General features: G+C 37.6%; 1 protein-coding gene across 2 annotated transcripts; it reads right to left on the bottom strand.

The window, feature by feature from the left end:
- Positions 1-1825: 1825 nt before the first annotated feature.
- CLPS3 (CLP-similar protein 3) lies at positions 1826-119358 on the bottom strand. Of its 2 annotated transcripts, none has more exons than XM_089411457.1 (11): positions 119114-119358; positions 118786-118990; positions 113160-113228; positions 112894-112998; positions 111916-112157; positions 111606-111744; positions 111400-111456; positions 60176-60310; positions 2837-3069; positions 2658-2702; positions 1826-2479 (listed from the first exon to the last, which is right to left on the bottom strand). In XM_089411457.1, exons 2-11 carry the CDS (start codon positions 118951-118953, stop codon positions 2395-2397), a joined length of 1278 nt encoding a protein of 425 aa, XP_089267583.1. In that variant the 5' UTR covers positions 118954-118990; positions 119114-119358; the 3' UTR covers positions 1826-2394. The 2 variants fall into 2 exon arrangements, with proteins under 2 accessions (XP_089267583.1, XP_089267582.1); XM_089411456.1 differs by having other exon boundaries at positions 118786-119012.
- Between the last annotated feature and the right edge of the window lie 24821 nt (positions 119359-144179).

Genomic DNA, 144179 nt, shown 5'->3' on the forward strand with positions numbered 1-144179 from the left:
GATGGGTTCGTGAAGCTACATTATGTTCTCACTGATGAATAGGTAGTTCATGTGTTTAGAAATTCACTTCCTTATAAGAAGTTTGAGTATTTGAGAAGCATGCTTGGTTTGGTTGATATTATAATTTGATTTCGTTAACGAAATATGTGTGGAAGAGACTTGATGAGGCATTTTGTGTGTGATACAAAGCGTCTGGGAGGACATATGGCTGGCATATGTATTGATGTCTAGATCCCGAAGTGGGAGGGTGGCATTGGTGATGCAGCTCTAAACTTGGATATGCACCTAGATCCCTGGGTTGATGGTTAGCAAGTATGCCTGATGGTACCTAAACTTGCTGAAAGCTTTAATCCATCTTAGTCCCACACCGGATAGATTGCCCTGGTCAAGAATCTAGTTTGTGGCACCTTGTGTGCCGAAGTTCTTCGTAGTTCTTGTGTTTTGAGATTTTGCTTGAACTTGTATATACATGTGTAATTTATGAATACCTCCCTAGTTAAGAGGGAGTGTTGAAGAATGTAACTAGGTTCAATCTTCATATTCATATTTTTATTATTATTATTATGACTTATTAAAGCATGGGTTTCATGCTTCAGCGATCATGTTTTAGGTCAAAGTCCCCATTGAGGACATCTAGGCTTTATTTTGAGTCATTAGATTCATTTTCCATTTAAAGAGACCCTTCTTGGTCTTTTGAATCATGTAAAAAGGTTTATTGATTGATTCAAATAAGGTATTTGCCTCCTCCACACCAAGTCAGCCTCAAGAAGATCAAGTCAGCCTCAATCTGGGCAATTCAACCTCACCTAAAGCCTATATTTACAAGCCATTTGATTTCATTTGGAGACATCAACTCAACTACTTTGATCTACCTCAAGGAAGTGCATAAAAGTATGAAGTTCAAGGTGAAGAAGGATGAAATATAAGTCTAAAGTCTTGGGATATCTCTTTCTGTCTCTTATGTGAAGTCATTGGGCCAGTTGTTGGATTGAGTTCTTATAGCCGGAAGGGTCAAAGTTCTGAAAGTGTTGGGTCGAAGTTTCTGCTACTGGAAGGTCGAAATTCTGGATTTGTTGGGTCGAAGTGTGCTACTGCAAGGCCGAAAATCTAGGTCGAAGTCGCTGGAAGGAGAGGCTGAGTTGGTGGTTAGAGGAGAGGTCTGTGTCTAGGTCGAAGAGTCTTGGATTATCTCATCTTAACCACTAAAGGAAGAAGTTTGACTGGATTTTTCCCTCGATAGGGGTTTTTCCCTGGCAGAGTGCCTACATCTTGTGTCTCTTGTTCCTGTGATCTTCATACACATATAATTTGGTAATTTCTTAATAAAAGATGATATAACAAAGATATAAAAGAAGCCAATATAATTGACGAGTAATTATCAAGAAAGAGAAATCTAAGATTCACACTTTACCATATCGTGACTTGACAACAACCATGGATTCGGAGAACCGCGTCAATTCAAGATCCAAAGTGGTGCAACGTGGTTACTTTTCACAATCTCTTCGACTCCACATTTTTCAGCTTCATAACTTCAAAGTTCACACTGCCCATTAACACAATAGCCCCTGAGTCCTTCCCCGTGTCTATCATCACCAATGACGGATGGGGAGATCCATACTAGTTCCAGATCAGCAAAGGTGCTACACGTTTAGTTTTCACAATTTCTTCAACATCCCACTTTGCAGCTTCACAACTCCACACCATTCACAACTTCATAACCCCCCATGTTATTAATCCAAGACAAATATAGTACAAGCAGCAGTGCTTGCACAACACTGCATCAATGTCAGTCTGCAACAATCAGAGAAAACAAAAATGCACGGGATACAGATACAGAACAGAATATATTCTTGATGCACCAAATTCCAATATGTACAAAGGGTCAAATCACTACCTCAATCAAATCAAGTAATGATAAGGACAACAATTAAGGTGAGTCCGTATTAATATATACGCAACAGACTAGCAGAAACCACCCGTTGGGGAACCACGTATATCTGACTCCCCAGCCATCAGCCACTTCACCCATCAAACCACACATTTTCTAATTCCCAATTACAAATATTGTTCCATCGGCCCTTTTTCAAAATGGGTTAACATTTTAGATTTTTAAATGCTTAAGAATCCTCATACATAATCAGTGAATGAATGATGGAGAAAATAGTGAAATCAACAAAGAAGAGGAAAAGACCAAATGATCTGCCAGATAGCAAGGCATTATTTTTACCCCTGCTGTGCAATTTTGCAAATGAGACGATCATTAAAATATATGAATCAACATGCAACCAAAAGTTGGTCCCATGAAAAGAAATGCAATTGATTTTGGCTTGCACTTAGCAGTTCACTACTTTCTCCATCTTGAAACAACCTAGGATCCAAAAGATTAGTAACCTACTAGTCCACCCATGTTAACGACCCTGCCAAAAGTAATCTACTAGGAAGCTCCCCTGGGCATGGAGCTATATATGAAATCTTCTTCCTGCAACAGCATAAATCATTTTGAATTTACTGATCAGTATTAGATTATGGCGCTAATAGAAGGGATGGAATGAAATATGTAACTAGAGACATTTAAGTCTGAGCAGAGAATTGAATATCCTCAAATATAATCCTTTCAGTCAACACTGATTGGTAATCAATATATGTTCTTAGCTCACCTTTCCATGTCAATATCGGTGATATAGATAAATCCAGCTACATTACTGCATATTCATTGCAACAAGGATATGCTTATTAGCTACAGCTGCACGAACCAGGAAAGGCCTATATAGTAAACTAAGCCATCCTAGAAGCAATGCGATCAAGGGAAACAAAAATAATATGATACAGCTCATACCTGGAGAGTAGCAGATCAGGCTCCTTGGCATAAGAAACAGCAAGAACAGCATGCACTAGATCACTAGTAACTGCAACAAGAGCTACACGGGTGGGATCTGCTGAAGGCTCTGCACCTATCGGCAGAGCGGAACGAGGTGCTTGAGGGCCACCAAATCTATATATAAGGAGATCACTGAAATTTACAACATTGGCTTGAGGTGACAGTTCACTGGTAAGACCATAGAAGTATTCCTGCAACACAAAGGCAACAATATTTCAATATTAAGTCGACAAGTATAGAATTCAAGCATACCTTCCAGACATCACCCATGCCTTGTATTCTATATCAAGTAATGCAACTGGAAAATATAAAAGCTTGCAACATTTCATATATGACCTCCAGATAGATGCTAGTCAGATAAAAGTCAACTTTCACTTCAAAACTAGTCTCTTGGAAAGCATTGCTATCAAAAATATTGGTCCAATAAGCCCTAGAGGCAGAACTTGTTCTTTTGAATTTTCAATAATACTTCCCTTGGGATAGCACTGAGAAACAAGCAATCACGTAAAAAAAGTATATTGAAAGACAATGGAAGTGACCATGAAATGTTGCATGTCTTGCTTTCTATCTATTTGATTCAAATTTGACATGAACTCACTTCCTTAAACAGGGAGTTTTTTAAACACCACTTGAACATACCAAAGATAGAAAATTCAACCCATTTTCTCAATTTTTTCATTTGGCAGTCTATTGTTGGTATTCTTCGCTGAAACAAAATAGAGTTGAACTTTTATTGTCCAAACCATGTACACTGTACAGTAGTGTTTTTTCCAACAACTGAACTAAGTGTCCTGACTTTGGTAGCTTTAAACTAGTGTATATTTTTCCGAAACGTTGCAACGTAAGAGGTCACCATGATTCTCTGTAACATTATTTAATTCAACTGCTAGCCTGAAATAATACCACATGTTGAAAGTCCAGTAACAGCTCTAAACTCATTTTGTGCATTCCCACAGACTGAGTTGGCCCTCACTAATTCCATCTCCCTCTGCATTTTTATAGCTATATTTTCATTCGTCACTACTTTTGTGTTTCAATAATCCTACAGGCCTCACGCATATATTATGTTTCTTTTTGGCTCCCTAGCAGGACCAAATTCAAATGACCGGAACAGGTTCTTCGTTCTTTCTTGTGGTCTAAATCAGTGTTGAAAATATCGGTATCGGCAAAATATCGGCGAGGGTCCAGAAAATATCTTATCGGCAATATCGGCGAAAATATCGGCAAAATATCGGCAAGAGCCGATATTTTGCCGATATTTTCAAAATATCGCGATAGATATTTTCCGATATTTGCCGATATTTTGAAAATATCGCGTCTCGGCGATATATCGTTTTGCCGAAAATATCGCGATATTTCCGAATATCGCCGATATTATCAACAGTGGTCTAAATAAGGTGGAGAGTGAGCTTGGTCGATGATTCCCTGGGATGTAGGTGCTGCACTGAATTAAACGTGTGTTGTACTATGCCAAAGAAGGAAGCAGGTCTGGAGTGACCTTATTTATGGTGCTTCCAGGGGAAGCATTCCTGCTGCCAAGTGGGTTGTGTGATGCCTTAGGCTTCTTCCCCTTCGGTAGTGTTTCCTACAACAAGTATAATTCAGTGCAGCACATGCTCAAGATCCATGGCACTTTTGGATTATGTGACATTATCTATTCCCCTAACCTGTTCCGTATTTCTGGGTCCACCATCTACAAAAGTATTTTTCAGAGGCCTGGAAAATTGTTGCAAATCAGGATGGGATTTGGCTTAGCACCTAATTTGGAGCTGGAAGCTTCAGAGTCAGTGTATTGCTGAACTTCCACAATTCAAAGCTCGCAGATTGAGTAGGTTGGAGGGATCTTTGGAAATTCAAGCCCAGATCCTGATGGACACGAGTGTTAGCGACTCCAAAGGCTCCTCTTCTGACAAGCTCATTACCAAAGAAATTGTTGGGCTGACTTCTCCCGAGGACTCTTGTCCAAATTGAACATGGAGGTGTAGGGCTGGCAGTGGAGGATTGAAGGTGGGTGTTTGCTTAGCAGCTCCAGCAGTATGATTCCAAGAAACTCAACTCCCTATTACACCAGAAGCTTGCCTCGTCTCCGGCAGTGTTCATAGTATTGGTATTGACAAAATATCGGCAAGGGTCCTGAAAACATCTTTTTGACAATATTGGTGAAAATATTGGCAAAATATCAGAAAATATCGGCAAACATATCAAATGCATAATATACTCATTTTTTCAGATTTTTAAACATATAAAGCAATAACAACATGAAACAAACACATTGGTAGATAAATATGAAGAAAGCACTAATATATATATAGTGGATGTAAAATAAAAATGATACATCAAAGGCAATACCAAATCCTATTGATCCCTGATAACTGTCCAATCAAGGACTCAAATGTGGATAACCAATACAAAATGACATCACATATATAAAAGTATCTCATCATCACGAGTTATATGTAGCAAAACAAATAAAACTAGCAGCTAGCTATCTGAGATCAATGACCTTTCCCACTTTTACGGGAAAACAAGATGGGTTGTTTGCTAGGCCTGCCCCTAGCAGTGGAAGGCCCTGACCCTGCACCTAATGTCAAATAATGATTGCTTGATATGGAGTTGTGCTCTCCTATATCTGTAGCAGATGGTGTTGGCATTGATGCTCCCACAGTCTCCTCCTCCTCCTGGTCCTCCCCCGAGTCCTCTTTGTTGCCCCTGTACTAATGGTTCCTCCTCTAACCATGTAGGTGACTCTTCCATGATGGGTACCTCAGACTCCACCCTCCACTTAGACAATACATCAATAATGTCCAAGGAAATGGCATCTAGATCCATTAATTTCTCTATTTGTTTCACTCGAAGTCGGAGATTGTAATGCACGTACACTAAATCATTGAGGCGTCAGAACTCCAACCTGTAAGAGTCAAAAAAACTGAGTCTTGACACGTGACGGTCAAAAATTAAAATTACAATAAATGTAATTGCTCAGTTGAAGGTTGAAGCTCAAAGTTATACATGTTGCACTTCTTTGAGTGCATTTTCTCAAATACACTCCAATTGCACTCACACCTTGAAGAGCCACAAGTTTGACTCAAGAGTCTTATGGCCAATTTCTGCAAATTTGCTACCTTTGCCACCAAATATCTACAACAAAATAAAAATAAAAAAAACTTAAAACATAAAACATAATTAAACTTTCAAATAAAACATAATTGAATTTTAAAAAATCTAGAATTATAAATTAGTAAATTGAAAATTCGGATGAGTCATGACTTGTCACTTATGTGGAATGAAGAGGGTCCTTTACCGAATAGCATCACCGAAGCCAAATAGGCCAACACAATTGTTAAAATTGTCAACTAGGGCCAAACTCCATGTGGGTCATCTTATTTATGGCAGCGGATATTTTTCTTGGACCCCTCTCATCAAGAGGTATAGGATTGATCTAAAGATCAATTGATTCCGATAAGTATTTATGAAGACATGAATTTATTTTGATTATGGAAAAATTGTCAAGTCGGCCAGCAACTTATGTAGGATCAGAAGCCCAACAGTCATGTCTATTCAACCTCTACGTTTTAGTATAAATAGAAGAGGACTTGAAGTCATTTGTCACACACACACACTCACTCTTGTGATCTCACTTCTTCCTGTTTTGAGTTTGATGAAGAAGAGAGCTAGAGGGAGGGCCCTAGGGTATACGTTGCCCTAGATAACATGCCCTAGATCTAAATGCAGTCATGGGAGAATAAGCTCTACGTTGCTCAAAAAAGTCGGAAAATTCGGAACTCCCGGAAAAGCCGGAACTGCCAGAAAAGTCGGAACTGCCGAAAACGCCAGAAAAGCCGGAACTGTTAGAAAAGCCGAAACTACCAGAAAAGTCGGAACTGCTAGAAAAGCCGGAACTGCCAAAAAGCTGGAACTGCCAGAAAAGCCGGAACTGCCAGAAAAGTCAAAACTGCAAGAAAAGCCGGAACTGCCAGAAAAGTCAAAACTGCAAGAAAAGCCGGAACTACCAGAAAAACCAAAACTACTGGAAGTCGGAACTGCCGGAAAAGCCAGAACTGTCGGAAAAGTCGGAACTGCCGGAAAAGCCGGAACTGCCGAAAAAGTTGGAACTACCTAAAAAGTCGGAACTGCCAGAAAAGCCAAAACTGTTGGAACTATCGGGAACTGCCAGAACAGTTGGAGCATCTATCTCCAAAGGAGAGCAGCATGCAAGGGATAGCTAACTAACCTTGGGACAGTTGTATGGTACTTAGCAGCAAATACACCAAGCATGCAATGTTACAGCTAGCATGCAAGGGACAGCTAGCTAAGGACAACAAGCAAGCAATGTGCAGCCAACACATAGGTCAAGATGGCAACATGGTGCAGCAATGGCACATAATGCAGTACAGTGATGGGTACAGTCATGATTAATGAAGCGTGATGAGATGCAGCATAATGATGACGGGTGCAGCATGGTGTAGCGCGGTGAGGTGCAGCATGATGACAAAATGCAACACAACGATAGGTGAAGGAGTCACCTTGGAGAATCAGTTGAAGCAGCATGTCTTCAACTGATCTCATGTATCATCTTCTTAGAGATGATCTATGTTCTTATCTAGGTAAGTCAAAGTGTTGACTTCTATTGTAAACGTACTATCTCTCTCTCTGTGTTGAACTATTGAAGAACATATAAGAAGAATTGATTAAGGGTTTCTCCACATTGGGGTTTGTCCCTAGCTAGCACCACATCTTCTGTCCTCTTGTCTTGGCTTGTCTTCTGCAATTTATATTTATGTTCTATCTGTAGTTTACTTTAATGCTGATGTAATTGCTAAACTATAAAAGATATTGATCTAACTGTGAAAATTGAAATAAATTGCTCTAGCATAAAAGATACCTAAAATTAACATGGTATCAGAGCTGAGGTGAAGACAATGCCCAAGCAAGAGTGAAAGAGCAATCACCAAAGACAGTTGGGAAAGGACAAAAGGATCAGTGGATTCCTCATCCCTCTTCAAATTCACCAAAGGTGAAGCCGAAGTAGAGAATATTATCAGAATGGCACAGCGGAATATGGCCTACCTAAAGATCACATCATTGAAAGACCGAATCTCAGGGTGGAAGGAAAGGCAGATAACTAGTTCGGCCATTATGCGAAGGAGTGTCCGAATGGCAAGGACACATCACTTTATGATGATAACAATCATTCCAAGGACATCTTCAATGATCAAAGGAATGAAAGGTAATGCAAGTCATCAAGGAAATGGCCGACTCTTCATAGAAAGCAAGGAACCCTAGGTATGAAGAATCAAATGTTGTTTCTGATAAGATAAAGAAGCGTTATCTTGTATTGGCCCTCTCCTTCAGATTCTTTGGGAATCTGGCTTATAGATTGTAGTGCTTCAAGGCACTTCATTGGATAGATGGGTGCACTCTCTAATTTGGTAGAGATGGAAACAATCATGGGATTATACTTGGAGCCGATGCTACCTATCCCGAAAGGGGTGTAGGGAATGTTAACTCTCAGCTGAATAAGGGTAACTCGATTCATTTATAGAATCTCTTTTATGTACCTGATCGCAAGAAGAACTTGGTGTCCATCTCGGAAATGGAAGTCAAAGGTTTCAGGGTGGCATTCATTGATGGAAAGGTACGTGTTAAAAAATATAAATTTCAAAGATGTTTTTTCTCATGGGTTCAGGATTGGCAATTTGTATCAAGTTGCAGGATGGTCCATTGGGGATCATGTCAATTGACATATCACATCTATAACACCAGAGGTCTACCTATGGGGCCTTACCTAATGTGAGTCAAATGGTGATAGGGATGTTTGAATTCAAGTAGAGCATGAAAGTACATGTCTAAGATGTACCAAAGGAAAATCTTACAAGGGGACCATTCGCCTCATGTCACAGGTCCACAGGTTTGGAACAACTCGAGGAGTTTGAGATTCATGATCAAGAATCTCATGTATACAGGTGGAAGAAAGCCCTCTATGGCTTGAAGAAAAACTCCCCAGGCATAGTATGAGAGGATTGATCGCTGTCAGATGAAGCTGAGATTCACTAGGAGTGAAACCGATCGAAACCATTACCCAAAGATTGTGGATGATAGACCTCTCATACCAGCACCTTATGATGACGACCTATTTCTGACAGGTGCAGACCCTCTCATTTGCAGAAGTAAGAGGGAGTTGGATTTCGAATGTGGAATGATAAACTGCAAGCCTGTGACTACCTCGAGGATATTAACTTTCAGAAGTTAGATGGTAGTGATGTCGAACCAAATTTGGGAAATGCCTCTAAGTTTCATAAACTCATTCGCATTGATGTTCTTGGTGAACTTCCGTCCGGACATATGTTTTGCAGTTAGCATGGTGAGCTCATATTTGGTTGAGCCTCACTGGATCGGTGCCAAGAATCTTCTGAGATATCTTCGGGGCACAATCTCCCATGGATTGAGATACGTTGCCAGAAATATGAAACTGCATGATTATTCAAATGCTGAGTGGGCATGCAGTGTGGAGGATCACTAGAGCACTTCTTAGTGTTGGTTCTCTTTGGATTCTGCTTCGATATCATGGATGAGCAGAAAGCAGAAATCAGTTGCTATAACCACCGCCGAGACCGAATACACAGCTACGAGTATGATCTCGTGTGAAGCTGCATGGTTGCAGAAGCTCTTAAGTGAGTTGTTTGTACACATGATGAATACCATTGATTCTCTGTGACAACCACAGGTGGGATTCGATTATTGAGGAATCCCGTCTCGATGATTGCTCCAGTAGATAGACATCAGATACTGCCTTATCTGGGATATGGTAAGTCGATGAGCGAAGAGGCTCCATCACATTGAGACTGATGTACAGGTTGCAGACATTTTTTGTCAAAGCCCCAGGGGAAAGGTCAAATCTGTAACTTTCCCGAACGACTTGGAGTCATTGAGAAACCTTCTTAAAAGGGTCCTGCATGTTGCATGCATTGAGCTCTGGGAGCTCTGGGGGGCTTGGGGTACTTACTGGAGCAACATACGACCACAGGGCAACTCACCCTCCCCTGGTGGTGCGTTGTGGAATAGGATGATTCGTTCTCCTGTGGGCTAGGATGATTCGTTCTCTGTGGCGACTGTGGAACAGGATGATTCGTTCTCCTGTGGGCCAGGATGATTCGTTCTCCATGGCGACTGTGGAACAGGATGATTCGTTCTCCTGTGGGCCAAGATGATTCGTTCTCCATGGCATCCACTGACAGGATGATTCATTCTCCTGTGGACAGGATGATTCATCCTCCTGTCGAGGCATCCTACCCATGTAGTCTGGGACTCATGGGAAGTACCTCTCATTTGATCAATGAGCAGGGAAATGAGGATAGGGACCATAGTAGTTCTATCGATGGACGCATCGTTGTATCTACCGTACTCCCTATGCTAGGATGACATCTATTGATCTGGGATCAGTATGAGTGGTTTGAGACACTCTCTTATGATATTGATCTGGGATCAATAGAACTGACTTCAGGTCAGTAGAGAACGGTATGAGACATTCTCGATCAATTATTCTTCTTCATGGTTCAGCAGAGCAGAGTAGAGCAGTGCAAGGCACTGATGGCAGAGATAGTACAGTCGGACACATGGATCAGCATATGGAGTTCTCCCTAGTTGAGAGGGAGTGTTAAAATTGGCAACTAGGGCCAAACTCCATGTGGGTCATCTTATTTATGGCAGCTGATATTTTTCTTGGATCCCTCTCATCGAGAGGTGTAGGATTGATCTAAAGATCATCCGATTCCGATAAGTATTTATGAAGATATGAATTTATTTTGATTATGGACAAATTGTCAAGTCAGCCAGCAACTTATGTAGGCTCAGAAGCCCAACAGTCATGTCTATTCAACCTCTACGTTTTAGTATAAATAGAAGAGGACTTGAAGTCATTTGTCACACATACACTCACTCTTGTGATCTCACTTCATCCTGTTTTGGGTTTGATGAAGATGAGAGCTAGAGGGAGTGCCCTAGGGTATACGTTGCCCTAGATCTAAATGCAGTCATGGGAGAATAAGCTCTACGTTGCTCAAAAAAGCCGGAAAATCCGGAACTGCCGAAAAAGCTAGAACTGCCGAAAAAGTTGAAACTGCTGGAAAAGACGGAACTGTCGAAACTGCCGAAAAAGCTGGAAAAGCCGGAACTGCCAAAAACGCCGGAACTGCCGAAAACGCCGAAACTGCTGGAAAAGCCGGAACTACCGGAAAGCCGGAATTACCGTAAAAGCCGGAATTTAAAAAAATCTAGAATAATTAGTAAATTGAATATTCGGATGAGTCATGACTTGTCACTTACTTGGCATGAAGAGGGTCCTTACCGAATAGCATCACCGAAGCCAAATAGGCCAGCACAATCCCGATAAAACTGCATCTCGTGATTGATTTTCCTATGAAGCTCAGGATCAAGCACTATCCTATGAATATAGAAATGGAGCCTTTCCATCACCTCGTTATCAAAATCAAAGCTGCATTTGTAAGAAAATGCAGGTTTGAGGAAGAGTGCTACTACATGAATGGGTCGATGAAACATCCCTGTCCACCAACTATCAATCACATCTCATAACATCATCTGTCTATTAAGCCCAACAAAACCCTTATATGCATAATAAGCACGAATGGTCTCCTTGGCCCTATCCATTGCCTAAAAGCCCTATCCATGGCCTAATACAAATAAGCCATTGCAGGCTTCTCCCCATCTACCAATCTCAAAACATTTACTATAGGTTCACTAACTGAGCACACTCCTTCTACTCCTTGCCAAAATGTGTAAGTGTACACCATTTCTGCAATGGCTCTCCCATCCTGTCTCTTGATGTATCTACAAATATGCCACTCATCAGAAACAAACATTTGTTTCAACTCAAATTGGCATCAAAGCAAAGATTGAAGAGTACTAAAGTTGGTGGCAGAACATGTGATTGCAGGATGCCACAACTCCTTGTTTCTAGTGTATCTCCTCATGAGGCTAAAGAAAAAAAGCATGGTTATATATAAACTTGGGATGCGCTTAGCCATATCAATCACCTCCTTGATGAAAGAGAGTTTTCCCATATCCTCAAGCAATAAACTGATACATTGTGTTGCACATGGAGTACAGAACAATGTGCGGTGCCTCTCCATAAGCATCCTGTCGGCAGCCACATAATTATTTGCATTATCTGTTATGACTTACACCATATTCTGGACACCAATCTCCCAAACGAACCCATCTAATAATAACTCACATATCAATGTTGCATCTTTTATATGAGTTGATGCATCCATTGATTTAATAAACATGGTACCTTTAGGACAATGTACCAAGAAATTTACAAGGGTCCTACTTTTCCTATATGTCCAACAACCATACATCACTGTGCACACCATTTCTGCAGTGGCTCTCCCATCCTATCTCCTGTTGTATCTACAAATATGCCACTCATCAGAAACAAAAATTTTCTTCAACTCAAACTGGCATCAAAGCAAAGACTAAAGAGTACTAAAGTTGGTAGCAAAACATGTGATTGTAAGATGCCACAACTCCCTGTTTCTAGTGTATTTCCTCATGAGGCTAAGAACAAAAGCATGGTTATATATAAACTTGGGGATGCTCTTAGCTATATCAATCACTTCCTTGATGAAGGAGAGTTGTCCCATATCCTTAAGCAATAAACCGATACAATGTGTTGCACATGGAGTCTAGCACATGGAGTCCAGAACAATGTGCGGTGCCTCTCCATAAGCATCTTGTAGGCAGCCACATAATTATTTGCATTATTTGTTATGACTTGCACCACATTCTACACACCAATCTCCCGGACGAACGCATCTAATAACTCACATATCAATGTTGCATCTTTTATATGTGGTGATGCATCCACTGATTTAATAAACATGGTACCTTTAGTACAATGTACCAAGAAAATTACAAGGGCCTTACCCTTCCTATCTGTCCAACAATCACACATCACTGTGCACACCATTTCTACAATGGCTCTCCCATCCTGTCTCCTGTTGTATCTACAAATATGCCACTCATCAGAAACAAACATTTGTGTCAACTCAAACTGGCATCGAAGCAAACACTGAAGAGTACTAAAGTTGGTGGAAAAACATGTAATTGCAAGATGCCACAACTCCCTGTTTCTAGTGTATCTCCTCATGAGGCTAAAAACAAAAGCATGGTTATATATAAACTTGGGGATGCTCTTAGCCATATCAATCACCTCCTTTATGAAGGAGAGTTTTCCCATATCCTCAAGCAATAAACCGATACAATGTGTTGCACATGGAGTCCAGAACAATGTGCGGTGCGTCTCCATAAGCATCCTGTCGGCAGCCACATAATTATTTGCATTATCTATTATGACTTGCACCACAGTATGCACACCAATCTCCTGGACAAACCCATCTAATAACTCACATATCAATGTTGCATCTTTTATATGTGTTGATGCATCCACTGATTTAATAAACATGGTACCATTAGAAAAATGTACCAAGAAATTTACAAGGGTCCTACCCTTCCTATCTGTCCAACAATCACACATCATTGTGCATCCAGACACCTCCCATGTCTGCTTCAACTCCGCCAATCTAGAGTTGATGTCTTGCTTTTCAGCTTGAAGGAATGGCCCCCACAACTCCTCATATGTAGCACTTTTGTACCTTGGGCCCACAATAACAATAGCATTGCACAATGGTTGCCAAAATGGATTGTTTTTGGTGATGCTGAGAGGTAAGTCACTCCAAAAAGGACACCCCCCCATAACACTCTGCTTTTTGCTTCTTCTTTTTTAACAACTGATTTTACGGAAGGTTGTGCTCCATGTCCAGTTCGTGGAACAAAAAAGGATGAACTCCCACTCCTAGTAACTTCAACAGGTGATGCTATGGAGCCCCTCCCACTACCCTCAGCCTCAAACAAGGAAACAAATATCCTGAAAGATTTGCTTGCATGTTCAGCCTTGTTTCTTTCTGCCTTTTCATTCTTTGTGTCTTTTTCATCAATTGCTTCAAGAGCTTTTTGTATAAGCACCATACTAAAAATAGTACAAAGCCCAACATCATGTCCAGGGAGTCTAGCTAGATGGTATTTCAATAGCATAACCCCTCCTATCATCTTGGTCCCACACAATTTGCATGACAAATATGCCTAGTTTGTCCCACCGTCAAGTTCCCCACACTCCCAAAATGGGTCCAAGGGCTTTGGCATATTTGTAGTCAATTAATGGACAGTGTCAAAATTCAAACCTAGGGCACCAAAAGAAAAAATTGACATTAAACCCCCATACACAAAAAAATAACAGCCACCTAGTTTGAAAAAATATTTTTTACTACATTATTAGCAATGAAAAAGGGTAATAAGAGGGTGCATAAGAAAGTTGTAAAAAAATGAAGCTTTCTATCCAAATATGGATAAAACCCTTGCATTGCTTCATGAGTATGAAAATCATAGCAAATGACAAAAAACCAAAGAAGAAAAATGTTGATAGGCAAAGAGGCAAACAAGCATAACCCTAAATCTATGAAAAAAACCATTAACATAGGGGTTTTTAAGAACATACTTGTTGATGGAAGAAATGAAGTTTGTCTCACTGGTCTTGAATCTTTGATCCATAAAAAAAAATTGATTGGTGATGATAATAGCTGTTTGATCCTCAATCCCTCTTTGAAAACCACCACAAAGCTCTTCCCCTTCCTTAGCCAAAGCCAACAAAGCAAAATGAGCAATTAAAAGGCCAAAAAGTCGTTTTGTAGCCGCGACCCCGCTTGCCCAATGAAAAATTGGGTCGTCGCGTGATATTTTGGCGAAATATCATCAATATTTCATAAATATCACAACATTTCCAAATCAAAAAATATTGTGCAATTAGTCGGTGATATGTCGTTTTGCCGAAAATATTGTAATATTTACAATATATCGCGACATTTCAGCGATACTATCAACACTAGTCTCTTGTTCTCAATGCTTGTTGGACTTTTTCCGGCCCGGTGGGCAGGAGGATTCACAGATTGTGGTGTTTGGTCCATTCGTCTCCCTTTCAACTCTCTTTGCTTGATTGGCAATTAACAGGTTTTTCCCACCAAAGCCCTCTTGGTAAAAAGAAAGCTTATGGATGGGTTTTGTTTAGTTTGTCCCAATTCAAAGATGGTGAAACGTATGTTTTAGGATTGTAGCTTTGCAAGGACTTAGTTGGAAACATGTTCAAGATTGTTCAAGATCACTACTCAGTTATTTCACAAGAAAGTGCAATGGAAGTTTGTACTTTTTGGAGATTCCAGATACCTCCTGCTTTCATCTTTCTTGGGAATTTGGCACTGCCTCAAAGTCACTATTTTATTCACTATCTGGCAAATACGCTGCAAGTATTTTTTGCAAATGTGGTCAGTTCATTACAGTGCTTTTGTTGTAACTGTTGGATGAGGTATGTATGCCAACGTTAGATAGAGGTTTCCTGCTGATGAAGGATGCTAAAAAACTAGATGCGACAACATACTCTGATTTTATTCAGTAAGAGGTCATGGTTCAGCGTTGTACGTACCCTTCTGCTTTTGATTTCTCCTTTTAGTAAATATATCTATGTTAATATAAAACATATTTTTCCAGAAAAACAAACCAAATAGTTAGATCTTTCTCTGCTTTTAGTAGACTAATGATAGGACTTGCTTTCAATTGACCAACTTTGTGGTCACTTGTTGGCCATTAATTGAAAAAACTTACCTTAGTGGGAAAAGCTTTGGGCCACCATATCTACTCTTCTATGAATTGAAACCCTGGCTATTTATATTGACATGTTCCTTAGATGTCTTCATAACGCTCTTTTGTTAGGAATAAAGTATCACCTTAGACCACATCTCAAGCACAATTCTGAGCCCCACTTTTGAAAGGATGCCCTCCTCAACTCCACCACCTACTGTGCTATGGATTAAAAGTTAAAACCCTGGCTGTTTTTATTGAACTACTGCTTTAGATGTCTTGATAATGTTTTTTTGTCAAGAATAAGGTATCACCTTAGACCATGCCTCAAGCAGAATTCTGAACACTCCACGGGAAAGGGAACACTTGTCAATTCTTGATCTAACAAACAGGCTTATACCAGAAATATTTCTTCAAAGATGATTTCTTCGATTAAGTTATATAAAATGGGCATATGACACCAACCTGTGTCATTTAAATTGAAGAAATCTTTATTTCCACCAGCCCCTCTATCAGAATATATTAACTCAGAAAATAAAATGCAGCGGAAATAAAACAGGAATATCAATCACACTATGACAGCAAATTTGTACCCAACACAATCTTCTTTCATTTTAAATTTTTTAGGAAAATGACAGCAAATTTGTACCCAACACAAACTTCTTTCATCTTAAATTTTTTAGGAAAATTTGGGCCTAGACCCACAAAGAATACACAAAAAATACAATTGTTGGGAACCTAAAACTCGGCCGCATTGAGAAAAATCAGCCTCAAGGAAATCAGCACTACTGAAGAAACTCATCCTCTAGAAAATTTCGCGTCCCTCACCAGCAATTTGGCCCCTCTTTTCCCTTGTATGGTCCTTTCTGAATACAATTCTGAACACTCCTTGGGAAAGGGAGCCCTTTGTCAGTTCTTGCTCTAACAAACGGGATTATACCAGAAATATTTCTTCAAAGATGATTTATTCGAATAAGTTATATAAAAAGGGCATATAACACCAACTTCTGTCATTTAAATTGAACCTTTATTTTCACCAGCCCCTCCTCTATTAGTGTACCCTTAAGTGTACCCTTAATGTGATAGATTCTCTCTACCTTATCTACCATAGGAAGGTTGAGTGTTAATTTTTTTATACCAGATCTGACTTACTTCAACAATTTATTAAAACCCAGAAACTATTTATCCCAAATTATAAATACTTTTGAAATTGTTGATAAAATAAACACACTGGTTTATTAACTCAGAAAATAAAATGCAGCGGAAATAAAACAGGAACATCAATCACACTACAACAGCAAATTTGTGCCCAACCCAATCTTCCTTCGTATTAAATTTCTTTAGGAAAATTTGGGCCTAGACCCACAGAGGATACACAAAAAAATACAATTGTTGGGAACATAGAACTCAACCCCATTGGGAAAAATTGGCCTCAGGGAAATCGGCACTAGTGAAGAAACTAGACCTCTAGAAATTTTAGCATCCCTCACCAGCAATTCAGCCCTTCTCTTTTCCCTTGTACGGCCCTTGTGCACTTGAGAAATTTGGCGTCTAGATGTTTTGGCCCTCTTCCAATAATTAATCCCGCCATCCTTGTAACACGCCCCCTACTATCCCTAGCCCCTACTAAAGGGTACAAGGAGGCAATTACTCTAATGACCCAACCTCCAAGGTCCAACTATGGAAATGGAGTCTAAATTTTTCGACTTTCTCAACTTCCTCAAAACATAAAATGGATGACATCATTGCGTTTGTCTCGTCGAGACCTTTCCAACGATATAAAATTTGCCTCAATCCAACTCTCAAATCAAAAGATGCGGCCAATCAATGTCTAGTCTATCAGGTCTCGCCATGCCACGTGGCTACCCTAGTCCTAGCCACATGGCAGCACTACCCCAACTGTCGACCCATTCATGTCTAGTGTCACATTATATCTTGTTCATGGTTCACGAAACCTGAACAAATATACATGTAATGTATATGAGGTACGCGGGCTCCTCCATGACCACATCACCCAAGGAATAAAATCCCCGCTGTTTTCCATCGCACATAACAAGATATCATCGGGGACAAGGCATCTGGGTGACGTCAACGGCGCTTTCCATCAGGTTGACGTCACCCTTACACATGGCTTCACCCTTACACGTGGCTCCACTCTTGGTGTACCATGTGTCACATGTTTACGGGCCACATGGCCCCACAAGAACCCCAACTCTGACTGACACGTGTCATGCTCCCAAGTTTCCACGTCGCACTGCAACGATGTCACCTGCCACATTGGTCATGCGTCCCACCATTCCTTTGCTGCAATGGTAAAATTCTTTTTCACGTTATAATTTAACTCAAGTCCTCAGCCTAAATTACCAACCACCAGCCCCACTATGCCATGTCGTCCTGGAAATAAATGGTTACAAGGCCAGCACACCCAGGTTATTATGACTTGAGGGACCCGCATCCATGTACCTCACGTATGTCATAAGTTCATTCATTTGGAAGGGTCCTGTGAACCATGGCAATGTGTAACATGACACCAGACATGAACATGTTGGTTGCTACAGTAGTATTGCCATGTGACAATGAGGTGGATGACTAGGGTAGCCATGCGAGTGCCACGTGGCAAGTCAGATGACGTGGTGACACCTAATACGCCAAAATTTGATTAGCCATATATTTTGATTCGAGAGTCAGATTGACGAAAATTTTATATTATTGGAAAGGTCTCGACGAGATGAACATAATGATGCTATACAGTTTAGGTTTTGAGAAAGTTGAAGAAAATCAAAAAATTTAGACCCCATTTCCATAACTCGACTTTGGAGGTCAGGTCATCAGAGTAAATTCCTTCTTCTACCCTTAGTAGGGACTAGGTATGTTGGTGGGGTGTTACACTCCCCTTCAGCTGACTCAACCTCTCTCTTTCCTAATTTTGACTTCTTGAAGTTTCTCTTGAAATTCCCTATTGCATTTATTCTAACTTCTTTACAATCTAATCAAGCTTCTCTCTCTTGAGAAAAGTACTTCCTCAACAATTGTGTGCCTTCACCTCTCCCTTAGGCTTATTCTATAATTTCGTTAAGCCAAAATCCCTAATCCTAATCTTTTAAGTGATCAATGGCTAATATTAAATAATAAGACTCACTTGATATCAACAGTTGAGATTATATCTAGGTCTTAAATAATTTTACTTTTTATCCTTGGAAATTTGGCCTAATAATCAACAATAATCAATTTAACCCTGATCTCCTATGTGATCAATGGCTAGGATTAAATCCTAAGCCTCACTTGAGATCAATGGTTGAGATTATATCTAAATCACTTAAATAATTTTATTATTTATCCATGGAACTTTTGCCTAATAGTCCACAATAATTAATTAAATTAATTATTGTACTTTTCCTAAGTTAATCTTAGCAAAGAAATCATAGAATCACTTACTACACCAAGCACGCACCTAAAGAGGCAATCAAATATCTTCTACATGCTAAGACACCAAGCCAATGTAGAAGACTTTCCAAGGCAACAAAGTCAATACTCCCTCCTATCGCAAGGACGTGATTCTCCACCACCCCCAACTTGTCTTTGTAAAACACAAAACTTTCCCTTCACTAAAGGCTTGGTGAGAATATCTGCTACCTGTTCCACTATGGAGATGTACCTCTCTGGACGTTGTGTCTAACGAAGTGGTATTCAATCTCCATATGTTTGGACCCATCATTAAACATTATATTATCAGAGATTTTAATGCAACTCTAATTGTCACAGTGAATCGCAGAGGGCCTCATCTCAAGACCAAATAATCATGTGAGCATTTTGTGAAGCCAGATGGCCTCACAACTCGCTAGACTTGTTGCCATGTACTCAATCTCTATTGAGCTAAGTGCCACTGAGTGTTGCTTCATGTTATACCACGAGATCATATATAATCTTAAGTTGAAACAACAACCTAAAGTACTCTTCCTATCTATTACACTCCTTGTGTAGTCTAAATTTTTGTAGCCCTGCAACTCCACTCCAACAACTCTGACATAACTCAATCCATACAAGATTTGTTCCTCAAAGATACCTAAGCACATGCTTTTCTGCAACCCAATTAACACTCTGTATCTCCACCAAGAATTGGTTGTGTGTATTCATGACAAAACAAAATATTTGCATAGTGCTCACAAAATACATCAAGGACCCGATCAACTGTCTGTGCAAGATGGAATCACTCACCCTAAAAAGCACTCAACTTCCTCAAGTTGGTGATCATAGGTGTAGACATCGACCTACAATCCTCCATCCTAAATCTCCTCAGAATCTCAACTACATACTTGACATACCCAAGAAGATCTCTCCTAGCTATTGCCTCACCTCTACTCCCAAGAAAGATCGGTCCAATGTCCATCTCAAACTCTGAAGCAAGGTTCTCCTTGCACATCCCTATGAGCTTCTTCCATCAAGGCTCGCTATTATCTCAAAATCAAACCCTGGAAGGCTGCTGACCAGGAAGACCTTAAGTAACTATTTCAAACCTACTTTAGGCTGAGGCTTAGCCTCCCCAACCTGAGAAGGCTCTCTCAAAGGATTAATGATTTTTTATTATGATTAAGATGGCTAACTCTTATGAAACAAAGATAAAATTGTAAGTGGTGGAAACACAATTAAAAAGTATCCATTGGGCTTATGGAGTCAAAATCGTTTCAGTATAACAATGATATCAACCTTACATAGAAGTCAGGACATTTAGATTTCAACCATTCAGAACACACCAGAAACATATAGGACAACACAGTTTATAAATATGTGAAGGAAATTAGAGCACAATCAGTGATTTCTAAGTAATCACATATCTATACCACTGCAAATACTAAGGAGAGGATAATACACAACATTATGAACTTAAAACTTTTTGATTATACAAATGATCACCTCTAGTATTGTAAATGACTTTTAAATCAGCTTTAAAGAAGTTTTGTCATCACACATGCATATGGGAAAGGCTTACAGCACATGAAGAACGTGGCACTCCAATAGATTGTTGGCTAATTAAAGAAGATCAACATGATTAATTGTTTCCGAATATCTTTGAGGAAACCAAAAGCATAAAAACAGGGGCAGTTTCCTACTTCTCAGCAGCCGTAAAGGGATAAGACATTAAGGACCAGTAAGGAGCTTTGAACATCCACCACAGCTAAATTGAAGGAGACCACTTGTCAGAGAACGAGATTTGTTTGTAATTAATGCTATTACCAGCATGATGTCGAGTTAAACTCCTAATTGTCTTAGGTTTCTAAAATATCTAGTTAGCAATTTGTTGCATTTAATAAGTAGTTAAAATTAGAATAGGTGTCATAGCAAGCAGAATTCGAGTTCCCCTCATGCTGGAGGAGGAATCTCAGCCTTGTAAAGAATTCTATATATAGGAGAGAGGGCAATGTACCAGGGGTTGGAAAATTTCAGAGAAATTGGAACTATTGTGCTATGTATATGATTCAGTTTTAGTAATACAATACTTGGCATAACTTCTCAGGAATCAGAAGGAGTTTACTGTTCAGAATGTTGTGTATTATCCTCTCCTCAGTATTTGCAGTGGTATAGATATGTGATTACTTAGAAATCACTGATTGTGCTCTAATTTCCTTCACATATTTATAAATTATGTTGTTCTATATGTTTCTAGTGTGTTCTAAATGGTTGAAATCTAAATGTCCTGACTTCTATGTAAGGTTGATATCATTGTTATACTGAAACGATTTTGACTCCATAAGCCCAATGGATACTTTTTAATTGTGTTTCCACCACTTACATTTTTATCTTTGTTTCATAAGAGTTAGCCATCTTAATCATAATCAAAAATCATTAATCCTTTGAGAGAGCCCTCTCAGGTTGGGGAGGCTAAGCCTCAGCCTAAAGTAGGTTTGAAATAGTTACTTAAGGTCTTCCTGGTCAACAGCCTTCCAGGGTCTGATTTTGAGATAACATTCGCCATCAACAAATACATAGTACAAGTTAGAATCTACCTAACTTTTAGTGAGGTCCAATCCAAGTAGGTACCCATCAATCTTGGAGTACAATGCATGAGGTGCCTACTTAAGTCCATATAAGGCCTTCTTCAATCTACATACACATCCTTATGAGCTTCTTTGATCTTGTCAGAAAGAGATCGTCAACATATATTACCAAGATAAGAGGCTCGCCATCAACAAATACATAGGACAAGTTGGAATCTACCTCACTTTTAGTGAGGCCCAATCCAAGTAGGTACCCATCAATCTTGGAGTACACTGCATGAGGTGCCTACTTAAGTCCATATAAGGTCTTCTTCAATCTAAATACATGGGACTCCCTCCCTGGACCTCAAAGCCCTGAGGCCACTCAATATACACCTTTTCCTCAATCACCCCACTGAGGAAGGTAATCTTCCCATCCATGTAATGTATCCTCCACTCCATCTCTGAAGGAATATAAATGATCACCTTAATAAATGTGTATCTAGCAACAGGAGGAAATGTCTCCTCATAGTCTACTCCCTCCTTCTAGGAGAACCTTCTCACCATGACCTCACTTTGTACTTCTCGACAATGCCATCAGTTGCATGCTTGATCTTGAAGATCCACCAAGAAGTGACCATTGACTTATCCTCAAGCCTCAATACTATCTCCCACACATCGTTCCTCATGATGCAGCCCTTCCAAACCTACTGATTTGTTGCCCACACAAAGGTAGAAGGCTCAAACTCACTGATGTTGCTCGTTAAAGCCAAATAACTAGAAAATATGGTAGGTGATCTACTCTCCCTGAAAGTGTTTCTAGGAGCCTCCACATGCTCCTCAACTTGTTCCAATGTCTTCTTAGCCCAACTTAGAATCCTCCTAAGAATGCTCGAAGGAACATCTCGCTCCTCCTCCTGATCAGAAAGTTGTGATCCTATTGCTAGTCTATGCTCAACATTTAGAGCCTCTCACTCCCAATCCTCTGCCATTGTTGGATTTGTCTCATGCAAAATCTCCAAAAGGCCCTACCCTCCTCAAATTTGACATCCCTCCTTACCACTATCTTCCTCTATCCTTAAATGTAGACCCTGTATGCCTTTGAAGTCTCACTATATCCCACAAAAATGCCCCTCTCTGGACCTTGTGTCTGATGAAGTGGTATTCAATCTCTATATGTTTGGACCTATTATTAAACATTATATTCTCGAAGAGTTTAATGCAACTCTAATTGTCACAGTGAATTGCAGTGGACCCCATCTCAAGTCCAAATGATCTTGTGAGCATCTTATGAAGCCATATGGCATCACAACTCGCTTGACTTGTTGCCATGTACTCGACCTCTATTGAGTTAAGTGCCATTGAGTGTTGCTTCATGTTATACCACGAGATCATATCCAATCCTAAGTTGAAACAACAACCTAAAGTACTCTTTCTATCTATTGCACTCCCTGTGCAGTCTAAACCTGTGTAGCCCTGCAACTCCACTCCAACAACTCTGACATACCTCAATCCATACACCATTGTTCCACAAAGATACCTAAGCACATGCTTTGCTACAACCTAATTAACAGTCCTTATCTCCACCATGAATTGGTTGTGTGTATTCACAACAAAACAAAATATCCACATAGTGTTGACCAAATACATCAAGGACCCGATCAATTGTCTATATAAGGTGGAATCACTAACTCACCCTCAAAAGCACTCAACTTCCTCAAGTTGGTGATCATAGATGTAGACATCGACCTACAATCCTCCATCCTAAATCTCCTCAGAATCTCAACTACATACTTGCCCTACCCAAAAAAGATCTCTCCTGCCTATTGCCACACCTCTACTCCCAAGAAGGATCAGTCGAATGTCCATCTCAAACTCCGAAGCAAGGTTCTCCTTGCACATCCCTATGAGCTTCTTCGATAAGAGGCTCACAATCAACAAGTACATAGTACAAGTTGGAATCTACCTCATTCTTAGTGAAGCCCAATCTTGAAGATCCTCCAAGGAGTGACCACTGACTTCTCCTCAGGCCTCAATACTATCTCCCACATATCATTCCTCATGATGCAATTATACCCTTCCAAACCTACTAGTTTGTTGCCCACATGAAGGTAGAAGGCTCAGACTCACTGATGTTGCTCGTTAAAGCCAAATAACTTGATAATGTGGTAGGTGGTCTACTCTCCCTGAAAGTGTTGCTAGGAACCTCCACATGCTCCTTAACATGTTCCAATGTCTGCTTAACCCAACTTAGCCTCCTCCTAAGAATGCTCGAAGGAACATCTCGCTCCTCCTCCTGATCAGAAGGTTGTGATCCTATTGCTAGTCCCTGCTCAACCTTTAAAGCCTCTCACTCCCAATCCTCTGCCACTGTTGGATTTGTCTCATGCAAAATCTCGAAAAGGCCCAATTTGACATCCCTCTATCCTGGAATATAGACCCTCTGCACCTTTGAAGTCTCACTATATCCAACAAAAATGCCCCTCTCAAATGAGCACTCCAGTTGGTTCCTCACGTCTAAAGGAATGTGAACATACACTGGGCTATTGAAGATGTGAAGATGGCTCACCTCTAGTCTCACTCTTGTAAATGCCTCCTCAAGGGTCATGTCATCTACTGCCTTGCGAGAACTCTTGTTCTACAAGTATAAAGTCGTATTACACGCCTCCACCAACAAGAACATAGGCAAATCTTGGTCATAGATCATGGCCTTTGTTGCTCCAACTATACTCATCTTCTTCCTCTCTACCACTCCATTTTGTTGCGGATTATAGGGCATTGTCTGCACTTTCTTGATCTTGCTTCCATGCAAAAAACCCTTAAACTTGTTGGAGGTATACTCTCCCCCATTGTTTGATCTTAGGACCTTGATCTTGTTCTCAGTTTGGTTCTCCACAATAGCTTTTAACTCTTGAAATTGGCTGAAGACCTCATCCTTGACTTTCAGGAAGTAAATCCATGTCCTCCTAGAATAGTCATCTATGAATGTCACAAAATAATTGTATCTCAAGATAGACCCCATTGACATAGGACCACAGATGTCAGAATGCACCAAACCCAACACACCCATGGACCTAGTCTGTAACAACATAAATTTATATGAAAATAAACACAAATAAAGTAAAAGACAACAAATAAGATTAATGATTAATTATAGCAATTAATTAAAAGATATGTCCTGTTGTAGCGGCTACAACCACCCTCCAAAATTTTGCCTTAGCCTCGTTTTGGAGCCTCCCTTCCAACCTTCACAGCAGCTTGCCTTGCTTCGTGAAGTTCACAAGCTTCAGTGTCTTTCTTGCTCAAAGGCAGCCTGTCAGTCACAGCTTGATCCATTCCCCTCACAAGTTGTTCACCCGAACTTGATCCAGTTGCACGCTTAACAACTTCCCCTTGAAAATTGCGCATTGTTGGAGGGCAACCAGCCTTGCCTCAAGAAATTGCGCAATCCTCTCTAACAGCCTATTGGGCTCCAGGATTTCGCAATCCTGCCAGCCAACCCTCCCAGCAGGATTTGCACAACTTTTCCCAACAACAGCCTGTTCAGCCAGAATTTGCGCAAATCTAGGTAACAATCAGCTGCTCTGCCCAGAAATTGCGCAAATCTCCTAGGCAGCCAGCCTAGCTCCCAGCCAGAAATGTGCATGTTTCTCCAGCAGTCGAGGAGTCTCTTGCATGTGCAGTTGAGTTCACTAGTTCCCTCTGAGACTGAGCAAAACAGACTTGTACGCATGGGCTACTTCTCCCAAGGCAGCATCCAAAGGCATCCCTTGTTTCAAGGATCTAAGTTCAGCAGTAGGAGGTTACATGCAAGGAGCAATTCCGAAACCTCCCACCAAGTGTCGCTTCCCCCAGATTCGTGTCATGCACGTTACGACCTCGATGTTATCAAAACTCATCAATCAGACACTGCAGAGCTCATTCCTTACATCAGCCTTGCAGCTCTGACATCCCACATCACATCTAGGAGCAGTCGCCACATTTGGCTCAAATGTTTTGGGTAAGCCCGCTTCCCATGCCTTGTGCTACATTTCTGTCGTTTTTTGTGTTTTCGCTTGTGGGAGTATTGTTCGCTTGATTTCTATGAACGCTTGTTGTCGTTTACATATATACTAGCTTTTTCTAGCTCTGTTTTTGTTTTAGTTGCTATCTCACTGTTGCCGCATGCATGAAACCGTTTTGCATGGACGTTCCCCCAACCGACAAACTGCCTCACCCACATGCATGTTGATCTCTCTATTGAATCTTTCATTCATGTTTTGCTTGCATTGTCAATCACTTCTACTATCTCTTAGTGTCGCCATGCATTCATTGTCTCGGTTGCTTTCAGTTGCCCATCAGCGAGTCAGGCCAACCTTGGCTCGGACTTTGCCTTCATCAAGGATGCATTATGCAATCTAGGGAGGGAAGGCTCACCTTCCTCTCTAGATTTGTGCATTCCTGCCCAGCACTGGCCTCCAGGACTGTTTTGCGCATTTCTGGAGGACAGTGGCTGCTTGGCCCAAGAAATTGCGCAAATATGTCCCTGGACCAGCAGTCCTTCCCAGTTTGAATTGCACATTGCACAATCCCAACAGTAAGCAGCCAGACTAGACTATGCATTAAGCAGTTCCAGCAGTCCGTCAGTCTCCCAGCAGCGCAGACTATGCCTTGTGCAGTCTTGGCAGTCGGTCTCCCGACCTCCCGGTCGAAATTGCGCAACCTTCATGGTCATTCACCCAGGTATATTGCAAGTTAGTTCTCATGTTCATTTTGGTTTTCGACTGACATATTGCTTGCCATGAGTGTTTCCATGTCTCCAGGTATCACAGGTGTTCATCTGCCTCTCAACAGTACAGGTACAATGGTTTTCAGGAGAGCAGAAACAAAGACACCGTTCAGAGCACACTTGGGGATGCAGTCGATCAAGTCTCTATGGAATGTCTACACACGAAGACATCAAGTTGTTCGTAGACAAGGACATCAAGATATGACAGCAGCAACATCACAACGAGCAGCATCATGAACAACAACTGTAAACAGCATACCAAATGCAACGAATGCAAGAGGGTTGTTGACAACACGGAGGCGGAACAAGGTTGCAAGCTCACGCAGGTCCATTGATGATGAAAGCAACTTTGGAGACTCCGGCTATGAAGTGACAGTGACATGAAGATCGCGCGAAGGGAGAAGATGGAACAAAGAAGAAGTTGCATGTACTAAAGTAGCAACTCAGGAAGAACATGAAGCTGCACAGACAGATGAATGAGTTGCAACAGGGATAGGAACGGCAGTGGGCGCAACATGCTCTCACGGATGAAACTGCACCCGTACAAGTTAAGGATCCATCCCAACAGCTGACACAAAGCAGACATGGTGAGCATTGTCGTTGATCGCATGCAGGGGATTCAGCAACATGCATGTCGTTGAGTCCACGCATGCAATCCAACCCATTCAACACACTCACCAGGGCGAACACAAGAAGCAAGTCCAACTGGGGCTGAACATGTACTTTGGCGAGTGATGCGCATGACCACCAGCACACACTTGAAGATCAGCACGAACACTATGCATCAGTGTGTTGCCGGTTCAACCGTACCCAAGAAGACCATGCGCATGATAGCAGATGAGTTGGATGAAGGGGCTGAACCAATGCACCGGCTGTAATGGAGGCAAGAGTTCGCTTCAGCAAGATGTCACCATGAGGTGCATGAACACCATCACGGACGACCAAGTTTGGCATCAGCTCACCACCTTCACCATCACAAGCATGTTAAAGAATTGGTCTCATCACAGCAGACTGAATGTCAATGATGTCTTGCAAGGCTTGCTCAAACCATGTTGTCTCACATGACTACATGTGCATTGTAATGTTGAGTCATGTCAAGTGTAAGTCAAGTGTCAATATTTGGATGTAATAGTCATAGAGTAGGTGAAGGGTCATGAGGGTAGTTGAATTGTCACAAAGGGTAATGTCAACGGTCAACCCCACCCTTTGTTATAAATAATCCCTCATAACTCATTGTATATGCTTTTAGTCAGCCAAGCTTCTACTAAGACTATTTTGAAGAAGGCTTGGACAATATTGTAACGCGCCTTGGCTTCTCCACTGCACAGAGCTAGTACATCTCTTTGGAGGAGCAGGTGGATGTGGCTATAACGTTCCACTGTTGGGGCTAGCAGGTTTACATGGATGTATTGTATGATTGTGACTTACACTTCTTTATATAATAAGAGCCAGCACATTTTCATGCATATGTTGTTATTGTAGTTGCACTGCTCCGGTGGCTTTAATGATATGTGTTGTTTAACTTACGTACTTGTGTATGAACTGATTCACATGCAATTATATGAATCTTGTTGTTAATGTGTTGCATACAGTGTTGATAATATCGGTATCAGCAAAATATCAGCAAGGGTCGAGAAAACATCTTATCGACAATATCGACGAAAATATCGGTAAATATCGGTAAGATTAAAAAATGAATAATATATTCATTTTTTTCAAGTTTTTAAACATATAAAGCAATAACAACGTGAACTAAACACATTGGCACATAAATATGAAGAAAGCACTGATATATATGATGTCAAATAGAAATGCTACATCAAACTTCAAAGGCGATACATCCTCCACGCTAACTCCCACCATCATCCAGCCCAGAAACTTGGTGTTCTAAACACTCTTGCTATCAGGGCCCTTCGAATTTCTGACGCTGATCATTTGGATGAAGAAAAGAAACATTTAGTCTCAACCTTTAAAGGTTTAGGCTACAAAGAAAATGAGATTAAGAGAGCAATTCAGAAAGCTGAGAAGAGGATGTTATCCCATGAACCTAAAACCCGAGATCAACCTGAAGGTGGTAGGGTTTTTCTTCCTTACATTCATGGAGTTACAGATAAGATTGAGAGAGTCCTAAGAAAGAAGAACATAAGCACGCAATTCTCAGCCCCTGGAACAATTAGGCAAAGTATCAGATCGGTTAAGGATAATATTGATAAACAGCAGCTTAAAGGGGTCTATAAAATCGATTGCTCATGTGGGAAAAGCTACATTGGTGAAACGGGTCGCTCCCTGCAGACGAGACTTAAGGAACATGGAGCTGATATTAAAAATGAAAGGTCTCGTTCTTCCGCCCTTGCAGAACACTCATCAAAAACTAAGCACCATGTCTTCTTGGAAAACGCCTCCATTATCACTAAAGAAGAGCATCACCATAAACGAAAGATCAGAGAAGCTCTTGAAATCATCAAGCACCCGCATAATCTAAACAGAGACAGTGGTATGGAGATCAGTGGAAGCTGGTTTCCCCTGATTAAAGAAAAATTAACCCAATATCAATATAATAATAATAATAATAATAATTAATAATAATCCCTTATAAAATTCATATTATAAAAATATCTATTTAATATAATAATAAAAATCATTAAATATTTTGTCTTTCTAATAATTATAAAAGTTATTAATTTGTCAATAATAATCATTATAATTAATTATTATATTAATTATTACATTAATATAATTAATTATTATATTAATAATCATTAATAATAATTAATCATATTAATTAATAATAATTAATATAATAATTATTTACATTATAGTTATAATCATATTAATTAATATAACATTAAATTATATTAATATAAGAATTAATTATATTAATTAATATTAATTAATGATATCAAGTAATAATAATCAATTAAATTAACTAATAATAATTAACAAAATTAATAAGTAATAAATAATCAATATAATTAATTACTATATTTATTAATTATTACATTAATAAAAATTAATATAATTAATTATTATTTTAAATAAATAATAAATTAAAATAAACAATTATAATCATATTAATTAATATCATAATAAATTATATTAATTTAGTAATTAATTATATTAATTAATAATAATTAATTATATTAAGTAATGATAATCAATCATATTAACTAATAATAGCTAATAATAATTAATATAATTAATAATAATAAACAATTAATTTAATTAATCACTATATTAATAAAAACTTTATATTAATCATTATACTATTAATTATTTATTATATTAATAAAAATTAATATTATTAATTATTATATTAATTAAAAAAAAAAAAAATAATAATAAATAAATAAATTGGAAAACTATATACATTATTTGATATTACAATAATAATGGTTGAAGTATTAATAATTTATTTCTATATTAATAAGAATAAATAAAAATAATTATAATCAATTTAATTAATTTCAATAATATATAATTAATAGTTCTTATTAATAATTGTTATTTAGATAATATCCTAAGTTAAAAAAAAAAAAAAAAAAAATTAAATAATTAAATAAATAAATATAATAAAAATTAATTAATTATGGAGGAGCCGACATCTAAAAAAAAAAAAAAAAAAATTGACAGCCGACCTCCCCTTCTTTTCCCTCCTCATATCTATTTAAGCCCTAACAGTCTGCTCTTCTTCTATCAAAGCATTCATGTTGTCCTGATGATGGATCCCGGTTGGGATTCGAAACGTTGGCAGAAAATCGTTCTTACTGTGGATTCTCCGATGAATAATGAAACATCACATATCCTGATGATCCCCGATAATTGTCCAATCAAGGGCTCAAACAAAATAACATCACATATATAAAAGTATTTCATCTTATAAACTTATATGTAGAAAAACAAATAAAACTAGCAACTATCTATCTGACACCAATGGCCTCTCCCTAGCAGCTATCTTTCTGTCTTGTTCAGCGATTGCTTCAAGAGCTTTGTGTATAACCTTCGCACTAGAAACCATACAAGGCATTACATCTGCATCATGTGCAGGGAGTCTAGCCAAATGGTATTTCAATCACGTAACTCCTCCTGACATCTTGGTCCCACACAATTTGCATGATATATATGCCCGATTTGCCCCACCAATAGGCTTCCCATACTCCCAAAATGGGTCCAAGGCTTTTGGCATATTTGACATTTGTAGTGAACTAATTCAAACCTAGGGCACAAAAAAAAAAAAAAATTGGCATTAAACCCCCCAACAAAAAAAATAATAAGTAATAGCCACCTCATCTAAAAAAAAAATACTACATTATTTGCATTTTGCAATGTGAATGAAAAATGGCAATAAGAGGGTGCATAAGAAAGTTGAAAAAAAAAATGAAGCTTGTTGTCCAAATATGGAGAAAACCCTTGCATTGGCTCATGGGCATGATGAAAATCATAGAAAATGGGAAAAAACGAAAAAAACAAAAAAAAAACAAAGAAACAAAATGTTGGTAGGCAAAGAGGCAAGCAAGCATAACCCTAAATCTATGAAAAAATCATTAACATAGTGGTTTTTAAGAACATACCTGTTAATGGAAGAAATGAAGTTTGTCTCACTGTTCTTCAATCTTTGATCCACAAGAAAATCTTAGTTGGGGGTGATAATCGTTGTTTGATCCTCAATCCCTCCTTGACAACCACCACAAAACTCTTCCCCTTCCCTCTCAAACACTCAGAAAAAAAAAATGAAGAAAAAAAGACGAATTTCCCTATATCTAGCCGCAGCATAGCTTGCTCGACGATATTTTCTATTGTCTCGCGATATTTTACCGAGATATCGGAGATATCTCGGGAATATCGCGATATTTTCTCGACGATATTTCAACTCGCCGAAAATATCGCGATATTTTCGATTAATGGTGATATCTCGTCGATATTATCATCACTAGTTGCATATGTTGTTAATGTTGTCACCGTCCGTGTCGACTACAATTTCATTACTACAACTTGGATGAATGAATATCAAGAGGAAAAAGACAAGGCATTCAAAGATATAAACATTCCATTTGCAACTGAAATATTTCGGTATAGCTAGACAACAACATGTGAAATGAATTCAAGCATAGTTGTTCCATACACCTTTAAAGCAGATTAAGAAGATAACATAAAGAAGATTACACATAAACCAAAGAACAACAATTTTGAAACATTCATACCACAAATATCTCTGCAATATAACTGGAACCTCTTCAGCATCAAAGCATACTCATTAATACAGATCACAGCATAAGACTACAATAGCTCCCAACAATCTTGAAACCAACAACACCTTGTTCCATATGTATTAACCAGCTTAAACAAACCATAAACAAAATATGATAAGTGTCTAGATTCGCTGCATCACCGATCCCATCCACAAAGGTGGTCTAATTGCTTGGCGCATCTTTTTAGATGCCACTTTTACTAGCTCTAAATCGTTCACAGCTTCTCCCGCAGCCAAAAGCTCATTACAAGCTTGTTGGATCCTTGAGAGGTAAGATGTTACAATCTTTGATTTGTTCATCCTTATGTTCTTTAATTTTTCCCATAGCACCATTTCCCAGTTTTTATTTGTGCTTTGATAAAGATCAGTTAGGGCTACCCACATTTGTCCTGTTGTATCCTTACCTGTTATGTGAGGAATTATATGATCCCTCACACCATCCAAAATTATACCCATTGCTTTCACATCCTTTTGATTGTGCTCAACTGCTTGGTTTGGATCTGAAGGGACCTGAATCTCTATGCTCACAAAATTCCATAAGCCATTCATTTTTAGAACCATGGTGATCCAATCATACCAAGAACTGAAGTTAGCGAGCTACCCACATTTGTCGTGTTGTATCCTTCCACGTTATGTGAGGAATTATATGATCCCTCACAACATCCAAAATTATACCCATTGTTTTCACATTCTTTTGATTGTGCTCAACTGCTTGGTTTGGATCTGAAGGAACCTGAATCTCTATGCTCGCAAAATTCCATAAGCCATTCATTTTTAGAACCATGGTGATCCAATCACACCAGGAACTGAAGTTAGCAGGCTACCCACATTTGTCGTGTTGTATCCTTCTCTGTTATGTGAGGAATTATATGATCCCTCGCACCATCCAAAATTATACCCATTGCTTTCACATCCTTTTGATTGTGCTCAACTGCTTGGTTTGGATCTGAAGGAACCTAAATCTCTATATGCTCACAAAATTCCATAAGCCATTCATTTTTAGAACCATGGTGATCCAATCATTCCGGGAACTAAAGTTACTTTACTTTTCCCAAGTTTCTTTTAGCTCAACAACCCAACATATTAATGTGTTTTTTCCTAAACTTAGGCTAATTTACATCAGCAATTTGCTCACACTAGAGCAAGTGTTCTAAGGAGAATGTGGGTGACTTCTGCACACCTAGACATAAGGCCTGTGCAAAAGTATCTACCCAAGCTAGAAAAATAAACACTCCCTCTTAATGAGGGAGGTACTTCTTCACCCTAAAATTGTCTTTGATCCTGGACCTATATCCATTGCCTTGGTTTCTCCCTTTGAACTAGAAGTCTTCTCTGACACCTGGTCTTGAAACATCCTCGAGATCCAATTCCCCTTGGCATTGTTCCTAGAATTTCTTGCTCCTGAACAACCTTCGGGACAAACTTGGACGAATATACCAATTGTTCCTCCCTACCTGAAACTAAAGGTTGACTCCCTCTAAGTTGCTACACCTTCAAAGCCTCTCGCTCCGTGTTCTCTATCGATGCAATGCTTCCTGCCATTGCTCCTGTGCTAAGTCCTTCTAGCATGGTTGTGGGTCTGTCTCGGTCCTTTGAGACACGCACGAACTCTGCTGGCAATCCCCCAACTGGTACAATCTCTCTATCTCTCCCTTTGGGGGCCAACCTCCGCAAGTCCTGTTGGCTATTGGTATTGTCTTCCGTATCATGCTCTGTCGGTTGAACCCTACTGACACTTACAGCCTGTCACAACAGATCCCCTGCCCAGCGACTCCTTGTTGTCCATTGTGGCTCGTCGCCACCTAATCATGCCTAGAACAGCACACTGCCTATGGCAAGATCCTTTGTAGCTTGGAAACTACACCCACAAACTTGGGTTGTTGTCTGAGCTCCTTTGCGGCTCTACTAGTGGAAACTTCCTATCGGCTAAGCCCTGACAATGTTTTACAAACTGCTTACAACAGTTCACATGTCGGCTTTGCCAGCCTATTCAACAACCTTCGGCCCACATAGTACTCACCACCATTGCCAGATCTAAGCACCTTGATCGTTATCCCTGTCTAGTTCTCCACAAGAGCTCTAAACTCTTGGAAATGAATGAAGACCTCGTCCTTGGTCTTCATAAAATAGATCCAGGTTTCCTGGAATGGTCATCTTTGAAGGTCATGTAGTAGTTGAACCCTCTAATAGACACGACTAACATGGACCCACATACATCTAAATGGATTAAGTCCAATATCCCCTTGGTCCTAATGTCGCTTTTGGAAAACACAGTCTTGGTGTACTTGTCCATGGCACACCCCTTACACACGTCACAATGATCTGTTGTGAAATAAGGGAGCCCAATCACAGTCTCCCTGAGCACTTTGAGTGCTCCATGGTACAAGTGTGCCATTATCCTATGCCACGACTCCCCCAAGTCACAGTTGTTGTTATTGTTACTCACCAACACTTTGGTTGGCTCAAACTAAAGTCTGTATAGCTTGCTCCTTCTCACTTAAAGCACCTTTGTGTGCTAAAGCTAGAACCCCTAGGGCAAGTATACACCTTTCCATCTCAGAAAATCACGACATAACCCTTCTCCTCCAAGGCTGAAACAGAAATCAAATTCTTCGTCAAACCCGAAACTTACAACACATACTTCACTAGTAGAGGCTTCCCAGACTCCCTCTAAAACTTAACAATTCCACTGCCTATTAGTCTGTAATTGGCATTGTCACCAAGCTCAATGTGGAAGTCTAAATTGTGCTGCTTTAGACTAGTAAAGTAGTCTCGCACTTCAGTCATGTGACATAAAGCACCACTTTCAATGTACCACGTGCTAGTGGCCATTGAACTAGAGAGACACGCAATGAATGAGAACTCATCCTAAAATCTGGCTACAAACTTGTCCATCTCAATTGTATCAATGACCTACTTCTTTTGTTTTCCCTTCTTCTTGTTCGGCACTAGCTAGCAAAATGCCCTACTTGGTGGCAAGCAAAGCATTTTACTTTGCTAGTAGTAAATTTCTTTTTAGTGCCCTTTGAAGTAGCTCCTTCAGTAGAGCCTTTCTTGGCCTTTCCCTTGTGCTTAGAGGTAAAGGCCATGTTCTCTTCCTCCTCACCCTTCTTCTTTTGGTCTCCACATTGAGACCTATTGAGAAATTGTAGCTTAGGAGGTCTTCTTCCATGTTTTGATGTCCATCATGGGGGTGACATTAAAGTTCTCTCTAGGAAGTGAATTTTTTAATATAAAGTGATTTTATATTATATAAGTGAGTTTTTGTACTTTGTAGTATAAAAAGTGACTTTTTGCAATTAATGACTTGAAAGTGCATTGAAAGAGAATATTAAATAAAGTGTATTTAATGTGAGATTAAATGTTTTCCCTAGATCTAATCTAATGTGAGCCATTGAAAAAAGTGGTTAGAGATGTTAGGGTTAGGTCATTGTGAGAAAAAGTATAAAAAAGATTTTTTGAAGAGAAAGACACCAATGTGAGAGATTCACATGAGGGGAGAGAAAGCATCCATGAATTCATTGAATGAAGAGAGGAGCTAAGAAGAAGAGAAGGTTTGCAAAGAATGGCCCAAACTTCAAGGAGGGAAGCATGCATCCCAAAGTAGAACCATACATACAACAACATTCGAGCATGCTTTCCAAGGAAAAATTGTTGTACAACAATAATTGTTACTGTACTTTTTAGGCACAAAAATCGAAGATTTCAAGCACAGAAAAGGAGAGGGTTGTACAGCATTAATTGTTGTAGAAGAATGTGATTTTCTGAGTTGAAATCTAAAGCCGGCACTAAAAACAAGGAGTCTAGCAGGCACAAATTTCAAGGAAAAATTACTTGGATAATGAGATAAGTTTGATTGTATTTTTATACTATTGTAATTTCCTATATGCTCAAGCAAAAATAAACATCTCTCTTTGGGTTTTCCTCAATGGGGCTTTGCACTAAATTTTGTGTCTACTTTGTGAAGCTATATTTATGATTTCCAATTTAGAATTAGTAAGAGATTCATTGTGTTTATTGTTCTAAGTTCATTTAATGAGCAGAAAGAATCATTAAATTGTGTATAACTTAGTGAAACAGTAACTCAACTTTGGGTCTGTTGACCACTCCATGTCAACTACCCCATAGTTGTACATCTTTTCGCACATGGATTTCCATCATGTTCGAGCACTCAGATGATCCACAGATTCATCATTATCAGTTATATGTACACTGGAGTCTTGTAAACCCATTCTGCATTGTGTAATGTAAATGATTCTAGTAAGACAAATGCATGTAATAACCTAGGTAAATTTATTTTTTTGATGATGATTTATTATCCTAGGAGGTTTTTAGTCTCACCGATTCGTGTGTGTTTCTAAACACGGATGATCGACAGAATTTTTCTCTCCAACCTCACCCCAAAACTAGGGTGTATTTTGTCATCAGGATTTTAAATGAGTCCTAGTGTTATTTATCAAGTCTTTGTAAAAATGATTTGGGAATAATTCTAACTATTTGGTTAAATTATTTTATTACAAGTCACTTAGTCTACTAGATCATATTCTGTGTCGCAAAAATGGGTAATTATTGAGGGTATATAATGAACGGGTGTTCCCCCTTCATGGGTTAGAAATGTAATATTTCACGTAAAAAATATTTAGTGCATGGTTCCTCATAGTTAGACACCATGGCTGAAGTATAAAAAATATTTTTTAAAGAGAAAGACACCAATGTGAGAGATTCACATGAGGGGATAAAGAGCATCCATGAATTCATTGAATGTTTGCAAAGAACAGCCCTTCAAGGAAGGAAGCATGCATCCCAAGGTAGAACCATACATATAGCAGCATTCGAGCATGCTTTCCAAGTAAAAATTGTACAACAATAATTGTTGTACAAGACTGTACTTTAGGCACAAAAATCGAAGATTTCAAGCACAGAAAAGGAGAGGGTTGTACAACATTAATTGATGTAGCAGAATGTGATTTTCTGAGTTGAAATCTAAAGTGGGCACTAAAAACGAGGAGTCTAGCAGGCACAAATTTCAAGAAAAAATTGTTTGGATAATGAGATAAGTTTGATTGTATTTTTATACTATTGTAATTTCCTATATGCTCAAGCAAAAATAAACATCTCTCTTTGGGTTTTCCTCAATGGGGCTTTGCACTAAATTTTGTCTCTATTTTGTGAAGCTATATTTATGATTTCCAGTTCAAAATTAGTAAGAGATTCATTGTATTTATTGTTCTAAGTTCATTTAATGAGCAGAAAGAATCATTAAATTGTGTATAACGTAGCGAAACATTAACTCAACGTTGGGTCTGTTGACCACTCCATGTCAACTACCCCATAGTTGTACATCTTTTCACGCATGGATTTCCATCATGTTCGAGCACTCAGATGATCCACAGATTCATCATTATCAGCTATATGTACACTGGAGTTTTGTAAACCCATTCTGCATTTTGTAATGTAAATGATTCTAGTAAGACAAATGTATATAACAACTTAGGTAAATTTATTTTTCGGATGATGATTTATTATCCTAGGAGGTTTTTAATCTCATCGATTCATGCGTGTTTCTAAACACGAATGATCGCCACAGTTTTCCCCTCCAACCTCACCCTAAAGCTAGGGTGGATTTTGTCGTCAAGATTTTAAATGAGTCCTAATGTTATTTATCGAGTCTCTGTAAAAATGATTTGGGAATAATTCTAACTATTTGGTTAGATTATTTTATTACAAGTCACTTAGTCTACTAGATCATATTTTGTATCGCAGAAATAGGAAATTATTGAAGGTCTATAACGAACGGGTGTTGCCCTTTCATGGGTTAGAAATGTAATATTTCATGTAAAAAATATTTAGTGCATGGTTCCTCATAGTTAGACACCATGGCTAAATATTAGAGGGTTGGAAAAATTAATAATCCCCTCATGAGTCAATTAATTAAAATTTCTGACTAAAATAAATTAACAACTTAGGTAAATTTATTTTTCGGATGATGATTTATTATCCTAGGAGGTTTTTAATCTCACCGATTCATGCGTGTTTCTAAACACGAATGATCGCCACAGTTTTCCCCTCCAACCTCACCCTAAAGCTAGGGTGGATTTTGTCGTCAAGATTTTAAATGAGTCCTAATGTTATTTATCGAGTCTCTGTAAAAATGATTTGGGAATAATTCTAACTATTTGGTTAGATTATTTTATTACAAGTCACTTAGTCTACTAGATCATATTTTGTATCGCAGAAATAGGAAATTATTGAAGGTCTATAACGAACGGGTGTTGCCCTTTCATGGGTTAGAAATGTAATATTTCATGTAAAAAATATTTAGTGCATGGTTCCTCATAGTTAGACACCATGGCTAAATATTAGAGGGTTGGAAAAATTAATAATCCCCTCATGAGTCAATTAATTAAAATTTCTGACTAAAATAAATTAAAATGCTAAAGCCAAAAATTTAATTAATTTAAATCCTAGGAAAATTAAATTCTCCAACATTTAAAATTCGTGGGTTTTAAAGTTTGTAATTTTTGGAGGTCCCCGACCAAGGGAATATTGAAAATTTCAAGATATTTTGAATCCTTGGGCCATAATAGTTAAGTCAAAGTCAATTTTTTGCGGTAATTAACTCAAAATAATCATTTTTGAGTTAATTAAAAGTGAAATTCGAATTTTCTCAAAATGTGACTTTATTTCACTAGTATGATTAAAATATCATTTGCTCTTCATCAACGGTTGAGATTTGATTTGTTTTAAAAGGGATCAATCCAACTAGCCGTTGGAGATTTTTTCTATAAATGAGAAACCTCTCTCCATTATTTGCATCCGATTTCTGAAGCATGTACTTGCTTTCTCTAAGAAAGCTCTTATAACTTTTTTCTGCTTAATAAAGCGCAGAGACTTTGGGGTTTGAGACCGTGGTGATCCTCTTTCAGATTTATGTGGTAATATTGTTCTTAATACTTTGCTACTTGTATTTGCATTTGCTGGTTAATAGCCTTTGAGGATTGATCTGTGTACAGGTATCTTGCACAGATTTATGATCATTTTTTAAATCTTTATTAATCTAATAAAAAGTTTTAAGCGTGTAAAAATTATCATTCAGAATTTGGGCGTTTGGGGAAGTCCTTAGCTGGACCAACTGACTCTCAGTTTACAAAATCTAAAAGAGTCCACTGTCTTTTTAATTTCTAAAGACATTTTATAGAATATTTTACTTGCAGGGTTTTTCTTGAGCTTGTGCCTCTTTAAAATTTCAAATTTATTTTTAAATATTGTGCAAAAATTTGTTTAAATCTAGCTTTGATCTACAGATCTGTTAGATCTGTAGAATATTATTGTAGATTTGTAAATAGCATATTTCTAATTCATTGGGGTTCTAAGTATTTCATATTTTTGTATATACATGCTTTGGGGTTTTTTGTCTTTTATTTGTGCAAGAAAAAATCTGAAAATTGCAAGTGATTTTTGTGGATTCCGGAGAGAGATCTAAGCCCTGGAGAGCATCTCCATTTTGTTTGCAGGTTGAAGAAAAATTGCAAGAAGATCGTGGGCAAATTTTTTTTAAGGCCTTGAGGTCCTACGCCAACCATCTCCCACCTCCTTACGGCCTCCCGTCATTCTCCTTTTAGCCTCCCTTTCTTCACCCTCCATCACTAAATTTTCTCCAGAAATTTCCCTAAAAAATTTAACAATTTTTACCAAAAAAATTATGAGTTTGGCATTTGCATTGGAAAATTTTCAGTGACTTGGGCAGCCCATCTTCAAGTGTCTTCAAGCCCCTTGGGGCTGACTGGTGCACATCATCTAAACCCTTATCTCTTTCATTGATCTAATTGAAAGCAAGATTAATACTGGCATAAAATTTTAATTATCTGAAATTTAGCAGCAAATTAGTTTGCATCTTTCACTACATTACATTGCAGAAATATAATTATTTTCATAAACTTTTGCATGCTATTTTCTGAATATTATTTCACTGTTTTTTTCAGTAATTTCTCGAGTTTTTAGATCAAATACATCAATAGATCAGAAAAAATTAAACTCAGAAATTTTTTGAATTTAGCAACAGATTTAATTTACATTTTTGTTGTTGTATAATTGCATTAATAGAAGTTAGCTTCAGTAACTTTTGCAAACAAATTTCTAAATTTTGTTTTATTGTTGTTTAGTAGTTCATTTCTGAGTTTTTTAGATCAAACACATCAATAGATCAAAAAAGATTAAACTCATAAATTTTCCGAATTGTAGTTATCAGTTTATCATTTATAATTGTCAGAAATATAATTATTTTCAGAAAATGTTGCATGCTATTTTCTAAATATTTTTTCACTGTTTTTTTCAGTGATTTCCCGAGTTTTTAAATCAAATACATCAATATATCAAAAAGAATTAAACTCAAAAAAAAATTGAATTTAGCAGCAGATTTAATTTACATTTTTGTTGTTGTATAATTGCATTAATAAAAGTTAGCTTCAGTAACTTTTGCAAACAAATTTCTGAAATTTGTTTTATTGTTGTTTAGTAGTTTATTTCTGAATTTTTTAGATCAAATACATCAATAGATCAAAAAATATTGAACTCAGAAATTTTCCGAATTGTAGTTATCAGTTTGTCATTTATAATGTTTTGTTGTTATACATAGAAATTTTTTAATATTGCATGGTTACATCACTGTTGTTTTAGAAATTTGATGTAAGAGCATATTATTAGATTGATATTTCATTAATGTGATCTATGTTTAATTTAGTTTAATTTCTAAAGTTCATTTGTCTTTTTACATGCTTATGCAAGTAGGACTAATCTAGTTTTACTTATGCATCTAATGATCTTGATTAAGTATTTCATACAAATGAATTTTTGAATTTAAAGGTGTTTTATTCCAGCATTTTACATTTCAGTCCATTGTGCATTTCAGTAATTATTTGTGCAGATTTTACATTTTGCAGTGCTGGTATAAGTACCTGCTTTCACATTTAGATCACCACCTTTCTGAGCCTTAAGTTAAGTAACATTTAAGACATATTTCAAAAATAATTTTAGGCCCTCATTTAACTAAAATTAACCAAGTCTCTACATTTCACATAGTTTTAAATTTTGCATTTGCATATGAGACAGTCGAGTCTTTTCAGCAGCAGTTTCCCATCCTTTACTTGAACCTTATTTTCTTCGCAAGATAGTTGACTCCACAAGGCACTGGTATCACTTTCTTCAAATCATTTTGAATCCTTAAAATCTTGCACAATCTAAAACAAGTATTGGTTGTTTAGCTGTGTCTCCCAGGTTGGTTGGTTCCCAACTAATCTTTCATTTTTCCATTTCCATAGAGTCTACCCCCCTTAATCTATTATTGGGAGACAACTCAAACGGAGTGATTGGGGATCAGTGTGACAGCCCTCGATCTGAGCCGTTGTTGCGGTGCTTAGACATTCTGTGCGACAACGGGGTCTATAAAACTTACATGGTATTAGAGCCAATGTGAAACTGTGAAAAATAGAGAAGTAACAAGAAAACAAAAAGACGCAAGGTAGTGGGGTGTTACTTGAGCAGAAGGGGAACAATTTTTTATTGAGTTAGTTGTTAGTTGAGTAAAGTCATGGCTTCAAGTTTGAGCGTAGAACACAAGTTAGAGCGATTGATAACTTTAGTGCCTAAAGGGAAAGAATAGTCGATGTGTTTGATGAGAATGAAGTGTGGGAAATAGTTGAGAAGCCAGTGGCCATACCTATACATTGTTGCTAGACTTCAAGAAGAAGAATGCCAAGGCAAAAAAATTGATTCTTGATGCCATTAAGGATCATGTCATACCTCATTTGATAGGAAAGAAGTTTTCTTTCGAGATGTGGGAAGCATTAACTAACATGTACCATAGCTCAAATGAAAACAATAAAATGGTTTAAGAGAGAAGCTGAAAGCAATAAAAATGACCAAGACTAACAATGTTACTTCATAACATTATCAAAATCACTCAAGTGAGGAATGAGTTAGCTGCCATAGGTGAGACTATACCACCTACAAAGTTGGTCAGGATTGCCTTAAGTGGTCTTCCTAAGAGTTAGGAATTTTTTGTTGAGGGGATCATTACAGGGGAGAATCTTCCCTCATGGGAAAGATTGTGGGATGATTGTATACAAAAACTAATTTTTGATGGCATTAAAAATCATGTCATTCCTCATGTGATAGGAAAGAAGTATGCTTTCGAAATGTGGGAAGCATTAACTAACATGTACTAGAGCTCAAATGAAAACAGGGAAATGGTTTTAAGAGAGAAGCTGAAAGCATTAAAAATGACCAAGACTAACAATGTTACTTCATACCTTGTCAAAATCACTCAAGTGAGGAATGAGTTAGCTGCCATAGGTGAGACTAGACCACCTACAGAGTTGGTCAGGACTGCCTTAAGTGGTCTTCCTAAGAGTTAGGATTTTTTTGTTGAAAGGATCATTACAAGGTTGAATATTCCCTCATGGGAAAGATTGTGGGATGATTGTATACAAAATGAAATAAGGAACAGGAGTGAGGCGGCTCAATGGGATAAGGATGAAGAAGAGGAAAATGTTACTCTTACAGCAAAGAGCAAAGGCAAGAAAAATAAGGGGGGATTCACTTCTAAAGAGAAGGATATGAGCACAATCCATTGTTTTGCATGTAACCAGCATGGTCATTATGCAAGACAGTGCCCAAAAAAGAAGAATGGGAAGGAGGAAGCAAGTCTAGTGGTAACTTCAACTGTAGCGAATGACTTCACAGAAAAGTTTGAAAAGGAATTCACGCTTGTCTCCCTTGATTCAAGCAAGGGTAGTACCAAGGTTACATGGGAGCGGAAGCAGGAGCGACATTTTCAAAAGCTCCCGATTTGGGAGCGATTCTAGGAGCATTTATATATATATATTACATTTTTATGCATATATGTCAACAAAAGCATGTAGAATGATGAATTAGATATAAAAAACATAGATTGAACCATATAACAACAATCATATAGAAGTTATAATCTTCATCAACCACGTCCACAAGTTAGTAACATACAACATATTGAATCTCATGATTCATCAATCTTAAAGTTTCAAGCTTTCAAAATTCAATATCTAACATTTATCATCATTGATCACCAAAGTTGTACTTGTAAGCTAAGTGTAACCATTACAACAAATAATATCTAGCATGAAATGAAACAACTTTCAACTTTCACAAAGCATCATATTCATAATTCATTACTAATGAGTTATAATTGCCAACTTCAAACTTCAAACTTAAATTGTCATATGTTGTTTACAAAAAATATTGTAATAAATATGAAAAAGTCGATAATTATAAAACTACTAGAAACTAGAAAAGACAAATAAATATATTACCTATTGCTAATGCTTGGGCCTCTTGCCACCATGAGAAATGTCTAATTTTTTAGTGTTGTTGGAAAATCAAGATCTTTGTCATTAATATCATCCTCTAAGCATTAATATCCAGAGGTATCTTTGTCATTAATATCACCCTCTAAGCATTAACATAAGATAGAAAAATCATAGCATGTCAAGTCAAGATTTTGTTTGAGTGATGCGTACAGTTTTAGGAGGGTCATAATAGAGGAGTTTGAAAACCAATGTCACTGACATCAAGGTACATAAAGGGTTGGTTCTCTTGATTAAATCAGAGTTCCATACCCTAATACATGACAAAATCCAATGGAAACATTGCAAACCCCCAACCCTGAAATCCTGAAAAGTTGATAAGTCTGTTGGATTTTCAATGAAATCTAAAATTCTACTTTCTCCATATGAAATCCCATGAGGTCGGAACCACTCTCAAACATCCTGAGTCATTTCATGGTAATGTTAAAAATTTAAAGAAAAGTGACAAAAAATGACATTCTCCTTAATCTTCATTTTCATCCTTCTAATTTGAGGAATTTAACATTACCATGAATCGCATATCAATACTAGGGCCATAGGCTTGATCATTAGGCTGCCCCACTCAAAACTTATTTGTTTCTTTGAAAAAAATTGCATTTGGAATATTACTGCAAAAAAAAATTGCAAAAAAGACTAAACGCTCCCAAAAAACTAGGGAGTGTTTTCTTTTTGCTAGGAGCGTGGTCCCGACTAGCTCCCGAGTCGCTCCCGCCCGAAACGTGAATTCGAAGCTGGGGCGTGAGGAGGTGGGCGCTCGCCCGCAACCCTGGGCAGTACCAAGTATGAGAATGCAAGGACATGGATCGTTGACAGTGAGTCATCTCGATACATGACAAGAATATGGCGTGTATTCCTCAGTATTTCAGCAACATGTCCAAGTCACTATATAAAGAGTGGAGTGGACATACTTCATGCAGTGAGGGGAATTGGACGAGTCAGTTTCCAACTTGAGTTTGGTGAACTGCTAGAAGTGGGCGAGGTGTTGATTGTTCTAGGGCGAAAGAAGAACTTGCTCTGAGTATCATCTCTAGAGGATGTTCGATACGCAACATTGTTTGAGCAAGGACATGTATTTATCTATCTAATAAGAGTTCATCCAATCAAGGTTGTATTACTTGGTGATTGGAGAGACAGGTTGTATGAAGTGCAAGGACAGACAAACAGTGTGGTGGATTTCTACAGCAAACAGTGTGGTGGGTTTGCAAAGTGATCCTGGTGGGAGCCATAATTCAGAGGTACCTCCCTCGTTAAGAGGGAGTTTTGAGAAATTGTAGCTCATGAGGTCTTCTTCCATGTTTTGATGTCTATCATGGGGGGCCATTAAAGTTGTCTCTCTAGGAAGTGAACTTTTTAATATAAAGTGATTTTATATTTAAAAGTAAGTTTTGTACTTTATATTATGAAAAGTGACTTTTTGTAATTAATGATAGAAGTGCATCTAAGGAGAAAATCAAATAAAGTATATTTAATGTGAGATTAAATGTTATTCCTAGATCTAATCTAATCTGAGCCATTGAAAAAGTGGTTAGAGAAGTTAGGGTTAGGTCATTGAGCCAAGAAGTATAAAAAAGACTTTTTAGAGAGAAAGACATCAATATGAGAGAAAGCAAGAGCATCATGAGTTCATTGAATGAAGAGAGAGAAGGGCTGAGAGGAAGAGAAGGTTATCAAAGAAGGGGGAAAACTTCAAAGAGTGAAGCACGCATCCCAGGGAAAAATCGTACAGCAAGAGGATATACAGCAATATTCAAGGATGTTTTCCAAGAAAAATTATACAACATTAATTGTTGTACTAGACTGTACTTTTCAATCACAAAAGTCAAGAATTTCAGGCACAGAAAAAGAGAGGTCATACAGCATTAATTGCTATAGCAAACTGTGTAGTTTTTGAGTTGAAATCTAAAGTGGGGACAAAAAACGAGGAGTCTAGCAGGCACAAATTTCAAGGGAAAATTTGCTTGGATAACAAAATAAGTTGACTGCATTTTTATACTGTTGTAATTTCCTCTATGCCCAAGCAGAAATAAATATCTCTTTCTCTGGGTTTTCCCCTGTGGGGGCTTTTCTCTAATTTTTTTCTATTTTTTGTGAAGTTACGTTTATGATTTCCAGTTCAACATTTAGCAGGAGATTCATTGTGTTTACTGTTCTAAGTTCAATTAATGAACAACATTTAATTAATGAGCATCATTTAATTAACGAGCAGCAAAAATCATTAAACTGTGTATAAATTAGTGAAACAGCGAATCAAGGTTGGATCTATAAAATTTACAAGACCCTTCTCGGATCTCCTCCTATGTGAAATCATCCCAAGCCTTTCCCAAGTGCAAAGATGCTCTCGTCCCAAGATGTACTTTACAAATACAACCCCGCTTTGTAAAGTCATTCAAGGCTATACACACCAGTTTAGATTCAAGGACTATCTCCCCTACAGCTGCCATCTCATCTCGCACCTGTGTGAGCCTCATAATGTAGGAAGCCATGTTCTCTCCCTTGGACATCCTGGTGTCATAGAGCTTGTCCTTTAGCACCATCTTTCAGTTCTAATTGTCACTTTGGTACAGTTTGTTGATTACGTTCTGTTATGACTCTAAAATTTCCCTAAGGTTGTCATGAAAGAAATAATAAAGGTAACCACAAACCTACTTTTGAGATTAGGATCTAGCCTTCCTAATACTCAGAGAGGGCTCTCTCTTAATGATTTAACTTTGTTGATTAATTGATCTTATGCTAGTTATTTAAGCTTGGTTGGTTTTTTATTTGATTTGGTGGTGGAATCACTAATTCAGATGGATAGATAAGTGTCTTTTTACCATTGGGCCATGGAGTCCAAATGTCAAGAAAACAAGACTTAATCAAGTTCTAAAGATAGTGTTCACAAGGCAAGGTAGCTGAGTAAATTCAGATCTTTTAGGCTGGATGGTGAAGTGGTTTTTCAATCGGGGTTAAGGAGCAATCAAGGATTCCTCAAACCGGATAATGAGAGAAATGAAAGAGGTCAATCGAAACTAGGGAGCAATTAAGAATTCCCTACTCTGGATATCAGAAGAAAACATTAAAATGAATAATTGTTCAAGACAGAGTGTACTTAAACAAATTCTGAAGTAAAATTCCAGTTATTTCATTCAAATTGGAAAAAACATGTATGTTTGTGAAATACTTAAGAAAATAACAATTTGACAAATGAAAGATACTTCACTGAAGTGGCCCAACACATGAATCCTGTAATGCAATGCCTTTATTACTCAGTCTAGTCTGCTGACTTGAAAATTTTTACAATAAACCCTTAGGTTTTCAGATCAATGTAACTATAGAAATGTTCAGCAATCCACCCTCTATACTTCGAATTATGAAGTATTTATACAAAAACTGTTACAAAATATCCTAAACTGTTTTAGGAATTATTCAAGGAAAATAAATATCTTCATGCAAGAAGATAGAGACACCTAGGAAACTAAAAGGCTAGTTGTCCCTTTTTTCACTGATTTTGTTGTTTGGTGCTTTGATCTTTTGTTGCTTTCTCTCTTTTGTTGTTGCTCTACGCTGGTTGTCCTTTTACTCTGCCCTTTGATTGATACTTTTCATCTTTCATCTGATACTCTTTGACTAAGTTGATCTGTTGTTTTACTTTGACTGCTCTGTATTCACTGTTTACCTTGCACTTTTACAGTAAATCATTTAACTTTTCCCAAGTCTCTGTATCTGGTAATTTAATATTTACCATTCTTCTATAGACTTCATCAGCTTCTATGTATTTTGCAAAGGTGGGCTTGTTTACAAAAAGATGTTTTACCTCATGTTGGAGGTAAAAGAGGTTCCCAAAAGCCTGGTAAAGGAATTTTCCTATAGACATCCCTTTCATGGAGGAACTGTTGGCTTGTTCCTTTGCCACTTCTCTGATTCTGTTATCATAGTCTTCATGTGGCATCAACCTATCATTAATCACCAATGGATTAGGTAGACCTTTCTGCCTCAAAGTACAAATTTGACCATGAACATGGCTATTGCTTGCTCCATTGTATGGCATTAATCCTCAACTTGTGTCATTAGGTTCCTCTTGGTGATTACCTTCTTCACTTCTAGTATGGTCCCAGTTTTGTCAGTTATTCCAAGCTCCTGCAATTCATACTTATTCTTTGAGTTAAGGAACTGGATTATTCTTGAGGCTTCTTCTGGCATATCTCCAAGTTCGGCTCTAACCCTTTGAATTGCCTCACCAGCCTCTTTGACCAAGTCATTTTGTTCAAATATCACCTATATAGATGGCCAAATTGACTAAGTCAATGATATTGGCCCATAAAAGATGTTTTGCTTGGGCTAGTGGCTCTTTCAATGTTAATTATTTCTCCAGCTTCCCTATCTTTTCATTCAACCTGTTTGTCTTCTGAACTTCATTATTATGCATAATTTGAGCCAGTTTCTTCTCATCCTCTATACTTTTTATTTGTTCCTTAGGTATATTTATTTCAATGGTTTGGATGGACATATACTCCATGGCTTTAACCAATTTACTTGCTTCATCACTAGGATGAGCTGCTGTTGTTCAACCTATTGCTGATGTAGTGGCTAATGCAGTTGGAAGTGTTGTAGCTAGTGGAGCTGATGGGGCCTATGAAGTTGCCAAAGTAGAAGGAACTGTTGCAGTGACTGTAGGAATAGCAGTAGCAGTAGCTGCTTCAATGGTGGGTTGTTTCCCCTGTGCCAACTTATCCATTTCATTCTCCATTTCTTTCAATTGAGCATTTAGCTGGAGAATGAGGTTCATCATCTCATCTTTCTGGCTTTGGCTCTCTAGAACCTCCTTGATCTATGGATGTTTAAAGGAGGCAATTTTATTTGTTTCTTCAAATCAATGTCTTCATTTCTCTTCTTTATGAGCTTTTTTGTAGCCTTGATGTCATTTGGATAATATCCAATCTCAATAACCAAATCTTCTAGTGACTTGATTATGTTATCTTTTGCCTGTGAGGATGCTTTCCCTAGCTTAAACTGTGTTGTGATGTTGTCTAGAGAATTTTGAAGTTTCGGAACACTCATGGCCTTGTTGATCATCGTTGAGTAAATCATTTCTCCTGTTTGCTTATGAAATTCAATTTGATCAATAGGGTGAACATCCCTGGCCAAAACTTCAAATTTTGTCTTCCTGTAATCTACTGATGTCTTAGGCTGCTAGACTGTAGGCTGCAAAAAGGTCATTTGCATTTTACCAGTTTTAATGTCAAACGCTGACATTAACCTATTCTAATTGCTAGGAGTCTATTTGAAAAACTAGGCATATGTTTCAGCTTTCAATGCCTCATTGCTTAATTTGATCTCTTTACACTTCTCCTTTATGTCTTTTTCCTTATCCATTGGTTTGCTTGATGATGAGAACTCAATGCTAAGTTGTTTATGAATACTCTGAGTATTAGAGGTTGATGGCTGATGTGTTTCCTCTAAAACTACTGGAGTTGTACTTTCTCTAACCACTGTATCTCTATCAATCATTTGAAGTGTCTCAACTATCCCAACTATCTCTTCTTGCTCTTCTTGCTCATTGACAGGATTTAGCTTGGGTTTCTTCCTGTACATGATTTCAAATCTATCATGTGTTGTATCTATGCTTGAGCAAGAACCTTCTTCCCTGGTCCTTTCTGTATTTTTGTCCTGCAGGGCTGGATTATGCAAAATGGAACTAGTATCCTTCTGTTTCTCCATATCTATTAAGGTATTTTCCAACCATTCTGACTGGTTGGCATATTTTTCAATGTCTAGTTTGGAGTCATGCATAAAAAGACTCAATTTGAATTTGAGTCTGAGTTTGTTTATGACACCTAAAGGGTCATATTGCCACATGAAACTGCTACTGAACTTCATTTCCTGTAAACACTTCTCTGCTTCTTCTCCAGCCTCTTTATTATTACAGATAAACGTGCCAAGCTGGTTTTTTATCTTGAATTGTGTTTTCTTCCTAGCTGATAGGAAATTCACATCATCTGAGTTTATAATCTGCCTAATATATTCTAATGCAAATATCCTCACGGGAAGATATTTGGGCAACTTATAGGGAGTGAGCTGGCATCCATATATTCTAATTTTAGTGTGATCCTGGTATAGGTACCAGTCTCCTATTCTACTGTTCTTGGACAACTACAAAACTCTATTTATCTCATCACTGATCCTAGGTTGATTGCTACTGCTTAGCATATTGACAACTGGATGAACAAAGGAATCAATGAACTCCTTGTAGTTGAAAACAGTGGAATACTTTTGGATGAAGGGTGTCCAAAAAATGACTGATCTAGGATGGCCATTAGTGTCCAGCTTTTGGATGTTGACTAGAAACTTGCCTGACTGGAAATATAAGAACATGTGGAACAATACTGAAGAGTATTTGAATACTCTTTCATTTGACAGTTTGATCAATTGATCATGGATTCTGTCTGCCAAGAACTGGGGAAAATTAAAGACTATTGTTGGAGGCTTCCCTGGGCAAAAAATAGAGAGGAAAGCAAGTATAGGCTCATCTACATGCTCATCAGTGGTGTATCCTAGAATACAAGAGAGCATGGTTACAATTTATCTAGCCCTCTCAAAGAAAATGGTGGCAGAGTATGGAGGATTGTCTGTAGGAGTATGAGACTCTTCTAGGATGAAAGTGTGAAAGATTTGAGACCTCTTGGGAAGGTCCAACTTCAAGTAGAGTTCAAGTAGGTTTTCAATGGAAAATGGGGTTTCATTTGGGTTTGGCTAGATCTGCAGCATTTGGTTTATTGACTCTGCAGTGATTGTAAACAAAACCTGTTGGTTAGGAGAGACTATGGTTCTTTGACTTGGGATATAGCAGATTTGACATATGTGGATGATTTCAGGGAACCGGTATACTTTTGGGAACAAGTATTTGGGCAATTTGATTCCCATAGATGAATGTCATCATTTTGGTTCAGGAATTTGTCTTTACTCCAGCAATGGAGTTTAAATAGATGGCTAGGGGAAACTGTCTTTAATTTGGAAATCTTTGTCGGCCAATGGGAGGTGGTCAATGTCCAGGTGAGGGGTTTGGAAGGGTTTCTCATTTAGAATGCTTTGGGAAGCCATAATTTGGTTTATTCTATTGAATTGTTGTTTATCTGGCTAGAGGAGTAAGATCGGGACTTCTGGAACAATGGGAAGGGTGAATATAGTCTGCATAAAAGGGTTTCTTCAATTTGGCAACATTTTTTAATTAATTCAATTAATTAACCTTTCATAAACACTATGCAGAGCTTAAGTAGAGGGTCGTTTTGGTTCTTTCAAGAATACCTAGAAAATGGAGATTTGGTGTGCAGTCAGAGTTCTGTGGTAGCAACGAAGGTTTCAGAGGCTTCAATTGTTTGTGTGTTGCTTCAATTTGGAGTCTGTAGGGTCTTCAGGTTGTAAATGGATAAAAAACGGTTGAGCAAAGTTATTTTACAACAAAATAAGAGTGAAAAGAGTGAAAAAGGGGCTTTTTTGGTTTTTAACCAACAGCGATTAACTTTTGGGCGCGAGATTAATGTATGAACAGTAGGCGATTTGCTTTTACGCGAGGAGGCGGTTTTATGGCATATCGCACCGCTTTTGAGTGAAGGGTAGTATTTTTTGAGAGCACGCGATATAACGTGGCGCTGCCACGTAGCAAAAGGGCACTTGGGAAAAACCGCGAATCTCGCGTGCTTTTGGGATTTTAATAGTTGGATGATGGGAGCGCGTGATATGGATATGGGTCGTCGAATCTAGGAGTGGTTGATCGGAGGGCTATCGCACGGCGGAGTTGCAAGGGCTAAGTCGGGGTGTGCTTGGCAGGGCCCGGGGATAAAAAATGCGACGGGTTAAATATATTCAAAGATTTAGTGAGGGTTAGGGAATTATAAGGTGGGGGGTAAAATACATAAAGGGGGACTATAGGTTAGAAAATAACTTAGGATAAGGGGGTTTAGTGGGTTTTAAGGGAAAAAGGAAAATTAATAAAGGGAAAATGATTTTTAAAGGGTAATGTCTAGGGAAAGGTGTGAAACAAATGGAAAAATGGTTAAAATGAAAGGAAAGGGTTACTACAAGGGGAAATGAAGAGAGAAGGGTCAAAATAAAGGGAAAGGGTTTTTACAATGGAAATGTATTAGAATAAGAGGACATGAAAGGGAAGGGTCCTTTGAATCAAAAAGGGGAAATCATTGAATGAAAAGTAATGAAGGGGTAATGGAGGGAAATTTAGAGATGTAAGGGGTTCAGTGAAATGAGAGGATATTAGTGAATGAGCTTTAGTATTTAGGCCTAAAATCATATAGAACTTTTTAGGGTAAATATCCAAAGTAATACACAATTTTTGTGAATGTCCTCTTTCCTTTGATAATCCCTCATGCACATGAAACATAGGATTTAAGCATGATGAAGGTGCATTTATGCTAGCAACCTTGTGCATTTCAAAACCTCTTCTACCTACCCTTTATTTACCCTAGCACTTTCTCTTTATTTATTGGGTGCATTTGAGCTTGCTGGCCCTTGATTTCTTTTTCTTTGATAAGCAAACTATCTAATTCTAACCTTATACCTTCCAAGGGCTCAGATTAAGCTGATGAGCTCCTTATTATTCTCTACCTAACTATTGATCTGCCAAGATTAAACAATGTAGCTATATCTTTATTTCTCTATCTATCAACATGAAATTTAAAGCATGAACGAATCAAGATTAAACTATTTGATCATCATGGATTGTGGCATTTTTGACAAGCTGCACACAATCTTATTTTGCCTAATAAAGTAAAAAGTAGTGGCATTTGAATTTTCATCACTTTCAGAATCTATTTTTTATCTCTTTTTGGTGGGGTTCATATTTTCTTTTCTTTTTTGATCCTTTTCTTTTAGTCCTTTGATTTTTCTTTTAGGACTTACCCTCTTTACAATTTTTATTTTTAATATGGGAGAACATTTTGCAGAAAGCAAAAATATGTACAATATTACAAGACTAATCATAGCCAATTCAAAATTATGAATCCTATTATTATAGGACCCTAACACATCCCACATCTCTTTTGCAGTCTTTTTCTTACACAGAAGGGAAATCAAGTGACCTTTCACCCCATCCAAGATGATCCTCTGTGTCCCTTCTTTGACCTCTTGGAGATAAAAGGAAACAAAATCTGACACTAGCACAACCACCATCTGACACTAGCACAACCACCATGGGGTTAGCAAAGCTCCATAACTTGTTCTCCTTTAGAACAGTTGTGATCTGGACTTCCCATTGAAGATAGTTTGAGGCTCCTTCTAACTTGTCTTCGTACCTGACACTAGTTACCATGGTAAATGAAACCCTTGAATAATTGTTTGCTAGAAAGACCACGAACCCCTTTGAGCTTGAACATGTGCAACGCTTTAGTTTCTTTCAAAGGCTTTGCTCTAATACCATGTATGTTTCTCTAAGCCCGGCCAAATGATTAATGAGCCAGTAAATTTTTATGCCCAAAAATTTATTTTTACTAAAAACCCACATACAAATTAGATCTAAAATCTACGCACAACCAACACACCTGAGGTTCTAACAAATTATGCACAATAGAAAAAAGAAATCAAAGAACATAAATTTTTTACACAACCTTTACCCTGGAAAACTCCAGTGTGGGGAAAAACCAGCAAAGAGTGATTTTATTAGGCTTTAGAGAAAAAACTCGGGAAATAATTACAGTACCAGATCCAAAGAATGTATAGCGAATAATGACCACAAAAATCGTCCCTCTCTCTTCTGTAATGGTATGGCCTAAGGTACAACCTTTCCCCAATAGAGTGTGGCCCTTTTTCTTTAGCAAATCTCAGCCCAGGATTTGGCCTCCCCTCCAACAGGAACTCGACCCGAATACTCAACATCTCTCTCCTGCAAACACGGACTAAGGTTTGGCCCCTCTCTTGATGTTCAGTACGGCGCTTCTTTCTCTGAACAAGATTGCCCCTTCACTCAGCTGCTCAACCGACCTTCTCACCCAAATCAGCCCTCTTATAATCTGTCCTTCACCCACTCATTCCAACAATTTATAATTTCACTCATATCCCTTATTTACTCCTTGGGATCTTCAAAGAAAAGATCAAAGGCCAAAATTTGATCTTATCAATTTCCTTGATTTTTTCAAATGGAAATATTTATTTCCAAAGTTATAAACTTCAGAAATCTGAGTTACAAAGCTAATAATAACTAATTAAATTAATAATCTTGCTTTTCCTAAGTTTGGATTTGAGAAGAATTAAAAAAAAGTTGAAATAAGTAAAGTTTCAAGATATCTTTTGCATGCCTAGAGACAAGGCCTATGCAGAGACACCTATCCAACCTACAATTTTAACAATAACAAATTCACAACGTTAACCCCATATTGTACAAATCAAACATTTAACCAATATATTCTCTCTCATTCCTCTTCCCAAAGGTTTTGGAATCACCGCAACCTGACCTTCCAATCAAGAGTTGTGATAATTTTAAAATGGCATGCCTTTTTAAGCCCTTCTATGCGGATTGCTCTAAAGGTCAACATTGTAATTGTTGTATCTCTTCAAAATCTACTCCAATGCCTCAAAAATTTCTACTTACAACACATTGAAATGTCTTCTATAATGCCAATGTTCTCACTCCGTTTGGATTTCCCAAGCAAAATTTGTGGCCAAATTTGCCCAAACCTGCCAAGTTTAGCACTCCTCTAGAGTGGGATCTTGTAGCATCAATAAGATCTGAATTTTGAAACTGTAACACAGTCTATTCTCTTTCCTTGCCACCACTCACAATGCAATTGGGCGTCATAATCAATGTTGCGAACATCAACATCGGGATAAAATCGGCAAGGGTTCGAAAAACCAAAAAATCGTATAATATCGGTAAAATATCGGTAAAAATCGGCAAACATCAGCAAAATTAAGATACCATCAAAATATCTGTAAAAATCGGAAAACATCGGCTAGGCCAAAAAATCGTGATTTCGAGATAAAATCGGGATGTTATCGAGATGTTCGCGACACTGCTCATAATATTTACATATCTCTGATTTATTAAACCCTACTAGTTTAAGCCCGATTTCATGATTGGGGAAAAACCTTAATTTGTACAGATAATAACTCCATCATTTCTATGCTTCTGCTATTTAAATTTTGACAAAATATGGTGCAGTATGTCTTCTTTCCAACCCTCCAACCTCATAGAATTTTAATAACCCTAGACAAGTTATGGCTCAAACCATGCAAGTTGTTGATTGAACTTTGAAGGTGCCCAAACCAAAAATCCTCCACTCCAATACTGTGTTAGAAAAGCATGCTCTGATACCTATTGAATTTGAAAATTATTGGACTGCATTCATCATAAATCTGATAATCAATAGTCAACATGTGATAAAATACACATCATCCCAAGAATAATAACACCAAAATTATAGTGGGAAAACTCTGACGGGGTAGAAAACTCCACTCTCAGCTGGAAGCTCTCACACCATATTCAAGTCCAAGTTATCTTCAAGTGATCAAATGAGCAAAAGCCTCAAATATATCTAGGAGTGGGTTTCGATTAGTTTTCCACAAACACATATGTTTGGCACCACAAAGCCCCTATAATAACCACCAATGTGTCTTATAACTTATAACCATTGGAATTGCAAGTCAAGATTACACTATATGTGCCAACACACCAATAGAAATGCCCTAGGTACTCCCCCATTACCAATGTCACTTGATGTACTTTTGAGTCAAATTGAACTAATTTAGTCTTTTGTGGACATTGATATAATCTTTCATTCTTTCTTTTTCTTCCTAGCTCCTCTAATAAGACTATCATTGTCAATATTGTTCAGCTTATTACGTAGGCTAAAAGTTACGTAATCGTATTCTATATTTCATTGTGTGTCTTCTTCATTTTTCATATGTTGAACCAATATAACTGAGGTGATTAAGCACTTCATCCCAACACTCAATTACTTAGTTATGTAATAACTGTTTTGAAAATCTTGGAAATAAAATTGAAAGCTATATTTGCATTTGGAGTCAAATATTTTGTTCTGACACCCACCAGAGCATTGTTCAATAGTGAGATTGATGACGTATAAAGCCATCCACTAGGAATCCATTTTCAGTGAGGTCCACACCAACAAAATAGCATGTGTTTACTATAACAGGAGTACCCTTGTCAATTTTGTTTGGATTATTATCATGGCTGAAAATTCTTGGGTCTAATTTTTTTAATCTTGTGCTTTATTATTTTGTGAGTCTTATCCATTTCTCTTATGCTGAAGTAATATGAATATGAACGATGAGGCTATTGAGCTCTTCATCCCAGCACTCATTTAACTTAGTTATATAATATTTGTTCTGACAAAGTTGATATTAAATTTGAATTTGGCTTCCATTTTCAGTTTTTCTAACCCACCTAAATAGCATGTGCTTCCTCAAATATGACTACCCTTTTCAAATGTGTTTGGCTTATTAACTCAAACATAAAATTGACTGAGCAACATCGCCATAGAACAAATGATTTCACAAATAAAACCCCTCTTCTCGTGCATTCAACAAAAAGTATTTTTTTGAAGGGGGTACAATATAAATAAATAAAAAGCCATGAATGAAAAAATTTTAAGGGTCATAAAACTAATATAAAGGTATGAGGTGCACATATATCATCAACCTCACCAATGTAATAATAATCATATTGGAAAGAATTATTATTTTCATTGCACGGTTCCACTAAAAATGGACGAGGTATCATGATAAGGGTCTAGCATAGGGTATTATGACGTGGTATTTACCCTATTAAAGCTATATTTTAAGGGAAAAAACTTGAAATTTCAGGTTCTGAGTCAGTCCTAATATTCGTTCTTGGCATCCGGAGTTTTGGATCTTCGAGAAGGTATATGGAGAAAATTGAAATCAGGGCATCCTTTGCAGTAAAGTATTTCTTGGTTACCTAGAGAAAAATTGCAGCATTCATTCAGAGCTCTATTGTAAGAATCGGCAAGCTCGGAACTGACTCGGTCGAGTTGGTCTGAGTCAAGGCCTCACTAGGTCGACTCGGCCATCTAACCGGTCGATCAACCAAGTTATTACCGAGCCGACCGGCTCAGTGACAGCGGCCTGTAAACTCAAAAAACAGTGAATTTTTTTTTGTTTTTGCCTTTTTTGGGGACCCCAACTAGATTTGTAATTTGTCTATAGCTTATTTGAGGTCCATTCCCCCCTCCTAAACCTTATAAAACCCACCCAACCCCTCTCATTTCCACACAGCCATCTCATTGCATTTGAGTGATAATTTAAGTGAGAGTTTGTGAGGAGTTGTGGAATTTGTTCTTGAAGCAGCAGTGAGGAGTCTTGGGCAAGCATTGTAGCAAGATTGAGGAGCTTCTTGGGCAGCCATTTGGAGCAGTGTTGAAGAGTTGGTTTGTTGGAGCAAGCTTGAGGAGGCACTTTGTGCCTGGAGGTATTTTTTTTCACTTGTAAAACTCTGTTTTTGCTTATTTATTTTTTATTTGCAAATCTGGAAATTGAAAAGAGTCTTTTTTGTGAAAGAAATGAACATTGAAGCAATGTTATTTTTTTTGTTTTCATTTTCAGATTTTTTGCTTTCATTTTCAAGTCAAAAAAATGGCACCTAGAGTGAGAGATGTTGCTTGAGCATATGTTGAAATGGTTGATAGTCAAATGCATTGCAAATTTTGCCATAGAAAAACTAAGGAAGGTCCTGGGGGCATTAATATGCTGAAACAACACTTGGCGGGGATTAGAGGCCAAATTACTCCATGTGAATTAGATGAAATTGGGGAGATTAGGAAAGAATTGTTAGCCAACTTTGAGAATTTTAAAGGAGAAAAGGCTAGGCAAAAAGAGATAAGAGGCTGAAATTGGGAGGAAGAGAAATATACAAAAAATGTTGGCCACCAACCCCCATTTTGATTTTGTGGGTTCTTCCTCTATCCCTTCTACTGATGCATCCAGCCCCTTCCAATATGTTCCTCCCTCTTTGGAGTCTATTCAAGAAAAGGGTAAGGGTAAAATGAAAAAGAAGGGTGATATGAATATCAAAAGTTATTTCACTGTCACATCACCCTCCTCTCCATCAGATGCACATGGTCCTCAAGCTAGTAGAACTTTGCAGCCCACTTTAGATGACCATTGGAATAAAGAATTGAGGGAGACTGCTTGTGATTATGTCAAGATAGTAGAACTTTGCAGCCCACTTTAGATGAACATTGGAAGAAAGAATTGAGGGAGACTGCTTGTGATTATGTTATGAATATAATTCATAACAATTAAATAAATAAAATAAATATAAATATTAAATAATCAAATATTGATTATGTTAAATAGTCATGAGTTAAGTGAAAAAGGCATGTCTAAAAGACATGCCTAATCATGAAAGGTCACCTGCTTAGGTATAAAAGCAGGGCCTCATTGTAACATTCGAAATCACATGTACAATTTTATATATATTAATAAATTATTATTGTAAATACCTCGTGTATTTTTACATTCAAATCTCCAAGCTATCAGTTTTCTTGCTTTAGTATCAGCTTCTATGCTTCAAATTACATATGTAGATGGTGGTATGATGCTCATATCCCCTTCAATGCTTCCCATTCACCATATTATGAGCCTATGTTTGATGCCATACATGCTGCTAGAAAAGGCTTCAAAGGCCCTACTATGCATGAGATAAGGGGGTATCGTTTGCAGAAGGAAATTGCCTCCATTAATGAGTATTTGAAAGATTTCAAAAACTCATGGGAAAGAACAGGATGTACCATCATGTCAGATGGATGGACTGATCAAAGAAACCATACCATCATAAACTTTCTTATCTTCTGCCCACAGGGAACCATGTTTCTAAAATCAGTTGATGCATCTGATAAGGTAAAAGATGGACACTTGTTGCTTCAGCTATTGAATGAGGTTGTTGAGGAGGTGGGGGTGGCTAATGTTGTTCAAGTCATCACATATAATGCCTCTAACTATGTTATTGCTGGTAAACTGTTAGAGGAAAAACACAGAACCATCTTTTGGACCCCATGTGTTGCACATTGCATAGACCTCATGCTTGAGGATATTAGCAAATTAGATTGGATCAAAAACATTATAGATCATGCCAAAAGCATAACAAAATTTATATACAATCATTCATGGATTTTGTGCCTGATGAGGAAACACACAGGGGGCAGGGATATTATTAGGCCTGCCATCACTAGATTTGCTACTCATTTTTTGACATTGCAATCTATGCTTTGACAACATAGAAACTTGCAAAAGATATTTTCCAGTGAAAAATGGAATCAAAGCCACTGATCTCACAAACAGGAAGGCAAAGAATTCAAAAAGAAAGTTAATGAAGAAATATTTTGGAGAAGGGCAGCAGAGATTGTGAAGCTCGCTGAACCACTGGTTAAGGTGTTGCAGTTGGTGGATGGGGAAATATTGGCTATGGGCTTCATTTATGAGGCTATGGATCAAGCAAAGGAGCAAATAAAGAGGGCATAAAAGAATAAAGTGGCTAAGTATGGGCCCATTTTGGCAATCAATGAAGAAAGATGGAATAATCAACTCCATCGCCCTATACATGCGGCTGGGTATTTTTTGAACCCACGATATCATTATAAAGCTAAGGAGACAAGAGCTTTGAAGGGGGAAGTTAGAGATGGATTGATTGACTGCATTGATCGCATGATCCCATTGGAGTGTGATCAGCTGGAGATACACCGACAGGCCACAACCTTCAACAATGCCTTAGGTACCTTTGGGAAGAACCTAGCAAAGATTGCAAGGGAAGCAGATGAGCCAGGTAAACAAAAATTTCAATTTTCAAATTCTTAATACTTATTTTTTTAAATCATTTATAATTTGAAAGTTGGATATAATTTGTTATTTTGTTGAGCTAACTCATTACACTCCTATGTTTTTTGCAGCACAATGGTGGGAGGCTTTTGGTAGCCATTGTCTTGAATTGCAGAAGTTTGCAATTCGTATTTTGAATCCAACTTGCAGTGCTACTGGGTGTGAGCGCAATTGGTTTGTCTTTGAGAGGATTCACACAAAGAAGAGAAATAGTTTGGATCAAAAACAGTTAAATGATCTAGTCTATGTCTAATACAACCTTCGGCTCAGACGCAACCAATTGTTGAACAAAAGACTTGATTCAAATCCCATTGTGTTGGAAGACATTGATCCAACATCAGATTGGGTAGTGGAGAGTCATCCAGCAGAGTTTTGATTCGAATGAGGATCTTGATTTGGATTTACAAGTGGAGGCATCACTCGAACATAATGTTCAATTGAATGCAGATCCTAGTCCACTTGTACAGCCTCAGCCTCAGGGCCAGCAAGTCCTCCATTAGCAGGCGCTTCCTCTGCTCAGCCACGACAAAAGCTGCACAACCTGCTATCTCGTCTATCTCAGCTTGCAGCTGCTGCACAACCTGCTAGTGCTACCACTTCTACAGTTGCAGTTGGAGATGATGATGAGGAAGAGCCATGGGGCCACCTGTCTGACTTTGATCCAGAGGTTGATCCAGATGATCTTGGCTCCTCTAGCAGTAACCAGTAGTACTAGTCACAATGTACTTTTGTTGTAAAGGCCATGTCTAGCCTCCTTGGTTATGAGTTTTTGTTTTGATCTCTATATCATCATCATGTATGTATTGGACAATCCAATGGGTGCCATTTTGATATAATGGATATATTCATGAGCCTACTTTGATCATATGTTATCTTCTATCTATATTCTAATGCTCTATGTTTGGAAACATGAATGAAAATCTTTAAAATTATGGTTTTTATTAAAAATAAAAAATTAATGTATTACAACGACGGAGTAACTGAAATCGAGCCAGCCGAGTCAATACCCAGTCGGAGTCGGAGTCGGACTCGACCCTTGGCCGAGTCGGAGTCGGAGTTTTTAAACATCGATTCAGAGTGCAGAAGTCTCTTAAAGTTTTGAATAGAGAAGTTATTAACATCTCAACAATCTGATACATACACTCAATGCATTAGCAAAATACATATTACAGAAAAATAAAACAAATGGAATAAGAATGAACAGGACTAGCAACGTGATATAAATAAGTGTTACAGCTGTAACAGTGAGCCCAAGTGCTCGTACAGAAGATGCCATTAGTTTTAAAAGAACTAGGAAAAAGGATGGCTATAAACAAAAAAGTCTTAAAGCAAAAGATGTTTACTAGAAAGTCATATTGCATTTGCTCTTACCCGTGTCCTGAAAATACGCATCCGCTGCCTATACTTGGAATTTCTTGGAACCACTCCCCCTGATTTGTGGAGCTTGACAATGTCTACATTTGCTTTACCTTTCAGCACATCTTTCAACATGCTACAGAGCTTTTCCTGTTGCAGTAATTTCATAGTAGGAGTCAGGACCCATCAAATAAACATATGTTTGTTTATGAGGAAACACTAAATGAACCTAAAATGTAATACAGTAGCAGCAGTCTCAATGAAAAAAAACAACAATTGAATACAACACTTCAAAGTTCAAACAACCCAATTTTTTCATCCATATGCAGAAGTAAACTACTACTCTCTTAGATCATCACACAGATATGGAGGCAGGTAAATATGCAATGTAAAATTCATGGATAATTGTGGAATATAAGGAATAGTTAATAGTTGAACTGGAAGTCATTCTAATTTTGGGTCCAAACAAACAATTGCCCTTTTTATTCCCTATCCTTCAACCCAGCACATGGAATAATTAACCACTTGGCCTCACATTCAAATTCAATCTGTCCCCATCTTGTAAACATCCTGACCTCAGCATTGCATATCCACAGGTTTCTGATCCTGTTTTAATTTCGTTCAAGATATCAAAATTCTAAATTTGAATTGAAATGAAAGGTTGCCCTCTTTATTCCCTATTTTTCAACCCAGAAAATGGAAAATTTTACCACTTTGCATTCAATGTCAACAAATATGTGCAATATGATTTGTAAAGAAAAATGCAGCTGAAGAAATCTTCAATAATTAAGGCAACAAATACATTTAAATAATACCAATTTCAAACAAAATAGCAGTATAAAGACGTCTAAACAAATTTGAATATTGAGCATTTGACAATCCTAATGGAAAAATAATAAATATAACACAAAATGAACATTAACTTTAGATCTTATTTCCTCTGCCTTTATAGTGTTTACATTTTTTCATTAGTAATCAGGCATCCAGACAAATGCATATTTGCAAGATTGATGCAGTTATTCATTTTTCTTTACGAACAAAAATAAACATAGAAAACAGATATAGAAATTTTCTGCAATGCGATAACTTTATTTTACCATGATCAATTTGTCAATATATAATAAGTTCAGCTACACTGCTTCCCGTTATCAGCTTCTTGGATCCTACCATGAGAAGCTTCCAGATTTTTCATGAAGGTAATTAGATTGGCACAAGAACAGAGGTTCTGATTTAAAAATATTGAGCTTTACTTACCAATTAAGTTGGGTTCAGACCTTGTTTTGAGATGAAGAAACCATCCCAGCATTCTGTTCAGATAGAATTCAGGTACATTCATAAGCACCAAGGTGGCAGGTTTACATCATTGTATGGATTAGCAGTGGCCCATGTACGATCAGACCAAAGAGCTCTTTTGTAAGGTAACATTGATCTAAAATCAGTGATTTCCCGCAGGATCAGATAGGCAGAGCTGTAGTAGATAAACCTCCAAATTAGCACTATATCGAATAAGTTTGGAATGGTGTTTGAGGTCAAACATAGCAGGAAAGGACCACTGTTTCTATGTTAAGTTGGGCACTTTGCTGTTTGTTATACTTCATATTGTATAAGGTTCTACATTGGATTGTAATCATATTGATGGAATTTGCAGCCGGTACCCTTGGAGCTTTCCAGATGAATTGGGGATACACGTTCTCTTTCTTTGCTTGGAGATGCCACTGCCACTTCTTGGTTGAGTTGGCGTTTTGGGTCGGATAAAGCTCACTCTTCTTTGGTGGATGCTCATGGCTGATAGTCTTCTCACGGTTATATGGATGCTGCCTTTATGACTTTGGATCAATACCTAGACATGTGGATGCTTACTATTTCAAGTGTCATCTTATTGGAGCATCTTAGTGACTCTGTACAATAATGTTATGACGCTGGTTTGCCACTTGAAGGAGGGGATGTTCTACATGATCCTCTTGCTTTGGATGTGTGATGGGGGCACACTTGATGACTGGATTGATCTTATGTCCCCTTCTCTTATGATGCTGATTTGGTGGCGGAATGCATGTTACCTTGGTGTGAATTTCCTACATGAACTAACATTGAGATACCAGACATCACCTAGTGGAAATGTGTTTGATGATGATTAGCAACCCTTGTTGATGTACCTTATCCTAAGTTTAAGTCCATGGGGGGGTACTACATGTTTCCTTTGTGATCTAGCTTCTTCATAAGGTTGGATAATGTATATGATATATTAGTCTATTGGTGGTGGCACGCGCTACATTCAAACCTAGATGGATCTTTTAATTTGTTGTTACTATGGTAGGGTTTTGCTAGAGATGTAACTTTTACATGGTACAACACTTGATGAAGTGCATCCCTCATTTCCCTACATGTTCATGGTGATTTAACCCACCATTGACTATTTGGAGGTAGACTATTGCTATATTAAAGCATTAGCCTTTTTGCACGTGTTGTGGATGATTTAATCATTTTAGTGGCAACTTCAATCTATTAGTGAAGCACCCTAACTCAGTTGCCATCCTTTCAAACTTGGAGAGGTTTATTTGGTGGTGGCTTAGGGTTCTTCATGAAATACTTACTTCTTTGGCACAAATTCCAAGGCATGCATGTATTATATTACTATTTGGGAGAGGATGACAAACTTCTCTATGGTGGTTTGCAAAACCATACATGGTCTTCACACATTATTTGATGAGTTGTAATCATCTTGAAGTATTCTATTACAGAGTTTATCTAATCAAACTTAGCAATGTTAGGTGGTTGTATTTATTACCTTATCATTAACTATTATTATAAATTGTTATTATTATGTATTAATTAAAAGCTATTAATAAATCTATTAATTAGTTAAACTATTTATAAAAATAAATCTATTAATTAGTTAAACTATTTATAAAAATTAATCATGTCCTCTTAAAAAAAAATCATAATAATGATTACTATTTTAATTATTAATATTAATTATTAGGTCTTGACATGAATTATCAATTATTATTATTATTTATTTATTATTAATTAATTTTTAATATTATTAATATTAATTAATTCTAATATAATAATTATAATTATTAATATTAATATAAGTAATTTTAATATACAATACACTAATATTACTATTCATTAAATACCAATATATATTAATAATAAATATTTCACATACTATTTTATGATAAATATTATACTAACATATATTATATATATTAAATATTAATACAATATACTAAAGATTACTATTCATTAAATACCAATATATACTAATAATGAATATTTCACATACTATTTTATAATTAATAATATTATACTAACATATATTAAATATTAAATGCTTATATGAAGTATTAGTATAATAATCACTAAATATTTATAATAAAGATTATTATATTAAAATTAAAATTAATTAATTATTAATAATATTAAAATTAATTAATTAATTATAATTATAATAATAATTAACATAATATTAATTTATAATAATTTAAATCAATTAATTAACTCATCAATAATTAATCAAAAATTATTATTCAAAAATCTACTATTAATATTATTGAAACAAAGCCAACATTCATCTCATCCCAAAATCTACTCTCCTCATTACTATTTAATCCCTCAATTAAGCTCTTCTACTATCAAGCATTCAAGAAGTCTTGATGATAGATCCCGGTTGGGATTTGAAACATTGATGGAAAATTGTATTGTTTATACGAAAATGTACAACATATTGTAGTACCGCCTCTACGTACTTGATCATTGCCTCCTCTCTTGCTCACTAGATCTTCTCAACAATAATTTACCTCTTATATCTCGACTTATTTCTTTACTAAAACAACCCTAATCTACCAAAACCCTAATCTCATCCTAATATCTATGACCTGGATTAAATCTAAGTTATTAATGTAATAAATATTGTTTAGACTCCTTAAGCTATGTCAACTACAAAACATAATATATTTCACTTTTCGTTAACTAAATTATAAAATAGAATAAATTACACACTTCCTAAGTGTTTACTTTTGAAAAGAGTCAAGCCACATCCTGCACATTCATATTGAAACCTATGCAATAAGTTCCTAGTCGAGCTACATTTCTCAATACTCCCTCTTAGTGAGGAAGGAATTCTATACCAATCCAAGTTTGTCTTTGAATTTGTAAAACTTCCCTTTTGCTAAATGCTTGGTCAAAATATCAACCACCTATTAATTGATGGGAATATGATGAAGCTTTACTACTCCCTTCTAAATCATGTCTCATGAAACAAACTCTGATTATCACACTATATCATTGTGGGGTCCAATCCTACAAACAACATTGCAAGCAATTTGCAAAGCCAAATGGCTTCCAGTCAACAATACTAGCTACCATGTATTCTACCTCTGTAAAGCTAAGTGTCGTGGAACTTTTCCTCTTGCCCAACCAGGAGATCAATATTGATCCTCTGAGGTGCTCTTCAATCTATTACACTACCTACCCAATCTAGACGTATACCCCTGCAAATTCACCATCTCCAAGATATCTCAAACCATACTCCTTTGTGCCCCTCAATCATCTAAGCACATGCTTTGTTGCTACCTAATGTTTTTGCCTCATCTCCACCATGAACCAACAAGTTGTTCACTGCAAAACATATAACTAGTTTGGTGTTGACTAAATCCATCAAGGAACCTAGCACCTACCTATCTAAGTCTGAAGTTGTCACCCTCATCATATTAGTGATCATGGGGGTAGCCATAGGTTTGCAGTCCTCCATTCAAAACTTTTCAGGATCTCACCTGCACACTTATCCAACCCCAGGTAAATCTCCTCTAGTTTCTTCCAAACCTCCAAACCCAAGAGCTAATGCATAATCTTGATGTCCTTCATCTCAAACTCATTTACCATATCTACATCACACCCTCGAATGGGCTTCTCTATACCTATAAGAAATGACTAATCTACATATAGCACCAAAATAAACAAATCAATCCCAAGAGATATATAATATAAATTATGATATGCCTCATTTTTTGTGAAGCCCACACTCCGTAAATATCCATCAATCATGGAAAACCATGTTCTTAGTGCCTGCTTAAGCCCATACAAGGCCTTCATAAGCCTACAAACATTAGACTCTTCCCATTTACTTCAAATCATTGAAGCTACTCTATGTACACATCTTCCTCAACTATTCCAACAAGGAAAGTTGACTCCATATAAATCTAATGTATCATCCATCCCATATATGATACTAAAGGCATGACTACTCTAGTGGAAGTGTACCTTGCAATTGGAACAAATGTTTCTTCATAATCTAGTCCCTTTATTTAGGAGAACCCTCTTAGCAAAAAGCTCACCATGAACTTTCTAATGGTGCCATCTACATCACACTTGATTTTGTAGAGCCACCTGGAACTCACTACTGACTTCCTCTTCAATCTTGGCACTATGTCCCTCACATTATTCTTCATGATGCTCTCAGTGCCCACTTAAGTCCATACAAGGCCTTCTTAAGCCTACAAACATGGGACTCTTCCCATTTACTTGAAATCATTGAAGCTACTCTATGTACACATCTTCCTCAATTATTCCAACAAGGAAAGTTGACTCCACACCAATCTAATTTATCATCCATCCCATATATGATACTAAAGATATGACTACTGTAGTGGAAGTGTACCTTATGACTAGAACAAATGTCTCTTAATAGTCTAGTCCCTCTCTTTACAAGAACCCTCTTAGCAAAAATCTCACCTTGAACTTTCTAACGCCACCATCTACATCACACTTGATTTTGTAGAGCCACCTAGAACTCGCTACCGACTTCCTCTTTGATCTTGGCACTATGTCCCTCACATTATTCTTCATGATGCAAGTGTCCTCCACCATGGCATTCTACCACCTCTATTCGCATGTTACCTCCTAAAAGCTAAAAGGCTTTGGATCTATGATACTACTCATTAGCACCATGTATTTTGAAAACTTCTTCAAAGATAACTCGCCCTAAATGTGCTCCTAACAGTCTCAAGATACTCCTAAGCGTCCATCAATGCCTAAGAGAACCATGGAGGCCTCCTAACAAAATCGGAAGGTGCTAGTCCTCCTCAACCAAAGGTCATTGACCTTTACTAGAACTTTATGATGTGTATGGTGACCTTGGCTCAACCTTTGAAGCTTCCTACTCCGCATCCTCGGTCACAAGAATCGGCTCATGGGACTTTGCAGATGCAAGGTTTACCTAAAATTTTACATCCCTACTTACCATTGTCTTCCTCTACACTAAAATATAGACGTTATGGAGCTTTAAAGTCTCAATGTGATCTATAAATAAACCCTTCTTGCTAGAAAGCTCTAACTTGGTCATCTTCTCTATAAGTACATGGATATAAATAGCACAACCAAAGATGTGGATATGACTCGCCTTTAACTTCACATTAATGGATGCCTTAAATCTCTTGTCCTTCAAGATCCTGTGAGGACACCCATTTTCGATGTAGACTATAGTGTTGCATTCTTCTGCCTAATGAAACATTTGCAAATCCTAGTCCTGAATCATGACCTTGGCAACCCCTATGATGACTTGATTATTTTGCTCTGTAACCTCATTTTTCTATGGGTAATATGGAACAGTTAGTGCCTTCTTGATCCTTACATCCTTGTAGAAACACTTCAACTCCTTGGAATTAAACACACCCCCATTGTACAATCTCAAAAATTTGATCCTCGTTTGATTCTCAACAAAATCATTGAACTCTTAAATTCGATGGTTGCCCTTGGGCGAGTTCTGCTACAACACCACGCACCAAACGTCTATCGGTATGACTCCTTTTCGTGCCCTCTATGGATATGATGCGCTAACTTTTGCTGGTATTATTTTCGGAGACAGCCAAGTCCCAAAGGCCAAAGACTGGGTCCAAGAGAGCCAAGATATCCGCAATGCTCTCAAGGATAATTTAGCGACAACCCAAAATCAGCAAAAACTGTATGCAAATCGGCACAGGATAGAGAGGCACTTTGAGGAGGGGCACTTCATCCTTGGTCTTTAAGAGATATATCGAAGTCCTTCAAGAGAAGTCATCAATAAAGGGAATATGATACATGCTTCCTAATATTTATGATATTGACACTACTCCATAGACATATGAATACAATAGGTCTAGAATCTCCTTAAACTTATCCTCACTGCTTGGAAAAGCAGCCTTGGCATGCTTGCCAAGTGTGTACCCTTTGAATACTCTCCACTACTCAATAGGCAACACCTTATGATGCAAGTGGCCCATACTCTTTTGCCACAATGCACACAAGTTGCCATTGTTATGTGCTAGGGCTCGAATAGTTTCACCTTGTAACCCCTATGAATTGTGTTGCTTTTGGGCTAGACTCCTTCAACCTAATGAGGTCTTGTCGGTTCTTTAACTCTACTACATACCCTTATCCCCCATTAGCAAAATCGAAAGTAATTTCTTCCAAGACTTAGATCAAATAGAACATCATCAAAGTCTAAAGAGTTACTTGACTAAAACATGAATGAAATGGTCTTATCATCTCCATAGACCTAAGTTTTTTCTGCAAGATCTTCCTATTTATGTTCTTGTTCTTGTAAAATCCAACCAGGGTATCAAACATTCCTTTTGTAATCTTCTTCTCAAATATGTGAGGGATCAAGTGATTCTTTACAACATCTATGATCTTTTGTAAGGCCTTCACTTCCTGTGAGCTACCAACTACTATGAATCTAAAGGTGTAGCCACAACATCACAAAGATCATTCTCCTCCATTAACAATGTTACCTTAACCCTTGTTGGAAATATTGAGAGGGGGGGAATCAGTATTTCTTAGCAATTAGCACTTTTTAATCTTTTTCAAAGCATTAGTTAATCTTCAATTATTATTATTGTTCTTCTTCAGATGATCATAAACAATAATCAACAGTAGACAACAACATACAAAAATGCAGAAAGATAAAACAGAGGACACAGATTTTTAGGTGGAAAACCCCCTCCGGGTCAAAAACCATTAAACGCTTCTTTAGTAATTGTCTTCTCCCTGTTAAAAGAAAATTGATTACATCAAGATTTCAACTACAACTGAGGGAGGCGTCAACCCCCTAATTCACAGGCTACAACCTGTAGGACGCTAATAGACCCTAATATCCTGTTGCAACCAGAAGGATGCCCCAACGCCTTGTAGATCAGGCCACAACTTGATGAGTGCCCCAACACTATGTTTACAAGTTGTTGTTGGAAAGGATGCTTCGCTGCCCTGTTAGTTTATCAACCATAACTGAATGGACACCACAACACCCTGTGCAAGCCACAACTTTTCCTCGCACCACCCTACCACCCTAAAGCGTTCTCAGGCCACAACCTGAAGGTGACTCCAATCAGCCAGAAGAGTCGGTAGATCACGCTTCACAATTTTCACATTGGATCCCCTGTACTCTGAATCAATGTAGAATAGCTATAAGAAAAATGTAGACTAAATATCGAATCCTGGTAGCCACTCATCACTGTTCCCACAAACTGACTACTTCACTATTCAACTGCACATCATTGTCATTGTACACTGCACTGTTGTTGGTTGTCACTGCATGTCACTACACAGTGGTTGGTTGTCACTGCATGTCACTGCATAGCGGTTGGTTGTCACTGCATGTCACTTCTCATGAATGAATAGTCATCAATGCACAACCATTGTCAATGCACATATGGATCATTGCACATTTGTTCACTGCCACTGCACTGAGCTACTCACGAATGAATATGCATCAAGACTCAATATATCATGCTGCCACATTGTATCAAGTTGGACACGATGTTGCAACCATTTGGCACTGCTATCAAATGATGGCACAAACCAAGGTGCCCCAGGTCATCCCTATGACCTACTTCTAATGCTCTCAAAATTTTCCCTCAAAGAGCTACCAGCATACGTGTAAACATTGTTGTTTAGTTGATCAAGCCTTGTTGTCCATCTTTATGTCAGTGTGTACAACTAGATGATGTTGCCGTCAACACTTGTTTCCCTGCAAGATTACAATTGTGTCACTGCACAGAGAGCCCTAGGTCATAATAAAGAGAAACACTAGGTCATCACTGCCATATGTCTATGTTTCTTAATATATGAGTCAAGTCAATAAGTCATGCTAAAGTTAGGTGTCTATTCAAGGTCAAGTCTAGGTATTACTATTATGTAAACATCATAGAATGCTCACTAAGTCAATCATTGTTTTTACTTCATAATCAAGGCATTGTCATGTTAATGTTAGTCAATTGTCAAGGTCATGTAAGCAAAGTCAAGATATTGTATCAATTTTTAACGTGTCACTTGCTGTAGATAACATCAACGGTCATTCATTTAATAAGTCATAATCAAAGTGTCAATACACAATTGTCACTGTCTGAATTACAAATATCATATTGATAATAATAGTACCATTGTTTGTCATAGTACTGTTGTCTTGTCATATCAACATAATGTCACTGTCACCTCACTGAATTCTCAAGGTAACTTAAGTCAATTAACAGTCACAGAGATTTACTCCAACAAAATTGTTTTTCTTAGGATACTTATTACTCACAAGGATCTATCGAGTCAAGTCAATATAAAGTCACAACTCACAAATGTGATAATGTCTAGGACATATTTATGTATCAAGTAAATTGTCAGTCACCAAGAGAGATATTAAACCAAGGCTGTTTTCTTAAGATGCAGGAATGTCATTTATCAAGTCAAGTTAGCACAAAGTCACAATTTATATATCGAGTCACTATTTCACTGTTAAGGTCACTGTAAGCACTCAAGGTAAAGTCAAGATGTCAACTGTCATGTAAACAGTCAAGTTCATTATATGCTTAGTTGTTGCATTTAAGTCACTTGTTATTTTGGTTCAGAAGTCAATGATTGGGTTACTGCCTTTAGTTCTTGAAGTTATTCATCTTATACGTGGTGAGATTACGGTGACAAATGTTGTCATATATTGACAATTGTGGGTGAACAAAATTTCCTAAAACCTATCTTCAAAACCATCCTACAAAAGGCCCTAACCAGACCTAAAACCAATTTAACAACTGACCTAAATTTTAGCCCTAAATGGATCTGAACTTTAAAATACATTTGCACAAACCAGCCACCTTCAAAACAACCTAAACTTCACACTGATGGCATGCTAAACTCTCGGCCTACAAGGATACATGGAGTAACATCCTCCGTTCCCCTTAAACCTTGGATTTAAGCTACAGGTTTGTACCTAAGGTTTGATAACCATAGGAAGATGTACAAACTTCACAAGTCTGAGATCTCCAAAAGAAACCACAGTCAAACTATGAGGATGTTGAAGTGTGGAAGGTGTTTTTCAAGTCCTAAATGAACATGTCTAAACTAGACTTCAACAAGAGGGTTTGTTGTAGCTGCAAGAGATATATGAATCACCCAACCAAAGAAAAAATAAATAAGGAAATCCTTAGGAGATGACCCAACGAACCACCAATCCTAATCCAAAACAAGACAAACAACAAACCTTCTGAAATTCGCTAATTCTTTCTCAAGTAGCTTCGTTGGTTTCCTCAGACTTCCTTGTTGTCTACTTCAGATAGCCTATAATTTCAGAGGTGAAATCATAGGATAAATGTGTTGAGAATGTTATGGCTTGAGGTTAGAATAGGTCTTCTTTTATAGACTTTTGAAGGGGCTTCATTATGTGAACGTTGGAGGAGTTTTAGAGACTTAAACACTATTGAAATAACAATAATTTATTAATTCTTTTGGGTACTAAGTTAAAAGGAATTGGCTGCCCTTATGGTAAGGATGGATGCCATTTGGTATATATTGGCTTCTAATTAAGGATGGATGCCATTTGTGAATGCCTAATAGCTTGATGCCCTTTCCCGGGATAATATTATGACAATGAACACATATACTTGATGTGTGATTCCCACAACTAATAAAATTATGCCAAGTCACCACCCCTAGGGGTTTTAACCCAAAAACTGGGGTCACCAACTTCAATTGTGAATATCTCTCAAACCAGGAGGGGTCTCTTGGGGCGTACCACATATCAACAGAAACATATTTTGGAGGAGAATCTAATGACATAGATTATTGATTATTGAAATAGAGTAAAGCAGAGAATGATCTTTTCCTCCCACTGTTTTTGGGAATCCTTACGGATTAAAAATTTTGTTGACTACAACATTTTGGTGACTATTATTTTAATGGAAAACACAGGACTATGTGAAAGTGCTCTACACATCTAAAAAATGTAATTTTTTATTGACTTTGAATCAAACTTTTTCTATGGAGAAAAAGTGATCTTTTTCTATGCACACCAAGTTGATCTTTTCCACTCAACATGGTCTAGGGAAACGACACAGTAAAAGCATATGACTGAGATAAAATTCTCTACCTTGCAAGAGTTGATTGCATATTGTAAGCATGCAGGTATTAAGTGGGAGCTCATTGTTCCCTACTATCCCAAACAAAATGGATTGGTCAAAAGGAAGAATAGGTCAATTGAAGAAGGCATTCGAACTATGCTCCTTTATCATGATCTACCGAAGTTCTTATGGCGTGAAGCAGCGATGACTGTCGTATACATTCAAAATAGAAGTCCTCATAAGAGTCTTGATAATACTATACCCAAAGAAGTATTCACAAGGAAGAAACCGAGTGTGGATCATCTTCGAAGTCTGGCATATATCCATGTTCCGAAAGACAAGCGAAAGAAGTTGGACTCGACAATTATCAAAAGAATATTTGTTGGTTATAGTCTTTCCTCAAAAGCATATAGAATTTACATAGAGGAAGGAATACACATTGAAGTAAGTAGGGATGTCATATTCGATGAAAATCAAGCTTACAAGAAATCAAAGGATATTCCTATTGATTCTGATGATGAAAGAGTTCCCGTATTTGAAGAAGAAGAAGTTCATCATGAGAACTCTACTACAAATGTTGAAGTAGGACCAACTGAACCTATTCAATCGATGGTTGTCCCAACCACAAGGAAGAGGCCAAATTGGTTGAAAGCCACATTAGAAGACGCTGAAGGACATGAAGCAGCGAAAGGTTCTTCTAGGGGAAGTAAGAAACCGAAGAGATGCCATTTGGTATATATTGGCTTCTAATTAAGGATGGATGCCATTTGTGAATGCCTAATAGCTTGATGCCCTTTCCCGGGATAATATTATGACAATGAACACATATACTTGATGTGTGATTCCCACAACTAATAAAATTATGCCAAGTCACCACCCCTAGGGGTTTTAACCCAAAAACTGGGGTCAACAACTTCAATTGTGAATATCTCTCAAACCAGGAGGGGTCTCTTGGGGCGTACCACATATCAACAGAAACATATTTTGGAGGAGAATCTAATGACATAGATTATTGATTATTGAAATAGAGTAAAGCAGAGAATGATCTTTTCTTCCCACTGTTTTTGGGAATCCTTATGGATTAAAAATTTTGTTGACTACAACATTTTGGTGACTATTATTTTAATGGAAAACACAGGACTATGTGAAAGTGCTCTACACATCTAAAAAATGTAATTTTTATTGACTTTGAATCAAACTTTTTCTATGGGGAAAAAGTGATCTTTTTCTATGCACACCAAGTTGATCTTTTCCACTCAACATGGTCTAGGGAAACGACACAGTAAAAGCATATGACTGAGATAAAATTCTCTACCTTGCAAGAGTTGATTGCATATTGTAAGCATGCAGGTATTAAGTGGGAGCTCATTGTTCCCTACTATCCCAAACAAAATGAATTGGTCGAAAGGAAGAATAGGTCAATTGAAGAAGGCATTCGAACTATGCTCCTTTATCATGATCTACCGAAGTTCTTATGGCGTGAAGCAGCGATGACTGTCGTATACATTCAAAATAGAAGTCCTCATAAGAGTCTTGATAATACTATACCCAAAGAAGTATTCACAAGGAAGAAACCGAGTGTGGATCATCTTCGAAGTCTGGCATATATCCATGTTCCAAAAGACAAGCGAAAGAAGTTGGACTCGACAATTATCAAAAGAATATTTGTTGGTTATAGTCTTTCCTCAAAAGCATATAGAATTTACATAAAGGAAGGAATACACATTGAAGTAAGTAGGGATGTCATATTCGATGAAAATCAAGCTTACAAGAAATCAAAGGATATTCCTATTGATTCTGATGATGAAAGAGTTCCCGTATTTGAAGAAGAAGAAGTTCATCATGAGAACTCTACTACAAATGTTGAAGTAGGACCAACTGAACCTATTCAATCGATGGTTGTCCCAACCACAAGGAAGAGGCCAAATTGGTTGAAAGCCACATTAGAAGACGCTGAAGGACATGAAGCAGCGAAAGGTTCTTCTAGGGGAAGTAAGAAACCGAAGAGATATTATGGCTATGTTGCATATATGGCAAAGTTAATTGAAGCCGAACCATCTATATTCAAGAAAGCTAACCATGAAGAGGTTTGGAAGAAAGCTATGCAGGAAGAATATCAATCCATCATGAAGAATGGGGTTTGGGAGATCGTTCCTAGACCTAGTGACAGATCAGTTGTCACATCGAAGTGGATCTATAAGATCAAACATGTCGTTGATGGAATTATAGACAAGCCAAAGCAAGGTTTGTCGCAAGGGGTTTCTCTCAAAAGAAAGGTATTGACTATGAAGAAACCTTTGCACCTATAGCAAGGTACACTACCATTAGATCGTTGGTTTCATTGGCTGCTACAATAGGTTGAAATATCCATCAAATGGATGTTAAGACAGCGTTTCTAAATGGGACCATTGATGAGGAAGTGTAAATCGAACAACCCGAGGGGGATTTGAAGTGAATAGCATGGACTCTCATGTTTGCAGACTTAAGAAAGCCTTATATAGCAAGCCTCGAGGGCATGGTATGCAAAGATGGATGCATATCTACTTAGAATTGAGTTCGTGAAGAGTTATGTTGATCTGAATCTCTACATCAAGGTCATGAATAATGAGCCCATCATTATTCTACTATATGTGGATTATCTATTCATCACAGGTGTAGAGCGAAGAATTCAAGAATGCAAGAAGATGTTGGCAGTTGAATTTGAAATGAAGGATCTACCTGGGGAGATATATTTGGGGCAAGGAAAGTACATCATCAAGTTATTGTAGAAATTTGGGATGACGGATTCCAAGCCGATAACCACTCCTATGATCATCAACCTCAAGAAGTTGAGGAGCTCGTGGATCCTACCCCATATCGTCAATTGGTGGGTTCCCTAATGTATCTGGTGAATAATAGGCTAGATATATGTTTTGCGATAAACATTCTTAGTCTATTTCAATTGGAGTCTCATCATGATCACTGGATAGCTGCCAAACATGTATTGAGGTATCTTCGTGGCACTATACATCACTGCCTAAAGTTTGATATGAAGGAAGTCAAGCTAATTGGCTTCACAGACTCTGATTGGGGTGGCAGTGAGGTCGATGGAAGGAGCACTAATGGATGATGCTTTAGTCTGAGAGCCGCTATGATCTCATGGATGAGTAGGAAACAAGATCCTGTTGCATTTAGTAGTGTCAAGGCATAGTATGTGGTTGCATGAAGTAGGAAAAGAGGTTGTTTGCTTAAGGAAGCTTCTGCAAGATTTGTTCGAGAAGTCTCTGGGTCCTACTGTGATTAATTATGACGATTGAAGTTGTATCAAGATGTAATGACCCATTTCGATCTATAAGCAAAAAAGAGATATTAAATAATTAGAAAAAATGTTTAAATGAATGAAAAGGGACTAGATACCTAAATTATTGAGACGAGAGATATTACCTAAAATCTGACACTCAAAATATACATATTAAATACTTCGTACTTATAAGGTTGTTAAATAAAATTTACAATTCCAATCCTTCTAAAATAAATATTGATCATTATAGATTTTAAAGTTATAAGTTAATCATTGTTAATATATATAGGTACATAAATATATATTTATAAGTTAACATTTCTACATTAAAATAATAAACACTTGATATATAAATATATATAGTTGTTGATTATTTTATTATAATTAAATTTCATAAAAAGTTAAAAATTATTCAAGTTTAATACATGTCAACATATCAAGATACATATCAAGATACGTATCCTTACCTCCCTTTACACGTAAAGCTTATATCTACCTAATAAAATCTGATGAGGGTGGTGGAAGAAGGTGGTGACCACCTAGGAAAGGTACTTATCCCAAGCATGCAGAGGCAGGTAGGGGGGTTTTTCTTTTGGAGAGAAAGACTGGAAGGAGAACAAGAGATCTGAATTAGAGCCGGAGATTTGATTATTTTTTAAGCTTTTGAGCACGAGGGACCAAATTACTCCAATTGGGAAGAATTTTTTGAGTTGTGTACATAGCTTGTGTCCAGTTTGGCTAGGAGGTTTCGATCATTTGGTAACCAGAGCGAAATTAGAGCGAGGACATCCCGGAATCTGGGATCGACATCAAACTCAAAAGAAAACAAGTATTTACAGTGAATTGATAAGTTTTGTTCTTAAATTTCACTGTATGCAATGTTCGAAGTAAATTCTAAGTTTCTGAATTTAGAACCCTTACATCTGGTATCAGAGCGAGGTTTAAACTCTGGAACCCCAATTTATCTAATTAACCCATATTCTAAAAAAAATATGCAATTACACAAGTTAAGTCAATCTTGTGATGAAGTGTACTCATATCCCCTGAATGCCTACATCAAATAAAACAAAACTTGACATTCCATGTCGGGCCAATATCACTCGCAATAAGCGTCCAACATTGAGTTCGTAACTGGATTTTGTCTATGGACATAATTTTATGAATTCCATCCCCGTTTTGATGTTGGCAATACCGAAAGTTTTGGGGTCAACGTATGCCAAACTTGTAAACGTTCAACTGAGAAATCATCACGATTGTGAATACTCACATGGATAAAGGCTTTGTCCAACTATCTGAGACAAAAAGCAGGGCAAGTTAAAATGCGGAAAGAAAAATCAAACACACTGAAAAAGTGGTCAATGGTTGATATAATTTCCGTGAATGGCGAAAAGTTTTGAGAGTGACTATTCGCGTGATATAGATGTTAGTTCCTACCGAGCAATAGAAGTCATAGCCAATGGCGCACTAACCTAGCACATGAACTCCAGTCAAACTTGTTCAGATATTGTAGATCATGATGATTAACTTATTCATATCTCCTAATTTAGTATGGCATCGTTTTTATTATTATTATTTTTATTTTACCATTGACACTATTGCGGTGATATATGAATTACTTATTTATCACTGATATTTAAGGAAGGAAATTACATAGGTTAATCATCGACATAATTCTTATTCTTCCAAGTTTAGAATTTGCAATTGGTTTCATCTATTTTGTCAAATAATACAGAAGAATGGTTGGCGCATGTCGGTTAGTCAAGATAGGATATGGTCTGGGCAGTCAGGGTCGCAGCATAAAGTTTGTTGGAGTTCCACGCAGGTCGAACTCGGACCTACCGGCTAATAGTGGTGCACCTTACTCTTTTGGGTATCGATGGTCTCAACCCAACCATGTGGACTAGTCAACGGGAAAGGTCGAGCCCAATGACCAATCGATATAGTCTGTGTTGTGTGTTCCCTATTAGAGCAATGCCCCATCTCTATTTTCGCCACGAACCTGACTCTTCGACCAACTACACACACCCTGTAAGGCGTCAACAATAATAATGCCTTTGGAATAAATACATAGACATCTTCGTTAATTTTAATTATTATAATATAAAATTAAAACGCTTAATTTTCATTCTTGATTCATTTTTTTATTTATATTATTTCAAAATTTAATTAGTAAGGAGAAATAACACAATATATTTACTAAAAAAAAACTTAACAATATCATTCACCGGAAACTATTATGTTATAAAATTCATATTTTAGAACAAAATTATCAACCACAAATTAAATTTTAGATTATTTAAACTTATTTTAATACATAAATAAGTTAGAACGTATTATATTGTTAGGATTACATTTTAATATTTCAAAATACCATCTATATATATATCTTAGATCTAGTATAATAGTGATAGAGTTGTAGTCATATTTTTTGGAGAACTGTCGTGGCAATGTTTTATCCGTATATGAAGGAGGATAATATTTAAATTTTGTTTAGATATGTTGGGTTCAAGGTAACATTACAAATGGCGTGGCTATATTTTAATGTAATTTATGGGTAACCAAATCTATGTTATTAATAACACTTATCTATGAAATATATATTAAAATGAAGCTTATTCGCATGATACATCTATTCTCAAATCCCCACCTAAGCTTGACCTAAATTATTACAAAACTATTTTTCTTCAAGGTCTTAATTTACTAAAATATTCATAAAAGGTGTCATTAACATCATAATTAATCTTCATTTTGACATTACCACTCTATTTAGAATTGGCTTCCATTATCATTACTACCTTTCCATTAACCAATGCTCGAAAAGCTGAGGAATAAATGGGCCTACACCGAACTTTAGTACGAGTTAAAGTTGAGTTATTTAACAAATAACAATTAACTTTATGTAACACATATTTACCTAGAGAATATATGAAAACATATGTGGATTTTCCATTTGCCATTCCAGCATAAAGAGCATTGATAAATAAACTTTAACTTTAATTATCAACACTGATCAATCAACTTTAACTCGTACTAAAGTTCGGTGTAGGCCCATTTATTCCTCAGCTTTTCGAGCATTGGATAATGGAAAGGTAGTAATGATAATGGAAGCCAATTCTAAATAGAGTGGTAATGTCAAAATGAAGATATATATATATATATATATATATATCATAGTTTTAAAACTCCGACTCGGCCGAGGATCGACTCCGACTCCGACTCCGAAACGGTAATGACTCGGCCGGCTCGATTTCAATGACTCGGTCGTTGTAAAAAATACATTAAATATTTATTTATTTTATAAAAAACATAATTTTAAACATAATTTTAAAGATTTTCATTCATGTTTCCAAACACACAACATTATAATATAGATGGAAGACAACATATGATCAAAGTAGGCTCATGAACCAATCCATTATATCAAAATGGTACCCAATGGCAATACATAGTCAACTGTCAGTCTGTCATACATGATCAAAGACTCAAAACAAAAAACACATAACCAAGGAGGCTAGAAATGGCCTCCACAACAAAAGTAAACTGTGAGGGTGACCAGACTCTAGTACTAGTACTACTGGCTAGTAGCTACTGTCAGAGGAGCCAAGATCATGTCGATCAATCTCTGGATCATCATCATCAGAGTCAGACAGGGGGCCCCATGGCTCCTCATCATCATCATCATCTCCAACTGCAACTGTAGAAGTGGTACCACTAGCAGGCTGTGCAACGGCAGCAGATGCAAGTTGAGATAGAGTAGATATGCGGCTGCGCTTCTGTCGTGGCTGAGCAGAGGAAGCACCGACAACTGGAGTCCTTGTTGGTTGTGAGACTGAGGCTGGTGGATTGGGATCTGCATTCAACTGAACAGCATGTTCAATTTCAACTGATGTCTTGATCTCTAAATCTAAATCAAGATCCTCATCAGGATCAAACTCTGCTTGACAACTCTCCACTATCCAATCTGATGTTGGATCAATGTCTTCCAACACAATGGGATCTGAATCAGGTCTTTTGTTCAGCAAATGGTTTCGTCTGAGCCGGAGGTTGTATTGGACATAAACTAGATCATTTAACCGTTTTTTATCCAAACGGTTTCTCTTCTTTGTGGGAATCCTCTCAAAGACAGACCAATTGCGCTCACACCCAGATGCACTGCAAGTTTGACTCAAAATACGAATTGCAAACCTTTGCAATTCAGGACAACGGCCACCAAAGACCTCCCACCATTGTGCTGCAAAAAACATAGGAGTGTAATGAATTAGCTCAACAAAATTACAAATTATATCTAACTTTAAAATTATAAACGATTTAACAAACTTTAAAAAAAAAAGTAAAACTATTGAGAATTTGAAAATTGGAATTTTTGTTTACCTGGCTCATCTTCTTCTCTTGCAATCTTTGCTAAGTTCTTCCCAAAGGTACCTGATGCATTGCTGAAGGTTGTGGCCTTTCGGTGTATCTCCAGCTGATCAGACTCCAATGGGATCATGCGATCAATGCAATCAACCAGTCCATCTCTGACCTCCCCCCTCAAAGCTCCTGACTCCTTAGCTTTATAATGATACCGTGGGTTCAAAAAATACCCAGCTGCATGTATAGGACGATGGAGTTGATTGTTCCACCTTTCATCAATGATTGCCCAAATGGGCCCATACTTTTCCACTCTATCCTTGTATACCTTCTTTATTTGCTCCTTTGCTTGATCCATAGCCTCATAAATGAAGCCCATAGCCAACCTTTCCCCATCCACCAACCGCAACACCTTAACTAGTGGCTCAGCAAGCTTCACAATCTCTGCTGCCTTTCTCCAAAAAGTTTCTTCATAGACTTTCCTTTTCAATTCTTTGCCTTCCGGTTTGTTAGACCAATTGCTTTGATTCCATTCATCACTGGAAAAAATCTTTTGCAAGTTTCTATGTTGGGAAAGCATAGATTGCAATGTCAAAAAATGTGTAGCAAATCTAGTGATGGCAGGCCTAATAATATCCTTGCCCCCAGTGTGTTTCCTCATGAGGCTCAAAATCAATGTATGATTGTAGATAAATTTTGTTATGCTTTTGGCATGATCTATAGTGTTTTTGACCCACTCTATTTTTCCAATATCCTCAAGCATGAGGTCTATGCAATGTGCAGCACATGGGGTCCAAAAGATGATCTTGTGTTTTTCCTCTAACAGTTTACCAGCAAGAACATCGTTAGAGGCATTATCTGTGAAGACTTGAACAACATTAGCCATCCCCACCTCCTCAACAACCTGATCCAATAGCTGAAACAACAATTGCCCATCTTTTACCTTATCAGATGCATCAACTGATTTTGAAAACATGGTTCCCCGTGGGCAGAAGACAAGAAAGTTTATGATGGTACGGTTTCTTTGATCAATCCATCCATTTGACATGATGGTACATCCTGTTCTTGCCCATGAGTCCTTGAACTCTTTCAAATACTCATGATTGAATTTCTTTCTGCAAACGATACCCCCTTAGCTCATGCATAGTAGGGCCTTTGAAGCCTTTCCCAGCAGCATGTATGGCATCAAACATAGGCTCATAATATGGTGAACGAGCAGCATTAAAGGGGATATCAGCATCATACCACCATCTAGCTATGTACTCACAAGCAGTCTCCCTCAATTCTTTCTTCCAATGGTCATCTAAAGTGGGCTACATTTGACTTTTACTAACTTCAGGACCATGTGCATCTGATGGAGAGGAGGGAGTGAAATAACTTTTGATAGTCACATCACCCTTTTTCATTCTACCCTTTCCCTTATCTTGAGCAGAACCAAAAGAGGGAGGAACATAACGGAAAGGGTTGGATGTATCAGCTTGAGGGATAGAGGAAGAACCCTCAAAATCATAATGGGGGTTGGTAGCCATCATTTTTTGTATCTCCCTCTTCCTCCCAATTTCAGCCTGTATGTCTCTTTGCCTAGCCTTATCTTCTTTAAATTTCTCAAAGCTGGCCAACAAATGCTTCCTAATCTCCCCAATTTCCGGTGAGGTACATGGGGTAATTTGGCCTCTAATCCCTGCCAAGTGTTGTTTCAGCCTATTAATGCCCCCAGCACCTTCCTTAATTTTCCTATGGCAAAATTTGCATTGCATTTGTCTATCAACCATTTCAACATATGCCCAAGCAGGATCTCTCGCTCTAGGTGGCATTTTTTGACTAGGAAATAAAAGCAAACAATCTGAAAATGAAATTAAAAAAAAAAAAAAAAAAAAAAAAAAAGATTGATTCAATGTTCATTTCTTTGACAAAAAACACTCTCTAGACTTTCTAGATATGCACCTAAAATTTAACAAGCAAAAACAGTTTTATAGAGGTGAAAAAAAATACCTCCAGGCACAAACTACCTCCTCAAGCTTGCTCCAAGAATCAGCTCCTCAATGTTGCTCCAAATGGCTGCCCAAGAAGCTCCTCACTCCAGCTACAATGCTCCCCCAAGACTCCTCACTGCTGCTCCAAAAACAAGCTCAAGAACTGCTCACTAACTCTCAAAGAAGTTCTCATTCAAATGCATGAGATTGTTGTGAGAGAATGAGAGCATTTGAGTGTGTTAAATAGGGTTTGGGAGGGGGAAATGGACCCCAAATAACATTTAGCTAATTCATAAAACACCTTGAAGCCCAAACCAATCAGCAAACCCCTTAAAATTTCATTAAAATAATGTTAAATCGTTGTTTTAGTGGGTTACGGGCCGCTGTCTATGACTCGACCGAGTCAACACGGGAAACGGCCGAGTTGAGTCAGCCATGACTCGGCCTAGTCATTGAATGACTCAGCCGAGTCATGGCTGACTCGGCCAACCGAGCCGGTTTTTCTACCAAGTCACTCCGGAGGGCAATGGAACGGACCAACTCGGCCGTTTCCGTTTCGGAACGACCGTTTTTTAAAACTATGATATATATATATATATATATATATTTGTGTTTTAAAAACGTTATTATATCTTCAATCTATGATAATAGCATTTTATAAGTATTATTACGCATCAGGGTAGATCACCATGCATTAGGACAAGGAGGTAGCGATACCACTCCCCTTGACCTTAGTACCAGTAAGACTTGCCTAGCAGGTAAAAACAACAAAAAAACTATACCCGTTTGTGAGCCTAAATTTGCAAAATTATATATGTTAAATCTAGAAGTATACCTTAGATTTTCATATTTTTATTATGTATCCAGGAAAAGCTACGATGGTAAGGACATATCAACAACAACAACGTGATCGGGTAGCATCACCATCGCTAACACCACCACCATCCTCATCACCATCTCCATCGCCACCGCCATCAAGGCCATCATGAACGCCAATCGCTTCAACACCAGAGTTAACCGTTACACTGCACTCATTGGAAGTCATATTGGAAACATTAAAAGGGTCGCCAATAGCTACTACTAAAGAAGAGCAACCTCAACTTGAAGAAATAACTCCAACAGAACCTATAGAGAATCAAAGGAAAATATTTCTAGGGAGCTACAGAAATTAAACTCCCAGAATTTTCAAGAGGACGAGTTGGAGAACATGTTGAAGCATGGTTAGAAGGAATGAACAAATGTTTTGCGCTAAAAGAGTACTCTTCTACTTCTAAGACAAAAATTGTCGTATTTCAGTTAAAGGAAAGTGCCTTGATTTGGTGGGGAAATCTAGAAAAACAATTACACCTCACAACGGATAATGTTCCTTGGGAATTGTTCAAGAAAAGATTTTGCGCCAAGTACTTACCTCCATATTTTTAAGAGCAGCAAGCCAGTGCCTTTCATACGCTAGTCCAAGTTAACAAAACATTGGAGGAATATGAGATAAAGTTTATGGAACTTGTGAAATATATTCATTATTTAGATTCTGACGAACGTCAAGCTAAGAGCTTCTTATATGGATTAAACCTGTGCATCAAGGCCATGGTTGAGATGTGGAAACCATCATCAGTAGCCGAGATTGTTGAATGTAGCCCAGTGTTGCAGGTGAGCGCCCCTCCCCCCGCTCGATCCCGCTCCCAATCCGCGCTCTGGATGGGAGCGACTCGGGAGCGCGCTCCCTAAAAAAATTTTGCTCTCTGCCTTTTCGTGAGCGTTTTGCCTTTTTTGCAATTTTTGTATTGTAGTAATGTTCGAAATGCAATTTTTTTTAAGGAAACAAATAATTTTTGAGTGGGGCAGCTTAATGATCAAGTCTAGGCCCTAGTATTGATATGCTATTCATGGTAATGTTAAATTCTTAAAGTAAAAGTGACATTCTCCTTAATCTTCATTTTCATCCTTTTACTTAAATTTTTAACATTACCATGAAATGACTCGGGATGCTTGAGAGTGGTTCCAGCCTCATTGGATTTCATATGGAGAAAGTAGAATTTTAGATTTCATTCAAAATCCGGCAGACTTATCAGTTTTTCAGGATTTCAGGATTGGGGGATTGCAATGTTTCCATTGAATTTTGTCATGTATTAGGGTATGGAACTCGTATTTAATCAAGAGCACCAATCCCTCTATGTACCTTGATGTTAGTGACATTGGTTGTCGAACTCCTCTATCATGACCCTCCTAAAAATGAACGCATCACTCAAACAAAATCTTGACTTGACATGCTATGTTTTTTCTATCCTATGTTAATGCTTAGAGGGTGATATTAATGACAAAGATCCCTATACAGATATAGAGGTAATGACAAAGATACCTCTGGATATTAATGCTTAGAGGGTGATATTAATGACAAAGATCTTGATTTTCCAACAAGACTAAAAAATTAGACATTTCTCGTGGTGGAAAGAGGCCCAAGCATAAGAAATAGATAATAGATTTACTTCTCTTTTCTAGTTTCTAGTAGCTTTTATAACTATTGACTATTTCATATTTATTATGATATTTTTTTAAACAATATATGACAATTAAGTTTGAAGTTGGCAATTATAACTCATTAGTAATGAATTATGAATATGATGCTTCATGAAAGTTGAAAGTTGTTTCATTTCATTTCATTTTATAACATTTCATTTCATGTTAGATATTATTTGTTGTAATGGTTACACTTAGCTTACAAGTACAACTTTGGTGATCAATGATGATAAATATTATATATTGAATTTTGAAAGCTTGAAACTTTAAGATTGATGAATCATGAGACTAAATATGTTGTATGTTACTACGTTACTAACTTATGGACATGGTTGATGAAGATTATAACTTCTAGATGATTGTTGTTATATGATTCAATCTATGTTTTTTTATGTTTTTTATATCTAATTCATTATTCTACATGTTTTTATTGACATATATGTATCAAAATATAAAAAATATATATATTATATAAAAAACGCTCTGGGATTCGCTCCCAAACTGGGAGCTTCTGAAAATGTTGCTCCTGCTCTCATTTTCGCTCCCGCTCCTCGCTTTCGCTCCCGCTCCCAAGTAACACTGATGTAGCCGTTATGTAGAGGAGCATCTAGGGATAAAAAGGGATGTCATGCCTACATAACCTCTACAGCCAGGATTTCCAAGAAAGACTCCCCGAAACTTCATAAGGGGAAGTAGCTCGAGACCACCTCCTTATGGTAATAGATTTACCCCAAGAGGAGTAGGAGCAAGAGCCCCCATGGCAGTTAATACTATAGTTGTTGAATCATCAAATACAAGTCCATGGAAATCTCGATGAACTACCAAGAAGATGAAGCTCTTTGTCTAGAAACTCACAATTCGGCTCAAGGGGATCACCCCAGGTTAATTGTTGGGGATGTGGAGGACTGCATTTTTAATGTGATTGTCTGGAAGCTTCGTCAAGCATAATGCATAGAACAAGAAAAGAGCCATCATCAAATACCCAAAGCAATCATAGAATCCATGCAGTAGTCAACAACAACCAGGCAGCACATCAGTCCACTGTAGTGGAATCCTCAAGTATTATTAATGGCATAAAACTCAAAATCTTATTTGATACCTGGTGTCGCTGATAGTTTCATTTCGTCATATGCATTAATAAATGTGAGTTGGCAACCCGCAAGCAAAGCGATTTCAGACAAGTGGAAATGGCCTCAGGAGAACTCCAATCCGTAGATTTAAGTGTTGAGGAATGCAAAGTTGATCTAGGGATCTGTTCGACTAAGTTAAAAGTTTATGTCACAACCCTAGGAACTTATGACCTGGTCATAGGGATGCACTGGTTAGAAACTCATCAAGCATGGGTAGAGTGTTACGTGAAAACAACTCTCTGTATAAATGATAAAGGAGAGACGATCCAAATCCAAGGTATTAAGAGAAAAATATCTTTACGCTTCATCTCAGCAACGCAAATGAAGCATTGTTAAGAAAAGATTGTCAGGTATATGCAGTTCAAGAAGTAAGCAAAGAGAAAGAACCATCCTTAGAACAATAACTTCCAAAGGAACTACCAGGATTATCTCCCAAAAGAGAGTTGGATCTCACAATAGAATTGAAACCTGGTATAAAACCAATCTTTAAAACACCTTACAGAATGACAGCACCAGAACTTCAAGAATTACAAATTCAGTTGAAAGAATTACTGGATATAGGACATATTCGACCCAGTATTTCACCTTGGGGTGCTCCTATAATATTTGTCAAGAAGAAAGATGGTTCCTTGCGGTTATGAATAGACTACCGAGACTTGAATCGAGCTACAGTAAAGAATCTGTATCAAATGCTTCGAATTGATGATTTCTTTGACCAAATGAAAGGAGTTGTTGTCTTCTCAAAAATTGATCTATGATCAGGCTATCATCAGCTAAGGATTAAGGAAAGTGATATCTCTAAGGCTGCATTCCGAACACATTTCGAACATTATGAGTTCACTGTGGTACCATTTGGGTTTACCAATGCACTAGCAGTATTCATGAACCTTATGAACAGCGTTTTCTGCAAATATCTCGATCAATTTGTAAAAGTCTTCTTAGACAATATTCTCATCTATTCCAAAAATGAGAAGAAGCATGAATAACATTTGCGGATAGTATTATCTTGCCTCAAAACACACCAGTTATATGGAAAGTTATCCAAGTGTTATTTCTTTCAGAAGAAGATTCATTACTTAGGTCATATCATATTGGGTGAAGGAATCTCAGTAGATCCTAAGAAGGTAAAGGCAATCATGGAATGGCCAATACCGAAAAGTGCACATGAAGTGCGAAGCTTTATGGGTTTAATTGGCTACTACCGAAGGTTTGCGGAAGGATTCTCCAAAATTGCAAAACCAATCACAATCCTCCAGCGTAAAGGTGTTAGGTATGAATGGACTAAGGAATGCAACAATTCATTCTCTGAACCAGTGCACCAATCTTGCGAGTCCCTGATATGGACAAAGTTTTCACTGTATGTACTGATGCATCCAAGCAAGGATTAGGTGTAGTATTAATGCAGGATAGAGGAGTAATAGCGTATGCCTCAAGAAAGTTAAAACGTCATGAAGAACTCTACGCCACTCACACTAGAGTTAGCCATTGTAGTACTAGATTTAAAGTTATGGAAACACTATCTAGTAGGGAGAAGCTTTATGCTCAAAAGCGACCATCAAAGTCTGCAATATTTGTTTACTCAAAGTGCTAGGCAAAGACGATGTGAATTCTTAAGTGAGTATGAGACTTTGGAATTTCATACATTAAAGGAAAAGAGAACATAGTGGCAAAGACGATATGAATTCTTAAGTGAGTATGACTTTGGAATTTCATACATTAAAGGAAAAGAGAACATAGTGGCAGATGCTTTAAACAGAAAACCTTGGATATTTTCCCTCATAACAATCAAGGTAGACCTAAGTCACCTGACACGGGGATTCGGGACACGTAGGATTCGGGATTCGTGGTGTCGGATTCGAGACACGCTGACCCCCCGGAACAGGACACGTTAGGACACGTTATATATTATTTTATTAAAAAATATATATATATATATATATATAATATATTTAAATATATATATAGATATATTAAAAATTAGATATTATCATATTTCTTACACAAATTTTAATTAATGATACAAATTTATTGATTTCAAACATAGATCTTCATCTATAGCTATTAGCATGCATAGTACATACAAAATTCAAATAAATGTCAGTGGTACTGGTCACATAAATGATAAATCTATTAAAAATTTAAATCATGATTCATAATTCATAACTGAAAGACAACTTACAACTACAAGATAGTAAGATAAACACACTGACAACTGTAGTTTTCTCATTAAGTCATCAAATCAAAATGTGTTACATAGGTAGTGTTGGTGCAATGCCAATCGCAAATAGAAATAGAAAATATAAAACAACTACAGGTATACAAGCCTCAAGGCATCAATCAGCATCAGAATCAGCATCACTGTCCCCATCATCATGGTCCCCACTGCTCTCCTATACATCCTCCTCCTCCCCTGTATCCATAGTCGCCTTTGCATCTGCTGGTATGGAGGCTGACCCCTCTAAGTCATCAAATCTAACAGGCTCTAGCACTGGATCATTGAGATCCATGTTGGCCAATGCCAACTCAACAATGGTGTCCAGACCCATATCATCAGGAACGGTGTTACTTGGGAGCGGGAGCGAAAGCAGGGAGCGGGAGCGAAAATGGGAGCGGGAGCGACATATTCAGAAGCTCTTGGTTTAGTGCTCTTGATTAAATACGAGTTCCATACCCTAATACATGACAAAATTCAATGGAAACATTGCAATTCCCCAATCCTAAAATCCTGAAAAACTGATAAGTCTGCTGGATTTTGAATGAAATCTAAAATTCTACTTTCTCCATATGAAATCCAATGAGGCCGGAACCACTCTCAAACATCCTGAGTCATTTCATGGTAATGTTAAAAATTTAAGTAAAAGGATGAAAATGAAGATTAAGGAGAATGTCACTTTTACTTTAAGAATTTAACATTACCATGAATAGCATATCAATACTAGGGCCTAGACTTGATTATGAAGCTGCCAAAATGCTCTACTCCTTGCTGCAACAGCACAAATCACTTACCAAATGAAAATATTAATGAGCAAACACGCCCTTTTCATACCCGCGCTGAGCTTAGCGAGTCCTGGAAACTAGACACGTGTCCTAAAATCGCGACACGCCCCTGAAAATCACGACACGCCCTAGGACACGACGTGTCCTGTGATTTGGACACGAATCCGGACTGAATCGTGTCGGATTCGCCGGATTCGGGATTCGCAGGGGGTTTAGGACGAATCCGGTTTCCTAGAGGTAGACTTAAGGCAACAAGTACTAGAACATCTCTTGAGAGATAATTGGGATTTAAAACTGAGATCTGACCTTCATAGTAAAAAGTCAAAAGAACCTAAGTTTGAGGGATATGAACCAGAAGATGATGGAATTTTGCGATAACATGGAAGGATGTAAATTCCTGATAATGGGGATCTTTAAGACACCATCCTTAAGGAAGCCCACAGAACATTGTATTGTGCACATCCTAGGGTAAAGAAAATATATGTTGATGCGAAGAAACTCTTCTTTTAGACAGGCATGAAACGCGATATCGTTCAATTCGTTGCAAAATGTCTTGAATGTCAGCAAGTGAAAGTTGATCATTGTCACCCAGCAGGTCTCCTACAACCTCACGACATTCCTATGACCAAATGGAAGGTAATTTCTATGGATTTTATCATCGGACTACCTCTTACTCCACAAAAGCACAATGTCATTTTGGTTGTGGTGGATAAATTAACAAAAAGCGCTCATTTCATTCCCATAAGAGATACTTACGAAGTTTGTTAAAATTGGCAACTAGGGCCAAACTCCATGTTGGGTCATCTTATTAATGGAAGTTGATATTTTTCTTGGATCCCTCTAATTGAGAAGTGTAGGATTGATCTAAAGATCATCCGATTCCGATAAGTATTCATGGAGATATGAATTTATTTGTGTTATGGGACAATTCGTCAAGGTCGGCCAGCAACCAAATAAACCCCACTTGTGCTCAATGTTTTAGTATAAATAAAGTTGGCCTTCAAGTCATCTCCACACACTTGAGATCTCTTCCTCTCTACTTGTCTTTGGGTTTTAGTAGGAGGAGAGATCCTAAGGGATAAAGCTGCCCTAATCCAGAGGGCAGAAGCTAGAACTGTCAAGAACTACCGGAACTGCCAAAACTGTCGAGAACAGCCGGAATTGCCGAGACTGCCAGGAATTGCCAGAACTGCCGAAACTGTCGAGAACTGCCGGAAAAAGTCAGAACTTTCGGAACTACTGAAACTGCCAGAACTGTCGGGAATAGCCAGAATTGCCAAAACTGTTGGAACTGCAGGCAATAGCCAGAATTGTTGGAACTGCCGGGAACTGTCGAAACTGTCGGGAACAATTGAAATTACCGAAACTACCGGAACAGCCAGAGCATTTGTCTCTGAAGGAGAACAGCATGCAAGGGACAACTAACTAACATTGTGACAGTTGTATGGTACTTAGCAGCAAATAAACCAAGCATGCAATGTTACAACTAGCATGCAAGGGACAGGTAGCATGCAACAACAAGCATGCAAAGGACAACAAGCAAGCAAGATGCAGCCAGCACATAGGTTAGTATGGCAACATGGTGCAGCAATGGCACATAATGCAATATAGTGATGGGCACAGTCATGATTAATGAAGAATGATGAGATGCAGCATAGTGATAATGGGTGCAGCATGGTACAGCACGATGAGGTGCAGCATGATGACAAAATGCAGCACAACGATAGGTGAAGGAGTCACTTTGGAGAATCGGTTGAAGCAGCATGTCTTCCACTGATCTCATGTATCATCTTCTTAGAAATGATCTATGCTCTTATCTAGATAAGTCAAAGTGTTGACTTCTGTTGTAAACGTACTATCTCTCTCCGCTGAACTATTGAAGAACATATAAGAAGAATTAATCAAGGGTTTCCCCACATTGGGGTTTGTCCCTGGCTAGCGCCACATCTTGTGTCCTCTTGTCTTGGCTTGTCTTCTGCGATTTATGTTTATGTTCTATCTGCAGTTTACTTTAATGCTAATGTGATTGCTAATCTGTTAAATATATTGAGCTAACTACGAAAATTAAATAAATTGCTCTAAGCATAGAACATACCTAAAATTAACATGGTATCAGAGCTAAGGTGAAGGCAATGCCCAAGCAAGAGTGAAAGAGCAATCACCGAAGACAGTTGGGAAAGGAAAAAAGGATCAATGGATTCCTCATCCCTCTTTAAATTCACCAAGGGTGAAGTCGAAGCAGAGAATATTATCAGAATGGCGCAACAGAAATTTCTGATGGCCTACCTAAAGATCACTTCAATGAGAAGTCTGGATCTAAGGGTGGAAGGAAAGGCAGATGCCTTGGTTGTAATAAGTTCGGCCATTATGTGATAGAGTGTCTGAGGTAGGGACACGTCACTTGATGATGATAACAATCATTCCAGGGACATCTTCAATGATCAGAGGAATGACAGGGAATGCAGGTCATCAAGGAAACGGCCGACTTTTCAGAGAAAGCAAGGAACCCCAAGTATGAAGAATAAAATGTTGTTTCTGATAAGATAAAGAAGCGTTTTCTTGTATTGGCCCTCTCCTTCAAATTCTTTGGTAATCTGGCTTATTGATTGTAGTGCTTCAAGGCACCTCATCGGATAGAAGGGTGCTCTCTCGAATTTGGTAGAGATGGAAACAACCGTGGGATTATACTTGGAGTCGATGCCACCTATCCCAGAAAGGGTGTAGGGAATGTTACCCCTCAATTGAATGAGGGTAACTCTATTCATTTACAAGAATCTCTTTTATGTACCTAATCGCAAGAAGAACCTGGTGTCCATCTCGGAAATGGAAGTCAAAGGTTTCAGGGTGGCATTCATCGATGGAAAGGTACGTGTTAAAAAATAGAATTTTCAAAGATGCTTTTTCTCATGGGTTCAGGGTTGGCAATTTGTATCAAGTTGCAGGATGGTCCATTGGGGATCATGTCAATTTACATATCGCATTTATAACTCCAGAGGTCTACCTATGGGGCCCTACCCGATGTGCGTCAGATGGTGATAGGGATGCCTGAAGTCAAGAAGAGCATGAAGGTACATGTCTGAGATGTACCGAAGGAAAATCTTATAAGGGGACCATTCCCCTCATGTAGCAGGTCCACAGGTTTGGAACAACCCGAGGGGTTTGAGATTGATGATCAGGAATCTCACGTATGCAGGTGGAAGAAAACCCTCTATGGCTTGAAGCAAAACTACCCGGGCGTAGTATGAGAGGATTGATAGCTATCAGACGAAGTTGAGATTTACTAAGAGTGAAGCCAATCCAAACCATTGTTTGAAGGTTGTGGATGATAGACCTCTCATACAGGCACCTTATGAGGACAACCTATTTCTGACAGGTGCAAACCCTCTCATTTGCAGAAGTAAGAGGGAGTTGGATTCCAGATGTGGAATGATAAACTGTAATCCTGTGACTACCTCGAGGATCTTAACTTTCATAAGTTATATGGTAGTGATGTCGGACCGGATTTGGGAAATGCCTCTGAGTTTCATAAACTCATTCGCGTTGATGTTCTTGGTGAACTTCTGTCTAGATATATGTTTTGCAGTTAGCATGGTGAGCTCATATTTGGTTGAGCCTCGTTGGATTGGTGCCAAAAATCTTCTGAGATATCTTCAGGGCACAATCTCTCATGGATTGAGATACACTACCGGAAATATGAAACTGCATGATTATTCAAATGTTGACTAGGCAGGCAGTGTGGAGGAACAGTAGAGCACTTCTAAGTGCTGGTTCTCTTTGGATTCTGCTTCGATATCATGGATGAGCAAGAAGCAGAAGTCGGTTTCTATAAGCACCGCTGAGACCGAATACATAGCTACGAGTATGATCTCGTGTGAAGTTGCATGGTTGCAAAATCTCTTAAGTGAGTTGTTTGGACACATGATGAATACCAATGTGATTCTCTGTGACAACCAGCGGTGGGATTCGATTATTGAGGAATCATGTATTTGATGATTGCTCCAGCAGATAGACATCGGATACTACCTTATCTGGGATATGGTAAGTCGATGAGCGAGGAGGCTCCATCGCATTGAGACTGATGTACAGGTCGCAGACATTTTGTCAAAGCCCCAGGGAAAGGTCAAATGTGTGACTTTCCCAAACGACTTGGAGTCGTTGAGAGACCTTATAAGGGTCCTATATGTTGCATGCATTGAGCTCTGGGAGCTCTAGGGGGCTTCTGGTACTTGTTGGAGCAACATACGACCACAGGGCGACTCACCCTCCCCTGGTGGTGCGCTATGTATAAGATGACAGGTTCAACCTTCCCCTGTGATACCCCGTGGCGATTGTGGAATAGAATGATTAGTTCTCCTGTGGGCCGGGATGATTAGTTCTCCTGTGGCAACTGTGAAACAGGATGATTAGTTTTCCTGTGGGTCGGGATGATTAGTTCTCCCATGGCAACTATGAAACAGGATGATTAGTTCTCCTGTGGGCCGGGATGATAAGTAGTCCCGTGGTAACTGTGGAACAAGATGATTAGTTCTCCTATGGGTCGGGATGATTAGTTCTCCCATGGCAACTGTGGAACAGGATGATTAGTTCTCCCGTGGGCCGAGATGATTAGTTCTCCCGTGGCAACTGTGGAACAGGATGATTAGTTCTCCTGTGGGTCGGGATGATTAGTTCTCCCGTGGAAACTGTGGAACAGGATGATTAGTTCTCCTATGGGTCGGGATGATTAGTTCTCCCGTGGCAACTATGAAACAGGATGATTAGTTCTCCTGTGGCGACTGCGGGACAGGATGATTCATTCTCCTGTGGACAGGATGATTAGTTCTCCTGTCAAAGCATCCTAACCATGCAATCTGGGACTCATGGAAAGTACCTCTCATCTGATCAATGAGCAAGGAAATGGGGTTAGGAACCATAGTAGTACTATCGATGGACGCATCGATGTATCTACCGTACTCCCTATGTTAGGATGACCTCCATTGGTCTGGGATCAATGAAACTGATCTAGGATCGGTATGAGTGGTTTGAGACACTCTCTTGTGATATTGATCTTGGATCAATAAAACTGACTTCGGGCTAGTAAGAGTGATGTGACACACTCTCTTCAGATGAAACTGACTTCGGGTTAGTAGAGAATGGTATGAGACATTCTCAATCAATTCTTCTTCTTCATGGTTCAGCAGAGCAAAGCAGTGTAGGGCACTGATGGCAGAGATAGTATAGTCGGACATATGGATCAACGGATGGAGTTCTCCCTAGTTGAGAGGGAGTGTTAAAATTGGCAACTAGGGCCAAACTCCATTTGGGTCATCTTATTAATGGAAGCTGATATTTTTCTTGGATCCCTCTAATCGAGAGGTGTAGAATTGATCTAAAGATCATCCGATTCCGATAAGTATTCATGGAGATATGAATTTATTTGTGTTATGGGACAATTCGTCAAGGTCGGCCAATAACCAAATAAACCCCACTTGTGCTCAACGTTTTAGTATAAATAGAGGTGGCCTTCAAGTCATCTCAACACACTTGGGATCTCTTCCTCTCTACTTGTCTTTGGGTTTTAGTAGGAGGAGAGATCCTAAGGGATAACGTTGCCCTAATCCAGAGGGCAGAAGCCGAAACTGTCGCGAATAGCCGGAATCGTCGGGACTACCGGGAATTGCCGGAACTGTCGGAACTGCCAAAATTGTCAGGAAAAGCAGGAACTGCCGGAATTGCCAGGAATAACCAGAATTGTCGGAATTGCCGGAATTGCCAGGCACTGCTAGAACTGTCAAGAATAGCTGGAACTGTCGGGAACTGTCGGAACTGCCAAGAATAGTTGGAACTACCGAGACTGCTAGGAACTGCCGGAATTGCCGGAATTGCAGGAACTGCCAGGAACAGCCGGAACTGCCAAGAACTACCGAAACTGCCAGGAATTGTCGGAACTACGGGGAAAAGTCGGAACTGCCAGGAATCGCTGAAATTGCCGGAATTGCCGAGAACAACCGAAATTGCCAAAACTACCAGAACAGCCAAAGCATCTGTCTCTGAAGGAGAACAGCATGCAAGGGACATTGGGACAATTGTATAGTACTTAGCAGCAATTACACCAAGCATGTAATGTTACAACTAGCATGCAAAGGACAACAAGCAAGCAAAATGAAGCCAGCACATAGGTCAGTATGGCAACATGGTGTAGCAATGGTACATAATGCAGTACAGTGATGGGTACAGTCATGATTAATGAAGCATGATGAGATGCAGCATAGTGATGATGGGTGCAGCATGATGACGAAATGCAGCACAACGATAGGTGAAGAAATCACCTTGGAGAATCAATTGAAGCAGCATGTCTTCAACTGATCTCATGTATCATCTTCTTAGAGATGATCTATGCTCTTATCTATATAAGTCAAAGTGTTTACTTCTGTTGTAAACGTACTATCTCTCTCTCTCTGTTGAACTATTGAAGAACATATAAGAAGAATTGATCAAGGGTTTCCCCACATTGGGGTTTGTCCCTACCTAGCGCCACATCTTGTGTCCTCTTGTCTTGGCTTGTCTTCTGCGATTATGCTTATGTTCTATCTGCAGTTTACTTTAATGCCGATGTGATTGCTAATCTGGAAAAGATATTGAGCTAACTGTGAAAATTAAATAAATTTCTTTAACAAAGTTGCTGACGTAGCTCGAGTATTCATAAATGAAATTATCAGATTTCATGGAGTACCTAAGAAGATCATATCAGATAGAGATTCTCGATTCACTTCAAGATTTTGGACTAGTATGCAAACAGCCTTAGGAACTCAGCTAAATTTAAGTACAGTTTATCATCCTAAGACTGATGGTCAAACAGAAAGGGTGAACCAAATACTAGAAGATATGTTGAGGATGTACGTTATGGATCAACAATCACACTGGGAAAAGTATTTACCCTTAGTTGAATTTGCATACAATAACAATTACCACAGTTCAATTGGGATGCCTCCATTTGAAGCATTGTACGGCAGACCTTGTAGGACACTGTTAAGTTGGGACAGGTTAGAAGATCGGGTGATAGTAGAGCCAGAATTAATTCAAGAGATGGAAGAACAGGTGAAACAAATTAGGCAAATATTGAAAGAGGCACAAGATAGACAAAAGAGCTATGTTGATGCTCACATGACACATAGGAATTATGAAGCACGGGATCAAGTTTTCGTCCACATCAGACCAAACAAAAGCACTATTCAATTCGAAAAAAGAACAAAGTTGTCACCCCGATTTATTAGGCCATTCAATATTCTGGAAAAAGTTGGACCTATCGTTTTGCACTGTCATCCCACTTGCATAAAGTTCATAATGTATTTCATGTATCTGTATTAAGCAATGTTTTAAAACTCCAACTCCGACTCCGACTCGGCCGAGGGTTGACTCCGACTCCGACTCGGTATCGACTCGGCCGGCTCGATTTCAATGACTCGGTCCTTGTAAAAAATACATTAAATATTTATTTTGTATAAAAATAGATAATTTTAAATATTTTCATTCATGTTTCCAAACACACAACATTAGAATATAGATAGAAGACAACATATGTGTTAGGATATTCCGACACATAGGAAATAGTTAAGTACAACTTGGTCTAGTTTAGAGTTAGGTAAAGTGTGTTTCTTTACCGTTGTACATTTTGTAACTTACAATCCGACGGTCACGATATGTAGTGATCCGACGGTTCATTCTCTCCTCGGTATTACCGACACTTGATCCGTGGCTTGACACCCGATTGGTCCATGAGTTCTATTTAAAGCGCATGGAGGGTCATTGTTCGGGTAATTCGTGCATGAGAGAAGCTTATGTAAATTTTCATTCTTTGATTAATAAATTGCCTGTAGTAGCCACGTTGGCGCAGGCCGTGAACTGTTTCCCTCTTTGAGGGCTTTAACCACGTCAAAAATACTGGTGTATTGATCTGTGATCTGGTTGTGAGCGGTTTCCTTTTGGTGTTCTTTCTGAGGAACTTACCCTGTAAATTCCTACATGGTATCAGAGCTATTTGAGAGCCACGTCCGTTGGTGATCCAAATCTGAAGCCGGTAGAACTGCATGCGGCTGTCGTTTCCTAGATCTGTTGTTTCTGACTGCTTTCGGGCCGAGATGACTGCTCTGTAGGGTTCGGAGCATCTGTTCCAGTGAGGAACCCCTTTCGTTTCACGCGAAAAGGTTTCCGGTAGCCCTAGCTGCGTCATTTTTCAGATCGGGAGGTATACAGTGTTTTTGCAGTTTACTGTTATTTTCTCTCTGCTTATTTCGGTTTCGGTTTATTTAGCCCTTTTTTTAACCGGATCTATACCTTTCATTTCTGCGTATGCTCTCTGCCCTGCGACTCTGTGCGATCTGGGCAAATCAGAAACAGAAAGGAAGGATTTTTCTCATGCGTATGCTCTTTTCCCTGCACCTTAATGTGATCTCGGAAAATCAGAAACATTGAGAAAAATATTTAGTTTTTCGGCTAAAGCTAACTTTGAGATTTTTTTTAAAAAAATATCTAGTTTTTTGGCTAAAGCTAACTTCGAGCCGCAAAGTTCGTTTTTCTCTGCATATTCGTGTTGGGTTTTGTGTTTTGTGTTTTGTGTTTTGTGTTTTGTAGGGAAAAAGAGCTTTCTCAAGGCAAACACGCAAACCAAGGCCCCCCCCCTCTCTCTCTCTCTCTCAAATTTTTTGTATAGATCAATTGGTTCAAAGCTATTTTAAGAGAGTAGAGGTCTTGGGTTCAAGTCTCCATTTTGTGGGGGCGGATTTTTTCATTCCCGCACATTCGCGCACTTTGCCGGCAACTTCAACAATTTTTTTTCAAAAAGCCATAACTTCTTCATGCGGAAGCCCTTTTCAGAGCCGTTTTTTTTAAAACAGCCTAATTTTTCGAGATCTATCCATTGGAACACTTACTTTCAGCATCTTCAGCTTCAGTTTTTTTTTAAAATGGAAAGTCCATGCCAAGTCATTCTTGACAGCACTAACTACTTCCAATGGATAGCCTACATGGAAGATTTACTTAGAAGTAAAGGTCTCTACAGAATAGCCACAGACCAAGAGAAGAAACCAAAAGATGAAGACAAGGCTGCAAAATGGGAAAATAGACAAGATCAAGCACGTGGTTTGATAGGGATGTCTATTTCTCCTAATCTTAGATTCCATATTGCAGAACTTGAGACTCCTCATGAAGCATTGGAAAAACTCACTAAAGTTTTTGGGATTAAAAATGAAATTAGAGCCCATCAACTTGAAAATGAGTTGCTTACATTGGATCCTAATAATTTTTCTTGCATTGAAGATTTCTTGTCCAAATTCAAGACCCTTAGATATCTTTTGGAAGGTGTTAAGGTTAAGAAAGAAGATAGTAACCTTATTTATTCCATCCTTACTAAGTTGGGACCAGCCTACTCTTTATTTGTTTCCACCTTCCATTCTACAAGGGAAGCTTTCATTTGTCAAGGAAAAGACTACAAGGCCCCTTCCTTTGACTCTTTTTGTGATTCTTTAATAAGAGAACAAGAAAAACTCTTACACCTTGGTCTTCTTAATCTTGGAAACTCTTCCACGAAAGCGTTAGCCGCCCAGCAGCAACCAAATTCAAAGAATCCTAAGAAGTCATATCCTCAAAAGAATGGTCCTAAACCAACTCAGCCTCAAAATGAAAGATCATTTCAGCAAAATGATAAGACCAATAAAAACAAATGGAAGAAGACTGATAGACATTGTAACTTTTGTAAGAAGATGGAAGCCTTGGAAGCCGCAATGAAGAAACATAACATCCATGTGGAGCATACTTCAACTTCAACTTCCGGAATGGCACTTTTTGCATGTCGTTGTCAATCATCTCAGTCTGGTTATGCATTAAATGTATCTTCTTCCTCTCCTTCTCATGAGTGACTCATTGATTCTGGAGCCTCTTATCACATGGCCAAAAACCAAGCCATGTTTTCTTCTTTAAATGATTGTAACACCAAAAATATATATGTTGGTGATGATAGATCTCTTAATGTTGTCGGGACTGGAACTGTTCATCTAGACAATGGTCAGTTTAATGATGTATTATGTGTTCCAACCTTATCCTGCAACCTTCTATCTGTATATCAGATAACTCATTCAGGTGAAGGAAAAATTGTTGAATTTTCACCTCATGATGTTGTAAGCAAGGATCTAAGAGATCCTAAACAGATTCTAGCTACTGGTATTGCTGATGATTCCACAAGGTTGTATAAGTTTCACAACTTTGGGTCATCAAATCTTCCCTCAGTATTTGTTGCTCATAATGATGAAGTGAGCAAACTTTGGCATGAGCGATTTGGTCACTTAAACTATCGCTCCCTTCAGCATCTATGTAAAGAAAATATGGTGACAGGGCTTCCTATGGTATCTTGCAGAGATGGTGTTTGTTCCGGATGTGTACTCGGAAAACATCATCGGGACAGTTTTGACAAACGTGCCTCTTGGCACGCCTCAGCCCCTTTACAGCTTGTGCACAGTGATTTATGTGGTCCACTTCCTGTTGCTTCATTCTCTGGCTGCAAGTATTTCTTAACTTTCATTGATGATTTCTCCAGACGCACTTGGGTATACTTCTTAAAACTCAAGAGCGAAGTATTTAACACATTTTTGGCCTTCAAAGCCTTTGTTGAAAAACAATCTGGACATCAAATTCTTAAGCTAAGAACTGATAATGGTGGAGAATATGTTAAAAACACATTCATCAACTTTTGCACCGAAAATGGAATTCAAATGCAACATACTGTTCCATACACTCCACAACAAAATGGTGTAGCTGAAAGGAAAAATCGTACCTTAAAGGAAATGGCTAATTGTATGCTGCAATCTAAAGGACTCAGTCTTAGTTTTTGGGCCGAAGCAATTAATTGTGCAAATTATATAATCAATCACACTCCTACTAAGGTTCTAAAGAATATCACTCCAGAAGAAGCTTGGAGTTCCAATAAACCAGATGTAAGTCACTTTCGTGTTTTTGGAAGTGAAGCATGGGCCCATATTCCAGATGAAAAGCATAAAGCTTTAGAACCTAAGAGTGAGAAATGTACTTTTGTTGGATATTCTGAAGATGTAAAAGGTTATAGACTTATTCCATTTAAATCCAAAAATGTTATCATTAGAAGAGACGTAAAATTTGATGAAAATAAATCGGCCTGTGAGCCTAGTCCGGCGGATGTGCCACCTCTTCCTATCTCTTCTACTTTTGAAAACATTTCTTCTTCAGATGATGAAAGTGAGGATGATAATCCTCCCCCACCTTCTCAGGATCCTCAACTTCCAAGATGGGTCCGTGCTACTCGGGATGCAGCAGGTGATCTTACCGGTGATCCTACAGATCAGCGGCGTACACGTTCTCAGTTTGAAAGAGCCTCTTCTTTACTGGCTCAAGCTCCAGTAAATCATGATCCTGACACTTTTGCAGAAGCTTCAGGCCATCCACATTGGGAAGCAGCTATGAATGAAGAATATCATTCATTGATGACAAATGATACATGGGATCTTGTTCCTCTACCAAAGGGACGCAAACTTGTTAGATGTAAATGGGTTTACAGAACCAAGTATGGACTAGATGGGAAAGTTGATAAACATAAAGCTCGTCTTGTTGCTAAGGGCTTTTCACAGGTTGAAGGCATTGACTACACTGAAACCTTCTCCCCTGTTGCCAAAATGAACTCTATCCACCTTGTTCTTTCCCTTGCTGCCTCTTTAAAATGGGAAGTCCATCAGATGGATGTTAAATCTGCCTTCTTGCATGGGAACTTGCAGGAAGAAATCTATATGGAACAACCCATTGGCTTCATACAAACAGACTCCAGCCTTGTTTGTCGACTTAAGAAATCCCTTTATGGTCTCAAGCAAGCTCCTCGGGCTTGGTATGCCAAAATGGATAGCTTTCTTTTAGAATCTGGCTTTTCTAGGTGTTATTCTGACAATACTGTCTACACCAAGAAAGTGGGCAACTCTCTTATCATCCTTGTTCTTTATGTTGATGATCTTATTCTTACTGGTAGTGATCCCAACCTTATAAACCATGTGAAGTCCAGCCTTAAAAAGAAATTTGAAATGACAGACTTAGGACACTTACACTATTTTCTCGGTCTTCATGTCTTGCGATCCAAGGAGGGTATTTTTCTTTCCCAGTCCAAGTATGCTTGTGATATTCTTCGTCATTTTCACATGGAAGACTGTAAGCCAGCCCCTTCTCCCTTTCAGTCTGGAGTCAAACTTTCAGTCTCTTGTACTTCTCCTGAAGTTGATGCTACCTTATACCGTCAACTTGTAGGAAAACTCTTGTATTTAACCCATACTCGTCCTGACCTTTCCTTTGTTGTTGGCCTTGTTGCTCGTTTTATGCAAAACCCCCGTGAAAGTCATTGGAAAGCAGCTAAAAGAATACTTCGTTATGTTCGAGGTACAGTACATTTTGGGATTCATTACAGTGCCAAAGCAGCTCCTCTATTAGTTGGTTTCACTGATTCTGATTGGGCTGGTGACCCTGATGATCGGAAGTCTACTGCCAGTTATGTCTTCACTCTTGGTTCAAGACCTATTACATGGGCTTGTAAGAAACAGGCTGCCATTTCTCTTTCGTCAGTAGAAGCAGAGTATCGTGGTGTCGTGGAAGCTAGTAAGGAAGCCTTGTGGCTTCGTCAGATCCTATCAGAGTTTGGCTTTGAGCAGCAGCATCCAACCACACTTTGGTGTGATAATCAAAGTGCCACTCAGCTATGCAAAGATCCAGTCCAGCATCAGCGCAGCAAACACATTGAACTACACATGCACTTCATCAGAAAGCTCATTCATGACCATGTTCTTGAAGTGCAATATTGTTCAACAGATGATCAGGTTGCAGACATCTTCACAAAGGCTCTCACAGAGGCGAAGTTCACTAAACTTCGATATATGCTTGGAGTTCAGGAAGTTGTCACTAAGGGGGGATAGGCTCTAGTGCCTCCTTCCTTCTCCTATTGTGTCATATTTGTGAATCCTTCAATCCTATCCCAAGTTGTCCTTAAGGGGGGATGTTAGGATATTCCGACACATAGGAAATAGTTAAGTACAACTTGGTCTAGTTTAGAGTTAGGTATAGAGTTAGGTAAAGTGTGTTTCTTTACCGTTGTACATTTTGTAACTTACAATCCGACGGTCACGATATGTAGTGATCCGACGGTTCATTCTCTCCTCGGTATTACCGACACTTGATCCGTGGCTTGACACCCGATTGGTCCATGAGTTCTATTTAAAGCGCATGGAGGGTCATTGTTCGGGTAATCCGTGCATGAGAGAAGCTTATGTAAATTTTCATTCTTTGATTAATAAATTCCCTGTAGTAGCCACGTTGGCGCAGGCCGTGGACTGTTTCCCTCTTTGAGGGTTTTAACCACGTCAAAAATACTGGTGTATTGATCTGTGATCTGGTTGTGAGCGGTTTCCTTTTGGTGTTCTTTCTGAGGAACTTACCCTGTAAATTCCTACAATATGATCAAAGTAGGCTCATGAATATATCCATTATATCAAAATGGCACCCAGTACATTGTCCAATACATACACGATGACGATATAGAGATCAAAACAAAAACACATAACCAAGGAGGCTATAAATGGCCTCTACAACAAAACTCTGTGACCAGTACTACTGGCTACTGCTAGAGTTGCCAACATCATCTGGCTCAGTGTTACTTGGGAGCAGGAGCGAAAGTGGGGAGTGAGAGCGAAAACGGGAGCGGGAGTGACATTTTGAGAAGCTCTTGGTTTGGGAGCGAATCCCAGAGGAGTTCGACAACCAATGTCACTAACATCAAGGTACATAGAGGGATTGGTGCTCTTGATTAAATACGAGTTCCAGAATCCATACCCTAATACATGACAAAATTCAATGGAAACATTGCAATCCTTCAATCCTGAAACCCTGAAAAACTGATAAGTCTGCTGGATTTTGAATGAAATCTAAAATTCTACTTTCTCCATATGAAATCCAATGAGGCCAAAACCACTCTCAAACATCCTGAGTCATTTCATGGTAATGTTAAAAATTTAAGTAAAAGGATGAAAATGAAGATTAAGGAGAATGTCACTTTTACTTTAAGAATTTAACATTACCATGAAAATTTATAACTGCTTGGAGTCCAAACCAACCAAAAAACAATTTAAAAATCCATTAAAATTTTATTAAATCGCAGTTTGACGTGATGCTGGGCGTTTTTTTGTGACTCGGCCGAGTCATAACGGAAACGGCCGAGTTGGCCGAGTCATGGCTGACTCGGCCAGTCGAACCGTTCCAAAGGCCGGGTCATAGAAAAAGGTATTGGCTCGGATCAACCCGGCCGTTTCGGTTTCGAAACGGCCGTTTCTTAAAACAATGATATTAAGACATTACATAGCTGACAAATCTCATAACCTTCAATGGAAGGAACTGCAGGTATCGGACAAGGGAACTATTTCAGTCAAACCATTACGTATATTGGAATGTATGGTTTGACTACTCAGGAACCGTCTAGTAGACCAAGTTAAGGTCCAATAGGACAAGTATAACCCTGGATCGCCTACTTGGAAAGATACAAAGATCGTATGTCAAAGATACCCCAACTTGTGTCAATTTTGAAGAATTTAAACCCATATTTTGTATATATTTACTTTAAATCAGATACTTAAAGCTATCTGATGGTGATCACATGTAAAAATGAATTTTATGTCACTAGAACAGGATATATGTTATTTACTTAATTCTACTGGTACGTGGATACCAATATGAAATATGTTATTTACATTAATATTGTTGAATTATGAATACTAATATGAAGTTTAGTATTTGATTAGCTTTGCGATGAATTCTAAATTATGAATTATGTTATGGACGAGAGAGTTATAATTCTATTTCATTTTTGCATACCGATATGATTGATGAAATAGAAATAAAAGAATGATTACGTTTTAATATCAAAGCTAAATACATGAGCTAGATAAGGCCAAGTATGTTATACCGTAGATAAAAACGTGTATGCATTATGCAAAAACTGTTATTTAAATACGAATTGTTTTGAATATATTGATGCATATGTTATAATGTATGGACAAGTATTTTCATTACAGATAGCATCGTTACCAAATGACTACGTGATGACAAAAGCTTCAAGAATAATTGAAACTCAATAAGATTCCATGATATGGTGTTGACCCTAGTTCTACTAGGAGGAGTGGAGGTATTGTCTACCATTTATCCTCCAAACCCTGGATTCATGGGAGGACTGTGCGAGTCACACTCCCCTAAACGTCTGATGATAACTGCCAGATGCCTACTTGGCAATCAGGTCAATATAGTCGACTTTGACACCCTTAAGAGCCTATGAATGGTTAAATTAGTATAGTTTACGCCATGGCATACTCCAGTAGAAAACGGATAGGACGGGAGCAGAAGAGATTAGGAAGAATGGGATAATTCTAGAATAGCTTGGGAGCCCAGTTGGGGCAGGGAATGATTATTAAGTTTATAAAACTTTAAATTTTCAAAAAAAAATTAATCTTGAAATGCAATCCTTACATGATCACACTGATCACTAAAGCAATTACTGATATATTAAATAAACCCTAACTTCGAGACGAAGTTTTCTGAAAGAAGTATGTAATGACCCATTTCGATCTATAAGCAAAAGAGTATTAGCATGCATACGCTGTATGCATATGATCGTTGCATATGCACACATCGCATGCCTTGCACTAGTATACTTATTAAATAGGAAAAATATTTAAATGAATGAAAAGGGACTAAATACCTAAATTATTGAGAAGAGAGATATTACCTAAAATCCAACACGCAAAATATACATATTAAATACTTTGTACTTATAAAGTTGTTAAATAAAATTTACAATTCCAATCCTTCTAAAATAAATATTGATCATTATAGATTTCAAAGTTATAAATTAATTATGGTTAATATATATAAGTACATAAATATATATTTATAAGTTAAAGTTTCTAAATTAAAATAATAAACATTTGATATATAAATATATATAACTATTGATTATTTTATTATAATTAAATTTTATAAAAAGTTAAAAATTATTAAAGTTTAAAACATGTCAACATATACATATTAAATACCTCATACTTATAAGGTTGTTAAATAAAATTTACAATTCCAATCCTTCTAAAATAAATATTGATCATTATAGATTTTAAAGTTGTAAGTTAATTATTGTTAATATATATAGGTACATAAATATACATTTATAAGTTAAAGTTTCTAGATTAAAATAATAAACATTTGATATATAAATATATACAACTATTGATTATTTTATTATAATTAAATTTTATAAAAAGTTAAAAATTATTAAAGCTTAAAACATGTCAGCATATCAAGATACGTATCCTCATCTCCCTTTACACGTAAAGCTTATATCTACCAAATAAAATATGATGAGGGTGATGACCGTCTAGGAAAGGTACTAATCCTAAGCACGCAGAGGGAGAGAGGGAGGTTTTTTTTTTTTAAACAAAGACTGGAAGGAGAATGGAAGATCTGAATCAGAGCCAAAGATTCGATTATTCTTAAAGCTTTTGGGCACGGGGGACCAAATTACTCCAATTTGGAAGTATTTTGGAGTTGGGTACACAGCTTGTGTCCAGTTTGGCTAGGAGGTTTCAGTCATTTGGTAATCATAGCAAAATTGGAGCGAGGACAACCCGGAATCTGGGATCGACATCAAACTCAAAAGAAAATAGGTATTTACAGTGAATTGATTAAGTTTTGTTCTTAAATTTCATTGTATGCAATGTTCGAAGTAAATTCTATGTTTTTGAATTTAAAACCCTTACACAAGATGTTTGGAGATCCCGTGTTTCATTCGAGGATGAAACATATCAATAATAAGTTTCACATTATTAGGAACCTGGTGCAGGATGGGATTGTGAAGTTAGAATATGTCCTGGAAGATAAACAAGTAGCAGACATACTGACAAAGGCTCTTCCTAATAAGAAGTTCGAATATCTAAGGAACCTGCTGGGTTTGGTACATATTGGTGATTGAATTGATGATAAGGAAATGGAAGAGATTTGTTGAGGCTTTGCGAGTGAAGCATTTCTTGGGGAGACATCAAGCCGACACTCTGTGTTGATGTCTGGATCTCGAAAGTTGAAAAGATGGTGTTGATTATTCAGCTTTGTTTTGGATACACACCTATACGTTTGGGTTGGTGGTTAGCAAGTAAACCTGATGGTACCTAGAGGGGCTGAAAGCTTGAGTCCACCTTATTCCCACTTGGATAGATTGCCCTAGTCAGGGATCTAGTCCATGTCATTGTGGTGCCTAAACTGTTGAGTGATTGCTTTGATAGATTTCCCTAGTCAGGAATCTAGTCCATGGCATTGCGGTGCCTAAACTTTTGAGTGACTGTTTGGATAGATTGCTCTGGTTAATAATCTAGTCCATGGCATTGCGGTGCCTAAAAGTTTTTCATGTTTCATATAGTTTGAGATAAATCTAGTCCATGGCATTGCGGTGCCTAAAAGTTTTTCATGTTTCATATAGTTTGAGATAAATCTAGTCCATGGCATTGCGGTGCCTAAAAGTTTTTCATGTTTCATATAGTTTGAGATCTTCCATTGTATGTGTACATTATGAATACCTCCCTAGTTAAGAGGGAGTGTTAGAAAATGTAACTATGTTCAATCTTCAATAATGTACTTGAGTCATTATGTAATGTACTTGTCAAAATAATAAAGAAAATAATTTTTATTATTGTAACAATGACTTATTAAAGCATGGGTTTCATGCTTGGGTCATCATTATATTAGTCAAAGTCCCCATTGTGGACTCCTAGGATTAATATTGAGTTTATAGAGTCATTGTACATTCAAAGAGACCCTTCTTGGGCTTTTGAATCATGTAAAAAGGTTTTGTATCAAGTCAAATATGAATTATGTACCCTCCACATCATGTTGGCCTAAGAGAGATCAAGTCAACCTAAGGACCCTCATTCGACCCACAAGAAGCCTATATATACAAGTAGGTCGAAGTCATTTCGAGCATTCATTCTCAAGCAAGTTTGATATCTCAAGAAGAGCTAGAGAAGTGTGAAGTATGTTGCCGGGAGGTCGAAAAGAGTGCGAGTTTGGGGAAGTCTATAGAGAGGAAGAAAATCAAGATTTTGGTGACTCTCTCTCTCTCTGTTTCGTGGTCTGGGTTGGGAGATCGAAGTCTCCTAAGATTTTGTTGTTGCCGGAAGTTGCTACCTAGTTGAAGTTGTTGGAAGGGGTCGAAGATCTGGGAGGCTGACTGTTGAAGGAAATGTAACTAGTTCGGTCTTCATAAATGTACTTTTGATATTTGTAATTATTCAAGAAAAGAAATATTATTTTTATAATATATGTCAATGAGTTTCTTGCTCATTGAAATAGGTCTAGCACAGGTTGAAGTGTTATAGGTGAGTCAAATAGTCAAAAGAAAATATTGAAGACCTTAAGGGAATGTTGCACCATGTATATGTTTGTATAGAAGTCAAAGTATACTCCTCCAAGCAAAGTCAAGTCTCCCCCAAAGCAAATGCACCATCAAAGAGCCTCCTCCAAAGCAAAGACACCTCCAAAGCAGCAATCCGAGCTATATATGTCAAGTCGGCCTAAGGACAGCACATCGGGCTCAAGTCAGCGTAAAGGAGGAACTCCCTCTCTACATCAAGCAATCAAGCTCTGAAATCAGCAAAGGTAGAAATCGAGAAAGTGAAGGAAAAAGGTAAGTCTAAGGGTCTCCAAGATAACCGAAGAAAGGAGGAAGAAGACCGAAGTTTTGGGGTTGTTCTAAAGGTCAAACATAGTCACACGTGCGAGAAAAAGGAGGCCTCTCTGTGGTCATATCAGCAGCAGCATATCAGTCCCATATCTCTCATTGTTTGGGTTAGATCTTAGGCCTACAAGGCCTCTCACTCAAGAGAAGGAGTCCCTCCCTCAAGCGAAGATAAAAGGAGCCTAAACTACAAGCTAACCTATCACACGTGCGAGAATTTAGGGTTGTTGTACAGTCATATCAGTTTGCATATATATCTCAAGAAGTGTTTCATTGGAGCAAGAAAAGGTTGTCTCCATAAAGGACATCACCAAGAATTAAATAAGGAACATCTCATCAAGGACATAAGCAAGGTTTATCACTAGTTGCTGAAATAAGTAGGAAGACGAAGTGCCGAGGAAAAAAGTGTCGGAAGAAGAAAGAAGAAGCGCCGGGAAAACAAAGGATCGAAAGAAGGAAGGACTTGACTTGTGCTTGGAGGATATTCTAGTCAGGGGTCTAGGGTTTGGCATTGATCAATAAGAAACTTCAATAAGAGAAACTTACTAAAGGGTTTTCCTCTCAAGAGAAGAGAGGTTTTGGCCCTGGCAGAGAGCCAAAATCTTGTGTTCTTGTTCTTATGTTTTAGATAGCAGTTTGATGAAGTACACACACACGCATTAAGAAGAAAAAGATTAAGCTAACAAGAAAAAGTAAAAAGACTCCACAAATTGTTATCAAGTAACGAAGAATCATACTACGCCTAACTGCCCTAGATTCTCCAACACTGACATGGTGTGGAGGGAAAGTCTGGTCTTGGTCTAAGGTAAAGAGTCTCAAAGAATACTATTGAAAGGAAGAATTATCTTGACTGGGTTTTCCCCTCAAGGGGGGGTTTTCCCTGGCATGTGCCTATATCTTGTGTCTCTTGTTTTGTGATCTTTATACACACAATATGGTAATTGCTTGAAGAAAGATAAGATAATAAAAAGTAAAAGAAGCCAACACACTCACAAGTAATTATCAAGAAAAGAGAATCAAACCCTGAATATAATATCTTTGATTTTCCAACACATGTTAGGGTTTCTAAAGTAGTTGCTAGACCGAAATTGCAGAAGTTGATGGGAAGTTATAGAAGAAACTGTTGGGGAAGTCGAAGTTGCAGAAGAAGTTGTTGGGGAAGTTGAAGTTGCTAGGAAGTCAAAGTAGTTGCTAGGTCAAAATTGCTCAAAGGTCAAAGTTGTTAGGTCGAAGTTGCTGGAGGTAGTTGGATCGAAGTTGCTGGAAGTTGTTGGGTTGAAATTGTTGGAAGTTGTTAGGTCAAAGTAGTTGGAAGAGTTCATCAAGAAGGAGAAGTTTGACTTGGTCTTGGAGGGGTCTTTGACAAAGGTCTTAGGTCTTGGAATTCGTCATCCGAACATTCTATAAAAAAATGCAGAATTCTTGGGGGTTTCCTCTCAAGAGGAGAGGTTGTGTCTTCTTGTCTATTTGATCTTCATAGTTTGGTAGTTGTTTGATGATAAGAACATAATAAGAATCAAGTGAAAGGAGCAGTTAATCAAGTTAAGTAAAAATATATCACAAGCAGTTATCAAAGTAAGAGAAATCACCTAATATAGCTTGCCCCTAGATTTTTCAACAAATCATTCTCTATCAAAGCCAATGTTTTTAAAAATAGTCTCAAAGTAAAAGAAATCACCTAATCTAGCTTCCCCCTAGATTTCTCAACAGATCATTCTCTATCAAGTGAAAGAAGCAGCTAATCAAGTTAAGTAAAAATATGTCACAAGCAGTTATGAAAGTAAGAGAAATCACCTAATCTAGTTTCCCCCTAGATTTCTCAACAAATCATTCTCTATCAAAGCCAATGTTTTTTTATAATAGTCTCAATAGCCTTACAGATATGTTGCACCACACTGTTAACCTACAAGCCAAAAAAGAATTAGAGATACAAAGCACCAATGTTAACAAACCCATTGGGTTTGATATGGACTCACATGGCAAGCCCAACCCACTAGTCCATTGTTACAATGCATCAACCAGTGAAACTTGCTAAGACTGCTTTTTTACCAACAAGTAGTCACAAGTGAAACTCGAACATGACAAGTACCCATGCCCAAAAATTACCATTATTTTTCCCAATATATTTAATATTTCTGTAGTATACAAGATTTTCCCAAGCCAAGTCAAACTCTTGACTCTGTTGCCATACTAGGGTATTTGTTGCACTAACACTTGTAACACTTGAGGACATCCTTATTTCACCCTATATTATGAATATCGTATGATAACCAAAAGGTGCATGTATTCCACCTATCACAGTCTCATATAGCATCATAAACTCCCAAAGAACCTCCTTGGAGGGTTGTAACTTGTAAGTTGTAACTGATGAAGTTGCTCTAGTAGTTGCCCAAGGAACTGTGCCAAAAGACATTTGAAGTCCATAAAACAAAAACAGACTTCCATGTAGTGAAATGATGCTTCATCTCCTCATTAATACTCCTAAGAAAAATATGTGATCAAGAGTATAACATTATTCACAAAACCTTCCCCCTCCATTGGTTTGGAGGCCACCTCAAACAATATCAGTGCACAGGCATGATTATGCAATTCCTGCAGGTTGGGCATGACTAAGTTACCGGAAACGGCTCCCTGAAGGGCCAAAACGCCGTTTTCCGTTTCTGATACGTTTTCACCCCAGAAACGGCAAAAAAACGGCTTAAATACGTTTTTGTTGATTCCAAAACGTTTCGGGTTTTTTTAAGCCGTTTTTCAGGCATTTTCATGGGAAAACCCTCCCGTTTAAAAAAAACGATACGTTTCAGCATTTTTTGATACATATTTAACAAATCGTAAAACGTTTTTAAAAAAAATCAAAATGTTTCGTGCCTGATAACTTGGGCGCCGCCGGGAACATATTTTATGGATTTAGCATTTTAGGTTTTGAAGTGGTAACTTACTTTTTAACTTTACGGGCACCCGTTTATGTCATATGATTCATTCTACCCTAAACCCTAAACGACAAGAGCTGAGTTCGCTGCCGCCGCTGAGTTCGTTGGATCACTGTTAGGCTTTCAGACTTCAGTTTCTGTTCACGGGAGATTACTTACTGCTGTTACTTCATATCACGTGAGATTACTTACTGCTGTTGAAGTCACTACTTAATATCTATGTTACTTCTATAGCTTTACTTTGGTGACATAATATCTATGTAACGTAACCGTAACGGTGTAACCACATTCCTTCGACTTCAAAGTTCAAAGCTGTTTAGATTTGTTTCCATCGTCTTGTTTCATTTAATGACAGGGTGAGAGATGAATTGTTGCAACAAATGCTCAATGAAATATTAGACCACATTGAAATGTCATCACCACAAACTGTTGTGAGAGTTCCAGATTTACATGATTGTTCAGCTGTATATGAAGGAGAGGTCTGCAAATATCGTAGGCTGTAGCTGGCTATAATCCATCAAACGTCCTCACAAAATGACCAAATGCTCTGAATAATAATATTGCCAATTCTGTGGTATATCATTGTTGTCAAACAATGTAAGTGAACACTCAAGTCTCAGACCATCATAATCATCAGATAATATCATAATTCCTTTGTCAAGATCAACTAACAGAATTTCATAGAACCAATGGTTTATTTGCTGAAGTGTGAAAGCCATGTAGTGATCCCTAATTAATGTTATTGCTTTGCTGTCAATTAAGAAACATTTACAACTGGTAGTTTTAACTTTAGACTTTTAGTGCCATTCTCATCCTAATATATGTCCAGACTCGACAATGTTAGAAAAATAGCTATTTAATCCTATCCTATCTTCATGCAAAATTTTCACATGTTAACTTATTATTCTTCTCAAGTATAATACCAACCTATGAGGTGTTTTCGATATATGTAGGACCTAGGTTATGTGTGAAAAACCTACATTGTGTTTTGATGTGATTACGACTTCCATTTTGAACTTTTTCAACGATTTTGAAGCATATTTTGCTTGTCAGATGAAATCCCTGTTTGGTTGTTGTCAAACTGAAATGCAAGAAATATTGTTTGAAAAGGGAAGGCCATTTGGCATTAACACTCTGAGACTTTGAACTTGAACCAATGGGACCTATCACTTTCTGTTTCCTTCAGGTTGTTACAATAGAAAGTTGAAACAGGGGTACCTGAAGGCTGAAACTTTTTGTTTCCTTCAGGTAGTTACCATAGAGACAGCATTATAAGACAGCTTATTGTGGATTGGGTGGAAATCTGATCCGTCATTCTGTGAAGGGAAATACTATATAGACCTATTTTAATTTTTGAATCTCTGAAAAAAGTAAAAACTTGTTGCTATGAAATCTTTCATATTACTGTAGGTAATCAGTGATATATATTATAAAGAAGATTAGAAAATGTAAACCTACAGGCCTTGTAAATTTAAAGTTTTAATTTTTAATATATATATATATATATATATATATTTATATATTTATTATGTGCCGTTTCCTATCGTATCGTATCCAGATTTTTTGAAAATTTACCGTATCCGTTTCAAACCCCGTACCCGTATCCGTTCTTGTATCCGTTTTTTTGGTAACTTAGGTTCTAAATCAGACTACTGTTCCATTGCTGTTTTAACTTTTATCATCAAAATGGTGGCTGATATGTTATTCTAACATGTGTTCTCACAGACATATGGCTCATACAATTAATTCAAGTCACATAAAACCCTTTCTTTTCTGCATCTCTGTGGCTACTCAGTTTAATAAGAGAGAGCAGCCCACATCATTAACAACTAAATATGCAGCTTAAAAATACATGCAAAAATTATTTTCAAAACTAAAATTGTGGTACAACAAAGTTCTGTGAGAACATTACCTGTCCAAGAACCAGCACCACATTTGCATTGAATGTGTCAATTGCTTGCAGAAGTAACTGCATTCAGGTAACGTAATTATTTAGTACCATTCAAATATTCCATGCAATAACATAGGGCATATTGCATTGTCTTTCAACGTCAAACATTAAATGCACTTGGTCACAAGAATTTTAGAGTCCAACACAGTGACATTTCTGATAAATACCTCATAGCCAACACCTTCCACCCACCCCATTGTATTGATCACCATGCCTGCTGCTCGTGAATCTGCATTACCAGCAAACTGCAGCTCCAAAGTTCTAGCAAGTTCTTTTACTACTGCTTTGTACAAACCTGGGTTCCCACTGTCTGAGCAATTTGTTTAATCCTTGGCTTTTCACTTAAGATATTGAAACATTACTCTAAACTCAATGCTGGCATTCTCACAATAGCCCAGAACTTGCCAAAGAAACAATTATAGCTAATTTCTGAACAGAGTAGATTTCCAATGAACCCTTAAATCAAAGATGTTTTACCTTGGTGTTGTGTGCCCATAAAAGTAGACAATAGGCATCTCTAGAGGTATCCCTTCAATAGGATCAATTGGCATTTCAATGGGAGTTGCAGCAACGCATCCAGGAATGGATATGGATCCTTGTCCAATGTCCAGATCCACAAAAGTTGGTTTCCAACTCAGCCTTGCAGCCCAGCTAAGCAACATCCTTGCAAGAGAGCTCTTTCCTGAATCAGTGGGCCCGACCACAATAACTCTTGGTCCCTGCATAAGCACATCACTTAAGTTATTACAGGAATCAGCCTACTGTTCTCATACCTACAGTAGGTCATGCTACTATGCAGCCATCTACAAAGAGTCCTATAATAGGCATTACATGAATCGCACAACTAATCACAAGACTGCCAGAAAAATAGATGTAAGAACAGGCATGAGTGCAGAAGCAGCAAACTCTCCAGATTTTAGGATAAGAGATTAACTGAATGATGGATTCTCCCTCGAAAACCAATACTCTCAGAGGATCCTAAGGACAGTTGTAGGTGGGCGCTGTATTAGAAGGATACAGTGACTTAGACTATCAGTATAATTGTAAGGCCATGACTGTATACTTCACTATTGGCAGAAAATCAAAAACAAATATCACAAAGACCCTGCAACAAAGACTACGAAATGCACATAGAGATCTCAATGCAAAATAAATGAAGTCAGATGAAGAGTGAAATATTGTTCTGAATTTAAGCATGTCAAGTTTTCTACCTTAGATTCAATTCTTTTGGTATCCATGTCAGACATAACAGTTTAACCAAACCAGGGCAAAGGCCATGTTAGCCATGTGCCATTTCTTCCACAACACATGTTCATGGATTTGCAGAATTTTTTTCCAGGTATTTATGAGGCAAATTAATCATTTGAATTAAGAATTAAAATGCAAACCAATATAAAAATTCTATAGTAGTATTTCTCATTTGATCTACTCCTTTACATAATAAAATGTTACTACCTGTGATTCTGAAGGATTAGACGGATTAGAAATTGATGCTTCCTTGGCACGAACTCGACGACGTTCCAGTACAGCGTGCACATTGACATAGCTCACCATAGGTGTCTGCATCATGTAGCATTTGTCAAAATTATATAAAAGAATAAAATAACCAAATAGAATACCATCCTTTCCTCTTTTTCACACAAACTGTAATACACAGAAACCTGCATCTCCTAATCAACTGCACCAAGAGTCTAGAAATGAGCATTGTATTACGGTATTACCTCATCTGCAACATATGCAACTTCTGCTACACCATCTACTTCCACAGTAGCACCATTCCACGTGAAAATCTAGAAAGTCAAAAAAATGTCAGAGCTAGATCTATATATTTCAGCAATCTAAATACACATACATAAATCAATTGGGACTATTTTGATATCCTAAAGTTGGACTGATATAAGTAAACCATAAATCTCAACACATACAAGAGGTGGCTGTATGTAATCCTCAAAACCATGGTAAACTCCAATAGAGTATATATAACATTTCAACTTAAGCAAACACCATATACACGAAAACTACTTTGGTACACCAAAGTTGAAGCATAAAAACCTTTCAAGGAAGCGTTACACGAGGGATTACCAAAAACAAACAGATCAATGAATTCTAGATACCTGTTTTTAAGTTGTGATGCCTCTTGGTCTAGGTCATTTCACTGAGCGGACAAGATGAGCACCAAAAAAAGATATTAAAACAAACCAAAACGAAAGGTTACTGGGATTTGGATACACATCCACCAGATTTTTTAGAAGCAGGGATATGGATACAGTGCAGAAATGGCACATGCAAATAATATAAATACAGTTTCACAATTTAAAAAATAAAACTTACATAAAAATTTAAAATATATAACTTATATATACGTTTATAATGTATAATACTTTATATATATAAATTATGTATTAAATTTTAACAAAGGCATTTTATATGTGTATATGTATCTGTGCATATATCTATGTATGTTAATATAAGTTATAATTTAAACTTTAATATATAAGTTAATAAATTATAATACCAAGTTTATAACTGAATAAACTATAATAACTTCAGTTTTATATAATTTTTAATATAATTTATGTTTAATATAATAACTTTAACATAAGTTTATAACTTTTTTAACTTTAATATAAGTTTAGAACTTCACTACAAACTAGTCAATATATCAAGGGCTCGACCCAGCAAGCATGAAGCAAACAGAACCAGTTGATGAATGAAGGGCACAACCCAACAAACATGCCTGGGAAAAGAATGTTCAGCCAATGTTCCAGCATATTCTAGGGTATCCAATGATTTTAGTATGGGAACCTGCTCCCTGCCAATATTAGATTGCTATTAGGTTTTAGAGTAGATCCTGGACAGATCCAAATCCAATCCACATCCAATCTAGGGATCCATCCCCCAAGGTCGTCAGATAAAAAATATTTCAAATAACCTTTACCATGAAAGTGGCTGCTGAAGTTTGCTCGTAATACGAAGGTATAAAAGGATATAAGTTATTCGATAAAAACAAGGTTTATGATAAGAAAAGAGATGCTCCTGAATTGCTGGACTTAGTGAAGATAATACTATTTTAATGGTGTCCAAGACATGACCACAAAAGTACATCTAGCATAAATACATAGTGGGACTACAAAAGCAACTGTTATTGCTAGGCTATCAATAAAATTAGTGCATGAAACAAAGTCATAACAAGAATATGTTAAGACATGTGGGAACCAGAAACCAGTGCCAAAGAGAGTGGAGACAAGAATGATGGACTTAGCAAAGATAAGATTATTTTAATAGTGTCCAAGAAATGACCACAAACGTATATCTAGCATAAATACCTAGTGGGACTACAAAAGCAACTGTTATTGCTAGGCTATCAACAAAATGAGTGCATAAAACAAAGTCATAACAAGAATATGTCAAGGCATGTGGGAACCAGAAACCAATGCCAAAGAGGGTGGAGACAAGAATGATGGACTTAGCAAAGATAAGATTATTTTAATAGTGTCCAAGAAATGACCACAAAAGTACATCTAGCATAAATACCTAGTGGGAATAAAAAAGCAACTGTTATTGCTAGGCTATCAACAAAATGAGTGCACAAAACAAACTCATAACAAGAATATGTCAAGGCATGTTGGAACCAGAAACCAATGCCAAAGACGGTGGAGACAAGAATGCTCCTCAACCAAGTCATTAATCATTGTGAAGAGGTCAATGCAATGTCTAATAATGTTGTTTGGAGTGTACCAGAGGTTGAGGGCGCCTAGTTGTGTAATCCTAGGAGAAAATCCTAGGTAGGGCCTTCAATTAAGGAGGTTCATCACTCCTAACCATCAATGTTGGCGACCCGGGGGGGGAACCAATGAATGGAGAACTGTCTATTAAATAAAGCCTAGAGAGTACTATTCTATGCAAAGGAAATCTGGCTTTGGACCCTCCTCGAGTTGTTGATCTGTTTGTTGGTCCAATGATATCTATGTCAGGGTTTGGGATAGGAGCTCCTTAGAAGTCTCATGGAGTTCATTCAAGCGAGACCGTTAGAATATCCAAGGGCTTACAAATCTCATATCTGAAGACACTTGGCCCCCAAGCAGGATGAGGCGACAGGGAAGAAAGAGGCTACCCTCTTGAAAGGACTTTGGGCAAGGTTCCACATGGAGACTCTAATTCAAGTTTGAAAATCTCCCTCCAGAAAAAAAAGCTAAACATATCTATTGCAGATAACAAAAGAATGTGAAGATAGAGCCACCTAAAATGCAGTAAAGGTAGTAAAACTCCTCCTGATTTCATAGAAAATAAGGCATATGAAGATGAGGTGCTCCTCTAAATTGGTCTCCGAAAGGTGGCAAAACTGACAAGTTCTATCCAAGTGAGGAAGGTGGTGATTATTCTATCCAAAGCCAATGACATCCAAACCAAAACTATCAAAAGGGGATCCTTAGGGCGTGCATCTGGCGTTTGCATGTATATGCAAGCCTAGCCACTACATGAAATGTTCAGAATAGAAAGCCATCTTGGGGCTAAGATCCTCAAGGGGTGCAATCCAAGTAACCTAGATATACTACTTGTAGATGTCCCCTCTAATTACCTAGTTTAGAACATGTCTAGACGATAGGAGGCTAACATAAAGCATATGAAGAGTACCTAAAAGGGGAAAGGTGACTACTGACTAGCAGAGATGGTCACTTGCTAGCGTAAATTGGAGGCCTTTGAAAACCAACAATAAATCCACCCAAGGAGTCAAGGGTAAGCAAAAGTCTTGAAATAATAAAGGGCTAGGTAGGGGTATCGATCCCTGCATGAACAAGGTCGCCAAGAGTCTAGAGTCTATTAAGGAAAGAGACAAATCTAAAGATGCCTTGAGGTGCTCTAAGGCAATGTTAGTTTGCAACTAAGCCCAATCAGCTCAAAGCGAGCTAGGTCCCCAAACCTTGGTACCATAAAGAGCAATGGATTTGATGATTGTCTCCAAAAGGTGCATCTTGGATGTGATGACCTAGAAGTGAGTATGGAAGCATTATCTCTCAAGAAAGGCAACAGAGCAATATCACTTGTTGAACTGAGACTAGAAAGAATGTCTCAAACTAAATCAAGGCCCCTAAGAAAAAAAACTAAACCCCCAAATATGTATAGGTTCAATTGATATAGATCTCTTCCCCTCAAAAGTGAGAGTGGTAATCAGATAGAGCCCACTTCAAAGCATTGAAGGTCATAAGCTTGCTCGCTCTTAGGTTAATTGTCAACTATCAAAGATCACAAAAGCTAGATAGGGCATCAAGTTGTCTATGTTACGAAGAGGCCAAAAGGATCACGTCATTAACAAGTGGAAGCAAAGAGATCAAGATATGGTGTGGAAGACACCCATACTCATTGTGAATGTGCTCTTTGAGAAAAGATATCCTTCACACTACAACAATTACTCAAAAAAAGTAGTTTCATCAACTTAGGAAACCTAATAATAGATATCCCAAATCCTAGAATAAAATTGCTAAAAAGGTTGCTATTTTTCTAATTCATCAATCTAGTCTCAAATTGTACCAATTCGACAAAATAGTAATATCTCAAGATGTAAAAAAGCACTAAAGCTCCCTAAAACATCAAGAAACCACAAGAGTTAGCCTCCTACAAAGTCAAAGAAAGTATGTTAAAAACAATGTGACATCACAATTTAAAGGAAACATTCAGAAAATCCTCTGCAAGTGTACGCTTTCAGCTCCAAATGAAAGCCCCACAGTAAAGGAATACCCAACACTAACAGAAAAATGAATAGCAAATGTGGAAATGTGTCTAATTAGGGTTTGAATAGGCTTTAAAAGAAGGTAGAGAGTAGATGGACCAACCAGGAAAAAATGGGAGCAATTACAGTTCTTCTTCTTCTTCTTTTTTACATGGGGCAGGGACAAATGTAGGGGACGCATGGAAGTACCCTATCTCACGAGGCAGGACCATCAATCTGAGACACAAAGAGGGATGGTTGGCATATCCCCTGCATACCCTATTCAATTGAGTAGGGCCTAGATGTACCCAAGACATACCCCATGTTACCCATACATTGTCCTCATCTGGAACGTGTCCCTGAGTGGTGTTGCTACACATACCAATTTAACACTAGTACATATGCCCATGTATACGCTTGGTATATATACTAAAAGTATGTATACTGTTAGTTATACCAAGTATATAGTCAATATATGTACTTGCCAATATATCAGTATTGACTCGTCAATATTGATAAAAGCTCGGCAGGGGTCATCAACTCGGTAGATCTGAAAGGAATCGGTAAAATGCAAGCATAAACTCGAGCCTGAAAAGCTCAGAAAACTCCACAACCCAAAAAACTCGAACAAAATCAGAATAACAGGGAAAGACAGAGACATTTGCATCACTACTATCTATAACTGCAAACTTGTTAGTGTGTATATACGGTTTATATATGCAGGTATATATGGCCATGGCATACATGGTATATACAGCCGGTATATATACTTGGAATACGCGGCTTGGCACGTCCATATAATGAAATGACGCATTAATAAGACGCTGTCCCTTGCCTCCAACCACAATGGGCTTCCTCATTTTCAAATGTTGCAGGAGAAGTGCAATGAGATGTATGATATTCAGCACAGCATAATAAATAGGCTCATACCTATGTGCTGCACCTTTTATTTCGTGTGCTTTGGGTATTGTTTCATCGATTGAACAAAATAGAGAGAATTTTAAAATATAATTAAGAAAAGCCCGTAACAGTCTGAAATGGAAAAAGGGCAAAACAACCAGGGCGATACTCGAGACTAAAAACACTTCATGGATTAAATGTTGAAGAAATTATAAGGCAATATTTGAAATTCATCATTTGCAAAACCCTAAACCCTTAGGCCCTGTTGATCTCTTCTAAGCATTTTCCTCCTAATGAAACACAGATAAATTGAACAAAACATAGAGAGAAATTTAACCAATTGAACATAAAATAAAATAAAAACAGAAAAGATTTCATCAATTGCAAAAGAATAGAGAGAATCTTAAAATAAAATTAAAAAAAGCCCGTCACGTCCTGAAATGGAAAAAAGGTAAAACAACCAGAGTGATACTAGAGACTAAAAACACTTCACAGATTAAACGTTGAAGAAATTGTAAGGAAACATTTGAAATTCATCCTTTCAAAAACCCTAAACCCTTAAGCCCTGTTGATCTCTTCCAAGCATTTTCCTTCTAATGAAACAGAGATGAACTGCCGAATCAAGAGATGTAAATCGCTCCGAACTTTTTTTTACAGGAACCACCCAGATAAAAATGTTAATTCAAGGGAAGGCATGTTTTATTGTTTATACTAAAAACTGAATAACTGGTTTCCCGTACCGCGAATTTGTGGGCTGGAGGGAAGGTGAGCCAGTATTGAGGGGGCAACTCGGTGCCGAAGATTTCAGCGGCGCCAGAGGTGAGCTGTAAGCGGAGGGGTGCATCCCACCCAACTTCGATTCTCAGCTCGCTCTCTTTCGACAGAGTGAATGTCTTGTTGCCCGCCATGGTCGCTCGAGACTTGTTCTTCTATTTGCTTTCAGTGCTGCACATGCCTCCACAGTAGCCTAATGAAAATCAAAATAGTCATAAATGAAGAGATCGTGAGAGATGAAAGTGATGTATGCTTGTAAGCAGTTGCGTGAAGGAGAAATTAGACAAAACCAACCTGCTTCTGCTGTAATCAAAAAAACCAGGTTGTCAATACTAAGACATATATAACATGCCTCGAAGCCTTTCGTTTTCAACGGCTATGTCCGTTTTAGTTTTCTTCTATACAGATGGAGGAATGATATCTGATCTGTATGCCTATTAAATCTGAGTGCCAATCGCGTGTTTGGTTTTTTGGTAATGGACACTGATTTTACTCGGCTGTCGGGTGTTAGGTTTATGTTAATGGGGTGTGCCTAGAGGTAGTGGCTCATTCTATAAATAGAACGGTTGGTTAAATTTATGTACATAGGTGAATTCGTATTTCTACTTTATTTTCGATATTTTGTGAATTTAAAAAGTCTTATGCTCAAGTTTATTTGTGTTTTTAATCAAAAAGTTGATGGTATCTATTTGGGCAAGTTTGTTATAAGGTTTTTTTGTATGCAGATGACCTTATTTTGATTGTTAAATCTGCTCTTGGTTTGTAAGAGCACTTACTATCCCTTGAGTATTTTTGTAGAAGGGTGGGGATGCAAGTCAATATTAGCAAAAACGAAAGTAATCGTTTTCTTTAAAAAAAGAAAACATAACCAGCGTAAGTTCTACATTTTGGAAGTTGCGAATTACAAATACCTTGGAATTGACTTCAACAAAAATCTAAGTTGGGATGGTTGTAGAAAGAAAAGAACTTTGGGGGATTGGAAAGCATTTTATGCTTTTCAAAATATGTGTAGAGAGGCAGAATTATGGGACTAGAAAACCACTCAAACTCTTTTTGGGCTTCTAGTGATTCTGGTGATTCTCTATGGTTTTGAACTGTGGGCCAACAGTACATCCGACATGTAGTGGAAACATATTGAGAAATTTCATAAGTGTTTGATTACAAACAAATTCAAAACTATAAGTGCAATTCCTTATGTTATCTTGTTAAGTGAAACAGGGGTTGCTCCTATTGAAGCAATTGTTGTGGTGCCAACCATAAGGTATTTAAAAAAAAAAATAGTAAATGGAAGAGGGTAGATGGCCTAAGGTTGTCTTTAATGACATATTGTGCAAAAGAAAAAAGACTTGGATGTAGCAAAATAACAAATGGTTTAGTAAATGGGGTATTTGCTTGAACACGTGTCCCATAAACAGTGAAGAGATAAAAGTTTTTGTTATGGATAAGTTCCACAAGCGTACTTGGGATAAAGAGCTAGGGACAAAGAAAGAGTGTTATATTGAATTGTTTAATCCCACTCATAATCATCAACAAAAAGCTTACATAGAGGCCAATATTTCTTCGAGAGCCAAAATTCTTATTGCTCAATTAAGGACCAATTCTCATCAACTCCATTATGAAACAGGGCGCTGGAAAAGGCCAAAAGAAGTGTGGGACGAAAGAGTATGTATTTTTGGTTCTTTCGAAAAAGTGGAAACATAAAAGCATTTCATTTTAGAATGTAAGGACTTCAAAGACAACAGGGAAAGTTATGCAGATATTCTGGCAGCTAGCTCTTGGGATAATCTATTTAGCAAGGGGTTTGTTGAAAAGCTGAGAGTGTTTATTGTGAGGTTTCACAGGAAAAGGGTCGAATACATCAACCAAATGAAGAAGCAATCTATCCCATAGGCTATCTCTAGCCTCATGGATGTTAAAATAATGTTCTTTCTTTCTTTCTTTCACCAAGGCAATCATTTTCCAATGCAATAGGAGGGCCTTTTGAATTAGAGATAATGTGAGTGGATATATTATGGAAGTAATTTTGATGTAGGGAGGTAAGCTTATAGGCTATTTTTACAAAATGTTTCATTAGGGAGTCCAACAATTACACTACGCGTGACAAGGAACTTTATGCCTTAGTTCAACCTATTAAAAAGTGGAAGGATTATTTAATGCGCAAAGAAACGATCAATCCCATTGATCATCAACCCATTATAGCATTTGCAATCCCAATGTAAGATTTAATAAAGTAGACATTACAAGTGGGTGGGGCTTTTGCAATATTTTCATCTAGTTATCAAATATAAGAAAGAAAACACTAGTAAATTGGTAGACATACTTTTAAGGCCACCCACATCTAAGATTTGGGAACTCTTATGCACATAGAGCCTTTTATCCATGATGTATACAAAGAGACATGCATAGAAAAGAAGGAATTCAAAGGGGTTTTTTAGCAACTACATGGCCAAATTTGTGTGGTAGAAGGTGATGGCAAGGCTTATTATCATCGCTATAATAGGTTGCTCTACAAGTTAGACAAGCTTTGTGTCCCTAAAGGTGAGAGTTTGCAACGTTTTAGAGAGACTCACACCTCGAAGGTTGTAGGACATTTTAGTGTTAGGAAGACAATTGTCAACTTACAAATGTATGTGTGTTGGCCAAATATGCAAGAAGATGTAGCTCTGTTATAAAAACAAGGTAGATTCTCTATTTAATTCTTGTTCACGAGCCAACCTTATAGTAATTGATCTAATCAACAAGCTTAGGATGAAAGTTCATGATCATCCTATCCCATATCCATTGAGATGAGTAAACAAGGATGAAGAGCTCAAAGTCATCAAAATGTGTAAGATAAAGTTTTCCATAAGTATAGCTTTTATTAATGAAATGGAGTTAGATATAGTACCCCTTGACACGTGTGGTGTAGTGTTTAGAAGCGCCTATTTGTATATGAGGGATGTGATATTCATGAGGAGAGAAAACCAATACCACCTAAACAAGGATGGGAAATCTTAAATCACCAACACTCATAAAGGTAACTCAAAGATCTCTTTGGTAAGTGCCAACCAAGCCAAAAAGTCAACAAGTTATAATAAGAAGTATGTATTCTATTTCTAGAGAGAGAACCAATTGGATGATGAATCAATAAGAATAAATGCATCCTTAGAGGGATGTATTAATGAGAAAAAATGTCAATTGGAGGATGTTTTGCAGTCACACCAAGGAGTGTTTAAGGATTGAAAAGGGTCATCGCTCAAGAAGGAAGCATAACACAAGATACAATTATTGCTTGACTCCCCATTATCAAATAATAGTTTGTATAAACAGTTTGTTTTGGAAGTTAATTGGGTTTATCTCAAGTGTTTGGGAGGAATGATTGTTATCCTCTGTGCCCAAGTTCAATTCCCGCAAGTTACGTGTTGAGCTCATGACTTTGACCTTGTTTTTTGTATGGCCTTGAACCCTATGGAATATATTACCCTTGCCTATGGGGTGGAGGGTAGGTTGTTGTCTTATATGAAAAAAAAAAATAATAATAAATAAATTGGAAGCAGATGAAATGAAGAAACAGTTACTATAGTAGGGAGTAAATCAACCAAGCACCTCACCATGTGGGTCACTTATCATCATAGTACCTGAGAAGGATGGAACTTGGTAAATATGTATTGACTATAGAGCTTTGAACAAGATCACACTTAAGAATCCATACTCTTTCCTTGGGATCGGCGATTTGTTAGATTAGTTGCACCATGTGAAGTGCTTCACCAAGTTGGATTTCAAATTAATGTACCACCAATTATGCATTAAAGAAGAGGACACTTGGAAGATTTCCTTCAAGACAAGGTAAGATCTGTATGAATGGGCAACCTTGCCTTTTGATTTATGTAATGCACCAACTACATTTATGTGATTAATGAATGATGTATTATGTCACTATTTAGATTCATTTGTAATAGTGTACTTGGATGACATATTGGTTTGTAGCTTTACTTGGGAAGACCACATCTCAAATCTTATGAAATTGCCAGGTACATGAATAAACTATAAGCTACTAACTAGCCTCGAGAAATGTGAATTTGCTCAGTAGTCATTGGTGTATTTGAGGTACATGATTAGTGGGAGGGAACTCAAGATAGATCTTGTAAAGGTGGAAGCCATCCTCAAGTGGTTAATTCCTACTAATGTTACTAAATTTAGGAGCTTTATTGGGGTAGCCTAGTATCTACAAAATTTCATAGCATAATTTTCAATGGTAGCTACACATCTCCATGCCATAATAACTAGTGGCAATAGTTTTTGGTGGGGAAATAATCAATAGAAATAATTTGATGAAATAAAACAAAAATTAATAAAGCATTAGTTCTTATAATACCTAATTTGCATAAGCCTTTTGAACTAGTTGGGTATGTGTTGTATTGTTTGCATGATTGGCCCCATGAGCGATTCGTATGTGTTCCCGAAGAACAAAAAGAACAAAATTGAGTAGTTTTATGCATCTGTGTTTTACAATTTTCAACACACAATTTTCACTTTTAGTGGTTTTGTGGTACATGGTGGTTTAGCCCATGGTTTTATAATCCCAATTAAGAAATTATGGTTGTAATCTAATCCAATTTAATGTATTTGGGGTTTTGAATGTTATGGAATCATATATATTATAGTGTTAACAATGAAGTTTATTGATGATAAAAATTAGAGGTGTTACTCTAAAAGTTTCGCTGGTTTTCATGGTTTGGGTTCCTAGGGTAAATTTCCATATAGTATGTGATTGCAATTGTTTTATTTTTCAATTTATTGAGAATATGTATATTCATTGCGTTACTATGTAAGGTTTAAAATTTACAAATTAGAGACAAATGCGAGTGCAGATGATATGGGAACAATCTCGTTGCAATGAGTTAAGTTGGTATGTTCTCAATCTAAAATGTTTCATATGAGAGTCTTGAACTATCTTATGTATGATAAGTAACTCCATGCCCTAGTTCAATCGGTTAAGAAGTGGAAGCATTATCTGATGGGCAAGGAAACCATCATCCACATTGATCATCATCCATTATAGTATTTGTGGGCCTATATTAAGCTTCAACAAACTAAACATTATAAGTGGATAGAGTTTTTGCAATAGTTTCATCTAGTCATCAAATATAAGAAAGGCAACAATCGTAAATTGGCATACATACTTTCAAGGCCACCCACGTCCAAGGTTATAGTTTTGGGAACTCTTATGCACATGGAGCCTTTCATACATGACACATGTAAAGAAGCAAACACAAAATACGAGAACTTCAAAGATGAGAACAAGCCCAAATTCATGTGGAATAAGGTGATGGTAAGGCTTTTTGTCATCTCTATAATGGGTTGGTTTATAAGCTAGACAAGCTTTATGTCTCTAAAGGTGAAAGATTGTAACTTTTCAGAAAGGCTCGCACCTCCAAGGTTGCACATGACATTTTGGTGTTTGGACGATAATTGCCAACTTATAAAGATATGTGTAATGGCCATTTTGGTGTTTGGATGATAATTACCAACTTATAAAGATATGTGTAATGGCCCAAAATGAAAGAAGATGTAGCTCAGTATATGAGGGGGTGCATATTTTTTGTCCTAGTAAGCCCAACAATAGAAGACAAGGTTTATACCATCCCTTACATGTACCCACTCAACCCTGGGAGAGCATTTCCATGGATTTTTTAAGTGATTTGCCTACAAGTAGGAAGTGACATGACTATCTTTGTGGTAGTTAATAAGTTCAATAAGGTTTGGATTCTAATGCCTTGTAAGTGTAGCACCAAAGGACAAGAAGTAGCAAATATTTCCTTTGAACATGTTTGAGTGCACTTTTGGATACTAAGGAGCATCATTTGGAACAATGATATTAGATTTCTAAATGCCTTCTGGACAAATGGATACCAAGTTGAAGAGATGTACAACTTTCCATCCACAAACAGATGGGGAACATAACACTAGTCAATAAGACTTTAATTCAACTTTTGAGGGGTTATAATTGGAATCATTCCAAGACTTGGGATGAAAATTTGATCTATATTCAACAATCTTATAGCATAGTGGTTCACACTTCTATTAGTAACTTCCATTTTGAAACTTGCCTTAGGTATTTGTCACCTTTACCAATGGATGTTATTTGCAAACAACAATGAGGAGTGAAGGAAGACATTACATGTGATACATTAAAAGCTAAGAAATTTGTTGAAAAGAATAGGAAGATCCATTTGTAACAAGAGATGTTGAAGAACTCACAAGGAAAGTACAAGGCGACTAATATGATTAGGTCAGAACTAAGAAACATTTGAGGTGGGAGGAAAATTTTGGTTGCAACTAAGCAAAGAAAGGCTACAAGGTCATGGTAAGAAGTTCAAGGCTCTTAATATGGTCCTTTTGAGGTATTAGAGAAGGTGGGTGATATTTTCTACAAACATAGTCTACCGAAATATATGCACATTTACCTAGTAGAGAATGTGGAATATTTGAACCTCTGTGAACCTTCTATGGTGGATTAAGGGATTGAGGAGCATGTCCTACTACCATATAGGTTTTAGAATCATAATCTTAGATGGAGTTGGAAGAATATACAATTTTGTAAAAGAAGTTTAGAACTACAAATAGGGGCAACATGACCTTTAGTAGATTAGGTTGAAAGCACAACTTCTAGGCAAGACAAAATGGTACTCCAGGGAGAAGGTGTGGGGAAACTTACCTCACCTCATTTACTAAAAGATTTTTGGGACCAAAAGCCTCCCTAAATGAGGAGGTATGATCCCTAATGAATCATTGTATAATTTTTCGTCTATCTAGGTACTTCTTTGGTGAAAAAATTGGAGGAATTGGCTTGTAGGGTCCATTTTAATGGCAAGTCCCAATTTGGATATTTGGGGCTCAAAATCTTCCATATCCATTTTGAGACATCAAATGACACTTGTGGGGGTCAAAACGTTTCAAGCCTAGCTCGTAGCCCCTATGGGGGCTTCATTGGGGAGCAATACCATGCCACATGCATTCATATTTAGGGATATATATTGAGGAAAAAATGACATAATATATTGAGAATATAATAGGGGGTAAAGGGTTTTTATATGTTGTGTATAAAAAATGAGCTCAAAGTTAATGAAAAAATACAAAGGGGTATAAACAATGTTAATAAAAAATGGATACCTACAATATCTAGTGAAAGTAGGGGTTTTTAAAATTGGGAAGGTGTATTGGGTTTGTATTGATAGGAGGTTAAATAAAGTGATTTTTAGAGATATTTTCCAATATGTAGTCAAATTAAGGGTATTGTTTAGTATGCCATGAATGCACGTGCTATGCCAAAGGTTCAATGAGTGAAGCTCCCATGGTAGCCCCTTGATGTTCTTCTACATAGTAAGGCTTTTCCAATTGTGTGAAAATCACCTCAATTGAAGTTTGTATATGAAAGCCATTCCTCGTGCAAGTTGGCCTACCTTGTTGAACACCATGGTAATAAGTAGATACCACATTAGTGTCCATCATTTACCTGTTCGACTAGCCACATATGGACTTCCAAGAAGATTCTATAATCTCAAAACCCTAACATTAAGTGAGGGTTGAGGCATGCAAAACCCACAACCCTATATGACTATCAAGCTATGTTAATTACTTGGCCATTAGGAAAGGAGGGAGTTTCTATTATTATAGCATTATACTTGTTCCTTAGTTGAGCAAATCACATGGTAATGGTATTTAGGGAGCATAACAAGGGATGAAGAAGATTTTGTAACAACCATTTTGGCCAAAGTGTCCAAAGAAACTCAACAATCAATGCTCCCTTTCTTTTTACTTGCATTTTCATAGTTGAAGAAAAGACAACATAGCATAAGACTCACCTTTTAATTGGGTTTTCTCTTGTATTGATTTCCCAAGATTATTTTTGTTCTCATTTGTGTGGATGGTGTGTTCATTTTCTTATTTTTGAATTTTCATAAATTTAAGCAAAAAGCTAGTGGTAATAAATATGAGATCAAAGGAAATAAACCCTCGCAATAAAATATTTTAGCATAATACAAATACCTATTGTGACAAATTATTTCAGTGGTATATCCATGGCAGTTTATAGATCATTCCTCCTATCAACATTCCAAAACACAATAAACATTAGGGGAAATTATAGTTATCATATGCACCTCTTCCATAGGTGTTGCATCCATTATCAATTTTCTATGTAACTTGTAATAATTAGTCATCACTTTGAGTTGCTCTATCATCCTCGATTAATGCATGAATTGTGCATCACTCCACTTGGTTGGAATTTCTCCTCTACAATCACTATCATTGGACGAAAAGCTGCCTTTAATTGATTCCTTTGGATGCCAACCTGTTAAAATCTTTCTGCATGTGCCCTATTTGTTGGTTCTTTATTTTTCAAGGATGTGCTTTCATGGCTACAAGTTACTTCTGCACCACAACCTGCATTTTCATGAAGAAATGCACCCCTATGTCCATCTCTAGACATTCTCTTGCACCTTTAATCTATACACTTGTGCTTGGAAGTGGGACTCTCTCTTATTTTTGGGCTTGTAATACTATAATCACTATCCTTGAATGATGTTTCATGGGTACAATATGGTCCCTTTTGTTTTCCTCTTCACCTTTTCCAATGGAATGATCCTTACCACTAGCTTCCTTCTTCATAAACCACTTTTTAAAATCATTCTTCTATTTTGGTGCTATAAGGTGCATATGCTTCTTCACGATGACTTTCCTCCTCTCCCCTTTTCCAATTCCAAATTTTATTACCATGGCTTCAATCTTCGAGGCTACAACCTTATGTTTTTTTTCTAGTGTTATCCACTCTTCACCTTCTATTGTTGCTTTATCCATCATCACACTTGCATGGACAACTTCAAATTCAACCAATGTTTCTCCCTCAATGGGACTCCTTTACGTGTAACAATGCATATGTTTCCTATTCATGCTATGACAATATCAAAATATAATTTAAGGGTATCATGAGTTTCTATAGATTCATTCTTTCGTTGTAATTACCTAGACACTCCATCCTTCTCCAACTTAGCTCTTGTGGTCAAATTACAAGAGTCCTCCACACATTTAATGGAAATTATACTTACAAGTTGGATGCAAGCTCCTCTTACTCATGATATTCTTCAAGAATGTAATTGGTGGCCTACCCATTATCCTAATCTTATCTACCACCACAATATGAAAAAATTCTTTCACTTTAGTTGATTTCAAATTTAGCCAGTTCCCCTTATCCTCCCTTGATTGCTTCACATGTGTTTTCTTTGCTTCAAAGTTCTTTGCCACTTCTTTGTTCTTCTCTTATACCTTCGAATAGGTTCCTCTGATTCCAAATGAGCATTTTTGTGTCTCTTTAGGAGACATTTCTTCCCACTCATCTTCACTTTCTCAATCCAACTCATTTGGATTTCCTCTATTGTGATTTCTCTAAGGCAACCAAGGATGCAAGTAGTGGTTGTACTTCTTTCTAAGCTTAACCCTTTCCTATATGTGGTCTACTCTTTCCTATACTAAATCATGTGCTTCCTCTTGGTGCCATATTGCAATGCCCTAGGCAATACTATTCACGAGTTTACAAGTCCTCCTTTTCCAAAATTCTTCCATACTCCAAACCCTCCAATAATAATGCCCAACAATATCTTTCTAGAATTCCCTTCTCCTCCAACAATATTTCTACATAGAAACCCTCTATGTTGGAGTTATTTCTCCCCCTTAATCAAATCTACCCAACCACTATAATTACTAGGGATGTGCTCCATATTGTGTTAATTTTATATCTACACCTCAATTATTTTCTAGTTGATTGTGATTCCCCTCTTCACTCTACGCAATATTCTTATTCCTCCATTTTAGAACTCTAATTAGAAACATGATTGGACCTATTTCCTTCTTAAGCATCTAGCTAGCTTGTTGGAGTTGTAATTTGGTAGGAACCCTTCTTGCATTGATACCAAATTGGTACAGGATGAGATTAAGACCAACCCATCCCACCCACTCAATTCTTCCACTCACAAACAAACACTCAACTCTATAGGCCAAAATGCATAGCTATTTATTGCAATATTTGCTAGAAGTAGAATTAAACAAGAAATACCCATGAACGAAACACTAATGAAACATGACATTACAAGATGCAATCAAATAATTAGGGGGAAAGAAAATGAAAACATATAGTTCCATTTTAATCACAAAAATCATATTATACATACACATACCCTCAACAAGGTCTTGTTATCATAGGGATTACAACAAAAAAAGTCTAGGACCTTTCTAGCTAAATGCTTGTTAGCCTTAGTCTTAATTGGGATTGCAACATGTAGAATTCAATTTTACACAATACAAAAGATTCTCACATATATTTACTAGATTTGGTCTCTTGGTAAAGGTTATAAGCTCTTTTCCTCAATGATTCTCTCATAACTCTACCTAATGCCCATAGATACTTATAATCGCATTAGCTTCAACTTTTCCAAGGAGGTTATACCTAATAGCTTTGATTGGAACATCCTTCTTCTCATTGCTTTCTTCTTCTCTCTGTGGTTCTGCCTAACTACCTCTACTAGAACCACCTTTTTCTTTGGTGTTATCCACCTCTCTCCCCCAAATTTTAGCTCTTCCTTCCCCTCTCCAACTCCGACCTTCCTCTTTCCAACTTCATTCAACCTCTCCTTCTTCCCTTTCCTTTTCTATTTCTCATTTTTGCAAATGTATGAACCCCCTTATCTTCATAGAATCCAACGTATATCCCACCAACCACACACTATCAAGGTGGCTTCATAAATATCTTATGAGCCCACCTCTCCTTAAAACTCACCCTCTTGGGTTCTGTAATGTCACCATCTGCTTAGGAGACATAAGGGGAAGATTATGTTAACCTAATTAAGTTCCCACAGGATAGGATGAGGAAATTAAATTTTGGGAACAAAATTCGCTTAGGAGAACACTTTATAAAAACTAAAGTGGAGAAAAGGGGATAGGGGTCCTACGCTAACGAAAAGTCACTTTAAATTATAAAGTGAGAAAACCCACTAAAGTGACTTTATTAAAATAAAAGGTAAAAGGGTGACAAAAGGGTCAAGTGAGTTATAAAAAAGGGAAATGAGGAGTCTCTCCTCATTCTTGCATTCACTCACTTGAAAAATAGATTTTTGGAGAGCTCTTGAGAAGAGAGTCTAGGGTTTGGGAAACCCTCATTCTGGTTATTGGTTTCAATGTTGAAACTATACACCCTAGCTAATATTAGAGTGGAATCACTCAAATTCAGGCATTGACAAAAATGGAGTAAGTCTGGAGGTGTTATCAGTTGATTTTATATTTTGACTTTTGGTATTTCATATTCTCTATATAGGTCGAATCTTGAGCCATATTGGAGGTAGAGCTTATACCTTTTAAGAGGTCGAGTTCCCATTTAATATCAAATTGAGGGTATTATTTAAAGAGGTTGAGGGCTTCTCTTGTTTGTTGGTCGACTTACCATTATTCTTACAGGAGTATTAGGCTGAGTTTACCTTCACTTATTTGTTGGCCAAGTATGAGTCAATTAGGAGGGCCAAGATCAATGATTTGAAGGGGTCAAGTACCATCTTTTGCTAGCCGAGTTTGTTGCTAAAGTAACCTTTGTTTTGTGGGCCGAGTTCAATCATGAGGGTTGAGTTCCCTGTTTATTAGAGTTGAGTTTGATTGTTGTCTATGGGGGACACATTTCTGAATTGTATGTACCAGATTCAAAGGTTGAACCTATACTGTTATCAATTATGAAGGTAGCCATCTATTGTTGTTATACTTTTGAACTATTACTAGAGGTGAAGAGGTAATTATATTGTTGTTGCTAACATCTATTGATGGTATGTACCCTTATGAGTTTAATACCAATTAAGTATTGTTGTTTGGAGCATATTTTGGTATCGATTTGGTACTGTGTTTATTTGTTTAAAATTTAAAATAGAAAGAATGCACCTAAAACCATATGCATGCAAATGTTTGACAAAATATCTTAGTGACAAACCCAAACAAACTCGGAAATTTTAGGGGGGAATTTTGAGATATTACTAGGGATTATCTTATAGTGGTATCAGAGCATGATCTTGGGAAATTGTGTGGTTTGAGGGGTAATTTGTAATAGTAGTTGATGAATTCTGAAGACCATCCATACATCACCTATAAGAGACACTACAAGGTAAGAAAATCCACTCCAATTTAGAGGAAGAAGAAACTCTTGAAGGAGAAGAAGAGGAAGAACTATTGCTTGAAAAGGGTAAGGCAATCATGGGAGATAAGGAGAACCAAGAGTATAAAAGTTTGGTTAGCATTATAAATGATTTAACTAAGGGCCAGAAGGTGATGATGGAGTTGATGGGGAAATTAGCCAATAACACATTAGGGGAACAACAGAAGAAACATCCCATTAACGATGAAGGATATAACAATGGAGAAAGTAGCCATGCACACACAATTATGCAAAGCCACCACACCTATATAGCAAGACACCTAGGCCCATTATGCTATAATTTTTAGAAAAAGTAGTAGCGGGAAAAATGGCGTAGGATGATCAGCATGTGCCTTTTCGGGCCCACTTAGAGGAGTATGGGAGGTTGGGGGATGAATTTCACATATTTCTGCAACCTCCAATGTAGAAACATGCCTAAGGGATCCAAGAAGGCTATGGTATATAACCACGAGTTATAGAAGACATTGGGGAAAGTGACCATTCCAAACTTTGATGGATCCTCAAAATGTTTAGTTATATCATGGGTTGAAAAGTTGGACACATATTTCCAGCTCCATTAGATGATAGAGACAAATGCCATAAAGTTGGCTGCTTTTCCTTTGGATGGTGAGGCCCATGAGTGGTGGTACCATGGGTTAGTGACTTTAGGTCATGCTAGCATAACCTCATACTATGAGTTTACACATAAGCCCACTCAACACTTTAGCAAGAAGGACCCAAAGATTCATTTCAGAGAGTTGGCACAGCTCAAGCAAACTGCAGTTTAGAGGCATATATCTCAGATTTTCAAAGGCTGGCAGTGATAAACACCAATCATATATGATGCATGGTTGGTGATGTTATTTGTGGAGGGGTTGTATGAGCCTCTATGTGGTTTGGTTGAGGATTATAAGCTCGCCACTCTATAGTATGCAGTTAGTAGAGCCAGAGACATGTAGGATCTTGTTCCTAAGAGTAGGTTTCCTCCTAAACCATCCTTCCCCCAGAAGAACAAAGAGTTTAAACCATTTCAAAAGGAGTGGATTGGAAAACCAAAGTTGGATGAGGAGACCCGAAAAGAAGTGAGGAAGAAAAAACTGTGTTTCAACTCTCAGGAGCCTTGGGTATGAGGGCACATGTGTTTATGGAAGGACAAGGTGAGAAAGGAACATTACATTGAGGTTTATTTGGAAAATGAGAGTGATGAGGATGATGGAGAGTAGGCACAGGAATAGGGACACCAGGCAATAAGTAAGGAGACATCACAATCAAGGCCCAATCATGGCATCCATGTTAGGACTTCCAAGATACCACACATTCAGAGCCAGAAGGGTTCTATTGGGGCATAAGGTGACAATATTGATTGATGGTGGGGCATCCCACAACTTTATAGATGTCGCTGTAGTGGATCGGAGGGAGATCCTGACAGAGGAGTTTGATGGTTTCACAGTGATCATACTGGGTAGTTATCAGATGGAGTGCACTAGATGGATCCCCAAACTGAAAATAACCATGGGGAATTCCACAGTGACATATGACTTCTTTGTGGGGGATATACGAGATACCAATGTGGTACTTAAAGTTCAGTGGAATTATTCCATTAGGAGATACACTATTGATCAAAGGAAGATGGAGATGGAGTTCATGGACCATGAGGGAAAAAAAGTAGTCATGTAGGCCATGCATCAATATCTGCCTAAGATAGTGTCATCTCATAGCATGGAGGTAGTGTTGCGGCATGGAGAACTAGAGTGAGCAGTTGAGTGCTACATTTTTGATAGGAAGCCACTAAATCAACCTCAACAACATCTATATGATATCCAGGTGGGTGAATGCATGAATATGGGTTACACTTTTGGGCCAAATGTGGCGATGAAATTTCAAGTTTTTCCTCCTTTATTGAATCGAAGCCCTCAAAATTCATATAATCATTGTGAATTTTGATTTAGGGTAAAACAACAATATGTGGAGAATTATGTTGTTATCCTAATGATATTTTTTGCAAAAAACTTTAGTGTCGTATAATCTCTCAATTTTCCATTAAATGCAATACTTGTCCTTGCAAATTGTCACACATATTATGTGGTATGTGTGTGTTCATGTAGCATAACTTAGTAAAAAATGTGTATATATATATATATATATATATGAGCATGATCCACACGAAGAGAACTAAGTTTTTCATATTAAAAAATAATTTATTTTTTTATGCAAAATTATATTTTTTTATTATTTTTCGAAGTTGGCGAAGTAATATTTCAATTACATTTCGGAAACACATGTGTTTGAGTAAGAGGACTCATAAATGAAGATAGTGGTATTCTTTTATTATTTGTTTTCATTGTGTATATTTTATGTTATTGATTTTTTATTCAACCCCTTTGAAATTGTCCAAAAAAAATTCAAGCATTATGTTTAAAAGAAATTAGATGAAAAATATCATATTAATTTGAAAGTGTCAAACTCACAAGCCATTGGATAGAGGATTATTTCAAGAATCCAACATGATCAACTCTGGCACTTAAGGATAAATTCTTCCCTAAATCCGCTAGAGTACAAAATGGGGTTGCAAATAAATCTGTATAAGGGGTGCTGAAACTGTGATTTTTAGGACCTCAAGAGCTTGATTGAGCACTTAAAACACTCGATCGAGCACTTCAAAATTCAAATGGATGAATTGAGAATTAAATAAACCCTTGATCGATTCGTATAGGTGGTTAACCAACGACTCGATCAATCCTATAGGCTCGGTCGAGCCATTAACAAGCTAACTACCATAAACCGCTTGCCAAATTTTATTAATGTCATAGGTATTACTCCTTAAACATCAAAAAGTTTTTGGTGATATTCCTCTGGGATGACCCATAGATAGAGGGTTTGATCATGTTATAGAGTTCGAAGAGGGGGTTCAAGCAGTTATAACTAACCATTATTGTCATCCCAAGGTATACAAAGACAAGATTGAAAAAGCTATCAAGGAGACTTTGTTAAGGTTGGGCCACATTTGTCCTAGTTCTAGTCCTTTTGCTTCTTTGGTAGTGTTGGCCAAGAAGAAAGATGGCACCTTGGGCATGTGTATCGATTATCAGACACTTAACAAGAAAAAAAAATAAAGAACTGATATCTGATCTCGAGGATTGATGAGCTAACATGCGAGTTGAAGGGAGCAAAATACTTTTTCGAAGATAGATCTTCGATCGAGCTACCACCAGATTAGAGTTTAGGAACATGACATCTCGAAGACTGCTTTATGGTGCCATTATAGGCACTATGAGTTTTTTGTTAGGTCGTTTGGGGTTGCTAATGCCCCCCCATATTTCAGTATGGCATGAATCATGTGTTCAATAAACAAATGCGTAAGTTTTTGTTGGTTTTCTTTAATGACATACCCATTTAAAACAGAACTTGGGAAGAACATCTCAAGCACTTGGACAAGGTGTTAGGAATTTTAGAAGAACAACAACTCTATGCAAAAATGTCCAAATGTGAGTTTGGAATTACTCAGATGTTTTATTTGGGGCATGTGATTGGGGGAAACGAGGTTCAGGTACACCAGGATAAAATTAGGGAAATCATCAAGTGGCCTATCCTCAAGAATGTGATAGAACTAAAAAGCTTCCTAGGCCTATGCACATACTATAGGAAGTTTGTTAAGGGGTTCTCACAACTAACAACACCTCTTACATACCTCATTAAGAAGGGAGCTTTCAGTTGGACAGATGAGGCACATGCGACCTTTGAGAGGATGAAATAAGTGATGATTTCATGTTGTGTTAGCTTTACCAAACTTCACTCAGCCATTTGTGCTTGAGTGTGATGCTTCAGGGATAGGGACAGGAGTCGCGTTGATGCATAATAACCATCCCATTTATTTCGAGAGCCAAAAACTCAAGGAATATGAGTGGTATTACTTGATATACCATAAGGAGATGTTGGTCATCATGCATGCATTTGCCAAATTCAAACAATACTTGGCGGGGAAAAATTTAAGGTTAAGACATATCATAACAACTTAAGGTTCCTCAAGGAGCATTAAGATTTGAGTGTGTGTCAATAGAAGTGGGTCAATAAAGTTCAAGCATATGATTTTGAGATCGAGTATGTTAAGGGCAAGAAAAATGTGGTAGCTAACACCTTTCCAGAGTACCACCCACTCTCTCTCTCTCATGGATATTTCAATTGACTAGAAATCTCTCCTACTAGTTGAGTACTCCAAGAACAAGTTTGCTTGTGTGATCCTTTATGGAATGTGTTATTGATGACATCATTTATTACAAAGACAATATATATCTAATACTAGAGTCTCAACTCAAGGAAAAGATCATGCATGCAATGTACAACTCACCACTGGTAGGGTACCCTAGGTATCTGAAGACTTACTGGAAGATTATGAAATATTCACGTGTAAGGGCCTAAAATGGATATGTTGAGATTTGTGAGGGGGTGCAACATCTGCCAACAATAATAAAGCAAAGCATTGATCTATATATGAAACTGCTTGAGGTTTATGTAAATTGCAAGTGATTAAAATGAGTTTTTATGGCTCTTAAGTTTGATTCATAAACACATAAAACATGAATTTAAACTCAAAAATTGCAGAAAAATGTAGATAATAAAACCCTAACAGTAACCACAAAACAACAAGTGATGAAGGAGTTCACCCCTCCTAGGCTACGTCTCTTGGTCCAGCTTCCAATGCTTGGCCCTGTTTCATTATCATAAAAAAAAGGGTGATTACAATGAGTTAAAATGCTCAAATGGCTTCAAAACTTGCTCGAAAAACTTTAGAGCTATCAAAAACCCATGTCTAGCCTCTTTCTGCTCCCAAAAAGACCAAAAACTGAGAAATTTATGAGCTTCCCAAGTTTTGTTGCTAATCGACCCACAATTTCTCCAAGTCCGACTATTTGTCATACATTTTCGCCCCTTTTCGCTCAATGGGCAAAAAATCAATGCAATTATGGCGCGATTTGTGGGTTCATTAAATTTCCCAATGACCCATGTGCGCACGCTTCTGGTCACGTGGACCCCCATGGGACTTAGGGCTGGCGCCTAGGGCCTAGCCCCCTTCCGGTGCGCCCCTGGTTCATGGATTATGGTTGCATGGTAGTTTGTTTAAGTCAGGCGGGGCTAAGCCCTGACCCCTGGTCCGTGTGAGCGCGGTGACCATGGCTAGGGCTAGCCCTCGGCCCTTAACCCAAACATCTGCCCATATATAGTTTAAATATATATTCAGTGGGTCCTTTTAACAAGGCCCACCCATGGTGTGTTGGTTATGGCGGAGATTAGTGTAGAGGAGGTTCCATGATTGAATCCTGCGGAGGTTAATTTGACCTACCCCAAATTTTTAGTGGCCACTGAGGTGCCACGTGGCGGCCTCCGGTTGGTCCATGTCACCAATAACAAATTTACCAATAAAACATTGCCAACTAAGAACCGCTAAAAAGTTGACAAGTGGCGCAATGTCATTGGATCTTTTTGAAGCCTAGTCATTTGCTAACTCAACAGGCCTAGTCATCATGCCATGTTATCAGTACAGACAACTGACTAGGCAACCCTGCACAAAATTTTCCCACTTTTCCAAATCGATCATAACTCATTTATGGGAGCATACGACATCCGTTTTCTGCAAAACGAGCTGCGTTGGATTCAAGATGACGATATCTATGCAATTGTTTAGGTTTCACATCTATCCGACAACTTTATTTTTTGAGCATATTTTTGAGAACCAGATCAAGCATACTCATCTGACAACCACTTCCCATTCCAAAGCAAAATTGGGAAAGAATTTTGCTGGATTTCATCACGGGGTTACCTCAAGTGCAGAGGAAGGACTGAATTTATGTGGTGGATGATGAACTCACAGATTTTGCACACTTCTTTTCCATACCTTTCAGATACTCAGCAACATAGATAAAAAAGTTATTATTTAGAGAGATGTTCTGATTGCATGGACTGCCAAATACTATTGTTAGCGATAGGGACCCCAGATTCATAGGAGGATATTGGCAGGAGTTATTTAAATTGGTTGGGATAGAGTTAATGTCAAGTACTAGTTACCACCCGCAGACATATGGGCAGACCGACATAGTTAACACATGGCTGAAGGGTTATCTTAGAAACTACGTGTCAAGTTAGCAAAAAACTGTGATAAAGTGGTTACAATTAGGAGAGCATTATTATAACACAACTTATCATATGTCGATTAGGATGACACCCTTCAAATAATTGTATGGGTATGATGCACCAACGTTTGTGGGTTGGGTGTTTGGAGATAACAAGGCACCTAAAGCTAAGGATTAGATTTAAGAGAGCTAGGATATACTACGACTCCTCAAAGATAATTTACAGATGAATCAGAATCAACATAAGGTTTATGCAGAAAGGCATAAGGTGGAGTGTAACTTTGAGGTAGGGGACCTAGTATATCTTAGTTTGTAGCTCTAATGACAATCATCACTTAAAATGAAGGGGCAAAGAAATTGAAACCCATATTCTATGGACCCTACATGATTTCGAGGCATATAAGAGAGGTGTCCTATGATATATAGCTACCAAAGGGGTGCAAGATACATAATGTTTTCCATGTTTCATGCCTTAAGAAGGCCTTGGGGAAACATGTCATCACCTCTACTAAGCTTCCTCCATTAGACAAAGAAGGGCAATTGATTTTAGTTATGGAAGAAATTTTGGAGGTAAGGGAATGGAAGCTAAGGAGTAGAACCAATAAAGAATACCTGGTTAAATGGAAGAATTTACCTATCGAAGATGCCACATGGGAAGGAGAACAAGTTCTCCAACATCCTAGATTGAAGTTGCTTGAGGACAAGCAATCTTGGGCAGGGAGGACTGTAATGTCCCCATCTGCTTAGGAGACATAAGGGGAAGATTTTTCTAGCCTAATTAAGTTCTCATATGCTAGGATGGGGCAATTAAATCAAGGGAACACAAATCACTTAGGAGAACACTTTATAAAAAATACATTGGAGAAAAATGGACATCGGTATAAGGCTAATGAAAATTCACTGCTAAATTATAAAGTGAGAAAACCCACTGAAGTGACTTTATTAAAATAAAAGGTAAAAGGGTGACAAAAGGGTCAAGTGATTTATAAAAAAGGGAAATGAGGAGTCTCTCCTCATTATTGCATTCACTCACTTGGAAAATAGATTTTTTTTAAGAGCTCTTGAGAAGAGAGCCTAGGGTTTGGGAAACTCTCATTCTGGTTGTTGGTTTCGATGTTGAAACTATACACCCTAATTAGTATTAGAGAAAAATCACTCGGATTCTCACATTGTGCATCATTATTGACAAAGAAGAAGGCATTAGAAGAAATGGAGTAAGTTTGAAGGCATTATTGGTTGATTTTATATTATGGATTTTGGTAGTTCATTTTCTCTATATAGGTCGAGTCTTGAGCCATATTGGAGGTAGAGCTTATACATTTCAAGAAGTAAAGTTCTACTTTAATATTACACTGAGGGTATTATTTAAAGAGGCCAAGGGATTCTCTTGTTTGTTGGTTGAGTTAACATTGTTCTTATAGGAGTATTGGGCTGAGTTTACCTTCACTTGTTTGTTAGTTGAGTCTAAGTCAATTAGGAGAGTCGAGATCAATGATTTGAAGGGGACGAGTACAATCTTTTGTTGTATGAGTTTGCTACTAAAGTAGCCTTTGTTATGTGGGTTGAGCTCACTCTATGAGGGTCATGTTCCCTATTTATTGGAGTTGAGTATGATTGTTGTATACGAGGCACACATTTTTGAACTGTATGTACTAGATTCAAAGGTTGAACCTATATTGTTACTAGATCTCAAGGTACCCATCTATTTTTGTTATAATTTTGAACTATTACCAGAGGTGAAGAAGTAATTATATTGTTGTTGCTATCATCTATCAATGGTATGTGCCCTTCTGAGTTTAATATCATTTAAGCATCGTTGTTTGGAGCATATTTTGGTATCTATTTGGTATTGTGTTTACTTGTTTAAAATTTAAAATAGAAAGAATGCACCTACAACCATATGCATGCAAATTGTTTGACAAAATAACTCAGTGACAAACCCAAAATACTCAAAAAATTTAGGGGGAAATTTTGAAATATTCCTAGGGGATATCTTATAGGTTCCTTCCTTCCATGTCAAATCACATGTTGGCTCTTCCACCCCCACACTATGTGGACCCTTCTCTTAATCTGCTTGATATTTTCATTGCTCAACCTTGCATGAACATTTACAATTGTCCAAAGAAAGAAGGACTAATGACTAGGAACTTCACAATGTGTCTCCTAGGGTTCTACCTACCTATTTCAAACCTTGTAGGATTCCAACCATTGATTCGAGATGAGGATATGATGTCTAAAGAAATATCAAATCTAGAATGTTTCTTTCTACTTTACTTGCCACTCTTCCTTTATCTAAGAATTGGCATTCACCACAAGAGAGTGTATGATTGATGTTCCTACATTAGAAAACCTAACTAAAATGAAAAGTGAAACCTCATACTAAGAGCACATGCCACCACCAAACCCTTTGCCATCATTTGGTTATGGCCTACGAAAGCTTATGGCAAACCTGATAGTCATATGACTAAAAAGCATGGGTTAGGGTCTAAAAAACACCTTCAAAGTTGACAACCTTAATTTGAAAAAATAAACACCATAGTTAAGATGTTCCGAACTCCAATCTGTCCCATCCTAAGCATTGATAAATTCATATGGCATGAGTGCATATACAGTTTGGTTCAATTTAGAGTTCAAAAGGGTGTTTATTTTTGTTAAAGGTTAGTTTGTTCTAGTTTTTTCAAATAAAATGACACAAGGTTCATCTAAAGGGGTTTTATGGTCCATGACTATAATTGAATTACAGGAAAAAAATTTAAATAATTGCATTATCATAATGGATTCTCTTTACAAAGATTAAGTTTAGGAAAGACTCGAATAGTCACCTTTATATCTTTATATTTAATATAATTTTTTTATTTCCTACAAAAAAAGTTATATAGATTTGGAAGGTAAAAGTATTTGCACATACGATGTAGAAAAATATTGGACCTTGGCATGTCCTTAAAATACAACATGGTTTTGACTTTTATTATCATGTATGGTAGTAAGCTTGGTTGAGTTAGAATTTGCCAAAGATCCAAATTTGGATAACATTAGTAATGACCTAATTAAGAAGTAATGGAAAGTCCTAAGAGGGAAATCAAGCCAACACCGCTCTTGAACTTAGAGCAAGTATATAAACTATTTATGATTGGATAATTACAATTGACCTTGCTAAGCCTTTGAAAATCAATTAAATGCATAACCATTTGGTGGGATTGATAGCCTACATAGAGGTGTTAACATTAATGTTATGGATTTTATCATTGAGAAATATTAAATAATATTGGTTTTTGAAAATATATTTAATTCAATTCAATTAGATAAATAAATGTCTTTGAGAAATAATAAATAATATTTATTTTTTAAAATATACTTAATTCAATTCAATTAGATAAATAATGTCTCCTAATTATATTTAAAAAGTGATTTTTTCTTCCAGCTAAAATGAGCCTAGGTGGGCCAACCCAATGTTGAATGGAAGCCCTAACATTGAATGGAAGAATGATGTGTCCACTTGTGGAATGCTTGTCACAAGGGTTGTTGTTAACTCTCATAAGTGACTCTTTCCCTCAACCCTACCCAAGAGATTTGAACCGATGACCTTGTGCGGGCTACACGCCAGACAAACCGATTGGTTTAAACCTCACAAATTTAAAAATTAATATTTAGTTATGCTTTCTTATTTAATTTTAAATAAAAATAAATAAATAAACATTTCAAATTTACTCTCTCTCTCTCCATATATCTATATATATATATATATATATATATATATATATATATATATACAACTTTGAATACCTAACCAAGTATTTATCTGGTACCAAGTTTGTCAAATTTTGCAGTTCTCAAGACCTTACAATTTGCAATGGCGTAATCAAGTGGCCAAACTCTAACCATATGACTTAGTATTCATGGTCTTGGGAGTAGTATTGCAGATTATGTGATATCTGATATCCCTATTTCTAACTGAATTGTACGCTTTGACCTCTTAAATTACCATGAGCCTGATTTTGATCATATACCTTTAACCTTAACTCTAAACTTTGCCATGTAAAAGAAGCACATGCACGAGAATTGTGAGAGTCAAATTCACTTGTTTTTTTATAAGAGTAAGATTGATTGTTTCTTAGAGGATTTAAATAGGGATTTACACCTCTTAACTTATAAGGATAACATTGAAAATTGGACGCAGTGGCTCTCATTTAGGAATGTCTACATTCCATACATAGCAGGAAGTTAGATGCTGCTTTATTAAAAATTGAACTTAAAAAGGCTTATGATAGTGTGGATTGGGGTTTTATCTACTGCCTTCTTGCAACAATTGGTCTCAATAATAGATGCTCTAGATGGATTATGGTGTGTGTGGTTGATGTCAATTATGAAGTTCTTATCAATGGAATCCCTACTCATTTTTTCAAAGCGGCTAGGGGGTTAAGACAAGGTTGTTCCTTGTCTCTGCTCCTTTTCATCCTTGTAATGGACTGTCTGAGTCTTCATATCAAGTGGGCGATTCTTCAAAATAAATACAGACCCCTTCCCATCTGTAGGGGAATCTACATTTCCCATAATTTTTTGTTGATGATATTCTATTAACAGCTTTTCTGTGCAGAGCTACCTGGATTTGTCTTCATGGAATATTGGGGCGGTTGCAAAATGCTACTGACATGTGTGTAAATGTACGTAAATCATCATTTCATGTTCAAGATGTAAATGGGGAACTGATTATTTTCCTATCACAGCTTTTCAATATCAAAGCAATGCCTCTTCGGAATGGGCTAAAATACTTGGGTTCCAATTTGAAATATGTTGGATATCGTGTCGCTGATTGGTCTTGGATTCCTGACCGATTTTATAATAAAATCACTCCATGGGAGTATAAACGCTTATCCATTGGTGGCTGCGCGATTCTGACTCAAGTTGTGCTCGTGCAAATAATGGTATATTGGGCACACCTTTTCTATATCCATACAACCATCATCAACAGCATAAACAGGATGACTGCCAATTTTACATGGGGAGGGCACAAAGAACAAAAAAAATATCATCTATCAAAACTTTCTAAGTTGGCTTGCCCTAAAAAAATGGGAGGTTGGGGCATATTGGATCTAGATATTTTTTGGAAGGCTCTGCTATGCAAAACTATGTGGAAAGCAATCATGGGTATGTCTATTTGGAGCAAGGCCATTCGTGCTAAGTACATGGAAAATAAAGATATGTCCTACTGGGTTAGGGAAGACAACATTGGATCCTATCTCGGCTCTGCCATTTGGAGAGGATTCAGAAAATTGGAGCCTTTCTTCAGACAAAATTTGATCTGGAAATTTCAGACTAGTTCTAAAATTATTATTGGTTGGGATGAATTTGCGGGAGTGGCTGGAAAGATCCAAATATCCACTCAGTTACTAAGATCATTGCACAACAGGGTATTTTTTTCTGGGCCAGTGCCATCCGAAAATGGGATGAAGTAATTCCAATTTGGAAATTAGCGACAGATCTACGCCTCAGTGATGATCTGGCAATGCAATGGAATTCTATCATAACAATGTTGAGGGCTCATGGCATATATCGCTCTGCGGATAAGGACTTCCTCATTTAGAAGGGACACGGTGGCTCCTCGACTGTATATGTCAAACATATATATCAACAGCTTCTAACCTCAGAATCAGATCACGTTGATAAAACCTTCCCTACATCCCTTTGGAAAACAGGTTGCCCCTTAAAGATCATAATTTTTGCCCGGTTGGTGTTTCATAATAGGATTCTCACATGGGAAAACTTACAAAAGCGAAATTGGTGCGGGCCTGCTATATGCCCCCTTTGTAGATCTGACTCTGAGAAAAACTTACACCTTTTTCTCCTTTGTCCACAAGCTCAGACAATTTGGTGGAAAATCGCTGCTCACTTTGGTTACAACCACATCTCTTTCCCTTCCATTCCTGAGGCTTTCAAAGGGTGGAGTATTATGAACAAAGAGTGGTGGCCCATTCCTTTATTGGCTATTTAGGTCATTTGGAAATGGCGAAATGGGATGATTGTCAATTCAAAGATGGAATCTCCTTCTTCTATTGTAGAATCCATCCATTGTATAGACAACACACTCGATTTGCCAGGTCAAACTAGGGTCTGCAATGGAAGAAGGTTTTCAACATGGAAGCCCACGACAATTCCACGTGCTTATTTTGACGGAGCTGCACAACATGGTACTTGTGCATGTGAAGTATTCATTATTCCAGAAGCTGGTCAAGCCTTTGAAATACACTGGAATGGTGGACCAGGGTCCAACAATAGAGCTGAGGTGATGGCCCTCGCTAGTCTTCTCTCCCTTTGTAACTTTCTTGACTTTCTGAATCTACAAATTTTTGGAGATTCGAAAGTCATCATCGACCACGTTTAGTCAAAACACATTATAAAAAATATCAATCTTACTGGATGGCTAAACAGAATAGAGGCTTTATGGAGTAGCAAGAGGGACTACACAATTACACATATTGACAGGGAAAAAAACAAAAGGGCAGATGCTTTATCCAAAATGGGTCTATCTTCTCCCCAAGGTGTTTGGAGGATGCAAATCATGGTGGACAATATCTCCTACCAGATCCAGGACTTTTGCTTACCGGGTACATAATTTTCTTTCTAATGATGAATATCTGGTATGTATCTTTCTCCCACTTTTTGCCTTTCCATTGTGAAGGAATTCTCATATATTTGTCACGGGGATCAGTTTTCTCACTTTCCGTTGTTCTTATATACTTTTTCCTTCACATGTTCCATATGTAGCTGAACAGGTTATCTTTTTATGTCCTACCACTTTGTGTGGCATTGTACCACATTTTGCTAGAGCTGCTGGTTTTTTTCTTTCCTCTCATATATATGCATTGGCTGTATAATCTTATTTGATGAATATAATACAAATATATAGCTTTTTTTCGTGCTGAAAAAATAAGATAACATTGAAAACATCTATCGTCATTTTATTACAACCCTCTCTACTACCATTAGTAAGTTCTCTATCGAGGTGTCATATAAAAAGAATACAGAACTACCAACC

The sequence above is a fragment of the Pinus tabuliformis genome, chromosome 3_1 (assembly GCF_031772625.1).
Source record: "Pinus tabuliformis cultivar Carrire ecotype Pingquan chromosome 3_1, CPIR1, whole genome shotgun sequence".
Classification (NCBI taxonomy): Eukaryota; Viridiplantae; Streptophyta; class Pinopsida; order Pinales; family Pinaceae; genus Pinus; species Pinus tabuliformis.

Bases quoted from the DNA above. Each gene is read 5' to 3' on its own strand.
- CLPS3 (XM_089411457.1), bottom strand. From the start codon at position 118,953: ATGGCGGGCAACAAGACATTCACTCTGTCGAAAGAGAGCGAGCTGAGA. The intron at 113,229-118,785 runs GTACGGGAAACC...TTGACTTTCTAG, and splicing joins CTCCAGCCCACAAATTCGCG to ATTTTCACGTGGAATGGTGC. The intron at 112,158-112,893 runs GTAGTAACATTT...GTGCTTATGCAG, and splicing joins CTAATCCTTCAGAATCACAG to GGACCAAGAGTTATTGTGGT.